Source organism: Mobula hypostoma, chromosome 14 (genome assembly GCF_963921235.1).
Source record: "Mobula hypostoma chromosome 14, sMobHyp1.1, whole genome shotgun sequence".
In the NCBI taxonomy this organism is placed as follows: Eukaryota; Metazoa; Chordata; class Chondrichthyes; order Myliobatiformes; family Myliobatidae; genus Mobula; species Mobula hypostoma.
The window spans coordinates 9,956,499-10,094,617 of NC_086110.1; the positions used below are offsets into that span (position 1 = coordinate 9,956,499).

Here is a 138,119-nt window from a genome sequence, read left to right on the forward strand (position 1 = left end):
ATGCAGAGAGTGCCCAGGGTCAGCATAGAGCCTGAGCCACAGGAGGCATGAGGCAGCATCTGACAGGTCTGACTGAGTTCCTACCTCATTCCCTACCTGCCACAGAGAGTCACACAACATCTACTTAAGAAGTTTCTAGACAAGAACTTGAAACATCAAAGCATAGAAAACTGTGTAGAAGTGCTGGAAATCGGATTAGAGTAGGAAGCTCAGCATGACATGGAGAGTGGACCAAATAGTCTCTTTCTGCATTATAGATTCTAGTTAGAGATGATGTGAACAACTTACCCAGCCTTGGTTCTGACTTGAAATCTGCTTTCTGCCTTTAATCTATGTTTAGAATTTCAACTTCTCAAGCATCCACAAGTTTTCTGTTGTGAGGACAGCCTGGTCAATGGCCTTGGTTTCCCATGAGACAAGTGGCAAGCGAACACAGGCTACTTGTCTCAAAAGAAACCAAGGCCACTGACTAGGTTGATTTTCTGGGATCAGTTTACAATTAAGTTGGGTTTTAACACTTATCAGCTGACCTAGGTTGTGCCTGGTCATTGAACTTGGGATGTGGCTTCAAACCTCGTAGCACTGATGCTCTTGGTGGGTTATAGTTCCAGAGATATCAGAATCAGGTTTATTGCCACTGATATCAGGTTTATTACAAGCTTTCTTAACCCATTCCCACACCTACCCACCCCCTCACTTGGTCTCTCCTGCCAGCTTGTACTCCTTCCCTTACTCCAACCTTCTTATTCTGACTTCTTCCCCCTTCCTGTCTAGTCCTGATAAGGGGTCTGGCCCTGAAACGTTGACCATTGGCTCCTCACCATAGGTGCTGCCTGACTAGTTGAGTTCTTCCAGCTGCTTGTGTGTTGATCTTATTATCACTGATATATGTTGTAAAATTGGCTGCTTGTGACAGCGATACTGTGGAAGATACAAAATAATTTACCATAAAAATATAAAATAAATAAATAGTGCAAGTGAGGTAGTGTTCAGTTCAGAAATCTGATGACAGAGGGATAGAAACCTTTCCTAAAATGTTGGGTAAGGGTCTCCATGTTGCTATACCTCCTCCCTGAAGGTAGGAATGAGAGGACATGAACTGGATGTTTTCACTATAATGATATAATAACAATGTCATCAGGTTTGATTAACATACATCGTACCATACATTCAGCTATAAGACTTATTTCAAATCTGTGTACTCTGCAGCCTTAATCAGGGACAGGAATTTGTTGTAGATCATACTCTCAAGATGTTCTTTGTGTCTTCCCATGAAAGGAATCTAATACTGATCCCTGATCAACAGGAAATGCCATTTTTATGAGCTGCACCTTCATTTCCCGTGGTAAATCGAAATTTTGCAGGATCACTAAAGTTGTCGTCATAGTTCAAAGGTGGAATTAGCAAACTTCAAACTGGCTAAAAGCCCCTTTGTACAGTTGAAGTCAGAAGTTTACATACACCTTAGCCAAATACATTTAAACTCAGTTTTTCACAGTTCCTGACATTTAATCCTAGAAAACATTCCCTATCTTAGGTCAGTTAGGATCACTACTTTATTTTAAGAATGTGAAATGTCAGAATAATAGTAGAGAGAATGATTTATTTCAGCTTTTATTTCTTTCATCACTTTCCCAGTGGGTCAGAAGTTTACATACACTTTGTTAGTATCTGGTAGCACTGCCTTTAAATTGTTTAACTTGGGTCAAATGCTTAGGGTAGCCTTCTACAAACTTCTCACAGTAAGTTGCTGGAATTTTGTTCTATTCCTCCAGACAGAACTGGTGTAACTGAGTCAGGTTTGTAGGCCTGCTAGCTAGCACATGCTTTTTCAGTTCTGCCCACAAATTTTCTGTCAGATTGAGGTCAGAAAACGATGTCAAGTCTGGTTCATCTTTGGAAGAAATGTCCAAACGCCTGAAGGTACCACGTTCATCTGTACAAACAATAGTACGCAAGTATAAACACCATGGGACCATGCAGCCGTCATACCGCTCAGGAAGGAGACGCATTCTGTCTCCTAGACATGAACATACTTTGGCGTGAAAAGTGCAAATCAATCCCAGAACAGCAGCAAAGGACCTTGTGAAGATGCTGGAGGAAACAGGTAGACAAGTATCTATGTCCACAGTAAAACGAGTCCTATATCAACATAACCTGAAAGGCTGCTCAGCAAGGAAGAAGCCACTGCTCCAAAACCGCCATAAAAAAAGCCAGACTACAGCTTGCACGTGCACATGGGGACAAAGATCTTACTTCTTAGAGAAATGTCCTCTGGTCTGATGAAACAAAAATTGAACTGTTTGGCCATAATGGCCATCGTTATGTTTGGAGGAAAAGCATGCAAGCCAAAGAACACCATCCCAACTGTGAAGCATGGGGGTGGCAGCATCATGTTGTGGGGGTGCTTTACTGCAGGAGGGATTGGTGCACTTCACAAAATAGATGGCGTTATGAGGAAGGAAAATTAAGTGGATATATTGAAGCAACATCTCAAGACATCAGCCAGGAAGTTAAAGCTCGGTCGCAAATGGGTCTTCCAAATGGACAATGACCTCAAGCATACTTCCAAAGTTGTGGAAAAATTGCTTAAGGACAACAAAGTCAAGGTATTGGAGTGGTCATCACAAAGCCCTGACCTCAATCCGATAGAAAATTTGTGGTCAGAACTGAAAAAAGCGTGTGCAAGCAAGGAGGCCTACAAACCTGACTCAGTTACACCAGTTCTGTCTGGAGAAATGGAACAAAATTCCAGTAATTTTCTGTGAGAAGTTTGTGGAAGGCTACCCAAAACGTTTGACTCAAGTTGAACGATTTAAAGGCAATGCTACCAAATACTAACAAAGTGTATGTAAACTTCTGACCCACTGGGAAGTGATGAAAGAAATAAAAGCTGAAATAAATCATTCTCTCTACTATTATTCTGACATTTCACATTCTTAAAATAAAGTAGTGATCCTAACTGACCTAAGACAGGGAATGTTTTCTCGGATTAAATGTCAGGAATTTTGAAAAACTGAATTTAAATGTATTTGGCTGAGGTGTATGTAAACTTCTGACTTCAACTATAACTATTTACCAGAAGTTGAAGAACTGAGTCATGACCTAAGGAATTCTGGCAAATGATTGACTTTTTTAACCCTTGAGAGAGGGGCTGAGAGAAAATATTTTGGCATTCACTAAAATAATAAATTGTACATAAACATTAAACTAAATGTTGGGTCAGACACAATAAAGAAAGCCAGTTGGAATTCAATGAAAGTAGACCTTGAGGCCAGAATTATTATACTTCTACCCTGTAGGAACTGCCCTGTTTGATTTCCATTGAAGGGGCAGCTTGGTGCTGCAAATCTGGATTCACTTCCAATCTCAGTCAGTGTGGAGTGTTGACCCTGCCACTGCATGGTTTTCCTCACAGTGCTCCAGTTTCCAGCAACGTAGAGCCATAGAGCACTACAGCACAGACACAGGCCCTTTAGCACATCCAGACTTTGCCAAACTATTATTTTGCCTAACAACACACACAGGATGCTGGAGGAACTCAGCAGACCAGGCAACATCTATGAAAAAGAGCAAACAGTTGACATTACAGGCTGAGGCTGTGCATCAGGACTGGAAGAAAACATGAGAATGAACAATCGACTGTTTACCATTTTCCATGGATGCTTCCTGGCCTTCTGAGTTCCTCTAGCATTCTTTGTGTGTTGCTGGATTTCTGGCATCTGCAGATTTTCTTGTGTTATCCTGCCTAGTCCCATTGACCCACACCTGGACCACAGCCCTCTTCATGTACCTATCCAAATTTCTCCTAAATGCTGAAATTGAACCAGCATCCATTATTTTCACTGACTCGGTCACACTCTCAAACTCTCTGAGTGATGGAACTTCCCCTCATGTTTCCCTTAAATATTAAACGTTTCACCCTTAACCTCTAGCTCTCAGGCAATCTCAATTAAAAAGATTGCTTGCATTTACCCTATCCAGACCCCTCCTAATTTTGTATACCTTTTATCAAACCTCCCCTTGTTCTCCTTTACTCCAGAGAATAAAGTTCTAACCTATTCAGCTTTTCCTTATAACTCAGGTCAACAAGTACTGGCAATATCCTTGTAAATTTTCTGTTTCCTTTCAATCTTATTAATATCTTTCCTGTTAGTAGGTGTCTAGATCTTTACAAAATATTCCGAATTAGACCTTACCAATGTCTTATACAACTTCAACATAAGTTCACACCTTCACTGTCCTACCTTGGTTTGTCCTCCCAAAATTCAACATCATACACTTGTCTGCATTAAATTACATCTCACAGAACTGTAGTTTTCAAGCTCAATTGGCCACTTTAAATTGCCCTGAGTGCATCAGCTGGTGGAAAAACCTCGGGGAGAGTTAGTAGAGTGCGTGATTTGACCATGCATTAGCAGTGTGGCAGAGGCAGACACTCAACTCTGTCACAGTGGCAACTTGAGTTAATCTGCAGACCTGGTACAATTGTTTCTTGTAACATATAGAGAAGAAGTTGGCTATGTACATAGGAACACATTTTCTTTATTGTCTACAAGCCTTTGCTACTTCAAGACAAGTTTTCCAATACTGTCCTAGATGTCTACTGCACACAAGCTAGTAGTCATCCAGAGTTCATCTGCCTCTTTTGCCTTCTGGATCAAAGTATCTCAGAGATCTGGTGATCTGGGTTCAATCCCGAACTTGGTTTGTACCTGTGGAGTTCTGAATTTTTCCCATTGCCCAAAGCTATATGGTTTGGAAGGTTAATTTGCCACTACAAATTGCCCTCAGTACCTAGGTGAGTGGTATAATCTGGAAAGAGTCAAAATCGAAGTAAGTTTATTATCAATTAGGTATACTGCATCTCCCCATATTATGATTATCGTGTGCCATTCTAAGTTCTATATACATTTATTATCAAAGTATGTTTGCAGCATACAACTCTGAGATTCATCGCCTCCAGACAGCCACAAAACAATGAGAAACATAGAAGCTGTTCAAACAAAAAACTTCAACTCCCCCCACATGCAAAAAAAAAACAAATTGTACAAACGGCAACAATACAAACCCCTCCACCATGAGCAAACAAAAAACTAAATCGCACAAATGGTAACAAGAACATTAAACTGCAAACCCCCAAACTCCACCTCCCCCTGCATAAAGAAACAAACAAATCACACGGATGCCAACAAGAAAGAATGAGCAAAAATTCAGAATATAAAGCTTAAAACTGAAAGAGTCCAAGTGAACTACATAAATCCATAAATCACAGATCCAGAACTTTGGTGTCATCCTCTGACAGCAACTCGTTTCCTTAATTGGCAAGATCAGTGAGAAATGGAGTTGATCATGGGTTTGCACACCATCTTTATACTTCTAGGCCTTCAGGGCACTTGCTTCCTGAAAGCTGTTCAAAGACAGCAATCACCAAATCGCTCAATTGATCTTCAAACTGTACATCATGAGCTCTAACAGTCTGTGGCCAGAAACACACATAAATAAAAAGAAGACATAAAAGAAATGAATGAAAGTTTTGTGGACTATCTGAAAGATGTCATCCAAGGTAGCCTTGTTCACTGGCACCATCTTGACTGGAAAAGCCATTTTTCTATGGAAGTGGTTTGTCATTGCCTTCTTCTGGGCAGTATCTTTACAAGACAGGTAACCACAGCCGTTATCAATACTCTACAGAGATTATCTGCCTGGAGTCAGTGGTCGCATAGCCTGGACTTGTGATATGCACTAGCTGCTCATACAACCATTCACCACCTGCTCCCATGGTTTCATGTGACCTTGATTGGCGGGGGGGCGGTGTGGAGCTAAGCAGATGCTACACCTTGTCCAAGGATGACTTGCAGGCTAGCAGAGGGAAGGAGCACCTTACACATCCTTTGGTAGAGACAAAAACCATACCCGCACCCACATTTCACCATAAACTGCCTTGAAATTCATTCTCTTACAGACGGTTATAGGAAAACAAAGAAATACAATAGAATTCATGAAAACCACACACGAACAAGGACAGACAAACAACCAATGCACAAAAGAAGACAAACCATGCAAACAAAAATAAAATTGATGAGACTGTGGAGAAAATAATGTGAGCTTGTAACGGATTCATATAAATGGATTCTGGATTGCCAACATGGACTTGCTTCCATGCTAGACAATGCTATGACACCCATTCTTCCACTCTGCTTCCTGACCTTCAATCCTTATCATCCCAAAGCATTACCATTCCCTCCTGCACCTGAAATGTGAGACCACCTGCTCTCCTCCAGTTTTGGCATAATGTCATTTCACCATTTTACCTTTGGATGCTAAGCTCCAAAGCTCTAGAATTCCTTTCCTGAAACACTTTCCTTTTTTGAGATGCATCTTAACATTTTGGTGGCAAACTGTTGATCTTCTATTCCAATTCAAGGGCAGATATTATTTTTTTGATGTAGCCCCACAGATCATCTCAGCATTTTAACGATGTTAGAATGGACTGTGTCAAGGAAAATTGCTATTGTTGTCTAACCTTAATTTTCAATAACTGTATAACTGAGCCCTTTAGCAATCAACTAATAGCAATGGGATATCCTGTGAGGAGATTCTTGTGATCAAAAACAGTTTGGAGTGTTATAGGCCAGGCCTGTACTTCTTTGCTACAAAAAATCAGCAAACCTTATTCCCTCCCGGTGTCCTGATGTAAGCCCGGGATAGTTTTAAATTCTCCTGTTGTTTTTTACTTTCTTTGTGAATAGTTTGCACTAGCTGCTCTGCAGAAACTCTTGGCATTCAATCTAGCTCTCACTTTCATTAAATCCAGCCAATCAGCATGAAGGCCTTTGGCTTGCCTTCCAATAAATCAGAAAGAACTCCACTGACAGTTTGAACACATGATCACTCAGGCTCCCTGACTCATCATTCCCATGAGATGTCATGCACAAAGCTGAAGGCACACATTATGTGGGAACTTGTTGTAAAGGCACACAGCCCTCTCACACAAATGCTTAGCAAACACCGATCTTTGAAAAATGGCTACTTCTGCAATTTAACTGCTGAAATTAAATTGAAGTCCATGGCAATATCTGCATGGCACAAACATCACTTTTCCCTATAACTGAGGACCTGACTTAGGGAAAGTTTGAATATGGTAGGTTTGGACTTTATTCCCTGGAGAGCAGGAGAATGAGGGGAGATTTGATAGAGGTATACAAAATTATGAGGGGTGTAGACAGGGTAAATTCAAGCAGGTTTTTTTCACTGAGGTTGAGTGAGACAAGAACTAGAGGGTTAAAGGTGAAAGGTGAAATGCTTAAGGGGAACATGAGGGGGAACTTCACTTATTGGGTGGTGAGACCTGCCAGTGGAAGTGGTGAATGTAGGTTGGATTTCAACATTTAAGAGCTATTTGGATAAGTGCTTGGATGAGAGATAGATAAAGGGCTAGGATTCAGGTGCAGGTTGATGGGACAAGGCAGAATAACAGTTCAATATGGATTAGATAAACTGAAGGGCCTGTTTTGTGCTGTAGTGTTTTATCTATGATTCTATCGTAGAATTACTTCAGTTTGACTTATTCCCAGCTATTGGGTTCTTATTCTTATAAAACGTGAACACCTTCACCTCTGATACAAAGAGGGGAGGGTAGCAAATGTTATCAGTGTCCTAGTGCCTCAGTCAGTTAATCACACCACCACCAACAACCCCCCGCCCTCCATATGAGTGATAACAATTTGTTTTTGGGACGCATGATTTGGGGGCTCAACCAGTGTCAAAGTCTGACAAAGGTCTCTGGAACATATTCAGGATCCATTCAAAGGGTATGGATTTCATAAGACAGAGATACAGCATAGAAATAGGGCCTTCAGCCCATTGACTCTGTGCTGACTATCAAGAACCCACTAACACTAAAACTACATTAAACCTAATTTTTATTCTCTCCACATTCTCAACATTCTCATCAACTGGCCCTAGATTCTATCAACAGGATTAACCTGCCAACTCATATGACTTTAGGATGTGGAAGAAACTCCACATGGCCATGGGCAGAATGTAAAAACTCCACTGAAATAGCACCCAAGGTCAGAACCCAACCAGGATTGCCAGCACTGTGAGATAGCAGCTCTCCTGGTGGCACTGGTTGCTGGCCTGACTGAGACCAACAACCTGTCAAAGCCTGTTAATAAACCATATGGACCTCTGAGTAAGTACTCTTTAGGCTTACTGATCAATGCATGAATTGTTTATTTTTGCCTTTGTGGTGGGGGAGGGGGTTGCTGTTTTCTTTGAACTGGTTCCATGGCTTTCTTTGTTTTGTGGCTGTCTGTGGGGAAGACAAAATTCAGGGTTTTATACTGCATATATATTTTAATAATAACTGTTCTTTGAATCTTTGAGACTTAGATTTCAAAGTTAGTTGCAGATCTTTATTGGTTAAATAGATGCAGGAAAGTCATAATGGGGAATGAATGCTTAAAATTCTAGGCTTGGATTTGGAGGTGTAGGGAGAGGAAATGGCCATGATCCCTGATGTTGATTGCAAACCACGATGACTACTAGAAGATGTCAGCGGACATTAGCTAAGGAGTCAGCTGTGAATCTTCCCCTTTCAACAGAATAAGAAACTTCACGCAATTGAATGAAGGAAGTGAATCTTACTCCTTTGAACTTTGTTCTGGAAAAAACTTGTCACCCTCAATGAAGCAATAGTCTTAAAGTAGAATGGTAAATGGAATGATGAAAATAATAGTGCTTTTGGAATACTCAACTCTTCTACAATCTGTTCAAATCAGTATATTCTTCACCAGAAAACCATAAGAGATAGCTGCAGAGTTAGGCCCAACAGCCCGTTAAATCTGCTCCACCATTCCATCATAGCTGATTTATCATCCCTCTCAACCCCATTCTCCTGCCTCCTCCTGTAACCTTTTATGTCCTGACTAAATCAAGAACCTATCAAACTCAGCTTAAAATATAAACACAAAATAGGGCCTCTGCCCCTTCCTCTTCAGTACTAGCAAAGGGTTCCGGCCCGAAACATTGACTGACCATTTCCACGGATGCTGCCCGACCTGCTGAGTTCCTCCAGCGTGTTGTGAGTCAGCTTGAAATATACCCTGTGGCAATGAATTCCACAGAATCACCACCCTTTGGCTAAAGAAATTCCTCCACATCTCTGTTCGAAAGGACGTCCTTGTATTCTAAGATTGTGCCCTCTGGTCCTAAACTCCAACACAACAGGAAACATCTTCTTTTCGTCCACTCTATCTAAGCCTTTCAATATTTGGTAGGTTCAATGAGATCCCCACTCATTCTTCTAAACTCCAGTGAGTATGGGCCAAGGGCTATCAAACATTCCTCATATCTTAACCCTTTCATTCCAAGGATCATTCTAGTGAACCTCCTTTGGACCCTCTCCAATGCAGTACATTTTTTTTCTTAGTTAAGAGGCCCAAAACTGCTCGCAATACTCCAAGTGAGGCCTCATTAGAGCCTTCTAAAGCCTCAGTATTTCATCCTTGTTTTTATATTATAATCCTTGTGAAATGAATGCTAACTTTGGACATGCCCTCCGTAGCACTGACTCAATCTGTAAGAAAAAATCAGAGAATCCTGCACTAGGACTCCCATGTCCCTTTGCACCTCTAATTTCTAAAATTTCTCTCCATTTAGAAAATAGTCTACACCTTTATTCCTCCTACCAAAGTGCATGACCAAACACTTCCCTAAACTGAATTCTATCTTCCAATTCCTTTGAATGTGTTCTAGCAAAAACTTGTCATTCCTATTGAAGAGGAACATTAAATGGAATGAATGATGAAATCTGGAAAACTACTTAACTCTTCCCAAAGTTGTTCATATCTGTACAGTGTTCATCATAAACCAGAAAAATAACCTATATAATAGATATAAATATCAACCAATGCAAATGTAATATTTTATCTAGTTTAATAATAGATCAGAGATAACAGTAATAGATCGGAGTTTCAGGGAGACAGTCACCCACTCCCACCTTCTCGCTGCCTTAAGAAGTCTTCTACTTCCTTAGGAGTTTGTGAAGATTTGGCACAACATCTAAATGTTTGACAAACTTCTATATATATGTGGTGGAGAGTATACTGACTGGCTGCATCACTGGCTGTATGCGAACACCAATGCCCTATAAAAAGTAGTGAATACATCTTAGTCCATCACGGGTAAAGCTCTCCCCACCATGACTTCATCTACATGAAACACTCACAGGAAAGCAGCATCTATCATCAGGGACCCCCACCACCCAGGACGTAATCTCTTCTCACTGCTACCATCAGGAAGGAAGTACAGGAGAATCAGGTGAGGCCTCTCCAATATCCTATACAACTGCAACAAAACCTCCTTATTTTTAAATTCCAATATCTTTGCAATGGGGTCAACATTTGCTTTCTTAACCACTTATTGGCCCTGACTGCTAGCTTTTCATGCACCTGAGCACCTAGATCCCTCTGAATCTTACTCATCTGCAGTCTCTCTCTGCTTACATAATCTCCCTTTTGACTCTTCTTTCTGAAGTACATAGCCTCACACTTCCCCGCATTAAATTCCATTTCCCAGTCTTTTGCCCACTCATTCAGTCTATCTGTATGTTATTGCAGAATCAAAGTTTCCTCATTACAAAATGCCCTTCCATCTATTTTTGTATCGTTGGCAAATTTGGAGACTTTACATACTGTTCCTTCTTCTAGGTTTATGATATAAATCTTGACCAGTTGCTGCTAAGAACTGATCCATCTGATTCTCTACTAATACCTCCTTCCAGTCTAAAAATGGCCCATTTATTCAGCACAGTGAAAATATCTTCAGGCTGAGAGTGTCTCATGACAAGGAAGCTTTGGATACACTAGGACTAATTCTTCCAGCAATGATCTAAGATAGAAAAAAAGATGAGCTTGATTTGTCACATATACATCAAAACATACAGTGAAATGTATTGTTTGCATCAAATCAAATAAGCGAGGATTGTACTGGGCAGCCCAAACGGTCAGCATGCTTCCGGTGCCAACATAGCGTGTCTAGAACTCTCTAATGCTAACCGTATGTCTTTGGAATGTGGGAAGAAGAAACACACACCCTCATGAGGAGAATATACAAACTCCTTACAGACAGTGGCTGGAATCAAACCCAATCTTACAGCTGATTGCGCTAACTGCTCCACTACGATTTTGCCCCTATGCTATCATGATGCCCTTAAATGAGTCTTGCACAGAGAACAATGGTGTTAGTGTTCTTCACTAGCTCCAGTCTGATCTGTCTCACTCCTGTTTGCCTCCTCATTGGCATCTGAGATTTAAACCAACAACTGTGGTATCATTTGTAATATTGCAGATGGTGTTTGAGCTTTGTCTAGCCACACAGTAACAAGCGTAAGAGAGAGTAAAGCAGTGACCCTGTGCTGTCAATGAGGAGGACGTATTATCACTGATCTGTACTGACTGTGGTTTCCCAATGAGAACATCATGAATTCAGTTGCTGATTAATATTGAAAGTGTTGTGTCTGTGCACAACTACATATCAATTAAATAAAAGCAAGTGTGCAGGAGATGGCTTTAACTGGTGTATTCATATTGCAGTGAGAGGGAGATGGAGACAGAGAGAGAGAGAGGACAATGCACTTAAGTAGACACCAGCACATGTGCAGACAACAGATCAATACATAGTGCCAAGGGAAGGATCTAAGAAAATAGATTCATACATTACACTTCCTCCCCCTTTAGATTAATGTGACATAAAACTGTATATGTACAAAAATTTCCCTTCCATAGACTCATATTCCAAATAAACATGCTTTCACAATAACAGTCCACAGCTAACTTCATGGTTCTAAAGGCTCAGTCTTTTGAATGACACTCTGTTTCTTTCAGGATAGTGCCTCTGGACCTGTGGAGTGGCATCAGGTTTGGTAGGTGTCTTGTCTAAGACAAAGTTCTCTGTTTCTGGTGTCACAGCGCTGTCAGTGACATTATCACTGAGAGTTAAGTTTAAGTAAGGTGTCATTGTGGGAAAGTCTGCAAAAACATCAGAGGGCTCAAGATACACCAGAACAAGTCTAGATCTGGATCAACGGTGACCCAAGTGCAGCGCGTGGACTTAGTGTCCGGTGAGACGAAGGAGAATTCCAGCCAGGAAGCACCCCACAGTGCTGAAGATCTCTGCGCACTTGAGTTGCCTCAGCACTGAACAACAGACCGAGTGAGTTCCTCTTCGGCTACCCCAATCCATTCGTCGCGGAAAGACAGGATCAAATGGCCTAGATCATCCGACAACGTCGCCTGGATGCAGTTCATTGATGATCTAGACGGCATCCTGGAAGTTGTCTTAGCAGGTCCAGTACACAGAAAGATCGACTCACTCACAGCCACAGCGTACACAGTACAATCTAGCTAAGGAACGATTTGGCCCAATGGAGCGGAAAGGCCAGCGGGAGTTACCGCGGCAACCAAATAGGAGGGAAACAGAGATTCATCGTTTGAGAGGCGAATTAAAGGCGCTCAACAAGAGGTTTAAAACCAGCTCACTGGCCGAAAAAGAAGGTATCAAGGACTTAACCAGTATGCTGCAGGAAAAGCTGTGCAAACTCCGGAGGGCGGAACATCTGCGACAGCAAAGAAGGAAGAAAGAGAAAAGGCGAGTGCAGTTTGTGAGAGATCCATTCAGCTTCACCAGGACTCTTCTCCGCCAACAAAAATCTGGTATACAATCCAGCTTGAAGCCAGAGGTAGAGGAGTTCCTGCGGGAGGCACACAGCGACCCACAGAGGGGTCAGGGACTAGGAACCAATAGGGCTGTGCGTAGACTGGAAAAACCATCAATTGAGCTGAATGTGAAGGAGCCTACATGGCAGGAAATCCAGGACATCATCCGGAAAGCTAAAGCATCAGCTGCCCCAGGCCCAAGCAGCATACCTTATAAGGTGTATAAGAAATGGCCAAAGCTTCTTCAGAGGCCGTGGAAGGTCATGAGAAAGATCTGGGCCAAAGGTACTATTCCATCAAGTTGGAAATTGGCAGAGGGATGCTTTATTCCAAAGGAAGAGGTTTCTTCCACAATTGCCCAGTTTAGGACAATTTCTCTCCTGGATGTGGAATGTAAGATTTTCTTTTCTGTGCTCGCAAGAAGGCTGACTTCTTACATGACGCAGAACCGCTATATCAACACATCCATCCAGAAAGGCGGTATTCCAGGCTTTTCGGGGTGTCTTGAGCACACCTCAATGATCAGCCATTTGATCCGTGAGGCCAAGCAGAAAAAAGGCGACCTAACAGTTGTCTGGTTAGACCTCGCGAACGCCTATGGGTCTATTCCACATGACCTCATCCTAGAAGGACTCAACCACTACTACATCCCAGTGGCTATTCGAGACATGATCACCAGCTACCTAGGAGGATTCAAACCAGATTTACATCAGCCCATTCCACAACTAGTTGGCAGGACCTCCAGAAGCGGATTCCAACAGGGTGCACCATCTCCCCCATCCTACTTATTATGGGAATGAACCTCCTATTACCGGCAGCAGAAGATGTAACCCACGGCCCAATGCTGGAGTCAGGCATTGTTCAGCCGGCTCTACGGGAGTTCATGGATGACATCACCATAACAACTGTGTCACATGTCCAAGCAAGATGGGTATTGGAAACCCTGGGTAATGTAGCCACTTGGGCGAGGATGTCCTACAAGGCTAAGACCAGGTGCATGGTGATCAGAAAGGGCAAAATTACTAGCAAGTTTAGCCTCCAGGTTCGGGGTGAGGTCATCCCTTCCAGAGAAGATAACCCAATAAAATGCTTGGGGAAGTGGTTTAATGTGTCACTGACAGATGGGGCCAATGTCACCAATGCTGTGAAGCAGACAGACGAATGGCTGAAGAAGATCGACAAATCCGGACTTCTGGGTAAATTCAAGACCTGGCTGTACCAATACAGCATTCTGCCCAGGCTTCTCTGGCTCTTCACACTTTATGAGTTTCCCATGACTGTCATAGGGGGCATCGAGAGGAAAACCAACAAGCACCTGCGGAGGGCCTTCAGTGGGCCTCTACATTTGTTCTGGGCAACTGCAGCTTCCCCTGTCATCGGTTGTGGAGGAATTCAAGGTGGCAAAATGCAGAGTTTTATTAAGCTTGAGAGATTCCAATGACATCTCGGTAAAGCAAACAGGCATTACAACTAGGTCTGGGCGCAAGTGGGCAGCCAATGCAGCTGTGGAGGAGGCAGTGTGTTCTCTGAAGCTGCGAGATATCATCGGCAACCCCTGCATCGGGTGGCAAGGCCTCGGCTCAGTTCACTTCCAGAAGTGGGGAAACGCAAGCATAAGGAACAGGCAAGACATGGTACAGGCAGAAGTACGGATCCGTGAGGAAGAGAAGCGGATTTCAAAGGCAGTGGAACAAGAGTCCCAGGGTGCCTGGGCAAAATGGGATCTGCCTAAGCGCAAGATCTCATGGGCAGAGTTATGGAGACTGGAGCCCTTCCGTATTTCCTTCCTCTTGCGATCCGTGTATGAAATCCTTCCTTCACCATTACATCTGTACACATGGGGAATGAGAGAGGACCTGAACTGAAAGCTCTGTGGTCAAAAGGGGACACTGGCTCATATAATGTCCGGGTGTAAAACAGCTCTAACTCAAGGACAGTATAGGTGGTGCCATGAGAAGGTGCTTCTGGCTCTTGCTGACACACTAGAGCGGGAGAGATGCAAGAAGAGGACGGCTGGCACAGATTTGAGGAAAGCCATCACCTTCATCAAAGAGGGAGCTAGGCCTTTCGTAACCAAACAACCAAAGCCCAATCTGCTGCTCACGGCCAGGTCCTGGGAGATGAGGGTCGATGTGGGAAGGAGGTTGCAGTTCCCAGATGTGGTGCACACAATCCTATGCCCAGATTTTGTACTGTGGTCAACTGAAGACAAGAGGATAATTCTAGTTGAGCTGACTGTTCCGTAGGAGGAAGGATGGGAAGAGCCCCACGAGAGAAAGCCCTTGAAGTACCAGCCCTTACTGCAGGAGTGTAAAGGCAAGGGATGGCAGGCATGATTGTTCCCTCTGGAGATCAGCTGCAGAGGTTTCCCAGCCAAATCAGTATGGCGGTTGTTGTCAGATCTGGGCCTGGAAGAAAGGAGCAAAAAACAAGCAGCTCATAGGATGGGGGAAGAGGCAGAATGAGCCTCTTGTTGGATTTGGAGTAGGCGAGAGGAGCGGAGCTGGAAGCCAGGAGTATATGGGCAGTGATTTGGCCACCACTGCCGGCCCACCAACTGGAGAGTGTCGTGGTTAAGGGCCGAAACACTCAGTGAAGGTTGGGAACCACCTGATGACATCTGCTCCTGGCTGAAGGCTACAGTTACCTTATAAGGTAACTGGAGAATGCACCCGAACAGGTGTATGTAACAAGTAACAAGGTGACTATAATGTGTCCGCCTTGTTGGATGCAATCAACTCAGGTATGTTTTTCAGTTGAGCATCCAATCTCTGGTCCACATGACATTTCCATGGCTGATCTCCAATATCCACTGTGTACATCAGTGGTCCAGTTCTTGTAGCTATCCCAATGGGTGTCCACCTGTCTCCTTGGTAATCACACACTAGGACTTCTTGTCCAATCTCAAAGCTCCTTGCTACTTCACCTGGTAACTGTTTATTCTGTACTTCCCTCCAGAGGTCTGGTTTCAGGAGGTCTATGCAAGATCTCAGATTCCTGTTTATGAACAGCATTACAGGTGTTTCATTTGTTGTTGCACAAACAGAGTTCCAATACACAATAAAGCAGTAGTCCACCTTGTGCTGTGGAAAAATGTCCTCTTTGTCCATTGCTTTAATGGACCATGGAAGTTTGGATAAACCTTTCAGCTAAACAATTCGTTGCTGGGTGATGCAGAGCTGACTTGAAATATCTGATGTCATTTTCCTTCATGAACAGTTGGAATTCTACTGAAGTGTATTGTGGTCCGTTGTCACTCACAATTTGTTCTGGTAAAACATTTCTGGGGAAGATAGTCTTCAGAGCGAAGACAGTCTTTGTTAAGGTGGTTGACTTCATTGGTATAACTTCCACCGCATCTACAGCAATCAGAAACATGGAGTCCATGAATAGCCCAGCAAAGTCAATACGTACTCCTTGCCATGGTGATGATGGCCAATCCCACAGGTGTAATTATGCCTGTGGGGGTGAACTTTCTGCCATTCCGAAAAGCTTTTAGCCAAGTCTTCAATCTATTTATCTATTCCCGGCCACCACACAGAGCTCCGGGTGAGGCTCTTCATCTTGACTGTACCCAGGTGTCTTTCATGCAGATTTTCTAACATTCGGTGTGCAGTTTAGAGAGAACCACAACATGAGATCCATACATCAGCGTTCTTTGACAGTTGGTCTTGTCTCGCTGAGAACTCTGGAACCATAGGGTTAACATGAGTTGTCCATCCTTGCGTGGTGATTTCAGAGGCTTTGGACAATGTCAGGTCATTCCTCGTTTCCCTTTGTATTTCAGAATTTGTTACCAGCAACTAGTCTACCAATGTGGTGTGAAACACTTCCGCTGGGTCACAGTATGAAGACTTTTCTTCTTCAGTTGCCAATAGTGGAAGATGTGACAAGCCATCAGTGTTGCTGTGTTGTTTGGTACCCTATGTCTTAAAAGTGGGCTCCTAGGAATAGTGCCCAATTTTGTAACTGGGTAGCAGTCTTCACTGTAATTCCCTTCCTGGGATTGAAAATGGACAAAAAGGGCTGGTGATCTGTTATTGGCATAAACTTTTGTCTGTAGAGGTAATGATGGAACTTCTTTATTTCTCATGCTATACTAAGTGTCTTTCAGTCCATCTGTACATAGTTGCTTTCTGCACTTGTCAGTGATCTTGAAGCAAACACAATCGGGCGTTTAGATCCATCTTTCATGTGTCATAAAACAGTTCCAATGCCATAAGGGGATGCCTTGTATGCTGGTCTAATGAGTATGGGTGGGTCATAATGGGTGAGCAGTTAATCGGATGTTATTAGCCTCTTTGTTTCCTTGAATGCTTTTTCACATCTTTCTGACCATTCCCACTTTGCTCCTATCTGCAAAGATGCATTCAGTGGATGTAGCACTGTAGCAATGTTTGGGAGAGACTAGTGGTAGTAGTTTACAAGTTCCAAGTATGACACATTTTCCAGTATGGGTACCTGGAGCACTGCTTCAATCTTCTCTTGCGAGTTATGTAAGTCAAGTTTGTCAATGACATATCCACTATATGAGATTTCATTCTTGAAAAATCACATTTCCCTCTCTTTGCACTCAGACGATACTCACTCAGCCTGGTAAGCACTTTAACAAGGTTCTTGGGGTTCTCTTCATCATTTTTGCCAGCACGATAATCTCATCATTGTGTTCCTGAGATATCTTGGAGCACTTGGTCCATTGCTCTTTGCCAAATTACTGCAGGTGATGCAACACCAAAGACAAGGCGATTATACTGGTACAGTCCCTTGTGAGTGTTAATTGTGAGGAACTTCTTGCTTCACTCCTCAATCTCCATTTGTAGATAGGTTTGTGACAAGTCAATCTTTGAAAACTTCTCCACACCTGCCAAAATTGCAGAAGTATCTTCTATTCATGGCAGGGTATACTACACAGTACACAGCACGGGGTTGAAGCTCACCTGGAAATCCCCACATATGGGAATGGCTCCAGCCTTCCCTTTCTTGATCACCGGGACAATGGGTGCAGCCCAAACTCTCAACTCAATCTTGGAGAGAATTCCAGGCGCCTCCAAGCTCTGAAATTCAGTGACAACTTTAGGGCATGGTGCGTAAGGCATACTTTACGGAATCTTGGTGTTGTTTCATCCAGTTCAATTCTGGCCTTCCTGCCTTTGAGTTTACCAATCCCCTTCTGAAATACCTTCTCATTAGCATTAAGCAGTTGTGCCAGTCTCAGGTTAGTGCTACCATTTGGCTGCCATTGCCTGTTGATGCTACACTGGGAGCTTTGATTGAGTGCCAGACTTGTTGGATTTTAATTGATCAGAGAATGAATGGCCCTCCACTTTTCAATAAATCTCCATACATCACATTTACTTTCAGTTTGCCTTTAGGAGACACTTTTTTGTCTGTGTAAGTCTTTAGCAGCACTGAGGTATCTTAGAAAACAGTCTGTTTAGTCAGTCTGTTGTACTCAAAAATGATTGTTTAGAGAAGTATAACGCAGCATAATTCACAGCACCTTAAAATGCTCAAATAATTTAAAATATGATTCTCTTGGAATTCCATGAGGGATTTTGCATTACTGAATGAATAGGAAGTCACAGGCAAGAAATATTAGCTGCACAGTGTAACTCCCTGCCCATTACATGTTAATCTCATTGATTGCTCTGTGCATTACGTTCAACTATATTGATTTGTCAGAGACACTAGAGGCTGCAGATGCTGGAATCTGGAACAACACCTAAAGTGTTAGAAGAACTCAGTGGGTCAGGTTGCATCTGTGGGGGGAAATGGACAGTTGATATTTCAACTGATATTTCAGTTGACAGTTGATATTTCATGTCAAGACCCTTCATCTGAAATGTCGACTGTCCATTTCCCTGCATAGATGAGGCCTGATCTGCTCAGTTCCTCCAGTATTTTGCGTGCTGATTCACATTGCTTCACACTGATCAGCAACATCAATGTGAAGTGTAGAGCAAAGGATTCGAAATATCGACTATGCTTATAGAGTGGACCTGAAGTGAGGAAAGTGGACTTCCACAAGAAGCCAGTTGTCCTTAAGCAATTGGCCACTTCTCAGGAACTACAGGGATTTGTGTGAAGCATGTTATTTAACTAACTGCATCAGGGAAAGTTAGTGCAGAGAACCTACTCAGTATGAAGAAATTTCATAGATTCAGAGCAATACAGCAAGAACTGCTCAGACCAACCAGTCCATGCTGAACACGGTGTCCACTCAGCTAGTCCCAATCTCCTGTGTTTGCTTTGTATCTCTCTGAGCCCATCCCCTCCATCTTCAAGGATGGAGGACGTGTGCAAGGGTTGATGGGATTGTTCAATATAAACCACACCCAGGTGAGGCACAGCGTAAAGGATGTTAAATTCCCATTTCACCCAGCTCCAGGGCAAGACCCTGACCTCTGAACTGTACTGTGACATCTCCCATACTTATCTGCGCACACTGCTGTGTGACTGGCTGGTCTTGCACTGGGTAGCGCCCACAGCAAATGTGTCCAAGTGAAGCCCACCTGAGCAAACCCTTGTTCTTGATGTGAGAGATAGCAACATGATTTTCCTGACAGATTGCCTCCCAAGAGCTATTTGGCATTTAATACAATTTGGATACCAGTGATTAATAATAAAATAAATTTCTGTCCGTTTGCAAATGGATGCAACTTTATTGAGTACAATCAACATTTAAATGTTAGGACAAAGTCTGATATCTTGAGGAACTAAAATAAAGCGAGATGGACATTTGATCAATTCAAATAATTGTACATTACCCTGATTGGGAAATCAGCTTCTTTCATATTTTTTTCAGTGTAATAATCAAATTTGGAATGTAAACTTCCAGAAAACCCCTTTAATAATGACAATTTTTAAAAATCTTTTTTAAAAAACGCATTCAGCACTTAGTTCCGGACCAATTGTCCGGAAATACCCCCCAGAAACAGCAAGGTTTCACACTTGGTGTGAACTCTCAGTTGTCAACTTTTGAAAGTTTCATTGCAGGTTCTTTCATCTCCAATTATCCCCCACCCTATGTAAACAGCTTTTAGTTCCCCAAATCTGCAAAACCTCAACAACCCAATAAATAAGTTCTTAAAAAAATGAAAACCCCCTCTCCCTAAAAAGACTTTTATTTTACACACAAGAATCCTCACATTCATTTCCTGAAGATTAATCTTTGATTCTTATTGGCTGCTGATGCCAGTCTTTAAAGGTTTCATTTAACCCTAAGGATTATTAGCAATACCCAATGTTCATTCTGAGCCGGGACACTGTTACTGCTCTGCAAAGAGGTGGCTGTCTTGAGGATATAGAATGATTGGTGTCGTTGGTTAGTCCACCGTTAGTTAATGACTACATGAACTGTGAGGGTTCCCAGACATGTTGGGGCTACCCAAAACTGAACAAAACCCAGCAAATTTTTGGGAAGAGGGAAGGACAGGAAAGGCAAAATCCATCCATGAGGGAGAAAAGCCTTGGGTTTGTGGAACAGTTGGTGGGGATCTATGCCTGAATACTCATAGTGACCCCATCCCAGATGTCTACATTATCAGCACCGGCAAAAGGAACTAATATTACCAGCACAGCTGCTATTGGAGCTGTTGCCCATTGAGCTCCAAACTCATTGATATATCTGAAAGTGTCTAACTGAAACCAGACACCAGATTCCCCAGCTATGAACAGCTGATTGTCTTTTTTAATCCACAGAGTTTTCTACACATCATGATAGATGGTATTTATTACACAGTTCTCTGTGTTTTCAGTTCACTTTCATCAGCAGATATTAGAAACCTTACTACGGTCCTAAATATGGCATGAGTCAGGGTCTGTCAAACATCGCAGAAGGATGCTCACAGAGGAAGGACTATCAGCCCATTATGTAGGCCTTTCCCCATAGCCTTGTGGGGTTCCCCTTCAAGCTTTATCTAACTTTCTTTTGAACATTATTCGTTCAGCTTCCATCTGCTACCTGACTCTAGAGCACAACAATCTACGAAGTTTTTCATAATCACACACTGGTGTTTTATCCAACATACTTCAATCTATGTCTTCTGATGACATTGTGCGTCTTCCATTATCCAGCACAACTACCTCCCTAATTAACATCATGATTGTACATTATTATCAAACACCTCCATCAGATTACCAAACATCTTTTGCCTTAAGAAACAAAATCTCACAAGGCAACAAAAGTTCCTCTTTTATTTCTCTGAATAAACTTCTACCCATTCAATTATATCCATCCTATTGTAATGCCCAGAAGCTGAGCACAGTTTTAACATAACTTCCCATAATTAGCACCTTAAATTCTATGTGACCTTCACAAACTGATCTGCCACCTCTCTAGATCACTCAGTCTGCTCCTAAAGCACCTTTAGTATTTTCCCATTTAATTCAAAAATACAAGAGATTCTGCAGTTGTTGGAAGTCCAAAGCCATACACACAAAATGCTGGAAGAATTCAGCAGGTCAGGCAGCACCTATGGAAAAGAATAAACAGACAATGTTTTGGGCTGAGGTCATTCATTGGGACCAGAAAGAAAAAGGGAAGTACCCAGAATAAGAAGGTGCAGGGGAAGGAGTACAAGCTGATAGGCGATAGGTGGGACCAGGTGAGGGGGAAGGTGGGTGGGGGTGGGGGAAAGAGGAAATGAAGTGAGGAGGTGGGAGGTAAAAGGTGGAAGAAGTAAAGGGCTGAAGAAGAAGAAGAAACCTGACAGGACAGGAAAGGTTTGAGCTATATTGTCCTTCCAGCATCTTTGTAGTACAACATATTGCTTCACACTTCCCTGCATTAAATCTTGTTTGATGATTTTACAGTCTACGCACACCTCATGTTCCTAACTACACTTAGGAGTTCCATGTTATTGTCAAGCTTCAAAAGTATGCCCATCACCCTTACTACAGGTCAATACTGTGAATCAAATACCAGCAAACTAGTTAATTTGATGGGATTTGTGTGTGGTACTTCACTGCTGCAATAGTCCACACCTATTAATCAATACGTACTTCTTTCTCCTCTTTCCCAGATTTCTTACACTTTCCATCCTGTCAAAATTCTATTCCCATTCCCATTCCTCTGCGCCTTCATTTTTCTACCTTTCCTACATATTGCTTGGCTTCATTTATCCACTTGCCATTCAATCTCCCTGCCACCCAAATGCCACAGACTCGTCCTCCTCTTTAGCTCTCAACCTGTTTTCTGTTTTTTTTTGTTCTTATTGAAGTTCTTATTTCATGCTTTCAAAGCACAAACAGGGAATTGGTTGAAAGGGGCGATGCCTCTGGCAGAAAGGGAAAACTCAACCATTGACATCCTTGGGTATGGACTGAGGAAAGTCTTGTGTGTGTTAAACAGACCTAATCACAGATAAACTGAATATTTGACATTGATACAGGTGTGACTGGATGATCTTTTCCCACATTTTTTCTTTTGTTTCCACTCTCCAGCAAGTAGTTAAAATAATTTTCTTTAAAAAGCATCACCTTTGCAAACAATAAATACTTTTAAATAGGAAAAACATGGCACGAAGGACATAAGTCATAGGGGTGAAGCTATAGCTCCAGGCTTTGGCTTCAGTGGTTACAAATCCACAATTTTTTCCCATACAAATCTTCATGGATGCCCAAATGCACCACAACAAAAAAAAACTAAGGCCTCTGTGCCTTTGTGTTGGTGGTCTATGTGTGTGTTTATATACGTGTGCATGTAACTATTTGTGCACATGTGTGAGGTGTGTGTGTCTATTTATGAAAGCGAGTATATGTGTCTATATGTGTACATGTTATGTATGTGTGTGTGTATCTGCATTTGTGTTTGTGCGTGGGTGTACACACGTCTATATGTAAGTGTGTGTGTATTTGTGTGCAGTGGATGTATATGTGCATGTGTCTGTTTATATGCATGTGTGCAGCTCTGTGTGTATATGTGTGTTTGTGCATGCGCAGATACACATGCATGCTGCTGTGACAGTGCATTTAAAAATGAAGCTGGCTGGGACTTGTGAGGACCCCCCTTCCACCCCTGACACCTCCACTGTCAGCACGGTCTACTTGGGGATTAGCCTTAGCAGCTCCTCGTCCGTCAGGCCGTTGACCGCAGTAATGTGGTGTAACTGCTCCAAGTAGCGTGCCTGGTCGCGCATGAAGTGGGGGATCCGTGTGTTCTGCAGGATGGCGCATTTCTTCAGGTGTTCCACATCCTCAAATGAAACCTGCAATATGGCAGAAAGAGGGAGAAAAATATTATTGATTGAAAGAGACAAGAAAACAGCAATAAATCTCTGTATTACATTGTTGATAATATCGGAAAAGTCCCCAAAACACTCAACAGATGCATTACCATTTAAATTTAGTGCTGTTGGATCCTGTTGCTTTTGCAATCTAAAGATTCCGGGAAGTCAAGAATGAGGCATAAAACTTACTGAAGTGTTGCAAGAGTGGAACACAAACAAAAAAATGGGGGCTGAGAGAACAAAGAGCAATCTGAGAGAGCAATCGTGGACATCACATACTCAGAATAGAGATAACACAAATTCCAGTGATAACAATTGACCTATAAAATAGCCAGATTCAAGTTGCATGTCACCTGCTACTGAAAACTAAAAAAGTTTCTGGAACAGTTCAGAAGCCACGGTACTGTACTGGAAAACTCACTGAACTATTACAGTAAACAACAGGAATTGTGCAGATGCTGGAAATTCAAGCAACACACATCAAAGTTGCTGGTGAACGCAGCAGGCCAAGCAGCATCTGTAGGAAGAGGTGCAGTCGACGTTTCAGGCCGAGACCCTTCGTCAGGACTAACTGAAGGAAGAGTGAGTAAAGGATTTGAAAGTTGGAGGGGGAGGGGGAGATCCAAAATGATAGGAGAAGACAGGAGGGGGAGGGATAGAGCCAAGAGCTGGACAGGTGATAGGCAAAAGGGGATACGAGAGGATCATGGGACAGGAGGTCCAGGAAGAAAGACAGGGGGGTGGGGGGACCCAGAGGATGGGCAAGAGGTATATTCAGAGGGACAGAGGGAGAAAAAGGAGAGTGAGAGAAAGAATGTGTGCATAAAAATGAGTAACAGATGGGGTATGAGGGGGAGGTGGGGCCTTAGCAGAAGTTAGAGAAGTCAATGTTCATGCCATCAGGTTGGAGGCTACCCAGACAGAATATGAGGTGTTGTTCCTCCAACCTGAGTGTGGCTTCATCTTTACAGTAGAGGAGGCCGTGGATAGACAAGTCAGAATGGGAAGGGGATGTGGAATTAAAATGTGTGGCCACTGGGAGATCCTGCTTTCTCTGGCGGACAGAGTGTAGATGTTCAGCAAAGCGGTCTCCCAGTCTGCGTCGGGTCTCGCCAATATATAAAAGGCCACATCGGGAGCACCGGACGCAGTATATCACCCCAGTCGACTCACAGGTGAAGAGTTGCCTCACCTGGAAGGACTGTTTGGCGCCCTGAATGGTGGTAAGGGAGGAAGTGTAAGGGCATGTGTAGCACTTGTTCCGCTTACACGGATAAGTGCCAGGAGGGAGATCAGTGGGGAGGGATGGGGGGGACGAATGGACAAGGGAGTTGTGTAGGGAGCGATCTCTGCGGAATGCAGAGAGAGGCGGGGAGGGAAAGATGTGCTTAGTGGTGGGATCCCGTTGGACGTGGCGGAAGTTACGGAGAATAGTATGTTGGACCCGGAGGCTGGTGGGGTGGTAGGTGAGGACCGGGGGAACCCTATTCCTAGTGGGGTGGCGGGAGGATGGAGTGAGAGCAGATGTACGTGAAATGGGGGAGATGCATTTAAGAGCAGAGTTGATAGTGGAGGAAGGGAAGCCCCTTTCTTTAAAAAAGGAAGACATCACCCTCGTCCTAGAATGAAAAGCCTGATCCTGAGACCAGATGCGGCGGAGACGGAGGAATTGCGAGAAGGGGATGGCGTTTTTGCAAGAGACAGGGTGAGAAGAGGAATAGTCCAGATAGCTGTGAGAGTCAGTAGGCTTATAGTAGACATCAGTGGATAAGCTGTCTCCAGAGACAGAAAGATCTAGAAAGGAGAGGGCGGTGTTGGAAATGGACCAGGTAAACTTGAGGGCAGGGTGAAAGTTGGAGGCAAAGTTAATAAAGTCAACGAGCTCAGCATGCGTGCAGGAAGCAGCGCCAATGCAGTCGTCGATGTAGCAAAGGAAAAGTGGGGGACAGATACCAGAATAGGCACGGAACATAGATTGTTCCACAAAGCCAACAAAAAGGCAGGCATAGCTAGGACCCATACGGGTGCCCATAGCTACATCTTTAGTTTGGAAGAAGTGGGAGGAGCCAAAGGAGAAATTATTAAGAGTAAGGACTAGTTCTGCTAGATGGAGCAGAGTGGTGGTAGAGGGGAACTGATTAGGTCTGGAATCCAAAAAGAAGTGTAGAGCTTTGAGACCTTCCTGATGGGGGATGGAAGTATATAAGGACTGGACATCCATGGTGAAAATAAAGCGGTGGGGGTCAGGGAACTTAAAATCATCAAAAAGTTTAAGAGCGTGAGAAGTGTCACGAACATAGGTCGGAAGGGATTGAACAAGGGGTGATAAAACAGTGTCGAGGTATGCAGAAATGAGTTCGGTGGGGCAGGAGCAAGCTGAGACAATAGGTCGGCCAGGACAGGCAGGTTTTATGGATCTTGGGTAGGAGGTAGAAACGGGAAGTGCGGGGTGTGTGAACTACACCTATTGTCCTGGCCTGCTGCGTTCACCAGCAACTTTGATGAACTATTACAGTACATTTATATAAGTGATTATATAAAAACACAAGCAAGCAGTGCAAAATTATGAGAATATAGAAATCCCAAGCTTCCTGACAGGCCATTACAGATTACCACTGCCCCAAATTTCCAGCAATTACACAGGAAAAATCCAACACTGAAACTATGCCACCAATGTTCTGTCTGACTCCATTCCGTCATTCAGTTCAATGGAGACAACCTCAAGTAGGTAACATCCATCATTAAGGACCCTCATCATATGGGACATGCCATCTTCTCATTGGTACTATCAGAGAAGAGGTAGAGGAGCCTGAAAACACACTCATCATTTTAGGAGCAGCTTCTTCCCTTCTGCCATCTGATTTCTGAACAGCCCATAAAAACACAAACACCACCTCTCTATTTTCTGACGAAGGGTCCTGACGAAGGGTCTCGGCCTGAAACGTCGACTGCGCCTCTTCCTATAGATGCTGCCTGGCCTGCTGCGTTCACCAGCAACTTTGATGTGTGTTGCTTGAATTTCCAGCATCTGCAGAATTCCTGTTGTTTACCTCTCTATTTTGCTCTCTTCTTGCACTATTTATTTATTGTTTTTATATTTCTTATTTAACCTACTGTAATTTTTGTATGTATTGTATTGTACAGCTGCCACAAAACAACAAATTTAATGACATATGTCAATGATCATAAATTTGATTCTGATTCTGAAACTTGTGAGAGAGAAAGGTCAGGTCCCAGGTTTTCTTTTTACCTTTGTCATGGACAGTCCCAAGCCTGGCTGTGAAAGGAGGATGGTTGCACCCCATCCCATAAAAACCCACAGCTACAGAAACACCAGCACAAGTTTCAAAGACCTCATCCATGCGAGAAGAAGGATCTTTGAAGATGGGCTACACCTGTAGACAACTTGCAAGTCTGGCCCAGGACAGAGGACAATGAGCTGCTGTTGGCATCCTATGCCCCAGTAGTGTGATGGGCTTCACCAACAAACCAGGTTTTCTTGGTCATTAGATGTGTAAAGGCTTCTCTGTAATGTTAACTGCTGAGGTAATGGTTTCTCTGTAGCAGAAATGTTTGGGTTATGGCTGGAGATAACTATGCATGTTCGCCAGTCAGGATTCTGCTGCCCTGTCTGGTGATTCTGGAATCTGTTGGTTTCGCAGGCTTTTGCCAGAGGGCGAGAGAGGGATGAAGAGAGAAGACACAAATGGAGAGATTCGTTAGGCTGCCAGACGGAGTGGTCTCCGAGCAGGAGTCCGAAGGTCGGCGACACTCGGAGGAGATCGAGTGGTGGAAGGCAAACTACTGAGTGAGCTCCAACGATAGTGCACAGACTGTTTAATAAGATTGGAACACAACAGGCCAGGCAGCATCTATGGGAAGAGGTACAGTCAATGTTTCGGGCCAAGACCCTTCATCAGGGACTAACTGAAAGAAGAGATAGTAAGAGATTTGAAAGTGGGAGGGGGAGGGGGAGATCTGAAATGATAGGAGAAAACAGGAGGGGGAGGGATGGAGCTCAGAGAAAGTTGATTGGCAAAAGGGATACAGGGCTGGAGAAGGGAAAGAATCATGGGACAGGAGGCCTAGGGAGAGAGAAATGGGGAGGGGAGCACCAGAGGAAGATACAGTAAGAGGGACAGAAGGAGAAAAAGGAGAGAGAAAGAAAGGGGGGAAAATAAAAATATAAATAAATAAATAAATAAATAAATAAATAAATAAAGGATGGGGTAAGAAGGGGAGGAGGGGCATTAACGAAAGCTAGAGAAGTCAACGTTCATGCCATCAGGTTGGAGGCTACCCAGATGGAATAAAAGGTGTTGTTCCTCCAACCTGAGTGTGGCTTCATCTTGACAGTAGAGGAGGCCATGGATGGACATATCAGAATAGGAATGGGACGTGGAATTAACTCTGCTCTCAAATGCATCTCTCCCATTTCACAACCATCTGCTCTCACCCTATCCTCCCGCCACCCCACTAGGGATAGGGTTCCCCTTGTCCTCACCTACCACCCCACCAGCCTCCGGGTCCAGCATATAATTCTCCGTAATTTCCGCCACCTCCAATGGGACCCCACCACCAAGCACATCTTTCCTTATCCTCATCTTTCTGCTCTCTGCAGGGATCGCTCCCTTTAATTCCACGTCCCATTCCAATTCTGATATGTCCATCCATGGCCTCCTCTACTGTCAAGATGAAGCCACACTCAGGTTGGAGGAACAACACCTTACATTCCATCTGCGTAGCCTCCAACCTGATGGCATGAATACTGACTTCTCTAACTTCCATTAATGCCCCTCCTTCCCTTCTTACCCCATCCCTTATTTATTTATTTATTTGTTTGTTTGTTTGTTTGTTTTCCCTTTCTTTCTCTCTCTCTCTTTTTTCTCCCTCTGTCCCTCTCACTATATCTTCCTCTGGTGCTCCCCTCCCCCTTTCTCTCTCCCTAGGCCCCCCATCCCATGATCCTCTCCCTTCTCCAGCCTTGTATCCCTTTTGCCAATCAACTTTCCAGCTCTTAGTTCCATCCCTCCCCCTCCTGTCTTCTCCAATCATTTTGGATCTCCCCCTCCCCCTCCCCCTCCCACTTTCAAATCTCTTACTATCTCTTCTTTCAGTTAGTCCTGACGAAGGGTCTCAGCCCAAAGCGTCGATTGTACCTCTTCCTATAGATGCTGCCTGGCCTGCTGCATTCCACCAGCATTTTTTGTGTGTTGCTTGAATTTCCAGCACCTGCAGATTTCCTCGTGTTTGCGTTAATAAGATTGGCACCCTTTTTAAAAATATTTTGTTTCTGTACTAACCACATAGTCAAAGTAAGAGATATAAAGCTTAATCATTTAATCGCATGTTGTGTACTGTTTGTTATTTTAGGGGATTGATTTGTAACAGGGGACGTATCGCGCAGCATCCACCCAAACGAGATTTCTTAGGTTTGGCTGGGCAGGGGTTTTAACACCCCCGAGATCAAGCCTCTAGGTGAAGCCAGTGTTACAGATGATTAGTTGATTTTCTTTTATGTATTCTAACTCAAATTCTTTTAAGACTGCAAATAAAATTATTATTTTAAGACTTTTAACACTGTAAATAATGTTAAAATTTTTAATTAAATAATTACTCTGGACTAGTTTTGGCATATCTTTTAATATTGAATACATCAGAGATTTGAAGATTAATAAACTCAGGTGTGGGCTTGATTGGCTGTTGAAGTATTTTGAAGGGGTGTCTCATTTATCAGGAGCTTGCTTTGGAAAGGTGGGGTGGGAGAGGGTCCAGCGCTCAAACAGGCTCTCTGGACAGAAACATGTTGTGAGTCGAACAAAGTGAGATGCGATATAAAAAGGATTGAAAGGAGAGACAGAGAGGCTGACAGGTTAATTGTTAACAGGTTGAAAAGTTAATAAAGGAAATTCAAGGGCTTGAGTCTGGACAGCCGATTGGGTAAACAAAAATAGAAGCTATTCACTACATTGTTAACGGTCAGGCAAAACTCCTCTTATACAACTAAATGAGATGTGAACCCAATTCCCAGAAATAAAAACCCATTTGAAATATTATGTCACCTCCTGATTGCAAGAAGCTCTGGAACAAGTGGCTCAAAGTAAAAGATTAAAGAAAGAAAGATTAGCTTTATATGTCACAGCCAAATGTGTTGTACAGTTAAATGTGTCATTTGTTTGAAATCAAATCTGCAAGGATTGTGCTAGGCAGTCCGCAGGTGATGCCATGCTTCCAATATAGCATGTCCACAACCCACTAACCGTAACCATACCTTGTTGGAATGTGAGAGGGAACAGGGGCATCCAGAGGAAGCTCACGTGGTCATGGGAAGAATGTACAAACTCCTTACAGACAGTGACACCAACGGAATCCTGGTGATGATCTCACTGCGCTAAAATGCTATGCTACCATGCTGCTTTATCTAGGATCCCCCTTATCAAAGATGAGTAGTCAATGGACATTCAAAGACAGCATGAGTATCGGGAGAAATGAACAATAACACACAATGGAAGCAGGAACTGGTAACGCAAGTGTGCACATTTTGGATGTGGGGTACAGGGTGTTCACCACTTGATCTAGAAGTATCTAAGATAGCTTCCTATTCTACACTCGTGCATCCAGAGAAGCTGAACAGACGAGGAACGCTGGCTTCCTCTCCCAGCAGGGAGCCCAAGTGGAAATCATCAGCTCCTTGATGACATGCACCAGAAGTGAGGTAGAAGAGCAAGGCAGCCTTGTGTCTGCATTCCAACCTGCAACATGGCAACTCTGCAGAGGGGAGTTTGCTTTAAGAGAAGTGAAGCCTGAAGGCAGGACAACCATCCAAACTCAGCTACTGTTCAATATCAAACAAACAGATCAACTTCCAAGAGCCCTGCATTCAAAAACAAACCTCCACATGCTCATTCAATTCAGATTCAGATTCATCTATTGATCACACATACGTTGAAACATATAGAGAAATGCACCATTTGTCTTAACAACCAACACAACCTCAGGAGAGTGTCATGACACATTCTGCCACCAACATAGCATACCCATGATGTTCAGCAGAACAACACAAGCAACAGCAATGATATAACGTAACAAAGCAGAACACAACAAGCACCCATGATTCTATCAGCTGCCAACAGAAGTGGTGGATGCAGGTTTGATTTCAAGATTTAAGAGAAAGTTGGATAGGTACGTGGATGTGTCAGAGGTATAGAGGGCTGTGGTCCAGATCCAGGTCAATGGGACAAGGCAGCATAATAGTTTGCCACAGTCTAGATGGGCCAAAGGGCCTGTGTCAGCACTGTAGTGCTCTATGATTCTATGACCCTAAGCAACAACAGCAAAGCAATTCCATTCCTCCCTCCCACATCCTCCCACTCCCTCCCACTCCAACACAGAGACAGTCCTCTGACCCTAGGTTGGTATAATTAGAATATCATAATCAGCAGGGCCAGCCATGTACAAAGCTCTACTGGGATAACTTCAACTGTCTAGCACATATATTAGGAAGCATCGTCAATATATTACCACTAATGCCAGTGGATACTGAATAAAACTTCCAATGGCATATTAATGTACCATATTATTTTGTGAAGGGAATATGAGAGCAGTGTGCAAGACGCTTGGAGTTTACACACCATGATTGAGAGAAAATACTTTGATTTAAAGAAAAAGGACCAATAAATTCAAATGCAATATTGCAATGTGCATGGGTGGGAGGGAGGAACAGGGGTTTGTTTTGCTGTTGTAGTTCTGTTGCTCATTGTGTTCTATGGCATTCGGCTGAGCATAGTGGGCATGTTATGTTGGCACCAGAATGCATGGCGACATTTGTAGGCTGCCCCCAGCACATCCTGGTCAATGGAAATTACACATTTCACTGTATGTTTTGATATACACATGATAAATAAAATTTAATTTTGAATCTTACCTAAATACCGACAGGACATCAAAAAGATTTGGGTGACTTGATGATTTCCCTCTATATTGGATTATTCTTTGCCATGTGTTGCAAGTCTCCCGTGCCACCTCCACCGATGATGAGGCCCTCCATTGGTCTGGGTCGACCATGGATATTGTATCCAATCTGCCTAAGTGATACTTAAGCAGAGCAGTAAGATATGGGGAGCAAGCTGTTTCCCACACAGCACGCTCCCCACCTCCATGCAGCTGATGAATCCAAAGGAACGCAGAGACTGATACAGTTTGGCATCAGTGGGAGTTGCCAGTCAGTCTGGATCTCAACGTAGGATTGTCTTAAGGACTCTAGCTCCAAATTTCTCCTTGGATTTTACTCCTGAAGCCTTCCCCATGAGAGAGTGCAAGGCAGGGACTGTTTGAGATAAGAATTTTCTTTCTCCTAGATGAACTGCCAACCATGGCTGACAAGCTTGTCTGCACAAAGTGATTGGTTTTAAGGTTTTGCAACTGGTTCTTTAAGCTGTCATAGCTGGAGAAGGCAATGGGGATAAGCTCCCACTACCTATTAAATGCTTCCATTGAAATGCATCTCAGATAGCCTCTGACAACAAAGTCCAGCTCCTGGCCTTCAAGTGTGACTTAGCTACTAAGCCTGGCAGAACCATTTCTACCGACAGGAGAAGGGGTAAAGGAGGGTTACTGGCACCTTAAAACCAGTCATCCCCTCTAGTGCTGAACTAAAAGTAATAGCTGAGTGTGAAGAAGTATTAGAGCAAAGTTGACATAGTTACCTTTCCCAGTGCTGCCAGCATCTTGAAGTCAATAGTCTTCCGGTATCGAAGCAACATCAATACTCCATCTAAATACACCTGGTCCTTACTAAAACAGCCTAGAAATAAAAGAGAGCCACTTGTGAGTGAGGCATGGATCAGAAAACATTCTACAACAGGAACTAAGGACACCCTAAACAGCATGAAAACTCAAATAACAGGTTAGGGAGTTAATGGGAGCAAATAGTTTTGATGCATTTCCATACAAATTAGACTTACTCAACATTGAACCGATTCCACAATCTATGGATTCACTTTCAAGGACTCAACAGCTCACATTCTTCATATAATGTATTATTTATTTATTTATTATTACTATTGTTATTATTTATTTTTTCTCAGCTCAAGCTGGTAAAACTTGAGGTATAGGCATAGTCAAACACACTCATTTCTCAATTGCTAGGAACTTTAGGAATTTCTAGTGGTGTTTAGTATTGTGGCTTTCTGGGTATTTACATGAATATTGTTGAGAAGGCCTAATTATTTAATTCTACTGTGTAGTTACTTTGGGATGATACCAGTTGTAGATATTGCTATTGAGACAATGTATACCCTGTTCATGTTCCATAGTCTTTCAATTTCCTCTTTTAATTCAGTATATTTTGGGGGCAAAAGATGACATCCACTGCTCTACCTTCATCAATGTGTTTTGCTATATTCTCAAATAATTCAATCAGGTTCGTAAGGCATGAACTATCCTTGACAAAGCCATGCTGACTATCCCTAATAAGATTATGTCTCTCCAAATGCTCCAAATGCTGCCTCTCAGGATCTTCTCCAACAACACTGAAGTAAGACTCACTGATCTATAATTTCCTGGGTTATCTCTACTCCCTTTTTTGAACAAGGGAACAATGTTAGCAACCTTCCATTCCTCTGGTACTTCTCCTGTCCCTATTGATGATGCAAGGATCATCGCCAGAGGCTTAGCAATTTTCTCCCTCACTTCCCATAGTAACCTGGGGTATATCTCGACCGGTCCCAGTGACTTATCTAATTTAGTACCTTACAAAAGCTCCAGCAGATCCTCTTTCTTAATGTCTATACACTCAAGTGTTTCAGTCCACTGTAAGTCATCCCCACAATTGCCAAGGTCCTTTTCCCTGGTGAATACCAAAGCAAAGTATTCATTAAGTGCCTCCGCTACCTCCTCCAGCTCTATGCACATGTTTCCACTATTGCATCTGATTGGTCCTATTCTCACATGGTTCATTCCTTGCTCTTCACATACTTGTAGAATGCCTTGGGCTATTCCTTAATCCTGCCTGCCAAGGCCTTCTCATGGCCCCTTCTAGCTCTCCTAATTTCATTCTTGAGCTCCTTCCTGGTGCCCTTGTAATTTTCTAAAACTCTAGCAGTACCTAGTTTCCTGAACCTTTCGTAAGCTATTCTTCTTCACTAGATTTTCTACATCCTTTGTACACCATGGTTCTATTACTCTTACCATCCTTAGCCCTGCCTCAATGGAACATACCTATGCAGAACGCCATGGAAATGTTCCCGAAACATTTGCCATATTTCTGCCGTGCATTTCCCTGAGAACATCTGCTCCCAATTTATGGTCCCAAGTTCCTGCCTAATAGCATCATCTATCCCCCTACCCCAATTAAATGTTTTCCCAAATTGTCTGCTCCTATCCCTCTCCAGCAACATGGAGGTAGAGTTGTGATCACTACCTCCAAAATGCTCTCCCACCAAGAGGTCTGACATCTGACCAGATTCATTTCCCAATACCAAATACCAAATACAGCCTCTCCTCTACTTCTTCTTTTTCTTCTAATTATTATTATTATTTTGTATTTGCATAGTTTGTCATCTTTTGCACATTGACTGTTTGTCAGTTTTTGTTTGTGTGTAATTCATCATTGATTCTATTGTGTTTCTTTGTATCTACTGTAAATATCCACAAGAAATTGAATCTCAGGGTAGTATATGGTGACATATATGTACTTTGATAAAATATTTACTTTGAACTTTAAACTTTGTAATGCTGAAGGAACTTAGCAGGTCAGGCAGCATCAATGGAGAGAAATAAACAGACGACTTTTCGGTCCAAGACTCTTTATCAGTACTGATGATGAATAAGTTCATCCATCATTTTACATTATATTCCAGCTTTCGTGTCCTTGCTTATTCACCTAGCCTATCTGTATTCCCCTGAAGCCTCTGTGTCCTCCTCACTGCTACCCACCTTTACATTAAAAATGGATATTCTACAGATCTCTTCATCCTGTTCAGTGGTACTGATTGTGAAAAGCTGGGGTTACCAGCATTAATCACTGAGGCACCTCACTACTCACACCTTGCCAGCTCAAGAATAGCCCAATTATTACCATAAATATAAGAGATTCTGCAGATGCTGGAAATCTAAAGTAACATACACAAAAAACTGAAGGAACTCAGCAGGTCAGGCAGCGTTTATGGAAAGGAATAAAGAGTCGACATTTTGGGTTCAGACTTCATCAAGGCTGGAGGAAAAGGGGAAAAAAGTCAGAATGAGAAGGTTGGAAGGGGATTGGCGGAGGAGTACAAGCTGGCAGGTAAAAGATGAAGCTAAGGGAGAATTTACTCCTCTCTGTAGATGCTGCCTGGCCTATTGAGTTCCTCCATTTATTTGCTGTCCTTTCCTCCTTCCATGCTGAGAAGTCTACTCCTGTTTAACATTGTCTTGTGTGCCACTTTATTGAAGGCCTTCAGAAAATCCAGATGAACCGTTCCAGCTAGTTCACCCTTATCCACCTTGCTTGGTTACATCTTGAAACATTGAATGATCCTTGATCCTTGCTTTCAGTACTCCATTAGTGCAATAAGGACGGCTTTAATAAAGAGCAGACATGATGGTTCCACATTATCTATCTACATCTCCAACATAAATACGAATTAGTGATTTTGTAACACAGAGACATTCTATAAAATATTTTAAGAATCTTTTTAAGGGTCTTTTCAGAGGCTCCTGGATAGGGACATGGAGCTTAGAAAAATAGAGGACTATGGGTAATCCTAGGTAATTTCTAAAGTAAGTACATGTTCGGCACAGCATTGTGGGCCGAAGGGCCTGTATTGTGCTGTAGGTTTTCTATGTTTCTATGTTAAAACATGACTATTAGCACCTACCACATTGCAGAAAAATGTTATAAACATCAATGAACCTGACCTGTTTTAGAAGTATCTGTCTGCCCTCTCTTGGCTCGAACGCAGTACTCCCATCGAGTGTTTGGGTCCATGACAAACTTAGCAATGTCTTCAAAAAGCTGGCTGAAAGACATCTGACTGGCCTGGAAGACAGTATAGTAGAGTAGAGCGGCCCGCCACAGGAACGGGTACTTGCGGTACAGGACGCTGTTCAAGCTGGCCAGGCCTTCTTCTGTTGGGTTAGCTGGCTTCAGACCATACTGCTTCCTACCTGCTGCACTGTGCCAGGGCTGATGGCTGTTGTTGACTCCTCGAATGTAGTGCGTGCCTGACACCAACATAGATTTCAAATTAGCATATGGAGGGACAAAGTCTCAACGTCCCACAGTATAAGAAAAGAGTTAAATGTGATTCCTCCTTGGTATATAGTAAGTTTGAAAGACGAAGTAGTGTTAGACTGGAAGTGGGATAGTTCTGAGAAAGTTAAAGGAATACAGGTCTGCAACCTTGAGAGCACATGATGATGAATACACGTCGTTTAGCTGGGAAAGGTAAGGTCATGTGCAGCTGCAGGTAACAAATAGAAAATGTTCATGGGAAAGTACTAGTGTAAGGGGTTTTGAAGGGTATAAGAAGGGGAATCTTTTCTTGGCTGGGTTGAGATTGATGCTAACATCTGGAGAAAATAAGGACAATAACATTGAGAAGGTTACAGAAAGGGAGAGAAGGTAGCATGAAATGTTTCAGATTTATGGTTCCTTCCGGCATTCTGAAGATCAGCTCATATTGTGGATGTTTTTTGTACTGCTACTTCATTAACCATTTGTTTTCCTTTCTGTATTGCATGTTTCACCTAACTGTAATAAAGTGATTTCTTGTGGTTTAACACATGTACAGTGATTCCTTTGTTTATGAATACATACATGAATGCCCATTGCTGAATCAGAAAAGAACATGGGATCAATTGTTTAAACATTTTTGGTACACTCAGGGTCAACCCCAGCACCAGTATCAACTTCAGGAGCAAAGTTCAACTCAATTTCAGTCAAAACTGGCAGAATTTCATAAAGGGCTAGATGGTACAGAGTTGTACCTACGCGAGCACAGGCCGGTTCAGAGAACCGTGAAGCAGGCCATAGTGGGGAAAGAAACTTAAAGGGGCTGCAACCTCACACCCCACATTAAAGGAATGAGAGGGAAATGTCTGTGTTTTGCAACATGATAAGACAACTCAATACACTTTATGCAAAAATCATAGAATAAATCAAGTGAAGGAAGATTTGTATTAAAGACTTTAGCTTGATGACGTCAACTGGAATGTCTTCCATGATGAGGATGTCCTCAAGTTCATGGATGGAGTCACGTGCTTCATCCGGAAGTGCATCAACAAAGTTGTCCCCAATAAGTCAGTCAGGGTCTTCCCAAACCAGAAACCTTGGATCAATAGTTCCATGCAAGCAACACTTAACACATGACACAGAGCTTACGCTGCCAGCAATCAGCAGGAGCTCAAGAAAAGTAGCTACGATCTGCGCAAAGCTATCAAGGCTGCAAAACAACAAAACAGGGACAAGATTGAGTCAGACCAATCAAGTGTGACAGTGGAAAAGTGGGTATGGAACCGGAGTACTTATTGAATATTTTCCTTCAGTATTCACTACGGAAAAGGATCTTGGCTATTGTAGGGATGACTTACAGCTGATTGAAAAGCTTGAGCATATAGACATTAAGAAAGAGGATGTGCTGGAGCTTTTGGAAAGCATCAAGTTGGATACGTCTCTGGGACCGGATGAGATGTACTCCAGGCTACAGTGGGAGGCGAGGGAGGAGATTGCTGAGCCTCTGGCAATGATCTTTGCATCATCAATGGGGATGGGAAAGGTTTGGGAGGATTAGAGGGTTGCGGATGTTGTTCCTTTATTCAAGAAAGGGAGTAGAGATAGCCCAGAAAATTATAGACCAGTGAGTCCTACTTCAGTGGTTGGTAAGTTGATGGAAAAGATCGTGAGAGGCTGGATTTATGAACATTTGGAAAGGTATAATATGATTAGGAATAGTCAGCATGACTTTGTGAAAGGCAGGTCATGCCTTACGAGCCTGATTGAATTTTTTGAGGATGTGACTAAACACATTGATGAAGGTAGAGCAGTAGATATAGTGTATATGGATTTCAGCAAGGCATTTGATATGGTATGCCATGAAAGGCTTATTGAGAAAGTAAGGAGGCATGGGATCCAAGGGGACCTTCTTTTGTGGATCCAGAACTGGCTTGCCCACAGAAGGCAAAGAGTGGTAGTAGACGGGTCATATTCTGCATGGAGGTCGGTGACCAGTGGTGTGCCTCAGGAATCTGTTCTGGAACCCCTTCTCTTCGTGATTTTTAGAAATGACCTGGACGGGGAAGTGGAGGGAAGGGTTAGTAAATTTGCTGATGACACAAAGGTTTGGGGTGTTGTGGATAGTGTGGAGGGCTGTCAAAGGTTACAGTGGGACATCGATAGGATGCAAAACTGAGCTGAGAAGTGGCAGATGGAGTTCAACCCAGATAAGTGTTAGGTGGTTCATTTTGGTAGGTCAAATATGATGACAGAATATAGTATTAACGGTAAGACTCTTGGCAGTGCGGCAGATCAGAGGGATCTTGGGGTCCGAGTCCATAGGACACTCAAGGCTGCTGCACAGTTTTACCCTGGTTAAGAAAAAAAGTGGCCTTCATCAACTGTGGGATTGAGTTCAAAAGCCGAGAGGTAATGTTACAGCTGTATAGGACCCTGGTCAGACCCCACTTGGAGTACTGCGCTCAGTTCTGGTCACCTCACTACAGGAAGGATGTGAAAACTATAGAAAGAGTGCAGAGATGATTTACAAGGATGTTGGCTGGATTGGGGAGCATGCCTTATGAGAACAGGTTGAGTGAACTCAGCCTTTTCTCCTTGGAGCGGTGGAGAATCAGAGGTGACCTGATAGAGGTGTATAAGATGATGAGAAGCATTGATCATGTGGATAGTCAGAGGCTTTTTCCCAGCGCTGAAATGACTAACATGAGAGGGCACAGTTTTAAGGTGCTTGGAAGTAGGTACAGAGGAGATGTCACAGGTAAAGTTTTTTACGCAGAGTGGTGAGCGCATGGAATGGGCTGCCAGCGACAGTGATAGAGGCAGATACGATAGGAGCTGAGAAAAATAGAGGGCTATGGGTAGCCTTAGGTAATTTCTAAAGTACGAGGGGAGGTTGATAAGTTCGTGGCCTAAGGTAGGAGTCAATTTTAGAAAACCTAGCACATTTATTTTTCAACATAGTCCCCTCCTATATTTACACACTTAGTCCAGTGGTTGTGGAGCATACGGATCTTGGACCTCCAGAAAGTGTCCACAGCGGGGGTGATTGATAAGTTCGTGGCCTAAGGTAGGAGATGAGTTATTAACTTCAAACTTTCTGCATAATTACTCAAAGAGTTGAGCTGCATGTGCATGTAATGAGAGCCGTATAACTCATCTCCTTCTACCTTTGGCCACAAACTTCAATCACCCCTCATAGGTACATGTTTGGCACAGCATTGTGGGCCAAAGGGCTTGTATTGTGCTGTAGGTTTTCTATGTTTCTATATTTTTCTATGTTAAGATTCACAATGAATATCACACGTGACTTGTGGTGAGGGTTGCATACCATCGCAGACTTCAAAGCCAAACATTGTGATGCCACCAATATTGCGGCCTCTCTCCCAGATGCGCTCAATGGCTTTTACGCTCGGTTCAATGTCACTAACTCTGAGCCTCCAAGGAAAGCCACCGCTACAACCTGCAACCTGGTCATCTCTGAGGCTAAGGTACGCAGATGTTTCCAACGGGTGGACAGTTGCAAAACTGCGGGACTGGACGGCATCTCAGGGGGGTACTCAGGATGTGCGCAGCCCTACTCACAGGTGTGTTTACAGATATTTTTACTCTTTCTCTCTCCCAGTGTAGAGTGTCCTCCTGCTTCAAATTATCCACCATCGCCCCTGTACTAAAAAAGACCAAAGTAACATCCCTGAACAACTGGCATCCTATTGCACTCACCTCAATAATAAGCAAATGCTTTGAGAGGTTGGTCAAGGATTACATCTGCAGCAAGCTACCACCCAGACTGGACCTCCTACAATTTGCCTACCGACATAACCGATCGACAAATGACACAATAGCCACTGCCCTATATACTGTCCTGACACATCTGGAGAAGAAGGATGCTTATGTGAGAATGCTGTTCTTGGACTACAGTTCGGCATTCAACACCGTAAGTCCATCCAGGCTCGACAGGAAGCTCAGAGACCTTGGCCTTGACCCTGCTTTGTGTAGCTGGATCCTGGACTTCCTGTCAGACCACTGGCAGGTGGTAAGAGTGGGCTCCCTCACCTCCACCCCTCTGAATCTCAACACAGGAGCCCCTCAGGGCTGTGTAATAAGTGCCCTCCTTTACTCCCTGTATACCCATGACCGTGTCACCACCCACAGCTCTAATCTGCTCATTACATTTGCTGACAACACTACATTGATTGGCTTAATCTCAAACAATAACGAAGTGGCCTACAGGGAAGAAGTCATCTCTCTGACACAGTTGTATCAAGAAAACAACCTCTCCCTCAATATCGCAAAAATAAAGGAGCTGGTTGTGGATTACAGGAGGAAGGGAGACAGGCTAACACCTATTGACATCAATGGATCTGGCATTGAGAGGGTAAACAGCTTTAAGTTCCTCGGCATCCACATCACCGAGGACTTCACGTGGTCTGTACACACCAGCTGTGTCGTGAAAAAGGCACAACAGTGCTTCTTTCACCTCAGACAGTTGAAGAAGTTTGGTAAAGGCCCCCAAATCCTAAAAACTTTCTACAGGGGCACAATTGAGAGCATCCTGACTGGCTGCATCACTGCCTGGTATGGGAACTGTACCTCCCTTAATCGCAGGACTCTGCAGAGAATGGTGTGGACAGGCCAGCGCATCTGTAGTTGTGAACTTCCCATGATTCAAGACATTTACAAAGACAGGTGTGAGAAAAGGGCCTGTAGGATTATTGGGGACCCGAGTCACCCCAATCACAATCTAATTCAGTTGCTATCATCCAGAAAAAGCATAAAAGCCAGGACCAACAGGCTCCGGGACAACTTCTTCCACCAGGCCATCAGACTGATTAACTCACGCTGATTTGACTGTATTTCTGTGTTACATTGACTGTACCATTTATTATAAATTATTATAAATTACTATGATTGCACATTGCACATTTAGACAGAGACGTAATGTAAAGATTTTTACTCCTCATGTATGTGAAGGATGTAAGAAATAAAGTCAGTTCAATTCAATTCAATTTATGCACGTGCTGTGTCTATTCAGGAAGATCTGCAGGGCAGGGATTGTACGCTCGTGAAACTAATAACTTTAGGGTGTAAAACTCTATTTTGTCAGGCAGACTCACTGTGGTGCTGGGAAGAGAGCTGAATAGGCATCTGAGAGGAAGGAATGTTCGGGTTTGCAGAGAGAGGGTGGAGGAGAGGACTGTTTGAATTACTGTTATACAATGTCAGTCTGACCTCGTTGGGACAAATAGCCCCTTTACCGTGCTGTAAAAGTTGTGAAATTCTGTGACTGCAAGAAACAGCCTAGCAGTAGTATCTTCAGACACCAACAGCAGTCAAGCCTCCTGCTCCTTCCTCCGTTCCAGTGACTCTCCATTCCTAGTGCCTTTGTGGAGGCCCATCCAGCACAGACTCAGGATCAGTTACCAGAACCCAAGATTTGGAAGGTGAAATTTGAAGGCAGAATACAAGATTAATGGCAGGATTCTTGGCAATGTGGAGGAACAGAGGGACCTTGGGGTCCACATCCACAGATCTCTCAAAGTTGCCACGTTCGTTGACAGGGTAGTTAAGAAGGTGAAGTGTGTTGGCTTTCATTATTCAGATTTCAGTTCTGCTGCTGCAAGGTTATGTTAAGCTCTGTAAAATATTGGTTAGAGCACATTTGGAATATTGTGTTCATTTCTGGTTTCCTCATTATAAGAATATGGAAGCTTCAGAGAGGGAGCAGAGGAGATTTGCCAGGATGCCACCTGGAGCATGTTTTATGAAGGTAGTGTTTCTCTTTGGAATGAAGGAGGATGAGAGATAACTCGATAGAGGTGTACGAGATGATAAGAGTGGGTAGCCAGAGACTTTTTCCTGGTTGGGGTGGGGTCACGGAATGGTTAATATGAGAGGGCATTACTTAAAGTGGAGAAATGTATGGGGGTAAGTCAGAGATAAGTTTTTAACACAGAGTAATGGGTGCATGGAATAGAGATACTGCAGCGGCATTTAGGAAACTCTTAGGCACATGGATGATAGAAACATGGAGAGATAAGTAGAAAGGCAGGGATAGATAGATCTTACAGTAAGTGAAAGGTCAGCACAAACCTGTGGGCCAAAGGACCTGTAATGATCTAAGTTCTATTTCTATGTTATCTATTCCATGTTCCAGTGTGATTAAATTGGCACAATAACAAAGAGCAGACAGCAGCCAGAGGAACCGGAGAACACAGAAAAAAGCGGTGGGGAGAGGAGCTATGGTGACAAGGCAATAAAACACCCTTCCATCCTACCCGACACAGACCTATTTCATGCCGTAGCATTCCCTCCAGCCAGTGCTGGCGAGCTCCCGCCAAGTTGATGGTGAGCGTGGGCCGACAGTTCTCCACCATCATCACCGCCTGAGACAGCAGGTCATCGCTGAGCCGCACCACCACCTGCAGGGGGAGGGAGAACGAGGAACGGTCAGATGGCTGGATGCCAGGTGAGAGAACCGAAGAGAATAGAGGGCTGCTCCTGTTCGTTGCACATTTCCCCACCCTCATCTACCAGTGGTCTGTTTTGCCATCCAGCAATGAGGGAGGTCCTCAGTGGAGGTCTCTCAGTGTGGGAGTCCTTCAGCTTTATTTTGGGAACCTGACGTGGAAAGTGTTGCACAGAGCAATACATGTAACAGATACTTTAAGTCAATTTATGACTCCCCAGCGACCTATCATTTCTTCAGCTGAGAAGAGATTATGTATATACAGAGTGTGAGAGGTGACAGGGCAGTCAAGGGTTCTGCCTGAGCTGACTACCTGCCCCTCTTCGTGGGGTTAAGACTATGCCTGGGTGTCCCTGGAGAAAGATGCACACAGATGTCATGGATATAATAGGGGATTTCTGAAACCGATGGATGTCATAGGAACTCAAGAGCATTCTGGATACAGATTATTTATTTGAAACACTGAATGGTGTGAATAATGGAATATTGTAGAATGGTAATAATGTGACACCGTAATTGCTAAATAAACCTCCTTTCAAAAGGAAAAAAAATGGTGGATCATCACTGACATATCATCCGCAACAGCAGCATCTATGGAGGCAATGCTTCATGAAGGCATTAGAGATTCCCACCATTTGGACCATGCTGTCTTCTCATAGCTACCACCAGGCAGGAGATGCAGAAGCCCGAAGTCCCACACCATCAGGTTCCAGAACAGTCACTTCCATTCAACCATTTGTTTCTTGAACCAATCAGCACAGACCCTACACTTTAGCAACACTCTGAACACTGGGAACACTTCGTATTAAAATTAAATTTTCGTTGATCTAATTGTGTTCTTTCTCATAAAACATGTGGAATTTATGTTTTTCTTGGGAATGCTGCTTATCTGATGCTCTGTGCCTGTGTTGTTGCTGCAAAGGTTAAGTGTCAGATTAAGGGGTCTGTTATTCAGGATAGAGATGAGAAGGAAATTCTTCACCCTGGCAAAAGTTCCATCCAAGAGGGCCACGGGGGCTTGGCTGCTGAGTATGTTCTAGAAAGAGATTGATAGATTTTTGGTTTGATGGAAAATGCATGTGGGAATATTGCAGGAAAGTGCTGAGGAGATAAATGGTAAACAGATGACTTGCTGCAGATGCTGGAAATTCAGAGTAATGCACACATATTGCTGGAGGTACACAACAAGTCAGGCAGCATCTATGGAGAGGAATAAACAGTTGGATGGGGACCCTTCATCAGGATTAGACAGGAAGGGTGAAGAAGCCAGTATAGAAGTTTGGGAAGGGAAAGGAGTACAAGCTGGCAGGTGATAGGTGAGAGGCAAGATGGGTAAGTGGGGAAGGGAGGGATAAAGAGAGAAGCTGGTAGGTGATAGGTGGAAAAGGAAAAGGGCTGAAGAAGGAATCTGATGGGAGAGGAGAGTGGACCATGGGAGAAAGGGAAGGAGAAGTATCAGGGGGTGATAGGTAGGTGAGGACAATGGGTAAGAGGAAGCCAGAAAAGGGAATGGAAGAAGAGGAAAGCGGGAAGGGAGAGAAATTGGAGAAATCGATGTTCATGCTGTCAGGTTGTAGGGTATCAGTTTAAATATCGGGTGGTGCTCCTCCAATCTTGGAGTGGCCTCATCATGGCAGTAGAAGAAGCCATGGACCAACAAGTCATAATGGGCAGAACTAAGAGGCCTGAAATTCCTTGATCTAATTGAATAGCAGAGCAGGCAGGAGAGGCTGAAAAAACCCTTCCAACTTCATTTTCATGTGTTCTAATATTAATGTTCATACAAATTTACAAAGTTCATAAGACCATAAGATATAGGAGCAGAAGTAGGCCATTCAGCCCATCGAGTCTGCTCTGCCATTCAATCAATGGCTGATCCAATTCTTCCAGTCATCCGCACGCCCCTGTTTTCACCCCATACCCTTGGATGCCCTGACTAATCAAGAACCTATCTATCTCTTCCTTAAATACACCCAATGACTTGGCCTCCACAGCCGCTCATGGCAACAAATTCCACACATTTATCACCCTCTGACTAAAGTAATTTCTCTGCATCTCAGTTCTAAAAGGGCGTCCTTCAATCCTGAAGTCGTGCCCTCTTGTCCTAGAATCCCCTACCATGGGAAATAACTTTGCTATATCGAATCTGTACAGGCCTCTTAACATTCTGAATGTTTCTATGAGATCCCCCTTCATTCTCCTGAACTCCAGGGAATATAGCCCAAGAGCTACCAGACGTTCCTCAACTGCTTTTTACAGCTGTCTAATTACGTAGCTATTTAAGGATTTAATTGGATGTCAAGGAGCATTTGATGGACCATGTTCCAGCAGACAGATTTGATCAATTGATATTTGACAGTAGAAGCTTGGTTATTCAGCATCTGTTGAGTTTGATGGTTCCAGGTTAATCAATTATGCTGGTTACAATGATGATCAGCATGGTCCTTTCGTTGGATCATTTCATCCATATGGTCCTATCATCCAAGTGTCTCCTCAAATGCAGTCGTGATATTAACTTGGGCACTCCTTCAGGGTGGTCTTAATGTCCATCTACACACTTCCTCACTGATACAAAGAGCCAACCATTGCAAAATGTACGGGATCAGTGTAAAGGATTTCACTGTGTTTGACTGGTAAAGCGTGTTCAAATCACACAGGAGAGTTTGTGAGGGACGAATGTTGAAAACTGCAGGCGGAATGGTGGGGGGAGCGGGGTCCCATTCTGACAGAGCTTTCCCAGAAACAAATAGAAAAGGGACATTCAGGGAGGCACAAGAGATCTGGGATATGAGGCAATGCACAAGACACTGGAGGAATTCATTGGGTTGGGCTCAAGTAGCACTCAGCTCCAACTCAGAGAGGCATTAGCTTTCAGAAGTAAATACAGACATTTCTGGAAACACGCAGCAGGCCAGGCTGCTTCTGTGGAGAGGGAAACAGATCAAAAACCTTTCATCAGACCTGATGAGTGTTTGCACCATTTTCTGATTTTATTTTGAATTTCCATAGTCTGCAGTTTTCCTTTTATTTTAAGTTATCTGTTGATGATTTTATGGCCAGGATTTCAGTGATTGCAATCAATGTTTCTACATCATGTACAATTGCAATATCGAAGGATTACAGAGTTGTGGAGACGGGGGGCACAGAATCAGGTTCTCAGCCCACCACATCCATACTGGGCTTTTTGCCCATCTGAAAGAACGCTCAGGGACTATTTCAATGGGGAGAGCCTCACAGACAGGACATCACCAGTAGGACTCAGCCAGAGAGTTCTCAGTAACTCTTACACCAAGGGAATTCATCTCTGGTGAGATCTTGTGACCAACATGTTGGTCCAGTCATGTTTCTGCTGATGTTGCTGATCATACAGTGTCACTACTTAAAATTAATGCTTCTCCTGGGTTTATGCAACCATGGAAGAATTGCAAATACAGTAGATTCTGGTCAACTGGGATATATCAGGACAAGTATACTGAAGTTTCATGGAAATAGTTAAAATATAAAAAAGACAGACTACTGTTCAACTGAGTAACAAATTGTGTATCTAAATGAAATACATAACAAAATAGAACACTACCAAAACTACTACAGTACTATAAACTGTGTATTAACTCCTAATAGTTTTCACTGCAATATACCTTGCCATTCTTTGGATTGACTGTAAATGAACAAAATTAGCACGGACACCTAGTGCAGATAATGGACTGCCTTCAAAGAATGCTTTTGATGATTGCATCCTCCTAATCTTCAATTTCATTGTAACACACAAGATGATACACCTTCAAATTCTTCTCAGTTCGTAACTTATTGAATTAGTTAAATCATTTCATTTTCACTCCCTGCCATTTCTAGCTTCTCCAAGTCTGAATGCTTGAAACCGCAGTGAGCAAAACAGTTCTGATTATTCACCAACTATCAGTAACAAAAATCACTGCTGTTTGAACACAATCACTCACAAATGATGCTATTTAAAATCTGTTCACTCTAAGCATGATATAGTGTCTAATGGCCAGACGACATGCATGTGACTGACACTAGTTAGAAACTGTTCGGCAACAGTCTCCTGCCCCTTTTAAGTAGCAGAGTGTCCCAAATAAACAAAGGGAATCCCAGCTATTTTCTTGATTAGTTTTTGTTCATTAAAAGTGTTCTCCTAAACAAGCAGCTGCCCCGATTAACTGATGGCCCAATTAACCAGAATCCACTGTATCTCAGCCTGTCAGCTTTACACCAAGGCCATCCAAGCGCTGCCACACAAATCTTTCCTTGTGCAGCTTGCAGTTTTTTTAAACATTCAAAACCTTAGCTGTGCATTTTCATAAATTTCTGTCTCTGTAAAATATGCTAGGTTCAAACTTTCTGATTCCCTAGCTATCAACATTAACTTGCTCCTGTTTCTCTCTGCTGCGTCCTTTAAAATAGTCTCCATCTCATCTATCTGCTCCATACAAGCCTAACGCTAATCCACCTACACTCCGTGCCTTAACTCTGGAAGGACATCTAGCTGACCAGATTGTGAACCTACAGGGACACAGAGTCATACAGCACAGGGACAAGCTATTCAGCCCATAGAATCCATGCTAATAGCACTACATCAAGTTTATTCTTCCTACATTGCCATTAACTACCCCCAGTTTCTACCACTTACCTCCTCACTAGGAGCCAACTAACATAACCTAAAGCAGCATATCTTTGGGACTTCCAGAGCACCTGGAAGAAACCCCACACAATGACAGGGAGAACATGAAAACTTCACATGGAAAGTAACCGAAGTCAGGATCAAACATAGGTCTCCAGAGCTGTGGTACAGTGAACATACCAGCTGAGCCACGGTGTTATCCATCCTTTCTCCTGCGAACACTGGTCAGCAAAAAGGCGCCACGGGCAACCCCTATCTGTGTGGGGGCTGGGCTTCTGTGTGAGTGTGACTCGGGAATAGTTGAGGTACCCATCTCACCTACAACTGGAGGTCTCTCAAGGGGTGAGACATGATTGAGACTATCATCGTGGACATTATTCCTGCAAGAAGTCATAAAATCATAGAGTACTACAGTGCAGAAACAGGTAGTTTCGTGAAGTTTCCTGAAGAAACTTCTCATTCTCGTTGTGAATGGCTGCCCCATTAAGACTGAGATCCCTGATGCCTGACACCCCCAGCCAAAGGAACTATCATCTTTGATCTCACTACCCAAGAATTTTGTAGGTTTCAATGTGATCACCTCTCATCCTCCTAAACGTGAGAATGTGCAGAATGGATAGATAATTGTCTGTGGCCCCTAAATCCTCAGTGGCGCAGAGGAATCTTTGGGTCAAAGTCCCTACCTCCTTGAAAATGGTAACACATATAGATAGGCTATACTTCTCTTCATTTTCCAGGACATCAGGTATAAAAGCCAGGAAGTCATGTTGCTACTTTAGTTAGACCACATTTGAAATATTGTATGCAATTCTGGTCATTGCATTACAGGAAGGATACGTAGGCTTTGGAGAGGGTTCAGAAGTTTCCAAAATATTGTCTGGATTAAAGAGTATTAGCTACAAGAAGAGTTTGGACAAACTTGAATTATTTTCTCTTCAGTGTTGGAGGAGTGCCCTGTTAGAAGTATATAAAATTATGTGTGGCACAGGGTAGACAGTGAGAGCCTGTTAGCCAGGGTGGAAATATCAACTACCAGTGGTGTGGCTTTAGGGTGAAAGGAGAAAGTTTAAAGATTTACAAGGCAAGGTTTTTTTACAAAGTGGTGGGTGACTGAAACGTGCTGCCAGTGGACAAGGTGGAGGCAGCTAAAGCAGGAATATTTAAGAAGCATTTAGACAGGCACAGAGAGGGAATGAGGAATATTAGCCATGTACAGGCAACATGGATTAATTTAGCTTGACATCATGCTCAGCATGGGCATTGTGGGCTGAAGGGCCTTTTCTTGGGCTGTACTGTTCTACACTCTATACTATGTTCTTCTGACAGATGGCTTCTGATTTTTACCCTTTTCCCGCTGCGTGGACAAGGGACCACATCCGCAGTACCACCGATACAGCAGAGAGGGCCTCAAGATGGCTGTGGCTCAAAAGAGGGGAGCCATGGAGTCATAAGTAGCTAGCCATCTGGACACAAGCTGGGGTCTGATCAGCCCCAGGTGGGTCACCTGGAGGAGGTTGTATGATGTTGAAAGACCCGAAACACCCGATGATTCCAGGAACATCACTGAAGATGTGTCCAGGAGCATCAGTTGATGTATGTACATAGCTCTGATATTTCTGGCCACTAAGCTTTGAACAGAAATATTCCCAAAATGCTATTTGCCGCGGTGACTGGGTCAGTTTGGGTTTCTATATCTGTGAATTAAAACATAATAAAAATGCTGGAGGAACACAGCAGGTCAGGCTGCATCTGCGGAGCAGAATAACAAGCTAATGTTTTGTGCCAAAACCCTTCATCAGGACAGAGGGCAGGTCAGAGAAGTTGTCAGAAGTGTTATTGACATGAAATATTAACTCTGCTTCTCTCTTCACAGATACTATCTGAGCGGCTCGGCATTTCCAGCAATTTCAACTTGCTCACTGTTTGATTCAGAGAAAATTGCCATTGAAAACAGGAGAGAAGGAGGTTAGTTTGTTAAATGACAGTGACAGTGCTGCCTTCAGTACTTGTAAAGTGTGATGCTTCCATGAAATAAAAGTCTGCGACTTAGAGACTCAGATTTTAAACATGATATTAGTTTGTGTATTGAAGGCTGCGAAAACAATACAAAGTTGCACAAAATTTCCACCACAATATTGATGTGTGCTACTAACTACCTTAGAAATGTGCAGTATCGCTCAGTTCTGCACTTTAGGTGATTTATGTTGGTGATGTAATTGTTCCTCTGGCAGGGAACAAACATTTCTGAGCCAAGGTTTCATCATGGTGTGCAAGTGTTCACAGGGGGTCCTTCTCCGTGTGCTGTGTACAAGCCAGTACTTCTGAATCGCCAATGCAGTGACAGCACATTCCTATCGGTGGTGATTTTGGTATGAACTATAATTGGAGCAGCAGGCTGAGGATCTGCAGCAGTGCTGGCATTGAGCAGCAGAGCTTCGGCTAATGGGGATCAACCTCTCTGAGTCTAGTCTTTGGCAACTGATCTCATCCAGCCTAGGTGAGGCAGTGGGAGTGTTTAAAAGAGAGTAGGGTGTGGAAGTCGTTCATTTCTTCGGCAGTTGAACGGGGCACGACTGCGCAAGCCTGTGTAAGTCGGACCGTGAGGCAGCGGGAGTGTGTTTAAAAGAGAGACGATTAACGGAGCAGGTGATGTTGTAGCGGGCGACGGAGTAGAGGGAGACAGAGTAGGAAGGCTTTGGCTCGAGTGGCTTCTGCGAGCAGAGTCTGAGGACGAGCTTCACTCCAAGTGAGGTAAGGCCAGGTAAATTCTTTTAATAAATCTAATTACCTTAAGCGTAGGTAATGGAGGCAGCAGTTAGCGCAGTCGAGTGCTCCGTTTGCAGAATGTGAGAAGTCAAGGCAAGCACCATCACCCTTGATGACTACACCTGCGAAAGGTGCATCCAGCTGCAGCTCCTGACAATCCGAGTTAGGGAACTGGAGCTGGAGCTGGATATACTTCGGATCATTCGGGAGGCAGAGGCAGAAATAAACTGGAGTTACAGGGAGAGAGTCACCCCTAAGGGTCAGGAGACAGGTAGCTGCGTGACTGTCAGGAGAGGGAAGGGGAATAGACAGAATGAGCAGAGCACCCCTGTGGCCATTCCCACCAATAATAAGTACATCGTTTTGGATACTGTTGATGGAGACGACCTACCAGGGACAAGTTGCAGTGGTTGCGTCTCTGGCACCGAGATGGGACCCTCAACTCAGAAGGGAAGGAGGGAAAAGAGGAGAGCAGTAGTGATAGGCGATTCGATAATTAGGGGGACAGATAAGAGGTTCTGTGGAAGAGATCAAGAATCTTGGATGGTTTGTTGCTTCCCTGGTGCCAAGGTCCGTGATATCTCGGATCGAGTTCTTGGTATTCTCAAGAGGGAGGGTGAGCAGCCGGATGTCACGGTCCATGTAGGCACCAATGACGTGGGTAGGAAGAGTGAAGAGGTCCTGAAAGGTAAGTTTAGGGAGTTAGGTGCCAAGTTAAAGAACAGGACCTCCAGGATAGCAATCTCAGGATTGCTACCAGTGCCACGTGCAGGCGGGTTTAGAAATAGTAAGATAGCGCAGATCAACACGTGGCTGAAGACATGGTGCTGGAGGGAAGGCTTCAGATTTATAGATAATTGGGCAGTTTTCCAGGGAAGGTGGGACCTGTTCCGGCAGGACGGTTTACATCTGAACTGGAGGGGGACAAATATTCTTGCAGGTAGGTTTGCTAGAGAGGCTCCAGTGGATTTAAACTAGATACAAGTGGGGAGGGGAACCAGAGTGTAGGAACAGATGTAGGGGAGAAGGAAGAAAAAGAAGATAGTACAGTTGTTTGCACCATTGGGGATAAACAGAGAGTAAAAGGTGGAAAATTTCTTAAATGCATTCATTTTAATGCTAGGAAAAGGTGAATGGGCTTAAAGCATGGATTGATACCTGGAAGTATGATGTGGTAGCTGTTAGTGAAACATGGTTACAGGAGGGGTGTGATTGGCAATTAAATGTTGCTGGATTTAATTGCTTCAGGTGTGACAAAATCAGAGGGACAAGACAGGGAGGTGTTGCATTGCTTGTCAGAGAAAATATTACAGCAGTGCTCTGGCAGGATAGGCTAGAGGGCTCATCTAGGGAGGCTATTTGGGTGGAACTGAGGAATGGGAAAGGTGTAGTAACACTTATGGAGGTGTATTATAGACCACCAAATGGGGAGCGAGAATTGGAGCAGCAAATTTGTAAGAAGACAGAAGATATTTGTAGTAAGCACAAGGTTGTGATTGTGGGAGATTTTAATTTTCCACACGTAGACTGGGAAGCCCATACTGTAAAAGGGCTGGATGGTTTGGAGTTTGTAAAATGTGTGCAGGAAAGTTGTTTGCAGCAATACATAGAGGTACCAACTAGAGAAGAGGCAGTGCTGGATCTCCTGTTAGGGAATGAGATAGGTCAGGTGACGGAGGTTTGTGCTGGGGAGCACTTACGGTCCAGTGATCACAATGCTATTACTTTCAATATAACTATGGAGAAGGATAGGTCTGGATGCAGGGTTGAGATTTTTGATTGGAGAAAGGCTAACTTTAAGGAGATGCGAAAGGATTTGGAAGGAGTGGATTGGGACAATTTGTTTTATGGGAAGAATGTAATAGAGAAATGGAGGTCATTTAAAGGTGAAATTTTGAGAGTACAGAAGCTTTATGTTCCTGTTAGGTTGAAAGGAAAGGTTAAAAATTTGAGAGAGCCATGGTTTTCAAAGGATATTGGAAATTTGGTTCGAAAAAAGAGAGATATCTACAACAAATATAGGCAGCATGGAGTAAATGAGGTGCTCAAGGAATATAAAGAATGTAAAAAAAATCTTAAGAAAGAAATTAGAAAAGCTAAAAGAAGATATGAGGTTGCTTCGGCAAGTAAGGTGAAAATAAATCCCAAGGGTTTCTACAGTTATATTAATAGCAAAAGGATAGTGAGGGATAAAATTGGTCCCTTAGAGAATCAGAGTGGACAGCTATGTGTGGACCCAAAAGAGAATGATTTCTTTTCTTCGGTATTCACAAAGGAGAAGGATATTGAATTGTGTAAGATAAAGGAAACAGGTAGGGAAGTTATGGAAACTATGATGATTAATGAAGATGAAGTACTGGCGCTTTTAAGGAATATAAAAGTGGATAAGTCTCCGGGTCCTGACAGGATATTCCCGAGGACCTTGAGGGAAGTTAGTGCGGAAATAGCAGGGGCTCTGACAGAAATATTTCAAATATCATCAGAAACGAGGATGGTGCTGGACGATTGGCGTATTGCTCATGTTGTTTCATTGTTTAAAAAGGGTTCTAAGAGTAAACCTAGCAATTATTGGCCTGCGAGTTTGACATCAGTGGTGGGAAAATTGATGGAAAGTATTCTTAGAGATGGTATATATAATTATCTGGATAGACAGGGTCTGATTCGAAACAGTCAACATGGATTTGTGCGTAGAAGGTCATGTTTGTCAAATCTTATTGAATTTTCTAAGAGGTTACCAGGAAAGTTGACATGGGTAAAGCGGTGGATGTTATCTATATGGACTTCAGTAAGGCCTCTGACAAGGTTCCACATGGAAGGTTAGTTAGGAAGGTTCAATCGTTAGGTATTAATATTGAAGTAGTAAAATGGATTCAGCAGTGGCTGGATGGGAGACGCCAGAGAGCAGTGGTGGATAACTGTTTGTCAGATTGGAGGCCGGTGACTAGTGGTGTGCCTCAGGGATCTGTACTGGGTCCAATATTGTTTGTCATATACATTAATGATCTGGACGATGGGGTGGTAAATTGGATGAGTAAGTATGCAGATGATACAAATATAGGTGGAGTTGTGGATAATGAAGTAGGTTTTCAAAGCTTGCAGAGAGATTTAGGTCAGTTAGAAGAGTGGGCTGAAAGATGGCAGATGGAGTTTAATGCTGATAAATGTGAGGTGCTACATTTTGGTAGGACTAATCAAAATAGGACATACATGATAAATGGTAGGGCATTGAAGAATGCAGTAGAACAGAGGGATCTAGGAATAATGGTGCATAGTTCCCTGAAGGTGGAATCTCATCTGGATAGGGTGGTGAAGAAAGCTTTTGGTATGCTGGCCTTTATTAATCAGAGCATTGAGTATAGGAGTTGGGATGTAATGTTGAAATTCTACAAGGCATTGGTGAGGCCAAACTTGGAGTATTGTGTACAGTTTTGGTCACTGAGTTATAGGAGAGATGTCAACAAAATAGAAAGAGTACAGAGAAGATTTACTAGAATGTTACTTGGGTTTCATCACCTAAGTTACAGAGAAAGGTTGAACAAGTTGGAACGTATTCTTTGGAACGTAGAAGGTTGAGGGGGGACTTGAGAGAGGTATTTAAAATTATGAGGGGGATGGATAGAGTTGACGTGGATAGGGTTTTTCCATTGAGAGTGGGGGAGATTCGAACAAGACGACCTGAGTTGACAGCTAAAGGACAAAAGTTTAGGGGTAACATGAGGAGGAACTTCTTTACTCAGAGAGTGGTAGCTGTGTGGAATGAGCTTCCAGCAGGAGTGGTTGAGGCAGGTTCAATGTTGTCATTTAAAGTTAAATTGGATAGATATATGAACAGGAAAGGAATGGAGGGTTATGGGCTAAATGCAGGTTGGTGGAATTAGGTGAGGGTAAGAGTTCGGCACGGACTAGAAGGGCCGAGGTGGCCTATTTCCGTGCTGTAATTGTTATACGGTTATATATGTTATATGGTACACCCTATTCAATCACTACTGACTTGTAATTACACACAGCCTTAAAGTCACACTAGCCAATGAGGTTTATTTATTATTTACCACCAGATCCTCTCAGCAGAGGTATTTTGGCTTTACTTTCTTCTGGTTTTCTCCCTTCTTTGTCCAATGGGACTATCTTATGATCGTATATATTTACATGTGCACATTTAGACTGTCAGTACTTTGTCCAAGTGACTGGTCTTCACCTTGTTAGGGGAAAAAAGTTTGAGACCGAGACTGGTTGTTGTCCTCATTGAGGGAGTGGCTGGGGCAAACTTCTTTTTCATTGCTTCAGTTCAATTTTGACCAACAAGCAGGTTTAAAGCCATCTATCCAGTTATGATCATATTGCTAAGACTAGCAAATTTCTACAGACTTAGGGTGGAGAGCATTCTGACTGGTTGTATGGTATGAAGACTCTAATGCACAGGACTGAAAGAGGCTGCAGAGGATTGTAGACTCAGCCAGATCCATTGCAGGCACAAACCTCCCTATCATCAAGAGCATCTTCAAAAGGCACCTCCTCAAGAAGGTTACATTCTTCATGAAGTGCCCCCACCATCCCAGACATGCCATCTTCTCATTCCTGAAATCATGGTGGAGATACAGGAACCTGAGGGCACACACTCGATGTTTTAGAAGCAGCTTTTTCCTGTCAGGCCTGCAGAGGCAGGTACTTTGCAGTCTCCATGCAGCTAACAGGAGTCCCCTGCCATTCATTTCCAAATCACCACCTGCAGCCTATTTAAACCCCAATCTCATCCACAATCCTTATTCACTCATCAAACCAGACAGCTTCAATCAGTTGCTCCTAGTTGTCTGTTGTCTGTTGTGTCTCTTGGTCATTGGTCCCTCATGGCCTGTTATTTTGCTATCTAGTATGTAAGTTATTAGTTTCTGCTGGATCATCTCTGCAGCTCTGCTTTTGGGTCAAATCTCCTCTACATTTCCTGCCAGGATGAGTGAGCCAATGATTGACCCAGCAGAGTAGGTTTGCCTAAAGGAGGTCGACTCTTGACAGGAGCACACCAATCCTGAAACAGTAGGAACCCATTACCCATTTGTTCAACACTCTCAAACAACTCCCTGTCTCAATACACAACCCCATGTCAGTCAACCCCTCCCTCCGAGCCTCGGATCTGAGTGTCCAAACGCTTTGACAGATCCCCAATCTGACACTGCAGCTTCCTGTCCCACTCTATCCATCGACCAAGCCAAAGTTGTCTTTTCATTTCTCTCTTGATTGGGTGAGCTCTGAACTGGGCCACCATTAACTGGGACAATACAGCTACCATTTGCAATAAATGTGAAGATTTTTCCTCTGAGATGTGTCGGGTTTTTGATCGTGTGGAAGTGAAAGGGAAGCAGCAGATCTGATATTTCCCTTGTGTCAAGGCTACCGACTGGTGTTGGATTTCACTGTAAAATCCAGGACTCTCATAGTGGAGTACGGCTGGAATGCAGAAGTACTGCTGGCCCATTACCATCATAGTCTCTCACAGCGCTTGAAAGTCAAGCTGTCTACCCGGGAGCTGCCCACCAACCTCAAAAGCCTGAACACTCTGGCCCTCTGATTAGACAAGCATCTTATGAAATGATCCTCCAGATCATCAGCCAGAATCCCACTTCCATTCCCAGAACTATTTCAGGCTACAGAACCCATCATCGATGCCTCCAGAAGCTAGGCAATTAGAGAGAGAGCTCCCTTAACATCTACCCCCCTCCAAGAGTGTGAGTAAAGGTGGAGAAACAAGGTGTGCAGTTACTGCTGAGCCACAATCACCCACACATCAAATTCCCACTGTGACCAGGAAAACAACACCACCAGGTAGAGACAAGGAGCCTTTTACCTGGCAAGCTCCCCCCAGCCTCTCTTCCAGAACTCACTCTTTCTGTCCTCCTTCACACCCCAATGGCTTTACGCGCACAGGAGGCTGTGGTGGATTCTGGCACAGCAGGCAACTTTCTGGACTGGACTGTGTGCGTGCAGCTTGGACTCTCTACTGAGCCTATCCCTCACCACCTCTGCATCACAGCCATTGACGAACATGCCGGGGGGTCTGGTATGGTCAGAATGTGCACACGGTTTGTGCACATGAGCATCTGGGAGCACTGCAAGTACATCCAATTCCTCCTAATTGACTCACCTAACATCCCTCTCATATTGGATTACCCCTGGTTCCCCACTCATGACCCTCACTTTGTCTGGTCATCTAGCTCACTGCTGAGTTGGGGACCCACCTGCCTGCAAAATCATCTGACTTCACCCAGTAAATCTGAGGAGACAGAGGAAACTCTTGACCTCATCAAACTCCCACAGGAATACCACAGCTTAGCCATCACCTTCAGTGAAAAGGGAAGCCAGCACCCTGCCTCACAGACCAATATCTGTGTGATCGACCTCCTCCCAGGCAGCACCCCTCCCTGAGGTCATCAGCTCTCCCTCTCCCCTCTTAAGACTCAAGCCATGAATGATACATTGCCAAAGCACTACAGTATGGCTTCATTCAACCACCCTGATCCCCAGCTGGTGCAGGATTCTTCATCATCAAAAAAAAAGATTAGGGGTTTTCATTCCTGTACTGACTCCCATGGACTCAACAAAAACACCATTAAGAGCCACTGCCCTCTCCCCTTGAAACACTCCACGGTGCCCAGATCCTCATCAAACTGGATCTATGGCGCGTGTACAACCTGATCTGCATCTGCCAGGGGTATGAGTGGAAGACGGCATTCATCGTACCCACTGACTACCATGAATACCTGGTGATGTCTTTCAGACTTTCCAGAAGACCAGCCATTTTCCAAGCCTTCATCAACAAGATATTCTGAGACATGCAACACAGGTATGCATTTGTCTACCTCAACAATATCCTCTTCCTCACCATGGACCCCCAAAACTACATCTGTCACTTCTGTTCAGTTCTTCAGTGTCTCCTTGAAAACCAGATGTACAAACGTACTACAAGTTAGAAAAATGCCAGTTCCACACTCCAATCATTTCCTTCCTGGGTTACTTACTTTCATCCCAAGGCATAAACACGGATGCAGTGAAAATATGTGCTTTTATTGAATGGCCCTGACCGCACTCCCTCAAATAGCTACAGCACTGTTTGGGCTTCCCCAATCTCTATCATCATTTCATTATGAACGACAGCCAAATCGCCAGTTCTCATCCACGATCCTTGTTCTCTCATACATATCAGACAGCCTCAATTAGGTGTCTGCTGTGATAGTTTGTTTTCTCTTTGTTTGTGGACCAACATGGCTTGTTCTTTTGCTGTCTAGTATTAAAGCTATTGGCTTCTGCTGAAATGTCTCTGAAGCTCTGCTTTTGGGTCAAGTCTCCTCCACATTTCCAGACACTTCCCATCCGCCATCATATTTCTGAATCAACCATGAACTATGAACACATGAACACAATCTCATACTCCTCTTATGCACTATGTTTTTGAAACTTGTAGCAATTTTACATCTTCCACCACTGTTGCCACAAAACAGCAAATTTCATGGTATACAGTAAGTCAGTGATAGTAAACCTGAATCTGATTCAGAATGTAATGTGCTCTCTGTAGGCTGCAAAATTCCCAGTCACAACAGTGGCTTCTATTGAAAGAGATATCACCATGGAATGTGAAGAGTTTGAGAAAAGAACAGTATCAGTTCAGATCTTTCCTTACCCTGTGGCATACACGAAGACACAATGCAGACAATGGGGCATTTGATGAACTCCACTTCCTTCACTGCCCACACTTACAGGCTGTTTCATTTCTCCACAGTCTGAGTAACTTAACTCCTTTCATCCTTTCCTCACTCCTCTGCCCCCATCCCTCCTCATTCTTCATCTCTCCCTACCCTTATACCCTCTGCACCTGAACTCCCAATTCACCTCCCTCTCACACCTCCCATCCTCACCCCTCCCCACCCTTGCCACTCTCACCTTCTCCTCAATCCTCAACCCCCATTCTTCCCCATTCCTATCCTCACACCTCATCCCCATCGCTTTCAATTCCTTCACCTTCATTCGCACCCTCTCATCACTCCTCCCATCTCATTCAACACCATTCCCACCATCCACATCCCTCCTTTCTCCTCCATCTTCATCTCTCCCCACCCCTCCTAGCTTCACGCCCTCCCCACACCCATTTTCCTGACTCCTTCCTACTTCATTCTCTACTCGCCCCTCCCATTCTATCACCTGCAGACCACTTTCACCCTCATCCCTCCCCCACACTTCAACCCTTATCCCTCCCCACCACCACTCCCACCCTCATCCCTCCCTACCATGATCCTAACTCACCATCTCTCCCACTCTCATCCCTTCTCAACACTCCCATTCTCATCTCTCCTCACTCCTCCTTTCCTGATCTAATCGATTGTGCCTCCAGACAACGTGTCAGGGTTCCATCATCACAAATACAAGTGATTCTGCAGTTGTTGGAACTGCACACAAAATGCTTAGGAACTTAGCAGCACAGGCAGTATCTATAATAATTAGCTGACATTTAGGACTGAGTCCTGATGAAGGGTCTCTGCCTGGAATGTCAACTATTTTTATTCTCCTCCATTGATGCTATCTGACCTGCTGAGTTCCTGAGCATTTTGTGTGTTGTCCATTAGTACAATCCTTGTCTGACCAATACGACAAACTGAGTACAGGGACTGATATGCAGCAAGGGGTCCTAAGCACTGAAGTATGACCCCCACTCCACCCAAGAAGTTTCATAGTATCAGTTTCAACTTGGGACAGTTCCTTTTTCTGATCACTACCTACTGCCCTCTCTCAGCTCCCGTATCAGTACTCCCCCATGTGGAACACCATCTGGAGGAAATGCTGCCAGTAGAAACCATAGAAACCATAGAAACTACAGCACAGAAACAGGCCTTTTGGCCCTTCTTGGCTGTGCCGAACCATTTTCTGCCTAGTCCCACTGACCTGCACACGGACCATATCCCTCCATACACCTCCCATCCATGTATCTGTCCAATTTATTCTTAAATGTTAAAAAAGAACCTGCATTTACCACCTCGTCTGGCAGCTCATTCCATACTCCCACCACTCTCTGTGTGAAGAAGCCCCCCCTAATGTTCCCTTTAAACTTTTCCCCCCTCACCCTTAACCCATGTCCTCTGGTTTTTTTTTCTCCCCTTGCCTCAGTGGAAAAAGCCTGCTTGCATTCACTCTATCTATACCCATCATAATTTTATATACCTCTATCAAATCTCCCCTCATTCTTCTACGCTCCAGGGAATAAAGTCCTAACCTATTCAACCTTTCTCTGTAACTGAGTTTCTCAAGTCCCGGCAACATCCTTGTAAACCTTCTCTGTACTCTTTCAACCTTATTAATATCCTTCCTCTAATTTGGTGACCAAAACTGAACACAATACTCCAGATTCGGCCTCACCAATGCCTTATACAACCTCATCATAACATTTCAGCTCTTATACTCAATACTTTGATTAATAAAGGCCAATGTACCAAAAGCTCTCTTTACGATCCTATCTACCTGTGACGCCACTTTTAGGGAATTTTGTATCTGTATTCCCAGATCCCTCTGTTCCACTGCACTCCTCAGTGCCTTACCATTAACCCTGTATGTTCTACATTGGTTTGTCCTTCCAACGTGCAATACCTCACACTTGTCAGTATTAAACTCTATCTGCCATTTTTTAGCCCATTTTTCCAGCTGGTCCAAGTCCCTCTGCAGGCTCTGAAAACCTTCCTCACTGTCTACTACACCTCCAATCTTCGTATCATCAGCAAACTTGCTGATCCAATTTACCACATTATCATCCAGATCATTGATAAAGATGACAAATAACAATGGACCCAGCAGTGATCCCTGTGGCACACCACTAGTCACAGGCCTCCACTCAGAGAAGCAATTCTCTACCACCACTCTCTGGCTTCTTCCATCAAGCCAATGTCTAATCCAATTTACCACCTCTCCATGTATACCTAGCAACTGAATTTTCCTAACTAACCTCCCATGCGGGACCTTGTCAAAGGCCTTACCGAAGTCCATGTAGACAATATCCACTGCCTTCCTTTCATCCACTTTCCTGGTAACCTCCTCGAAAAACTCCAATAGATTGGTCAAACATGACCTACCACGCACAAAGCCATATTGACTCTCCCTAATAAGTCTCAGTCTATCCAAATGCTTGTAGATTCTGTCTCTTAGTACTCCCTCCAATAACTTACCTACTACCGACGTTAAACTTACTGGCCTATAATTTCCCGGATTACTTTTCGATCCTTTTTTAAACAATGGAACAACATGAGCCACTCTCCAATCCTCCGGCACCTCACCTGTAGATAGCGACATTTTAAATATTTCCGCCAGGGCCCCTGCAATTTCAACACTAGTCTCCTTCAAGGTCCGAGGGAACACCCTGTCAGGTCCCGGGGATTTATCCACTTTAATTTTCCTCAAGACAGCAAGGACCTCCTCCTTTTCGATCTGTACAATTTCCATGATCTCACTACTTGTTTCCCTTAATTCCATAGACTTCATGCCAGTTTTCTTAGTAAACACAGACGCAAAAATCCTATTTAAGATCTCCCCCATTTCCTTTGGTTCCGCACATAGCTGACCACTCTGATCTTCAATAGGACCAATTTTATCCCTTACAATCCTTTTGCTCTTAATATACCTGTAAAAGCTCTTTGGATTATCCTTCACTTTGACTGCCAAGGCAACCTCCATGTCTTCTTTTAGCCCTCCTGATTTCTTTCTTAAGTATTTTCTTGCACTTCTTATACTCCTCAAGCACCTTATTTACTCCCTGCTTCCTATACACATCATACAACTCCCTCTTCTTCTTTATCAGAGTTGCAATATCCCTTGAGAACCAAGGTTCCTTATTCCTATTCACCTTGCCTTTAATCCTGACAGGAACGTACAAATTCTGTACTCTCAAAATTTCTGCTTTGAAGGCTTCCCACCTACCGATCACATCCATGCCAGAGAACAACCTGTCCCAATCCACGCTTTTTAGATCCTTTCTCATTTCTTCAAATTTGGCCTTCTTCCAGTTAAGAACCTCAACCCTAGGACCAGATCTATCCTTGTCCATGATCAAGTTGAAACTAATGGTGTTATGATCACTGGAACCAAAGTGCTCCCCTACACAGACTTCTGTCACTTGTCCTAACTCGTTTCCTAACAGGAGATCCAATATTGCATCCCCTCCAGTTGGTCCCTCTAGATATTGATTTAGAAAACTTTCCTGAACACATTTTACAAACTCTAAACCATCTAGACCCCTAACAGTATGGGAGACCCAATCAATATATGGAAAATTAAAATCCCCTACCACCACAACTTTATGTTTCCTGCAGTTGCCTGCTATCTCTCTGCAGATTTGCACTTCCAATTCTCTTTGACTATTGTATTGTAGTAGTAAGGGTATTGAGTACAGTCTGGCTGGGGGAACTTCAATGACCTTCACTACAAGGTGCTGGTACTAAGCTGGCGAGATCCCAGAGAACATTGATATAGCAGGTAGTGAGGCCACATTGCCCCTTTGGAGGCAAAGCTCTTCTTCACATTGGGTATACACCTAGCTGCAAAAGATTCATACTGATTGATTTTTGAAGGGATAAAGAGTAGCTGGCAGGTTTTGTCTTAATCACGGTGACAGACAACTCAGGGCTTTGGCTTCTCATCAGCTTTCCACATTTATCACAGGAACAGCAGCTGCAGTGTAGATCAGTGTTTACTCATGAAGCCAGACAATCCAGTGGCATCTGTTATACTCCCTCGTGCCTCAATGGCTTAACAATAACAGAGTGCAATTTGTAGCAAAGGCCGTCGTCAAGCCTCGCGACTGCTTCACCCTGAACTGCTAGAATCAGGTCAATGACTTCGCCCAGTGAAAGTGCATTGCAAAGCACCACAATGGGGAGGGGGGGGGGAAGTGACAAATAAAGGGAGTGGGGAAAGAAATTGAGAAACTCAGAAAAGACTGACAAAAGAAGATATTGAAGTCAGGGCAATGAGGAAGAGTAGGACAGAAATGGGAGAGAGGAGGAAAAAGGAGAAGAGGAAATGAAGAGAGAATGAGAGGAAAAGAAAAATAGAAAAGGAGATAGAGAAACTCGACTGAAGAAGAGAACAGGGCAAGACAAAAAACAAAATGAAGTGATGAAATTCAGAAAGTGAGGGAATTTGAAGAAGCATAGGAATAGACACTTTCGTGACCTTAGGATGTCCCCCAAAGCCCACTGGTGGAGCTTAAGCAGACCTGAAAGTGTTATGGTCTAGCAGACTGTGTAGGGTGAACCAGAAGCAGCAGAGCAGAGTGACGGGACAACTAACTAAGGAATATGCAGAAGTTATCAGCCGTAAGTTGAAGTATGGAGAGTGGGCAGATTGGAAATGGTCCGCAAACTGGGAAGAGAAGTAGGGTAGGAGGAAGAATAGGTAGGCTGAAAAGACAGAACGAATCACATAAGGCACAGAGGCAGAAAGCAGTAGGCAGAAGCGGAACTGGTAAAGCTACTGTGGATCTGAAAGGGTCAAGCTCAAATGCACTTGAAAGTATGACATCAGTATGAACTTACAGAGAACCTGGAAGGAATACAGCAGGTGGGAGTTTACATGGTTTTGAAAGGGGTGTGACCTGGTAGACCGTATTGGGTGAACCAGGGTCCAAAATTACTAGCAGCAACCCAGGAATGCGCAACAGTAATCAACCATGGGTTGAAAGATGAAGGACAGGGAGACTGAGAGTTAACTCATCTAAGTAGCACAAGGGAAGCAAGGGAATGCTTCTGGATGACTCCATGACACTGAAACCACCCCTTTTTCCTCATTTATGACACTGCACATCCCCCAACCACTCCAAAACTAGGATGCTAGTTGGAGCAGACATGAGATCCTGTCCTGTTCCTTTTGTCAAACTCCACTGGCGACTGACCTGCAATGAATTCGATTCTTGATCATCACCAAGTTGTCTTCCTCACTGACTTTTACAAAATTATGGAGACTTACAGCATGGAAACAGGCCCTTCGTCCCAACTCATCTATGATGAGTGTTGCTCAAAAGTTAGTCCTTCACCCTGCATTTTGCCTAACCCTCTCCTATCTATGTACTTACCTAGATCACTTGGAGACATTGCTAATGTGCCCACATCAACAACTACTTCATTCAAAATATGCATCATCCTATGCCTGAAGAAGCTGCCCTTGCTGTCCCATATAAATCTCTCACGTCTTGTTTCATGCTTGGGTACAGTGTGCCTCTGGAATGGCCAATACCTTTTGCCCATCTCCAGTTACCCTCAAGTCAGGTTCAAGAAGCAGGTGCCTTCCTAAACCACTGGAGTCCATTTGCTGAGGGAACAACTGTTTGGTGGGGACTTTCAAGACATTGACCCAGCGATGGAATGGGGGTTTGTGTTTAAGTCAGGATGGTAGTGAGTAACAGAGATGAGAATTCTCAGTTCAGAGTGACCTAACATTTGTTCTGTAACTGTGATCCTTTGACCTAAACACCCCAGCCATGGAAGAAAACACATTCAGATTCAGATTTATTTATCACGTGTACATGGAAACATACAGTGAAATTTGCGTTAACAACCAACACACCCAAGGATGTGCTGGGGGCAGCCCACTAGTGTTGGCACACATTCCGGCAACAACATGGTTGCACACATGTTCAGCAGAACAACAGAAAACACCAGAAAACAGAATGCTAAGCCACAAATGTCTATCCTGTCAAGCCTATTAAGAATCTTACATGTTTCCATGACAGCATCATGTAGGCCCAGTCAAATTCATCTCTACCCTCAGAATAAAGAGAGGAAGTTAAACATTTGCACTTGCACAGAACAAGGCTTTTGGATACATGGCATGTTATCCTTCTCACCTCTCCAGAGCAACCTTCCTTACGCATGTAGCTCCTGATGCAGGTCCATATTTTGCTCTTTGATAGCATAGCACCCCCTGTAGCCTCTTCAAAATTCTCATAGCTGCCATACATCTTGACCACACTCTGCATGATTCGTACAGCCTGGAAGAGATTGAGAGAAAAGAACGACGATTATCCTCTGGTGTTTAATTCTGGAACTTGCCGTACAGCACAGGGAATGGCCCAAAATGTTGTGTCAGACTAACTAAACTGGTAACTAAACGGCTCACTAAACTAATCTCTTCTGCCTACACAATGCCCATATCCATCCATCCATTCTCTGCACATTCATGTGTCTAAGAGCCTCTTGAACTTCGTATCATATTTGCCTCCACTGCCATTCTTGGCGGCACATTCCAGGTACCCATCACTCCCGGTGTAAAAAACAGCTTGTTCTGCACCTCTCCTTTAATTAAACTTAACCATCATCCTCCTCATCTTAAATGCATTCCCTCAGTTATTAGGTACATGTTCCTTTGTTTTTGGTTCATAGAAACATAGAAAACCTACTGCAGGCCCTTCATCCCACAAAGTTGTGCCCAACATGTTCCTAACTTAGAAATTACTAGGCTTACCTAAAGCCCTCTATTTTTCTAAGCTCCATGTAACTATCCAAAAGTCTCTGAAAAGACCCTATCGTATCCGCCTCCACCACCATTGCCGGCAGCCCATTCCACACATTCACCACTCTCTGAGTAAAAAATTTACCCCTGACATCTCTCTGTACCTACTGCCAGCACCTTAAACCTGTGCCCTCTTGTGGCAACCATTTCAGTCCTGGGAAAAAGCCTCTGACTGTCCATACGATCAATGCCTCTATCTTATACACCTCTATAAGGTCACCTCTCATCCTCTGTCTCTCCAAGGAGAAAAGGCCGAGTTCACTCAACCTATTCTCATAAGGCATGCTCCCCAATCCAGACAACATCCTTGCAGATCTCCTTTGCACCCTTTCTATGGCTTCCACATCCTTCCTGTAGCGAGGCAACCAGAACTGAGCACAGTACTCCAAGTGGGGTCTGACCAGGGTCCTATATAGATGCAACATTATCTCTCGGCTCCTAAACTCAATTCCATGATTGATGAAGGCCAATACACCATACGCCTTCTTTTTTCCTTCTCTGTTCTTGTATGAATTGTGAATTTATGGAGAATTGTGGAGAATCCTTGCATGCTTGAGCTTTTCTGACAATGGGGATCTATTAAGAAGTGAAATACTTCCCTTATCCCTCACCACCTCAATGAATCAGTACAACATTGGCTGCGTTGTGGAGATCTGCAGTCATGAGGGCATTGGGCCCTTGGAGAGGCAGATAACATATGTCTCCCTAAGAGCGCAAGAACCTTTATTTCCCATACCCATTCTGACATGTTGGTCCATGGCCTCATAATGAGATTGGAGGAGCAACACATCATAGGCCATCTGGGTAGCCTCCAATCTGCCGGCGTGAAGATAGATTTCTCTAACTTCCAATAATTTCTCTCCCCTCTCCTTTTCCTGTTTTCCCATTCCTCATTCTGGCTCCCCTCTTACCCCTTCCCTTCTCCTCACCTGCTCATCACCTTCCTTTGGTGCCCCTCCTCCTTCCCTTTCTTCCATGGTCCTCTCTTATTAGATTTCTTCTTCATTAACCCTTTACCTTGTCCATCTATTATCTCCCAGCTTCATATCATTCCACTACCCCACCTACCACCTTTCTCCTCACTTGGCTTCACCTATCAGCTGCCAGCTTGTACTCCTTCCCCTCCCCCCAGCTTCTTATTCTGGCTTCTTCCCCCTTCCTTTCCAGTCCTGATAAAAGATCTCAGCCTTGACTGTTTAATCCTCTCCATAGATGATGACTGCCTGCTGAGTTCCTTCAGCATTTTGTGCTTGCTAGTCTGGATTCCCAGCATCTGCAGAATCTCTTGTGTTGCAGATAACATCAACTTGTGCTCAGTGAAGAATGTGAGTAAGGTCTTGGTGCCCTCAAACAATAGAGAGCTGAAGAAAACTTGTACTACCTCAATGTATTTATGTGGTGAAATGATCTGTATAGATGGTATGTCAAACAAAGTTTTACACGGTACCTCAACACAGGTGATAATAATAAACCAATTTACCAAACAGAATGAGCCATGCTCATTCTTCCTGACTTCAGCTAACTGATCATTACCAGACAGCACAGTGATGCAGCGGGTAGAGCCCTACCTCAATGTACCAGAAACCTGAGTTTAATCCTAGCCTTGGGTACTGCTTATGTGGGGTTTGCATGTTCTCCCTGTGACCATGTGGGTTTCCTCTGAGTGCTCCATTTTCCTCCCATATCTCAAAGATGTGGGGGGTGACAGGTTAATTGTGTCAGTGAATGACAGAATCTGGAGAAGTTAATGAGAATATAGGGGGTATAAATAATGACATTATTGCAAATGGTGGTTGAAGGTCAGATTAGACTCAATGGGCCAAAGGACCTGTTTCAATGTAGTATCTCTCGATGAATCTATGGGCAAAATATGCATCTGCAAATATTACAGAGAGTTTGAGCTGAGGTTCACTCATCATTTCAAGGATTGTGCAACAATCAATCTATTAACTCCTTTGCAGTGCTGTGGCAGGGCTGTAATATTGATTGGCACAACTTAATGTGGTAGATCTTAAATCAATGACTCACCTACTCTCAGTTCTTCATTATTTGAGGGGAACAAGGCTTTACTCACATTCCCCACTCAGCACAAATTGATATTATCTGTATCTCCGTCTGAGATTGGTTGAGACTAGAACTGGAGGTCATAGGTTGAGAGTGAAAAGTGAAATATTGAAGGAGAACATGAGGAGCAGCTTCTTCACTCAGAGGGTGGTGAGAATGTGGAACGAACTGTCAGTGGAAGTGGTGGATTCCGGTTTGATTAAAATATTTAAGAGAAATTTGGTTAAATACATCAATGGGTGGGGTATTGAGGGCTATCATCCAGATGCAGATGATGGGACTAGGCAGAATAATAGTTTGGCACAACCTAGACAGGCTGAAGGGCCTGTTTCTGTGCTGTAGTGCTTTATGACTCAATGACTCCAAGGGCCCCAGATTCCCTGGTCTGCAGAGCTCAGCATCACAGCCAGTGTCACAATGATTTCACTCCTTTATAAATCCTATTGATTATGGTGATTCAAAATAGCAATGTGAAAAGAGCAGGAATATTATAGCGGTAGAGTAATAGAACAAGAAAACATGCTCTTCAGCCCAACTCATCCATGCCAACCATGGTGCCCACCATTGGTCCCATTTGCCCTCTAAACCAGGGGTTTCAACTATTTTATAGCATGGATCATTAACCGAGAGGTCCATGGACCCCGGTTGGAAATCCCTGCTCTAAACCCTTCCTATTCATGTACTTATTCCAGACATTGTTATGGTACCGACCTCAACCGCTTCCTCTGCCAACTTATTTTATATGTGCACAATGTTCTGCACAAAGAAGTTGTCCGTCGGGTCCATTTCAGTTCCTTTTAAATCTTTGACCTCTCACCTTAAACCTTATGCCCTCCAGTTGTTTTCCAAGGAGAAAGATGAGATGTGTTCACAGCATTACTCCAGTATTCTGACACACATTCTCCCTCAGTCAATATCACAAAAATAGATTTTTGATTATAATCGCAACAAATCGGCTGTCAAGTGATCCCAAGTACAAGTATTACTGCACAAATTCCATGGTCTTTTCAGGTACTCTAATGCTATGGACAGTGCCCCATAAATGCAAGTTCTTCCTTTGTTTTTGTGCAGAGAGAGGAAACAATGGATCAAGTCAAAGATTTACGTTTGAAATTAATTGTTGTTTGTGCACTCTGGAATTTATTGGGTGAAAGGGCAACTTAATGAATTAAGCAAGAAAATAATAGAAAATGATGCAACATTGTGCCTCTTACCATCTTGTACACCTCTAACAAGTCATCTCCCATCCTCCTTTGCTCCAAAGAGAAAAGCCTTATCTTACACAAACTATGATATGACTTCTAACCCAGGCAGCATCCTAGTAAACCTCTTCCATACCATCTCTAAAATTTTCACATCATTGTTATAATGAAGCAAACAGAGCTGAACACAATATTACAAATGTGGTCTCACCAGGGTTTTATGAAGCTGCAACATTAACTCACAGCTCTTAAACTCAATCCCCCAACTAATGAGGACCTTCTCTACAATCCTATCAACATGCTTGGTGGTTCTATGTTTGTGGACCCCCAAAATCCTTTTGTTCCTCCAGACTGCTAAGTATCCTCCTATTAAACCTATATTCTTCTTCAAACTTGACTTTCCAAAGTGAACCATTTTGCATTTCTCCGGGTTGAACTTCATCTGCCACTTCACAGCCCAGCTCTGCAAACTGAGACATGGAAAAATTTGTACACCTCTACCTACTGCCTTTCCTGTTTTTGGACTGAAAACAAACGTGACAACAAAGCTGTACCATAATGACCACAGTCTTTGTCCTTGAGGTGCAAAGTCCAAAGCTGGAGGTCGTAGGTTTACAGTGAGAGGAGTAAGAGTTAAGGATGTCCTGAAGGGCAACTTTATCACTCAGAGAGTGGTGGGTTTATGGAACAAGTTGCCAGGGAAAATGGTAGCGGTGAATGCAGTTACAACATTTGAAAGGTGTTTGGACAGGTACCTGGATAGGAAAAGGTTAGAGAGATATGGGCCAACACAGGCAAAATGGACTAGCTCAGTCAGGTATCTTGTTACACATGGATGAGATAGGCTGACAGGTCTGTTTCCATGCTATATTACTCTAATATTCAACAAGATAAACAGTTATTTGTCTTTTGCACTACTAATTTCTTTTGTAACTTATAGAAATGTCTGTGTTTTGCACTGTACTGCTGCCGAGAAACAGCAAATTTCATGACATATTATGTCAGTGATAATAAACCTGTTTCTGATTCTAAGCTTCTAGAAACATAGCAAACCTACAGCACAATACAGGCCCTTTGGCCCACAAAGCTGTGCTGAACATGTCCTTACTTTAGAAATTACCTAGGGTTACCCATGGCCCTCTATTTTTCTAAGCTCCATGTACCTATCCAGGAGTCTCTTAAAAGTCCTTATCGCATCTGCCTCCACCACTGTTGTCAGCAGCCCATTCTACACACTTGCCACCCTCTGCATAAAAAAATTACCCAGGACATCTGCTCTATACCAACTTCCAAGCACCTTAAAAATGTGCCCTCTCGTGTTAGCCATTTCAGCCCTGGGAAAAGGCCTCTGACTATCCACATGATCAATGCTTCTCGTCATCTTATACACCTCTATCAGGTCACCTCTCATCCTCCACCGCTCCAAGGAAAATAGGTTGAGTGTACTCGGCCTATTCTCATAAGGCATGCTCCCCAAACCAGGCAACATCCTTGTAAATCTCCTCCACACCCTTTCTAGGGTTTCCACATCCTTCCTGTAGTGAGCCAACTAGAACTGAGCACAGTACTCCAAGTGGGGTCTGACCAGGGTCTTACATATCTGCAACATTACCTCTCGACTCCTAAACTCAATCCCATGATTGATGAAGGCCAATGTACCTAATGCCTTCTTAACCAAAGTCAACCAGTGTAGCAGCTTTGAGCGTCCTATGGACTTGGATCCCAAGATCCCTCTGATACTCAACACTACTAAGAGTCTTACTATTAATACCATATTCTTCTATCATATTTGACCTACCAAAATGAACCACCTCACACTTACCTGGGTTAAACTCCATCTGCCACCTGCCATTTCTCAGCCCAGTTTTACATCCTATCGATGTCCCGCTGTAACCTCTGACAGCCCTCCACACTATCCACAACACCCCCAACCTTTGTGTCATCAGTAAATTTACTAACCCATCCCTCCACTTCCTCATCCTTCTATGAAGGAGAAACAGAACAGAGCTTTTAGTTCTAAAGTGAGTCAGAATGGATGGAAGGTCATTGATCCAAAACCTTCTCTCTGTTCCTCGCTGCACAGAAATGTCCTGACCTGCAGACTGATTACGACATTTTCTGTTATTATTGGAGGGATAAGGATGATTTTCTGGAATTTTGCTTGAACAACGTGGACTTTATTTCAAATTGACCTAAATAGGGTTGTATTTTCTGGAATTTATAGGGTTTAGGGATGATTTAACCAAAGTTTCAAAGATGTTGAAGGAAGGTGAAGGGAAACTTACTACTGCTAATTGGAATTCTAGAAAAAGAGGCTATTGTCCCAAAATTGCAGCTCGGGTCCTTAAGAGTAGTTCAGAGACATTTCTACATGCAAAGGGTTGCACCACTTCAACATTCACTTTTGCAAGTGGCACTCAGTGTGAGGCCACTCATTAACTGTTAACCCACAGTTAGAAGATTTGTTTTAACAAGTATCAAGTGATATGCATGCACTGAGGATTTTTCCAAAAAGTAGACCCTGAGTCTTTTCAAATTTCAGATTCAAGATTTATTTATCACATGTACTTGGAAACAGACAGTGAAATGTGTCATTTGCATTAACACCCAGAAGGTCTCCTATGCGTCTCCCTTGTCCATTCGTCCTTCCCCGACTGATCCCCCTCCTGGCACTTATCCTTGCAAGCAGAACAAGTACTACACCTGCCCCTACACCTACTGCCTCACTACCATTCAGGAACCCAAACAGTGCTTCCAGGTGAGGTGACACTTCACCTGTGAGTTTGTTGGGGTCATATACTGTGTTCCACTTCCCATTCCCATTCCAAAATGTCCACCAATGGCCTCCCCCACTGTCGGGATGAGGCCACACTTAGGTTGCAGGAACACCACTTTATATTCTGTTTGGGTAGCCTCCCACCTGATGGCATGAACATCGATTTTTCAAATTTCCAGTACTGCCTCCCCCCACCCCCACCAGCCCGCTTCACTATTTCCTGTCCCCTTGTCCCTCTCTCATGTTATCTCTCTGCCGCTTATCACCTCCCTCTGGCGCTCCTCCCACCTCTTTTTTACTTTCTTCCATGGCCTTCTGTCTCTAGCTCTTTGCTTCATGCCTCCCCCTCCAGGTTTCATCTATCACCTGGTGTTTCTCTCTCCCCTACCCCCACTTTTCAAATCTACTTCTCAGCTTCTTTTCTCCAGGCCTGCCAAAGGGTTTCGGCCTGAAACATCGACTATACTCTTTTCCATACATGCCGCCTGGCCTGTTGAGTTCCTCGAGCATTCTGTGTGTGTGTTGCTCAGATTTCCAGCATCTGTAGATTTTCTCTTGTTTAGGACGCCCAAGGCTGTGCCGGGCAACCTGCAAGGTCACCACACATTCCAGTGTCAACATACCATACCCACAAACCTCAGCAGAACAACACAGAATAGAACAGAGCATAACAAACAAAACAACAACTGCAAAACAAATGCCTTACCTCCATCTTACCCTCCCTTCCACCCACACACACGGACACCCCTCCAGCTCCAGGACTTGCCTCTGGACCTCCAGTCTCCAGGCTTTGGCCATCAGGCTTCGACTTCAGTCTCGACCCCCTGACCAGCTGATGACAGGACTCTAAACTCAAGGCTCTGACTCCGAGTGTCCAGCCTCATACCTCCTGCTTGCATGGGCATTCAATCCTGGGACCCACTGACCTGAGAAAGCCTGACATCCACAGATGTCCTTTGTCACATTTCCATGTCACTGGACTTCGAGTGCAGAGCTGAGGCCTCAACTCCAGATATCAGGTAATAAATAGACTGTGTGCTTCAGAAACTGCATGGGGTACCACGGTAGCACAGTGGTTAGCGACACTCAGGGTGTCGGGACTAAAAGTTCAGTTCCACCATCCTCTGCATGAAGTTTCTACATCCTTCTTGTCAGCACGTGGATATTTTTCAGGTGCTCTGATTTCAAAGATGTACTTGTTAGTAGATTAATTGGTCATTGTAAATTGTCCTGAGATTAAACTAGGATTAAATAGGTGGGTTGCTGGGTGGTGTGGTTCTTCGGGCCGAAAGGGCGTGTTCAGCGCTGTATCTTTAAATAAAATATATGCAGCCCCATGATACACATCATTGGAGCCTGCAGCTTGACAGGCTTGAGCTCACATGCCCTGAAGAATTTTCTTTATTACCATAGAGTCTCTGAGATGCCCAGGGAATTCCCAAATAGGGATATGAGCAAAGGTGGCTATGAGGATAGATTGATCACCCAAGATCAAGCTGTATGATAGATGAGGGGTCAGGGGTAAAGAGGCCTTAGACTAGTTCCTGTGTCCCTGAAGGGTAAGACCAGTGATTGAATGACTCTTTGTAATCCCCCAAGAGACACAAGGGTCTGCAGAGGCTGGAACTTGGGGAAATAAACAACCAGTTGGTCAGGCAAGACCTGTGGAGGAAAAGGAGTCGTCATCGTTTGCAGTCAGATGACAGTCCAGATCTGAGTTCTTGACCTGGAACATTTCATTCCCACTAACATCCACACCCAGAGACACTGCTTGATCAACTGAAAATTTCCAGCAGGTCGTTTGTCGTTCAGTCTGCCTTAGCTCAGAAGTGATCAAATCCATGTGGATATAAGGTCAGCTCAAAAGGAATTAAACTCATCAAAGTAAGCTCCATTAAATACCACTGACAATCGATATATTTTGATTGTTTAATCCAATGTCCCAGTCAGTACAATGTTTTCTGCATGCTTCAGTTGGACATTAATACCTTAATTGAATTATCTGTGGACAGTGGATCATTTCATAAAGATTAATATGTCAAACACATCAACTGAGTAAGTAAACCCAAGAGTTAGATTGTTCAGCTAACTAGCACTCCACAGCAAACTAAACACACCCTACCAAAAATAACACACATCAAAGTTGCTGGTGAACGCAGCAGGCCAGGCAGCATCTATAGGAAGAGGCGCAGTCGACGTTTCAGGCCGAGACCCTTCATCAGGACTAACTGAAGGAAGAGTGAGTAAGGGATTTGAAAGCTGGAGGGGGAGGGGGAGATGCAAAATGATAGGAGAAGACAGGAGGGGGAGGGATAGAGCCGAGAGCTGGACAGGTGATAGGCAAAAGGGGATACGAGAGGATCATGGGACAGGAGGTCCGGGAAGAAAGACAGTGGGGGGGGTGACCCAGAGGATGGGCAAAAGGTATATTCAGAGGGACAGAGGGAGAAAAAGGAGAGTGAGAGAAAGAATGTGTGCATAAAAATGAGTAACAGCTGGGGTACGAGGGGGAGGTGGGGCCTAGCAGAAGTTAGATAAGTCAATGTTCATGCCATCAGGTTGGAGGCTACCCAGACGGAATATAAGGTGTTGTTCCTCCAACCTGAGTGTGGCTTCATCTTTACAGTAGAGGAGGTCGTGGATAGACATGTCAGAATGGGAATGGGATGTGGAATTAAAATGTGTGGCCACTGGGAGATCCTGCTTTCTCTGGCGGACAGAGCGTAGATGTTCAGCAAAGCGGTCTCCCAGTCTGCGTCGGGTCTCACCAATATATAAAAGGCCACATCGGGAGCACCGGACGCAGTATATCACCCCAGTCGACTCACAGGTGAAGTGATGCCTCACCTGGAAGGACTGTTTGGGGCCCTGAATGGTGGTAACTTCCTCCCTTACCACCATTCAGGGCCCCAAACAGTCCTTCCAGGTGAGGCATCACTTCACCTGTGAGTCGACTGGGGTGATATACTGCGTCCGGTGCTCCCGATGTGGCCTTTTATATATTGGTGAGACCCGACGCAGACTGGGAGACCGCTTTGCTGAACATCTACGCTCTGTCCGCCAGAGAAAGCAGGATCTCCCAGTGGCCACACATTTTAATTCCACATCCCATTCCCATTCTGACATGTCTATCCACGGCCTCCTCTACTGTAAAGATGAAGCCACACTCAGGTTGGAGGAACAACACCTTATATTCCGTCTGGGTAGCCTCCAACCTGATGGCATGAACACTGACTTCTCTAACTTCCGCTAGGCCCCACCTCCCCCTCGTACCCCAGCTGTTACTCATTTTTATGCACACATTCTTTCTCTCACTCTCCTTTTTCTCCCTCTGTCCCTCTGAATATACCTCTTGCCCATCCTCTGGGTCACCCCCCCCACTGTCTTTCTTCCCGGACCTCCTGTCCCATGATCCTCTCGTATCCCCTTTTGCCTATCACCTGTCCAGCTCTCGGCTCTAACCCTCCCCCTCCTGTCTTCTCCTATCATTTTGCATCTCCCCCTCCCCCTCCAGCTTTCAAATCCCTTACTCACTCTTCCTTCAGTTAGTCCTGACGAAGGGTCTCGGCCTGAAACGTCGACTGCGCCTCTTCCTATAGATGCTGCCTGGCCTGCTGCGTTCACCAGCAACTTTGATGTGTGTTGCTTGAATTTCCAGCATCTGCAGAATTCCTGTTGTTTTCTACCAAAAATAACTTCCAGTCAGTCACTCTAGTGATGACCATGACACATCAGGGACACATAACCCAACTCCAGTCTACACAGAACCCACATCCAGAGTCTACGCATAACCCACCTCCAGTCTATACAGAACCCACATCCAGAGTTTAAACATAACCCACCTCCAGAGTCTACACATAAACCACATCCAGAGTCTACACATAACCCACCCAAAGTTGCCTCACAGGTGGATAGAGTAGTTAAGAGAGCTTATGGGGTGTTAGCTTTCATAAGTCGAGGGATAAAGTTTAAGAGTCACGATGTAATGATGCAGCTCTATAAAACTCTGGTTAGGCCACACTTGGAGTACTGTGTCCAGTTCTGGTCGCCTCACTATAGGAAGGATGTGGAAGCATTGGAAAGGGTACAGAGGAGATTTACCAGGATGCTGCCTGGTTTAGAGAGTATGCATTATGATCAGAGATTAAGGGAGTTAAGGCTTTACTCTTTGGAGAGAAGGAGGATGAGAGGCAACATTATAGAGGTGTACAAGATAATAAGAGGAATAGATAGAGTGGATAGCCAGTGCCTCTTCCCCAGGGCACCACTGCTCAATAGAAGAGGGCATGGCTTTAAGGTAAGGGGTGGGAAGTTCAAGGGGGATATTAGAGGAAGGTTTTTTACTCAGAGAGTGGTTGGTGCGTGGAATGCACTGCCTGAGTCAGTGGTGGAGGCAGATACACTAGAGAAGTTTAAGAGATTACTAGACAGGTATATGGAGGAATTTAAGGTGGGGGGTTATATGGGAGGCAGGGTCTGAGGGTCGGCACAACACTGTGGGCCGAAGGACCTGTACTGTGCTGTACTATTCTATGTTCTATGTTCTATGTCTACACATAACCCACATCCAGAGTCTACACATAACCCACCCCCAGAGTCTACATATAACCCACATCCAGAGAATACATCCAGAGTCAACACATAACCCACATCCAGAGTCAACACATAACCCACATCCAGAGTCTACACATAACCCACATCCAGAGTCTACATATAACCCACATCCAGAGAATACATATAACCCACATCCAGAGAATACACATAACCCACACCCAGAGTCTACACATAACCCACATCCAGAGTCTACACATAACCCACATCCAGAGTCTACATATAACCCACATCCAGAGAATACACATAACCCACATCCAGAGTCTACACATAACCCACATCCAGTCTACACATAACCCAAATCCAGAGTCTACACATAACCCTCTACAGAGTTAGAGACATTCTGTTTGACAGATGTTTAGTGGAACTACAATGAATGAGTGGGTTGGTGGGGTGGGTTTGGGCTGGCTGTGGGCACATGAGGATGGTGGACAGGTTTCAGATTGGAATAGAATGGATATATATCAAGGCTGTCACACTCTGAGAGCGTTTCTGGTGTAGCCATCCTGGATTTCCAAGAGTGATAATATATCAGTCATAATTGATTGGTGAAGCAGACTTGATGGGTCAATTGGCCTCATTCTGCACCTATGTCTTATGGTCTTACCAAGCAAAACATGAGGGATATGAGGGCAGGTGACGAAAAGCCTGATCAAAGAGCTAGGTGGTAAGGAATGCCTTGAAGGTTGGAAACGGGGCACATTTTGGGAAAAATACTATAGGAAGAATGTGTAAACCATAGAAAGGGTGCAGTGGAGATTTACAAGGATTGGGGAGCATGCCTTATGAGAATAAGTTGAGTGCACTCGGCCTTTTTTCCTTGGAGCGACTGAGGATGAGAGGTGACCTGAAAGAGGTGTATAGGATGATGAGAGGCATTGATCATGGGGATAGTCAGAGGCTTTTTCCCAGGGCTGAAATGACTAACATGAGAGGGCACAGTTTTAAGGTGCTTGGAAGTAGGTAAGTTTTTTACGTAGAGAGTGGTGAGTGCATGGAATGGGCTGCCAGCGATGATGGTGGAGGCAGATACAATAGGATCTTTTAAGAGGATCCTGGACAGGTACATGGAGTTCAGGAAAATAAAGGGCTATGGGTAACCCTAAGTAATTTCTACGGTAAGGACATATTCGCCACAGCATTGTGGGCCGAAGGGCCTGTATTGTGCTGTAGGTTTTCTATGTTTTTAAAACAATCCATATAAAAGGCCCTGGGAAGCTGAAAGGAAGTTTGCCAATGGTAGGGCCTGCAGCTAAAACCCAAGTAAGGCAGGAGAAGGTTGCAGAACTTGGGTCTACAAGGGGATCTAATAAAAGCATGAGAAACTTTAAAGTGGGAGTTGAACCAGGGTGGATGAGGGTAACGTGGAGGAGTAAAGGGAACAGGGTATAAATTAGTAAGGAATCAGCAGAGATTTGAATGAGTTTGTGGAGTTTGGCGGCATGGAGTTGTTAACCCTTGATGTAACTTAGGTGTGGAAGTTCCAGAAACCAATGTTTGAGAAAATGCCCTCACCTGTTCGATGAAGCGATCAGAGGCCACACTGTACTTGCTCATGATGCTACTGCTGAGAGGTTCTGAGTACTCAAACTGAGGGTTATAGGTGTAGTTGGATTTGAAAAATGTCTCCTTCTCCTTGTCAACATTCATCGGTCTCAGCGCCACCAAGAGGCACGGGCTTTTAGCTGGAGGTGGTTCCTGTGGGATATGTCGGGCTATATGAGGGAGGGATGTGGCATTCCTTATCCTGGCTCGGGAGCAACTGGAGCCAGCACTGTTCACGCTGAATGAACTTTCGCTCCGTCTCATCCAGCTGCACTGTCCGTTACTAACGAGGCTAGTCCCCAGTGCTGACGACCTGTTGACCTTCAGCTCACAACCCAGTTTGGCTGAGGTCTGTGATATAGCCCTCAAAGGCGCTTCCCGCTGCACGGCCAAGATGTTGCCCTGTGGCCGAATCCCGTTCCTCTCGCTGGTCTTCCTCTCAGCCTCTTTCTTCAGTGGCTTTCCAGTGCTGGCGCTCTTGCTGCTTTGAGGTCTGGCCAAAGGTGGAGCTGCCGCTTCCAGGACCATCGCCAAATCCAGGAAGTAACGCCGTGGGAAGTTGAACTTTATCCTCACGTTATAGATCTGCACCATAGGAAAAAAATCACTGAGTTTGTATCTGAAGTTGAAAGAAGATACATCACGGAAACAAACCCCTCAACTCACCATGTCTGCCTTAATAATCCGGGATTCTCATCAACTTCTTCTAGATTCTACCACTCATCTCTACTCAAGGGGCAATTTACTACAATTATTCAACCACCCAAACATCTTTGGGATGGAGGAGGAAGCTGTAGCACCCATACAATCACAGGGAGAATGTGCAAGCTCCACACAGATGACACTGGAGTTCAGGGAGAAATTTGTATCACTGGAGGAGACATAGCAGTTCACAGTTCACAGTTCACAGTTCATCTGTACCACTGTCCTGGACTGTTGTATTCTCTGCAGAATGTCATGTTCCCTTACAATAGTGAAGGACAAGGTGCTGCACATGAGGTTGCTCAAGATAAGAGCCCTTGGTATACTGGAAAGGTATTACAGGCATGGACAGAAGATTGGTTGACTGGCAGGAGCCAAAGAGTGAGAATAAAGTGGGCCTACTCTGATTATCTGCCAGTGACTAATGATGCTCTGCAGGGTTGATGTTGGGTCTGCTGCTTATATCTTAATGATCTGGATGATGGGATTGAGGGTTGATGATGCAAAGATAGTTTGCAGACGATGCAAAGATAGAGGGCCAGGAAGCAGGGAGTCTGCAGAAGGACTTGGGACAGATAAGGAGAATATGCAACAATGTGGTAGTTGGAATACAATGTATGCTCATACCCTTTGGTAGAAGGAATAAAGGTATAGATTGTTTTCTAAACTGCGAGCAAATTTAGAAAGTGGAGGTGAAACGGGACTTGGAAGTCATCATGCAAGATTCCATAATAGTTAACTTGCAGATTGAGTTAGTAGTAAGGCAGTTAAATGCAATGTTAGCATTCATTTCAAGAGGACTAGAACTTAAAAGCAAGGATGTAAAACAGGTGTTTTTTATAAGATGTTGGTCAAACCACACTTGGAATACTTTGTGAGCAATTTTAGGCCCCTTATCTATAAAAAATGATGTGCTGTTGTTGGAGACCATCCAAAGGTTTATGAGAATAATCCTGGGTATGAAAGGGTTATTGTATGAGGAACAATTGGTGGCTCTGGGCTTATACTCATTGCAGTTCAGAAGAATGATGGGGATCTCATTGAAACTTATGGAAAACTGAAAGGCCTAGATACAGTGGATGTGGAGAGGATATTTTCAATAATGGGAGAGTCTAGGACCAGTGGGCAGAGCCTTAGAATAGAGAAGCGTCCTTTTAGAATGGAGAGGAGGAGGAATTTCTTTAGTTAGAGAGTGGTGAATCTGTGGAATTCATTGCCTTGGCCAAATGTAGAAGCCAAGCCATTGGATGTATCTAAATTAGAGATTTATAGATTCTTGATTAGCAAGGGCATCAAAGGTTATCAGGAGAAGGAATAAGAATGGGGTGATAGGGAAAATAAGTTAACCACAGTTGAATGGTGGAGAAGACTCGATGTGCTGTATGGCCTAATTCTGCTCTTATCTTTTATGGACAATTGGACGCTTGATTCTATGCTGGTTCACACTGTAATCCTGTAACAACTCTCTCTTACATGTACATAAACTCACCAAAGATTCTCCTGCTATGCATCCACAGTGGGAAGCAAAACTATAAGACAAACTTTGTTCAACAAAAATCAAATCAATTTAGTGGCTCAGCAGATAAAGTTTCTGCCTCACAGCTCTAGTGACACAGATTCAATCTTGACCTCCTGTGATAGCTGTGTTCTTCCTATAACTGGATACTCCCAGTTCCTTCCACATCCCAAAGACAGGTTGGTTCTTTGGTTAATTGGTTGCTGTAAACCGGCTACTGTTGACATATTTGCATTTGGTGGGTGGTTCATCTAGTCTCTCTAACTTTTGACTTTCTTAAACACATAGTTTTCAAATATTTTTAATGCAAAATGGCTTCTCTCAATCAACTAGTCTGCTGCTTATTTTGAGGTTTGGTTTCTATCCCAGCCAATTTTATGATCTGTTGTGGTCAATGGGAGTATAACTAGGGGTGTGGCAATAGGATGTGGAACAAAAAATAAAGAACAAATCAGACCCCATCTCAACTCTGTCAATGTTACCTCACAGTTATAGTCACAAAAATCAGACAACTCTTGATTCAATTCCTGATAATTTGTCAGTTTCATTGGTTCCAGTTGTCATGGATGTTTCTGGATTAGTGGTGCAGGCAATGAAATGCCGTGCTCCACAACACAAATCTCCAAGGAACGCACTTAAAAAGACGGAGGACCTGTTATGGCACTAAATCATCTTCATGTTGTGAACATTGACACTCATTCATCATCAGAATTCAAAATGAGAATTTTGTTGCATTGGACACCTTGTCTTCAAGGCCCAGGACCTGAAATTGCACTTGGCGCACAACACCAGAGGGATCCTCATGGCCACAAGGAGAGTGGCTGAAAATGGCCCTGCACGTCCTTTTCCACTGGCATTACAGAGGCTGCAGGGTCTGGATGAGCCAACAGTCAAACACATGGCAATCCCTGCCTTACCAGCAGAAGGATGTTCTCAAAGTTCAAAGTAAATTTCTAATCAAAGAGATTCCTGCAATCTATAGTATAGTAACCAGAACAAAATCAAGGAAAAATCAACCAGGGTGCGGAAGACAAGAAGCTGTGCAAATGCAAATATAAATAAATAGCAATAAATAACGAGAACATGAAATAACAAGATAAAGAGTCTTTAAAGTGAGATCATTGGTTGTGGGAGCATCTCAATGGATGGGCAAATGAGTATAGTTATCCCCTTTGGTTATGGGGTAGTAACTGTTCTTGAACCTGGTGGTGTGAGTCCTAAGGCACGTATACCTTCTACCTGATGGCAGCAGCAAGAAAAAACCTGAACAGGATGGTGGTGATCTCTGATGATGGATGCTGCTTTCCTACAACAGCATTTCATGTAGATGTGCTCAGTGGTTGGGAGGGCTTTTACCTGGGATGTACTAGGCTGATTCCACTACCTTTTGTAGAACTTTCCTTTCAAAGGCATTGGTGTTTTCATACCAGGCTGTGATCCAGCCAGTCAATGCACTCTCCACTACACATCTATAGAAGTTTGTCAAAGTTTTAGATATCATGCTGAATCGCTGCAGACTCCAAAGGAGTTTATCATGCTTTCTTCGCAATTGCAGTTACATGCTGTGTCTAGGACAGGTCTTCTGAAGTAGTTATACTCAGGAATTTAAAGTTGCCAACCTTTCCACCTCCGATCCTCTAATGAGGACTGGCTCATGGACCTCTGGTTTCTCTCTCCTGAAGTCTACAATCAGTTCCTTGATCTTGCTAATATTGAGTGAGTTCATCACTACCTTTGATTCAGTCCACAACAGCAAACTTGAATACGGTATTGGAGCTATTCTTAGCCACACAGCCATAAGTGAAAAGCGAGTAGAGCAGGGGGCTAAGCACAGTCCTATGGTGCACCTGTGTTGATGGAGATCTTGTTCCCATCCAAACTGACTAGGGTCTACAAGTGAGGAAATATATTTATTATTTCGGCTGGTTGCTTGCAAATATGCAATATTCATCCCATGTAATAAACATTTTAAACAAATTTGAGTTTTATAGTTATATATATAAAGGGTAATTCCTTCATCTTTTTCAACAATTGAACCACATTGCTCTACAAGCATTATGTCACCAAGAAGCATACTGTATGAAACGTATCGATATATTGAAAGCCCTAGATGGAGTGGATATAGAGAGGATGTTTCCTATAGTGGGGGAATCTAGAACTAAAGGACACAGCCCCATGATCTCTTATCTGTTATCAAGTGGCGCAGACTTGATAGGCTGAATGTATTCCAAATATATTCCAAAAAAGAAGAAATTTTCGAATGGAAAAAGGATGCAACCGTGGTTGACAAGAGAAGTCAAAGCCAAAGTTAAAGCAAAGGAGAGGGCATACAAGGAAGCAAAAATTAGTGGGAAGACAGAGGATTGGGAAGTTTTTAAAACCTTACAAAAGGAAACTAAGAAGGTCATTAAGAGGGAAAAGATTAACTATGAAAGGAAGCTAGCAAATAATATCAAAGAGGATATTAAAAGCTTTTTCAAGTATATAAAGAGTAAAAAACAGGTGAGAGTAGACATAGGACCAATAGAAAATGATGCTGGAGAAATTGTAATGGGAGATAAGGAGATGGCGGAGGAACTGAATGAGTATTTTGCATCAGTCTTCACTGAGGAAGACATCAGCAGTATACCGGACACTCAAGGGTGGCAGGGAAGAGAAGTGTGCACAGTCACAATTACGACAGAGGAAGTACTCAGGAAGCTGAATAGTCTAAAGGTAGATAAATCTCCTGGACCAGATGGAATGCACCCTCGTGTTCTGAAGGAAGTAGCTGTGGAGATTGCGAAGGCATTAGCGATGATCTTTCAAAAGTCGATAGATTCTGGCATGGTTCCGGAGGACTGGAAGATTGTAAATGTCACTCCGCTATTTAAGAAGGGGGCAAGGAAGCAAAAAGGAAATTATAGACCTGTTAGCTTGACATCGGTGGTTGGGAAGTTGTTGGAGTCAATTGTCAAGGATGAGAGTACCTGGAGGCATATGACAAGATAGGCAGAACTCAGCATGGATTCCTTAAAGGAAAATCCTGCCTGACAAACCTATTACAATTTTTTGAGGAAATTACCAGTAGGCTAGACAAGGGAGATGCAGTGGATATTGTATATTTGGATTTTCAGAAGGCCTTTGACAAGGTGCCACACATGAGGCTACTTAACAAGATAAGAGCCCATGAAATTACGGGAAAGTTACATACGTGGATAGAGCATTGGCTGATTGGCAGGAAACAGAGAGTGGGAATAACGGGATCCTATTCTGGTTGGCTGCCGGATACCAGTGGTGTTCCACAGGGGTCCGTGTTGGGGCAGCTTCTTTTTACATTGTACATCAACGATTTGGATTATGGAATAGATGGCTTTGTGGCTAAGTTTGCTGACAAAATGGAGATAGGTGGAGGGGCTGGTAGTGCTGAGGAAATGGAGAGTCTGCAGAGAGACTTGGATAGATTGGAAGAATGGGCAAAGAAGTGGCAAATGAAATACAATGTTGGAAAGTGTATGGTTATGCACTTTGGCAGGAGAAATAAACTGACAGACTATCACTTAAATGGGGAAAGAATTCGAAGTTCTGAGATGCAATGGGACTTGGGAGTCCTCGTACAGAATACTCTTAAGGTTAACCTCCAGGTTGAGTCGGTAGTGAAGAAGGCGAATGCAATGTTGGCATTCATTTCCAGAGGAATAGAGTATAGGAGCAGGGATGTGATGTTGAGGCTCTATAAGGTGCTGGTGAGACCTCACTTGGAGTACTGTGGGCAGCTTTGGTCTCCTTATTTAAGAAAGGATGTGCTGACGTTGGAGAGGGTACAGAGAAGATTCACTAGAATGATTCCATGAATGAGAGGGTTAACATATGAGGAACGTTTGACTGCTCTTGGACTGTATTCCTTGGAGTTTAGAAGAATGAGGGGAGACCTCATAGAAACATTTCGAATGTTGAAAGGCATGGACAGAGTGGATGTGGCAAAGTTGTTTCCCATGATGGGGGAGTCTAGTAAAAGAGGGCATGACTTAAGGATTGAAGGGCGCCCATTCAGAACAGAAATGCGAAGAAATTTTTTTAGTCAGAGGGTGGTGAATCTATGGAATTTGTTGCCACGGCAGCAGTGGAGGCTAAGTCATTGGGTGTATTTAAGGCAGAGATTGATGGGTATCTGAGTAGCCAGGGCATCAAAGGTTATGGTGAGAAGGCGGGGGAGTGGGACTAAATGGGAGAATGGATCAGCTCATGATAAAATGGCGGAGCAGACTCGATGGGCCGAATGGCTGACTTCTGCTCCTTTGTCTTATGGTCTTATGAATGGCCTAATTCTGCAACTATGTCTTATGTGGTCTTCTGACACAGTCCCTTGTTGCAGACTCTAATACAGTATACAGTTACTGAGTCCTGATGAAGGATTTTGGCCCAAAATATTGACTATTTATTTATTTCTATAGCTGCTGCCTGATTTATTGAGTTCCTCCAGTATGTTTTGTGTGTTTTACACGTACCTTGCCTGTTTCATTTTATAACAACAGGTTGCTTTACTTTGGCAGATGCAGCCTAGTAGCAGTTCTAAACACTCAACCGAACACAGTCAGACAAAATGTAACATCAAGCCAATGAGAAGATGTGAAGGCAGGTGGCCAGAACCTCAGCAGAAAGAAAGGGTTAAATGAGGATGAGCAGGCACACACAGTAAATAGTCAGCACAACCTTGTGGGAATAAAACTGGGGCACTGGGAAACACATTTGAACACTTAAGTGTGGACATAGAAACTGCCTTCTGAGTTGTCTGTTTAAATCTACTATCCTTGTGTGTGCGCGCACGCGTGCGTGTGTGTGTGTGTGTGTGTGTGTGTGTGTGTATGTGTGTTGGGGGTGCTCACTGGCTTTTTGCACTGTTGCATCTGTTCATACCTTTTCTCCATGTGCCTTCTTGGCATCACCTTGACTGAATCAAGGCCGCTTCCATAAAGAAACAGTCAGAGATTTATGATCCAAGTGGAGCGGCTTGGTAATCTACAAATTTGCCGTCTGTCAAAACCACAGACAACTCAGTCAGTAAGGAATGAAAGCCAGAAGTCTTGAGGGAGCTGAAATAGGCACCATACATGCAGTGCTGAAGAAGCTGAAATAATATGTGATGCAATAGGAGAAACAAATCAGCTGCCACTGACCTCAAAGAGTAAAGTTAGGCACTGTGAAAGAATATTTGGCCCATCAGCTCTGTTAGAGATTCACTGTGCTCATAAGATCATAAGACCAGAAGACATAGGAGTAGAATTAAGCCAATTGGTTCATTGAGTCTGTTCCACTATTCCATCATGGCTGATTTATTATCCCCCTCAATCCCATCCTTCTGCCTTCTCCTCATAAACTTTGATATCCTTACTAATCATGAAACTATACACCTCTGCTATAAATAAACCCAATGACTTGGCCTCTTCAGCCCTCCGTGGCAATGAACTCCACAGAATTCCCTCTGGCTAAAGAAATTCCTCCTCAATGATATACAGTACCTCATTCCACACAAGGAGTCTATATGGCCCATTGTGTCAATGCCACTCTGAAATGGCTCCCACTTCTCTGTTCTTCGTGTAGACCCCAGTAATACACAACTCTTCAAGTGCTGCTTCACATGTGGACAGGGTATCTATCTCCACTCTCTCTGATTGTAGTAATTTCTCTCAACTCCTTTCTAACCTCCTGTCAATGAACATAAATCTAGAGTTACCTTCCTTTTGTTCCATGGAAAACAACCTCAGCCTCCTCACTCGCTCATATTATTCTCCTATTCTGAAAACACCTTCACACCACGTCTCTTGTTATCCACTAATCTGGTGACCAAATGTGTGCACAATACTCTTGCTGTTGTCTAACGGGTGTTTGACACCGTACTAAATGGATCTCCCTACTCTTGTTTCAAAAAAAACACTGCTCAATAAGGAGAATATATCTGCAGCAAAAAATTCAAACTGCTGGAGAAACTGAATGCATTTGCGGAAGGGATTGGACAGCCAGCATTTCAGGTTGACACTCTTCACCTGGGCTGCTTAGGGAGCAGAATCCCAATGGAACTTGCCTTGCTACCTTCACAGGTTTCCCTAGAATGCTCAATTTCTCGATACTTTTTAATATTCTACCATATATATCCCTGACCTGCTTGCCCTCTCACAATGCCTATTTCTTCAGAGAGAATTTAATATACCTATATTTGTTCAGAAGTTCAATATTCAAAGTAAATTTATTATCAAAATAAATGTATGTCACCATATAGGACCATAAGATATAGGAGCAGAAATAGGCTATTCAGCCCATCAAATCTGCTCCGCCATTCAGTCATGGGTTGATCCAATTCTTCCAGTCATCCCAACTCCCCTGCCTTCTCCCCATTCCCTTTGATTCCATGACTAATCAAGAACCTATCTATCTCTGCCTTAAATGCACCCAATGACTTGGCCTCCACAGCAGCTCGTGGCAACAAATTACATAGATTTACCACCCCCTGACTAAAGTAATTCCTCCATATCTCTGTTCTAAATGGACGTCCTTCAATCCTGAAGTTGTGCCTTCTTGTCCTAGACTCCCCTACCATAGGAAATAACTTCGCCATATCTAATCTGTTCAGGCCTTTTAACATTTGGAATGTTTCTATCCCCCCTCATTCTCCTGAACTCCAGGGAATACAGCTCAAGAGCTGCCAGACGTTCCTCATACAGTAAACCTTTCATTCCTGGAATCATTCTCGAGAATCTTCTCTGAACCCTCTACAATGTCAGTATATTCCTTCTAAAATAAGGAACTCAAAACTGCACACAATGCTCCAAGTGTGGTCTCACGAGTGCCTTATAGAGTCTCAATATCACATCCTGTCACGGTCCGGTCCGTGAAGTCTGCATTCCGGTTCACAGTCCAGTCCATGGATTCAGTACTCCGGTTATTCCATTTTTCCCTTGTTCCATTGGGTGCCTTAATTGATTCTCATTTCCGGCTGGCAACATAAATAGCTCTGGGATCCAGTGATTCCTTGCTGGACCGTCGTCAGTAACCCCGACAGAATCCTCGCCGGAACGAGTCCATCAAGTTAACCCGCTGGACTGTGTCAAGAATCGCTGTCTGTAGTTCCAGGCCCTAGTCGAGAGCTCGCCGCTACTTCAAGCCACTTCATGCCAAGATAAAAGAACTGTCTATTGTTGTGTGGTTTTGCCTCTTTGAGTCCTCATCTCTGCTGGGTAGGTCCGGCTGTTAGCTGCTACCTTGAGTTGGGAACTGTCTCTTTGTGTCCTCGCCTCCGCTGGGTAGGTCCAGCCATTTGCCACTACCCTGAAGGCAGGAACAGTCTCAGTGTTTTGTGCCCTGTGTCGAAGAAGAGTCCCAGCTCTATGTCCTATGTCCAAGGAGGAGCCCTGGCTCAGTGTTCCGTGTCCTATGTCTAAGAAGAGTCCCAGCTCTATGTCTTGTGTCCAAGGAGGAGCCTTGGCTCAGTGTTCTGTGTCCTGTGTCTAAGTCAAGTATGAACCTAGTCCAAGTCAAGGGTCAAGTTCCAAGTCCAAGTCAAGAGTCAAGTCCCAAGTCCAAGGCATGAGCCAAGTTTAGGGTCAAGTCCCAAGTCCAAGGCGTGAGCCAAGATCCAGGTCCAAGTCAAGAGTCAAATTCCAAGTCCAAGTCAAGAGTCAAGTTCCAAGTCCCAAGTCCAAGGTGAGAGCCAAGTTCCAACTCCAAGTCAAGAGTCAAGTTCCAAGTTCAAGTCAAGAGCCAAGTTCCAAGTCCAAGTCGAGAGTCAAGTTCCAAGACCAAGTCGAGAGTCAAGTTCCCAGTCCAAGTCAAGAGTCAAGCTTCAAGGCCAAGTTGAGAGTCGAGTTCGAAGTCCAAGTCAAGAGTCAAGTTCCAAGTCAAAGTCGAGAGTCAAGTCCAAGCCAACTCCAAGCCAAGTCTAGACCCAGGTGCCGAGTCCCAGTCAAGACCCAAGTTCCATGTCATGACCTGAGTTCTCTGTCGAGTTCAAGTCCCAAGTCCAAATCCAGGTTTTCCGGTTTGTCACTCTATGTCCACCTTCGTGTTATCATTTTGTCCTCGCTCCTTGGCTTCCCTAGCATTCTTAATAAACATAGTCCAGTTCCTAGTACTTCAGTGTCTGTGTCTTGCATTTGGGTCTGCTTCAATCACCCACATATGACAGAACGGCCCAGTCAAACATGGACCCGGCGACATAGACACTGCCGTTAAACTCTCGCCATCCAGAGTTCCCTCTTGTTGAAACCCTACCCCCCCCACCCGCCCGGGTCGCCGATAATCCGGGCAAGCCTGTTGGTTCACCAGGAGGCTCCCATAGAGCAGGGCATACTGTCACGGTCCTGTCCGTGAAGTCCGCATTCTGGTTCATGGTCCAGTCCGTGGATTCCGTACTCCAGTTATTCAATTTTTCCTTTGTTCCGTTGGGTGCCTTAATTGAGGCACCTGATTCTTGTTTCAGGCTAGCAACATAAATAGTTCTGGGTTCCAGTGATTCCTTGCTGTACCGTCCTCGACAGTAACCTTGTCAGTAACCTGGCCAGAATCCTCACCGGAATGGGTCCATCAAGTTAACCTGCTGGAGTGAGTCAAGAACTGCTGTCAGTAGTTCCGGGGCCTAGTCAAGAACTCGCCGCTACTTAGAGCCACTTCATGCCAAGATAAAAGAACTGTCTATTGTTGTGTGGTTTTGACTCTTCATGTCCTCATCTCCGCTGGGTAGGTCCGGTCATTTGCCGCTACCTTGAGTTGGGAACTGTCTCCTCGTGCCCTTGCCTCCGTTGGGTAGGTCCTGCCATTTGCTGCTACCCTGAGGGGGGAATGGTCTCAGTGTTTTGTGCCTTGTGTCTAAGAAGAGTCCCGGCTCTATGCCCTGTGTCCAAGGAGGAGCCCCGGCTCAGTGGTACATATCTTGTGTCCTAGAAGAGTTCTGGCTCTGTGTCCTGTGTCCAAGGAGGAGCCCCGGCTCAGTGTCTTGTATCCTGTGTCTAAGGAGAGTCCCAGCTCTATGTCCTGTGTCCAGGGAGGAGCCCCAGCTCAGTGTTCCATATCCTGTATCTAAGTCTGAGCCTAGTCCAAGTCAAGAGTCAAGTCCCAAGTCCAAGGCGTAAGCCAAGTTCCAAGTCCAAGTCGAGAGTCAAGTCCAAGCCAAGTCCGAGTCAAGTCCAAGCCAAGTCTGAGCCAAGTCTAGACCCAGATGCCGAGTCCCAGTCAAGCCCCGAATTCCGAGTCATGGCCTGTGTTCTCTGTTGAGTTCAAGTCCCAAGTCCAAGTCCAAGTTTTCTGGTTTGTCATTCTACGTCTACCTTTGTATTATCATTTTGGCCTCGCTCCTTGGCTTCCCTAGCATTCTTAATAAACATAGTCCAGTTCCTTGTACTTCAGTGTCTGTTTTCATTTCATTTTCATTCTTTTCAGAATGGCAGGCGGTGACTAGTGGGGTACCGCAAGGCTCAGTGCTGGGACCCCAGTTGTTTACAATATATATTAATGACTTGGATGAGGGAATTAAATGCAGCATCTCCAAGTTTGCGGATGACACAAAGCTGGGTGGCAGTGTTAGCAGTGAGGAGGATGCTAAGAGGATGCAGGGTGACTTGGATAGATTGGGTGAGTGGGCAAACTCATGGCAGATGCAATTTAATGTGGATAAATGTGAAGTTATCCACTTTGGTGGCAAAAATAGGAAAACAGATTATTATCTGAATGGTGGCCGATTAGGAAAAGGGGAGGTGCAACGAGACCTGGGTGTCATTATACACCAATCATTGAAAGTGGGCATGCAGGTACAGCAGGCGGTGAAAAAGGCGAATGGTATGCTGGCATTTATAGCGAGAGGATTCGAGTACGGGAGCAGGGAGGTACTACTGCAGTTGTACAAGGCCTTGGTGAGACCACACCTGGAGTATTGTGTGCAGTTTTGGTCCCCTAATCTGAGGAAAGACATCTTTGCCATAGAAGGAGTACAAAGAAGGTTCACCAGATTGATTCCTGGGATGGCAGGACTTTCATATGAAGAAAGACTGGATGAACTGGGCTTGTACTCGTTGGAATTTAGAAGATTGAGGGGGGATCTGATTGAAACGTATAAGATCCTAAAGGGATTGGACAGGCTAGATGCAGGAAGATTGTTCCCGATGTTGGGGAAGTCCAGAACAAGGGGTCACAGTTTGAGGATAGAGGGGAAGCCTTTTAGGACCGAGATTAGGAAAAACTTCTTCACACAGAGAGTGGTGAATCTGTGGAATTCTTTGCTACAGGAAACTGTTGAGGCCAGTTCATTGGCTATGTTTAAGAGGGAGTTAGATATGGCCCTTGTGGCTACAGGGGTCAGGGGCTATGGAGGGAAGGCTGGGGCGGGGTTCTGAGTTGGATGATCAGCCATGATCATAATAAATGGCGGTGCAGGCTTGAAGGGCCGAATGGCCTACTCCTGCACCTATTTTCTATGTTTCTATGTTTCTATGTTTCTCGCATTTGGGTCCGCTTCCATCACCCGTATATGACACATCCCTGCTCTTATATTCTATACCTCTGGAAATGAATGCCAACATTGCATTCACCTTCTGCACCACTGATTCAGCCTGGAGGTTAACCTTTAGGGTATTCTGCACAAGGACTCCCAAGACCCTTTGCATCTCTGCATTTTGAATTCTCTCCCCATCTAAATAATAGTCTTCTACTTATTTCTTCCACCAAAGTGCATGACCATACACTTTACAACATTGTATTTCATTTGCCACTTCTTTGCCCATTCTTCTAAACTATCTAAGTCTCTCTGCAGGCTCTCTGTTTCTTCAACACTACCCGCTCCTCCACCTATCTTTGTATCGTTGGAAAATTTAGCCACAAATCCATTAATCCAAATCATTGACATACATTGTAAAAAGCAGCGGTCCCAACACCGATCCCTGTGGAACTCCACTGGTAACCAGCAGCCAGCCAGAATAGGATTCCTTTATTTCCACTCTCTGTTTTCTGCCAATCAGCCAATGCTCCACCCATGCCAGTAACTTCCCTGTAATTCCATGGGCTCTTATCTTGTTAAGTAGCCTCATGTGTGGCACCTTGTTAAAGGCCTTCTGAAATCCAAGTACACCATACTACATCTCCTTTGTCTCCCCTGCTCGTAATTTCCTCAAAAAATTGGAGTAGGTTAGTCAGGCAGGATTTTCCTTTCAGGAAACCATGCAGGCTTTGGTCTATCTTGTCATGTGCCTCCAGGTACTCTGTAATCTCATCCCTAACAATCGATTCCAATAACTTCCCAACCACTGATGTCAGGCTAACAGGTCTATAGTCTCCTTTCTGCTGCCTCCCACCCTTCTTAAATAGCGGAGTAGCATATGCAATTTTCCAATCATCCAGTACAATGCAAGAATCTATTCCTTTTTGAAAGATTATTGTTAATGCCTCCACAATCTCTCCACCTACTTCCTTCAGAACCCAAGGGTGCATTCCATCAGGTCCAGGAGATTTATCCACCCACAGACCATTAAGCTTCCTGAGTACCTTCTCAGTCGTAATTTTCACTGCACATACTTCACTTCCCTGACACTCTTGAATACCCAGTATGCTGCAGATCTCTTCCACTGTGATGTCTCTCATTACAATATATCTAGTGTCATTTTCTATTGGTCCTATATCTACCCTCAACTCTCTTTTACCCTTTATATCCTTCAAAAAAGCTCGTAGTATCTCCTTTGATATTAGTCACCAGCTTCCTTTCATAATTTATCTTTTTCTTCCTAATGACCTTCTTAGTTTCCTTCTGCAAGTTTTTAAAAGCTTCCCAATCCTCTATCTTCCCACTAGCTTTGGCTTCCTTGTATGCCCTCTCTTTTGCTTTTACTTTGGCTCTGACTTCACTTGTCAGCCATGGTAGTGTCCTTCTTCCATTTGAAAATTTCTTCTTATTTGGAATATATCTGTCTTGCAGTTCCCTCATTTTTCGCAGGAACTCCAGCCATTGTTACGCTGCTGTCCTTCCTGCTGGTGTCCCTTTCCAGTCAACTTTGGCCAGTTCCCCTCTCATGCCATTGTAATTTCCTTTATTCCACTGAAATACTGACACATTGGAATTTAGCTTCTCCTTCTCAAATTTCAAAGTGAACTCGGTCATATTGTGTTCACTGTTCCCTAAGGGTTCCTTAACCTTAAGCTCTCTTATCACCTCCGGATCATTGCACAACACCCAATCCAGCACAGCTGATCCCCTAGTGGGCTCAACAATAAGCTGTTCTAAAAAGCCATCCCTTAGACATTCTACAAATTCTCTCTATTGATGTCCAGTACTGGCCTGGCTTTCCCAATTCACTTTCATATTAAAATCCCCAACGATTATCATCTCATTGCCCTTCTGACACGCCTTTTCTATCTCCACTGTAATTTGTGATCCACATCCCTGCTGCTGTTTGGAGGCCTGTATACAACTGCCATTAGTGTCCTTTTACTCTTGTAATTTCTTAACTCAACCCATAGAGACTCTACACCTTCCGATTCTATGTCATCCCTTTCTAATGATGTAATATTATTTCTTATACACAGGGCCACACCACCCCCTCTGCCTAATAACCTATCTTTCCAATACACTGTATATCCTTGGACTTGCAGCTCCCAGTGGCAGCCATCCTTTAGCCAAGTTTCACAGATGGCCACAACATCATACTTTCCAATCTGTAGCTGAATTTCAAGATTATTCATTTTATTTCTTATGCTGATTAGAGATATATTAATGTGAGATACATTTTCTTGCAGGTGTTCTCAGAAGAACAGAAAAATACAATAGAATAAAAGAAAAACTACACACAAAGACTGACAAATAACAAATAAGCAAAAACACATTGCAAATAAAGAAGTAAGTAAATAAATAATACTGAGAACATGAGTTGTAAGGTCCTTGAAAACTAGACTGGAGGTTGTGGAGTCAGTTCAGAGTTGAGGTGAGTGCAGTTATCCTCACTGGTTCAGGAACCTGATGATTCAAGGGTACTAAATGTTCCTGAACCTGGTGGTATGGGACTATAGGCTCCTGTACCTCCTTCCTGATGACAGCAGCAAGAAGAGAGCATGGCCCAGATGATGGGGGTCCTTGATGACACCCAGATTGCTAATCAAAGAATCTTACAGCACAAGAACATGTGCTTCAGCACAATCCACAAACATATTTCAAAAACACAGGTCTTTCTCCCTCATCATCAACCATACTGCTAGTTTTAGTTATCATTGACAAAAGTCTTAACTACTACCCCTATATTTTAGTCCAAAATAATTAATGTAGACCACAAAATGAAAGATACCCAGAATTGAGCCCTGCAGCTCCCTTCTGCATAAATACCCCCAGTTACTAAAATTCCTTTGCCTAATCCTACTGACCCAAACTTTAGTCAAATTTGTTATTTAGATCCCCAGGCATTAACAATTATTAATCAAACTGTGACATGCTCAAATGCCCTGTTAAAATTCATATAAAGCACATGGAAAGCATATCCCTCTTCCACATTCCTTGTTGCTTCCTCAAAAGAAATCTGTAATGTTAGTCAGACATAAGCCTCCTTTAACAATTCCATATTCTTTGCTCTTGATTAACCTACGTCTCTAAATACAGATTTTTGCAACCTTTGAGAATTGATCTCAACAGTTTTCTCAGCTAGATTGGCTTTTAATGTTCAAAAAGTTCAAAGTAAATGTCATTATCAAAGTACATATAGGTCACCATAAGACCACAAGGTATAAGAGCCATTTGGCCTATTGAGTCTGCTCTGCCATTTCATCGTGGCTGATCCTTTTTTCCTTTCAGCCCCAATCTCCTGCCTTTTCCCCGTATCCCTTCATGCCCTGACTAATCAAAAATCTATCAATCTCTGCCTTAAATACACGTAATGACTTGGCCTCCACAGCCACCTGTGACAACAAATTCCACATATTCACCACCTTCTGGCTAAAGTAAATCCTTCTCAACTCCATTCTATAAGGATGTCCCTCTGTTCTGAGGCTGTGTCCTTGGGTCTTAGACTCCCCCACCATAGGAAACATCCTCTCCCCAACCACTCTATCGAGGCCTTTCTACATTAGGTTGCAATGAGATCCCCCTCATTCTGCATCTGTGAAAACTTAATCAGTCAGGTATATCAAATACATCAGCACAGTCATATCCTCTTCATTGCTTATAGGTTTTGAAAGAATAGCAATCTCAAAACCAATCCCTACAGGAAATGTGTGTTTCCTTCCAGTCTAAAAAACAGCAATTCCTCAATACTTTGCCTTCCTAAACTATGGCCAAATACAAAGTAACACACACAAAATGCTGGAGGATCTCAGCAGCTCAGGTAGCACCTAAGGAGAAGAATAAACAGTTGATCCTTCACTAGGACTCATAAGGCCAAATATGCAACTGAATTATGTAGTGCTTTGTCAAAACTTTTTCTGCTCACTTACCCAACAATATCTGTTCATCAAGTATAATAAAATTGAGCAGGATTTTTGCTTTCACAAGTCCATTTAGAGATTCCAAATTGATCTGTATTTTTTTAAAGAGCCAATTCCTTTTGTCTTGAATTATCACTCCGGAAGTTTCATCTGACTTGCCTGTGGGTTTTGGGTTGTTACTGAAAGTTGTGGCCAAAACCTCTTCAGCCTGCTCCCTCAGCAGCACAATGTATTCAGGGTAGCTGAATCACTTTAAATATCACTATGCTTTGAAATGCCAGCTTTTATCTATTCTATTCATCCTAATCCTTTACCTGGCAGGTGCTGGGACCATGTTCATGTCAGTGGGAAGGGAGACCCAGGTAAACCAGTTTATCAGAATCCCAGCCTCATCTGAAGACAGCAGCAGGAAGACAGCAGCCTTGTACACAAGTGCATTGTTACTCTAATGTACTCTACCTTAAAAACATTTTCTTTGGGGTCCCAGATCAGCCTTAACCTTTCCTTTGACCACCCTTGCGATATCTATTTTTATTCACTTGGATTCTATTCATGTAATCTGGAATTTTTATCCTGACTTGCCCCTCCTATTAGACACTGCCTACCTGACCTGAGCTTGAGAAGAATCACCCTTCGGTCCCTCGTGGCTGCTGATAATGCCAGGCTGCTTCACAGTAGAAGACATTAGAACTGACTGCCTATTAACAGTCAGAACAGCGCAAGTAGCAAAGGAGGTAGCACCTCTTCCAATTCATGGCTTCACTCCACTACCCATCGACCCAACCATTGTGTTCCAGGAGGGGATGACCGCACAGCTTAAGGGCTGATGGGATCTCACTATTCATTGGGTAGGGTTGCATCAGGTATCAAAAAAAACATGAATCCTTGGGCTGGGATTGGTTCAGGCTGGCCAAAGTTAGTTCAAGTGTTAATTTTATACCCATACCCCAACCCCTATCCCTTTGGCAATTGTGCATTTATTTCTATTAAACTATTAGATTAAATGCCAGACATATAAATCTCTTTTTTTCAGTTTTGTTTACATCTGGTCATCAGGTACTCTTCCTTTCACCCTTACAGGACTGTAGTCACACTGGTTCTCCTTTCAAGACCTCTCTGTGTGTAGTCTCTTTTCTCCCACATATCCTGAAAGCCATCAACCTCAACCAGTTCCATCTAGACCTCACTGAAATTAGCTCATCTCCCGTGCAATGTGTTTATGTTTGACTGTTTCTCAAAACATTATTAAGGCTAATGTCAGCAACACACACAAAATGCTGGAGGAATACAGCAGGTCAGGCAGCATCAATGGAGAACACAGTAATATTTCAGGCCAAGACCCTTCATCAGATCTGGAAAGGAAGGGGGAAAGAAGCAACAGTAAGAAGTTGGAGGGAGGGAAAGGAGTACAAGCTGACAGATGACAGGTAAAACCAGTTAACAGGGAAGTAAGTGGGTGGGGTGGGGGATGGATGAAGTGAGAAGCTCATCAATTGCAGTTTGGATTGGCAACAACATCTTCTACACAAGCTCCAGCAGCAATGGTGCACCGCCAGGTTGTGTGCTTAGCCCTCTGATTACCCACTTTATACTTATGACTGTGAGGCTAAGTACATCTCCAAAGTGATATGTAAGTTTGCTGACGACACCACTGTTGTTGGCCAAGTCAAAGGTGGTGATGAATTGGCACTTAGGAGTGAAATTGAAAATCTGGTTGAGTGGTGCCACAACAACAACCTTTGGCAGCTACTCTGCCCAAGACAACAAAAATGGCAAAGTTGTGAATACAGCCCAGTCCATTACAAAAACCAGCTTAGCCTCCGTTGACTCCGTCTACACATCCTGCTACCTCAGGAAAGCAGCTTTCGCACCCTGGTCCTTATCTCAGAAGAACCAAACACTTGATAGTACATACAACCAGGGTCAAGGACCCTCTTCTGTTATAAGACTCTTGAACACACCACTTGTACGTTAAGATGAACTCTTGATCTCTCTATCTACCTTGTCGTTGCCCTTGCATCTTATTGTCTACCTGCAATGCATGCTTTCTGGAGCTGCAACAGTGAATCCTGCATCCATGAGCACTTTACCTTCTGTGCGACCTCGATGTACTTATGCTTGGGATGATCTGTCTGGAAGGCATGGATAACAATTTTTTCCACTGTATCTTAGTACATGTGACTATAGTAAATGAAATTACTAAAGACCAGTTATGTCCCAAAAATTACAATGATTTTGTTTCTTAGTTCCAACCACATACATTATTGCTTCAAGCCATTGAACGTTAATCAATACTGCCACCTCTGCCCTTTCAAGTGCTCTTAAGTAATCCAGCCAGGAATATTATGCACTTTCCATCAATTGTTTAAATAGAAGTTTCCCACAAAATTAATGTGTAGATCTCCTACAGTCTGGAGCTATATTATAGCTATGATACTTAATTGACTGTCTGCCTCACCTGTTTAAAATTACATGACCTCTGGACTGCTTGTTGGAGACAGGACAGGGAAATGTCTGACCGAGTGGTGCAGAATGAAATGAAATGTAAGGAACCAGGGATTCCCAGGGAGAATAAAGGGGCACAAAACATTTGGCAGTCACAATATTGAGTGCAAGCAGATGTGAACATGGAAACTGTGAAGGTCTGAGCTTCAAAATGGGGAGACCTTTTCAGGTGGCATTGGGGATCCATCTTGGAATGAGCAGAATACTGATGCATGTGTACATGGGAAGGTATAGAATGTACTTTCAGTCTTTGTACAATGGGACCCCGCCCCCCCCCGAGACATTGGTAGTACTATACAGTACTGTAATATACAATGGAGCTGGGAGCAAGAAGGACTTAAACGATTAGATGGCACATAAAATGAGTAACTAGTTCAAGTATGGTAGAAAAATAAAAGGAAATAGTTGTACCAATTGCAGAAAGTACAGCGATACCATAAAAGACAATATGTTATTGACACATGTTGACATATAGTTCATATTCATTTACATTATAAGGACCTTTGATGCATATATTATTGTCCTCCTGTAATGAAACTGCTGTCCCTTAAGACCATTAGGGATAACTGGTGTTAGCCATCATGGATAACTTAACTCATCTCAATAATGAACTGATTCTGCAACCTTTGGGCAACATTCCAAGGACTCTATATTATTTCGTTCATAGTTTAATTGATTGATTCATGCATTCATTTATATTATTTTTTATTTGCAGTTTTCTTTTGCACACTGCTTTTTTCTCATACTTTGTGTATAGTTTTTCATTGATTTTATTGTATTTCTTTGTTTTACTGTGAATGCTTGTAAGAAAATCAGGCTAGAATATGATGACACATATCTACTTTGATAATAAATTTACTTTGAATTTTGAACTAAACATTAGGTAAGCTGAAGGCTTTAGATTTTTGTTTGGAATAGATTTAAGAAGAATTTCTTTTCACCTACAAATTTGTGAATGGGGAACAAAACCTTAGTGAGAGCATTTATGCCTTCAAAAAACAAAATTCCAGCATAAGAATAGGCAAGAGTCAACAGAAGACATATATCTTTGTTTTTTGGTAGAAAGTAACTGTACAGATGTGTATGCAGAGTCACAGGCTCATACAGCATGGAAGCCTGTCCATCTCTTCCATGTCTACCATGTTGCTCAGCAAGTTTGCCCACCAGAGATGGGACAAGGAACAGACAATGAGAGTTTATTCTGGAGGGGATTATTGTTAACAGTTAGTCTTGTCATGCCAACTCTTTGCACTCTACATGACATCAGACATTTCTCTAACCACTAAATTAATGTCTGCCCTGATAAATGCATGCAACTTTCCAACTTCAAGCACTACAAGGTTCTACACTCCAGCATGATCTGGAACAAGGTTTCTTACATTCATTGTTCTTTGTTTGCTTGAATGATGTGCTTGTTATTACACAGTCATAGTTTCACTACAACCATTAATACAGCTGGACTTATCCATCTTTCAGACAGCTGCTAGCATGGATAATTTTCAGTTTTCCTCACATTACAGTTCAAACATCTATTTTTAACTTTCATACGAAGGAATCTTTATCTCTTTGCTTCCATTACATTTCTCCTATTTTTGCTGCTCTGAAACCTTGAGATAAATAAGGAAGTTTTTGTCTGCAGCACAATGCCATTGCTCTAGGATGACCTCTTGTACTGCACATCAACATCTGCCTTTTCTGATTAGCAGTTATGTTTATATTTATAGAAGTACTTCCTTGGTTCAGTTTTCATCTCAAACTCCTCATTTCTTAAGCACCACAGATAACAAGGGCATATTGAATAGTGGGGTCAGAGAGCAGGGATCCACAAAATGGTTGATGTAGGATTCACAAAATGATTACCCCTGCCTTTTCCAAGCATCCACTTTAAGAGGAGAAACATCAATGGTTTAAGATGCATTTTGTCTGCTCTAGCAGGTTATTAATGTGGGCATGTGCTTTAGTTAGAGCAACAGCTTAAAGAAGGAATAAATATTACTTACTTCCAAAAGATAATTCTTTCATGACTTAGAAAGAGCCAAAATCAAGAAGGCCTAAAACCAAGAAGACCCAGCAAAGAATCAAGGAGTTGGAAGGACGAAGTCCTAATGGGGAGTTGGAGAGGGATAAAAAAAATCAGTCATGATGGAATGGTAGAGCAGTCTTAATGGGCCAAATGGCCTAATTGTGCTCCTATATCTAATGGTTTTTATGGACATCTCCCCAAGTACCTCCCAATGCCTGAAAAGCACTATATTCAGAGACTAGGGTTACTGGTACAGATGAGCTGTCACCTTCAACAGTCTGACTTATTGGATAACAAATATTATATTTCAATATGTGATGTACACCTGGTGGTCAATACCAGAGTCCCAACCTGCCCAATACTTACAGAGAGGAAGTGTTGGGCTTCAAGCTCCACTCAAAGAGCTGTGTGAGATTAGTTCAAAAGTCTTCAACACTCTGTGATAGTTCGCACTGGCTTTCTACTGAATTGATCAATGCACCATGGTATTCCAAATGCATCTCGTTCTGTAAGTTAAAATTCTCCCCTAAAATCCTTCTCATTGGAAAATCTGGTGTGTGACGTCACCTCTGGTGAGATGATGCAAGGTATAATATTTCACACTAGATTTGGCTGCAGGCAATGTTTTCTACATACCTCCACACATGCAAGTCACACCACTCGGCTACCCTCTATGCATTAGCTTCTGGAAGGTGAGCCTTCTTCCTCGTCCTCACTGAATTCAGCAGTTCACAACGTGGTGCCAGTGCTGCTGGGGAGTACTGTGAAACTGACAGGAGAAAGGCATGAGGATGCAATCACAACATGAGCAGACATGAAGGATGAAAAAAGGTGTGATCTGAGAGGGTTAACTTGACTGCCAGTTCCAGCTGTGACTGGCAGCTCATGATATCTCAGACCACATCTCTTCCAAATGAGTGCATTAATAAAAATGCAAGGGTTCAGTCTCCATGCATGGGTTGCATTCAGCCTTCACCTGAATGAGAAAGGGACGACTGCTGGTTGGTATGTTTTGATGCATGTGAAAGAAATGGCTTTGGGCATGCAAGCATTGGACCCAATGCACATTGGTGAATGTAACATTGCTTATGATGTCAGATGGGGCCTGTGGATACCTGCAACAACTGTAACCAGATAATAGATGATACTCCATTTTTTCTGATCCAGATCGGACACTGCTTCTCATGCTTCTTCTTCCTAAGGGTTCATGCAGAGAGCTCTGTGATCACCAAACTCACAGCCAGGCATGCAAAGGATCTGAAAATCCAGCAACTCTTAAGTTCAGAGACAACACAGCCCTCCCCGGACTTCTTGTCCTTTTTCTTAGAGAGTTCAGGTGCAAGCAAGAAAGTCTGGTCCAGCCACTGACTCAGGAAGAGCTGACATACTCAATCCATTCCCTCGAGAAGAATTCATTCATTCATTACATGCTGTGTTGTATGACAGGGCGATCATGGTCTTTCCATGATCATGATTGTTCTTGGCAAATTTTTCTATAGCTTGGGCAATTTTCCATGTTCTGGGCAGTGAGAAGAATAAAATTGCCAAAAGCAATGTTTTACTGGCCATGTTGCACAAGGCTCCTTAGAAGCCTTGCACACATTTCTACATTTAGTATACACTTCTAGCTGATAAGAGGTTAGAATCATTGAAGAAGAGCATCATCACCCTCACTACAAGTAGAAGGGGAAGAGGAGGACGTCAGCAATTAGTGACTCACTGTTATATGTGGATAATAATTCTTTCCAAGCCATTCCAAGTTATATCTGCTCCAGGATCTACAAAGATCAAACTTGCACTGTACCCAACAGGAGAATCTCTGAACACGGTAAACTGCTCAGGGACACCATCACCTATTGTACGTGTGGGTTGGGGATTTAAAATTCCCCTTAAAAGTTTGGACCAGGAGAAGACCTTTGACAAAATATTGCACAGGACATGCTGTCCGAAACATTTGGCAAGCAAATTCATAATTGGCCAAAACTGCTCTACTTAGAATCAGTAGCACCGTCCAAATTAATAAGTGGGGTAAACTCATCCTGGTTCAGAATCAGAATCAGGTTTGTTACCACTGACAAAAGTCATGAAATTTGTTGGTTTTCTGTACCAATACAATGCAATACATTAAAAATTTAAAAATATTTAAATAAATAAGTAGAGCAAAAAGCAAGCAAAATCGTGAGATAGTGTTCATGGGTTCAAAAATCTGATGGTGGAGGGGAAAAAGCTGTTCCTAAAACATTGAATGCATGTCTTCAGGCTCCTGTACCTTCTCTCTACCGGTGGCAGTGAGAAGAGAACTTGTCCTGGGTGGTGGGGTTTGTGTCTGGCTGCAATAAGCCATGTACAGAGCCGAAGTATACCAACACCAAGTGTGGTTTTACTGCCACAAGTCACTCCATTCATTTGGATTGTGTTCTACACCTGTCCACTGTGGAACAGTGCCTGCAGAAAAACACCTTTGACCACACATCACGCAGGCAGTGAATGTCGAGGAAGCCCTGTGGGAGAAGCAGATTGTGGATCCTGTTGCATGATTGATTCTCTAATTATCAATATCACTTGGCAGACTGCATCACCACTAGAACTCTTCAACAAGCATGAGGACCTCACTTATCTGCCTTATCAGATCCTTCACAAACCCCTGGACCCTGCTCTAGGGTGGCTATGATGTCTATAAAATGGTGATCCATGTCCTTTTGAACAATGTGTTTGCCAAGAAGTCAGGGAAGTGAGATGCAGCAGTCTTTGTTGAGGATTGACCCAATTAACTGCATAACACAAGACTTTGTGCTTCATGGACTATTCTCTGGAACATACAATGAGACAGGTCTTCCAGTGCAAGGAGCTGGCTACAGCCAACTGCCATGTTCCAAGATGTAGGACTACATTGCTGAGGTTGTCACTAGAACTCAGCAAAGATAAAAGATAGGGTTATCCACCCTCTTCTTTTTCTGGTTCGGCCCCTGTACAATAACCTCTCAAATGTCTCACTGATGAAAATTTTGAGACTGATAGGCATCCGTTAGTGTCATGGGACCACGGATTTGTGCCTTGGAAGGTTTCCAGGGCACAGACCTGGGCAAGGTTGTATGGAAGACCGGCAGTTGCCCATGCTGCAAGTCTCCCCTCTCTACGCCACCGATGTTGTCCAAGGGAAGGGCATTAGGACCTGTACAGCTTGGCACTGGTGTCATCGCAGAGCAATGTGTGGTTAAGTGCCTTGCTCAAGGACACAACACGCTGCCACAGCCAAGGCTCGAACTAGCGACCTTCAGATCACTAGACGAACGCCTTAACCACTTGGCCACACGCCAACACTTTTGAGACTAAAAGATTGATATCATCTAGACAAAATGCAAATATTATAGGCTAATTATAATATTGGTAGAGTGAAAGAAGGCAATATATATATACTGTACAACTATGAACAATATATATAAGGCAATATACTCTATACTGTGCAACTATGAACTTAATGAATGAAGTATGCTGCCTTTCCAATTACCTTTGAAACGGTGTTGAGCTTGCAGTGCTTGTTCAGATGAACGGGCACTGCTACTGGTGTAGGAATTTCACAATTTTAACATAATGACAATGAAGGAATTGGAGGATAGAAGGGGTGTATAACCATATAATGGTACTCCCTCCCCTAGCACTCCTGCATGGTTGAAATTACAAGCTTGGGAGGTGCTTCTGAGAGAGCCTCAGTGAGCCTTAGTGAGTTACTGAAACACATCTTGTAGATGGCACTTGCTGAGTGATGTTGTGTCAATAGAGGGAGTAAATGTTTTATCTTGAAGGATGCAATGTCAAACATCAGACTGTTGAATTTCTTAAATGTTGCTAACCTTGCACTCATCCAAGCAAGTAGAGAGAATTCCATTGCACTCCTGACTTTAGTGAGCCACACACACTCAGCTCTTGACCTCACAATCTACCTTGCACCTTACTGTCTGCTTGTGTACTGCACTTTCTCTAACTGTAACACTTTATTCTGCATTCTGTTATTGTTTTCCTAAATACTACCTCCATGGACTGACATGATGAAATGATCTATATGGATAGCATATAAAACAAAGCTTTTCACTGAGCCTCAGTCCATGTGACAATAACAAACAAATTTACCAATTATTTGCCTTTCAACATACCCTTAGAGTCAAATTAGCTATTTTTGTGTGGCTGGCTCAGTTAAATTTATAGCCAGCTCTGAAAACCTAAATATTAATGGTGATAGTTCAACAGTAGGACATTTGGCTATTTTTTCACTTTGTGGGCTAATTACCACTGTTGTCACTATAGCATATTGGTTGGAGACACAGCTAGCACAGGTTCACAACATTACAACTGGGATGTTCCCCAGTCCCATCACATGTTCTGTATCCATGCAACCGGCTATTTCTAGAAACCGCATTGGGTTCTAGAATCACATTGGGTTTAGACAGGCAAATGTGATGGAGGAGAACACTGGAGGCAACCAAAAGGGAACATTCATTCATATCTATGACTAAAGGTGGCAGCAAACATTTTCAGCCTTGTCTTTTGTGGATGGCCAAAGGGTACTTATAGAATCCGAAGTATTGGATCCATCTGAGCTAGGATCTGAATCTGAGACAGTTCTCTCCTATTTTTCTCATTTTCTCAGCAAACTATTTGCATGTTGCTTCCACTATATGAGAAAAATATTTAGAACCAGTGGAATAATACATACATTTACAAACATTAAGATACTTCATTTTAAATGTGTTTACTTAGAAAATAAAAAGGTTTTGGTTCATAAAGAAAACCAAAACCTTTTTATTTTCTAAGTAAACACATTTAAAATGAAGTATCTTAATGTTTGTAAAGTGCTTTGGGATGATTTGAGATCATGAAGAATATTACAGAAATGAACTATAACCTAGAGACTCATTTTCAAGGGCTCTTTACAACTCATTTTTTCAGTATTATTTTTATTTGCACAGTTTGTCTTATTTTTCTCATTGGTTATCAGTTTTTATTTGCTTATGCATAGATTTTGTTTCAGATTTCTTTTTCTCTGTGAATCCTTGCAAGAAAATGAATCTCAGGGTAATATATGGTAACATAGCTGTGTACATACGTCTACTGATGCTTCTGGACACATCTTCAGTGATGTTCCTGGAATTATCAGGTGTTTCGGGTCTTTCAACATCATACAACCTCCTCCAGGTGACCCAGCTGGGGCTGATCAGACCCCACCTTGTGTCCAGATGGCTAGCTACTTATGACTCCATGGCTCCCCTCTTTTGAGCCACAGCTATCTTGACGCCCTCTCTGCCACATTGGTGGTACTGCGGATGGCTCTCCTCTTCCTCTCTCCCTCGATGCCCAAATTGCTGAAGGCTCTAACTAAAGAATGGGCTATGAATCCCCTACAACCAACCTCCACTGGGAGACACCTCGCTCTCCATCCAGCCTGCTGACAGTTGCTGACCAGTCCTGCGTACTTGGCGAGCTTCCTTTCAAAGGCCTCTTCCAAGCTATCTTCCCATGGGACTGTCAGCTCCAGCATCACCATTTGCTTAGTAGACTCAGACACTAGGACAATGTCTGGTCGCAGGGTGGTGGCTGCGATATGGTTAGGGAACTTCAGCTGCCGTTTGAGGTCCACCAACAGCTGCCAGTCCCTTGCAGAGGTCAGAATGCCTGCAGATGTTCTTTTGGCGGGTATTGGCTGCTCCCCAGCTCTGACAAAGACAATGGTCTGCTTGGAGGGTCGGGACCGCTTCGCCCACTCAACTCCTGCGTTGACGGCTTCAGCAATGGTCTTCAGGACCTGATCATGCCTCCACCTGTACCGTCCCTCACCAAGTGCCCTTGCACAGCCACTGAGGATGTGCTCCAGGGTTCCTCGCTTGGAGCATAGTGAACATGCAGATGACTCCGCCTTGCCCCAATGTGTGCAGGTTTGATGGGCTTAGAAGCACATCATACACTGCCTGGATGAGAAATTGGATGTGGTGTGGTTCGGCTTTCCAAAGATCAGCCCAGGTCACTTTACCCTCAACCGCATTCTCCCATCTTGTTCAAGCTCCCTGTTGCTTCATTCCCACCACCTTGCAGGCTCTCGTCTCCTCCACTACTGCTCTCACCTCCTCCTGAACTAGATGATGCCTTTTCTTCCCTCTGGTGTCCATTTGAGGATTTGGAAAGGATCCTAGCCCAGCACAGCCTCGTGTGACCACTCCCACCAGCCTCCTGTGACACAGCCTTGCCTCTGCTTCCAGAACAGCTTCCTCTGCCCTCCACTTCCTGCCAGTCCTCACTTGGATCCCTGCTCTAGCCACCTTCAGATCACTTCAGTCCCTATACTGTAGCACTTCTCTGGCTCTTGTTACCTTGAATTCTTCCTCCAAGGATTTGAAGGGCAGTTGCAGTTTGTTATGGAGTCCATAGAGTGCGATGCTGCTCAGGCTCTTTGGCAGCCCCAGCCATCTCCTGAGGTGGTTGCTAACCCTCCTCTCTAAGGTTTCGACTGTCGAGATCGGAACTGCATAGACGAGGAGGGGCCACAGGATTCTGTGAAGAATGCCATGCTGATACACCAAGGCTTTAAACTTCCCAAGTAGGCCAGATTTGTCCACAGATTTCAGCCAGCCATCCAACTCGGTACAGGTCGCCTGAATGGATGTTGTGTCCCTTAAAGAGCTGTCAAAAACTTTGCCTAAGCTCTTGACTGGCTTTTCTGTGATGGTTGGGATGGCTGTGCCTGTGATGCTGAACCAGAACTTGTTCTCCACCTTCCCTTTCCTCAGAACCATCGATCTTGATTTGGCTGGTTTGAAACGCATCTGGGCCCACTCCACCAGCTTTTCAAGCCTTTGCAGAATCCACCGGCAGCCTGGGACTGATTCTGTGGTGACTGTGAGGTCATCCATGAATGCCCTGATAGGTGGTTGCCATTGAGCAGAATTCATTCTGGGCCCTCTGCACTCTGGTTCAGCAGACTTAGTGAGCAGGTTCATGGCTAGGGAGAACAGTGTCACTGAGATAGTGCACCCTGTGATGATGCCGATCTCCACCTTGTGCCAAGTTGATGTAATTTCTCCTGAAGAGACCCTCATCCTGAAGTTGCTGTAATAATCAGCGATAAGGTCTCTGATTCTGCTGGGGACGTGATATTTGGTCAGAGTGAGCTGCACCAGCTCGTGCGGAATGGAGCCATATGCATTTGCCAGGTCGAGCCACAACAGTGACAGGTTGTCCTTGTTCTCTCTGGCCTCCCTGATGAGCTGTGTCACCACACCGATATGCTCCAGACATCCCTGAAATGCCACCCTTCTGGACTGATGTATCAATATAGGTGTTCTTTGCAAGGTAGGTGCACAGCCAGTTAGAAATGGCACTGAAGAAGATCTTCACCTCGACACACAGCAGGGAGATGATGTGAAACTGATCTATCTGGGTGGCATTTTCCTCCTTCGGGATCCACACCCCTTCAGCCACTCTCCACTGTTCTGGGATCTTCCCCCTTCTCCAGAAGATTCTCAGGATCTCCCACAGACACATTCTTTGATAATAACCCTTTAACTTTTGAACATGCTCCCAGTAACATTTCTCTTCTACCAATCAGCAAATCTTTTATTCTATTTAATGTTGCTTGACAATTAAGAAAAAAAGATCTAATAACATTCTTACCTGCATCTCAGCCAATAAGCAACTTTTGAAACATGGCCATGATTAAAATAAAGGTGACAGGACAGGCATCGTGCATGCAAAAGGACCTGTGATTTTTTCTGACAGAATGCAGTCTGTTTTGTTGTTGGTTGAAAGGTAAGTATTGGGAGCTAAGAGCAACAGAACTCTCCAGTACTCTTTTGTCATTAGTAGAGAAGTTATATGTGAACAGAATTAATCCACGTTTGGAAAGGTAGCATTAATCAAAGTCAGTCAGAGTGTCTTTATTAGTGGGAGATCCTGCCTGATGAATGTGAGGGTAAGTTTTGAAGAGGTAACAAAATGCACTAATGAGGGGAGTACATTTGGTAGAGTCTATATTGACTTCAGTAATTTCTTTGACGATATCCCACATGGGAGACTGATTCAAGTGGTCAGAGCCTGTGGGCTAGCAGAGAATTTTCATGCAACACCATCTGTTTATCTTGCTGGGATAGAATTCATAAATAGGATCCAAAATTCGCTTGGTAAAAGGAGGAAAAGGATGAAGGGCAAAGATTGCTCTGTGATTGGAAGACTAGTGGTGTACCATAGGGATTGGTGCTGGGATCTTTACTATTTGTTATATATATATTCATGATTGGATGTGAATAAAAGAGTTACGATTAGCAAGTTTGCAAATGACATGAAAATTTACAGTGCCAATAGTGGGAAGAGTAATCATAGACTGCAGGATAATACTGGTCTGTTCGGAGGATGGGAATAGGGGCACCAAAAGAAATTTAGTTGTGGTAACTGTGAGATGATGCACTTTGGAAGCAGTGAAAAGAGTGGACATACAGATTAAATGTTATGACCTTAGGTGACATTAATGTACAAGAAGACCTTGGTGTTTGTCTAATAATCCCCGGCACAGGTGGATAACGTAGTGAAGAAGGCTGTTCAGAATACTTGCCTTTGTTACCCAGGACATAAAATACAAGAATAGGGAGGTTCTGGGAGAATTATATAAAACTCAGTTGGGCTACAGCTGGACTACTCTGTGCAGTCTGCTTAGCACACTATAGTAATGTGATCAGTCAAGTTGAGTATGATGTTCTCAGGATGTTAGGCTGGATACCTTTGATGGAGAATTCTGTGCATGACTTTGTTTAATGTGAGGAGGCTGATGCACAGGAATCAACCACACAGTCCTTGACAGATCAGGTTCAGTGGCCACTGGCACTGAATGCAGAATGACTGGGGACCCTTCACTGCTGCCGGTTCCTCTGGATTCACTGCCATTGTCATGTGTCCTCATCTTCTGCCAGCTCCACAAATGAAGTCTTGTTTGCTCTTTGTCTGGAACCTCACCCTTGATATTATTGGCATAGGTAATCCTAAGCACCAGATGGTTAAACTTCAGAAGGCATTGCTCTGGGGATCTCAACAACTCTGAAGCCCCTCCACCATTATAGTAAGAATGTGATTGCACTGTAGAGAGCGCAGAGGAGATTCATTAGTCTGTTGCCCGGGATGGAGTGCTTCTCTTACCAAGAAAGACTGGATTCACTAGAGTTGTTTCTCTTGGAGTGGAGGAGACTGAGGGGTAATCCTGGGGAGATGTTAGTCAGAACTCCTTACTCCTTTGGAAAATGAAAAAAAACAATAGGTTTCCACCCTCCATCTGGCGTGTAAATTGGCAAGAGGCGGTGATATGCATTTTAGGCTCTCAAGGGAAGTGAAGGATTTGAAGACTGGCTTCTCCGTTTCACTGAACCCTGGAAAGGCGCATACTAATCACATTTTTGTAATAAACTCTGACGAATACTAAAACGTCAAATTTTGCAAGTTCTAAATGCAAAAACCTATATAACATTCTGGATTAAAATTGCAAATGCAATTGTTCTTCTGAAGGCACTTTCTTGATAGATCCAAACACACTAAACAGTCAACCACTGTGCTTCGTTTGTTCTTCAAATTTAAAATAAAACAATGATATTTGGTAATAGAGTATAATAGACTGCTATAATCGCTGAGCAAGCAACATAGTGCTGCGATTTTGGGCTATTGTTTGCTTCACAGGGCTTCATAAATTCATTATTTCAGCTTCTACAAACTCGACCATATTTCCCCACTTCTCTTGCCCGTCGTTTGAATAAGGTTCAGCATTCCAGCCGCCGAGACCAACCGATCAGATTCACGACAATGGGTGTGTCATTCCCAGACACAATAGGATACTCGCGTCGCTTTGATAGGAGAGGGAGGCAGTGAGGGCTTTTGAAAGGTGACAGCACCACACGCACCACAAAGGAAATCACTTCCGATGTTATTTCTTTGTCAAGATTATCTCAGATTTGAGCGCTTATTTAACAAATCTCAATATAAAAAAAATTTTAACGATCTCATGTGGCAAAATATTACTCAAAAATACACACACATGCATAAAGACTTTGTATAAAACGCGCCTCCTTTGCAATGTCCCATGCACTTATTTTATTAACTGTAAGACAATGCCTAACTATGCATCTCAGTATGGGACTGGCTCCCACAATAAGCAGGATCTGTTTTCTTTTTTCTATCTCTTTCTCTCTTACACACCCACACAATCGAATATTGGCGATGACTGCCTTCGGCCCATTTTAAAACTCTTGCTAGGAAGCATGCTCGTCTCCGCTACAAAAATTCCCCTAGTGTGGTCACAAGTGGCAAAAATCGCGCTAAGGTACAGTATATCTTTAAAACACACACACACACACACACACACTTGAAACGCCTGCCTGAGCAAAATGTTTTCTGATCTAGGATCGCCTGTTTGGTCAGATGACAGTTAAAGAGGGGAGAAATTAAATCGTCCAACTTACATGACAGTCGCTACAAAAGTATGCTCTCAAAAGACTAAGCACGGAGACAATAGGAATGGGTTTGGTTGAAACGTCCTCCGTCGCGATCTTTAATTTCTGCCAAGGGTTGGAGAGGACCCCAGATTCCGGCGGCTTTCTGGGAAACTGGATTCCGGCTGGTGGAAACGGCGAAGACGCTGATCTAAGACAGAACCGGGAAAGGTTTGAGAGATATAAAGGGGGGAGCGGCGGGCTGCACTGACTGACAGCCCCAGCTTCTGGCTATTATTAACTCAGCCGATCGCTCCTTTCCAAAGCTGCAGAACTTAGAAAGAGGAAATACGGGCACGGAAATGTCGATTTCCCCCTCCACGGAGAGGACAGCCCGGCAGCGGTGCTGTGCACTGGAAACGACTGGATGAATGTATGGAGAACAATTTCCCCCGCCCAGCAGTGAAACTGACACGGTGCGTTCAATTTCAGTCCGGCCTATCCTTCGTTCAGCACCAGCGTCCAGAAACTGCCGGGATAGCAATTACGTATCAACAATTTCGCCGTTGTTTATTGATTTTGTTTAAAATTGCAATCAGGACAAAAAAACGCCCGGAGTTTCCCTTCTCTTCACTCCGCTCGAACATCGCGCAGCCTTCAGCCCTGGGAGGCATCCTCAGCCATGATGGCAAGCGTTGGCAAAATACACCAGGGTTCTGGTCAGCAGGAGTTCAAGGCCCACTGCACCAGTAACACGCCTTATCTTCTTCATCAGTATAATGGCGTGATCCAGTCTCCACACTGAGATATTGTGATGTAGGACCAGTTAAATGCTGTTGTCTCAGCCTCCGCGAAGAACGGGTGACAGACATACGATCCTTATTACCAGTACCGAGGAGACTTCTCGTCCCGTCAGTTTGGGTCGGATCAAACTCAGCCCGTCCCGATTTATAGGGCGGGTTCGAGCTACAGGTCGGCGTCCACCAAGAACCAGATTACAAGTATCGTAGATGTTGGGAATCATATCTCGATTTAGAATGGCTCGAGTCGATTTGTACATTCAAAGGCAAGGGATAGGAAAAACATTCAGAGAAGGCTGCGTTGATCGCAGCTCCTGATTTCTAAAGAGGACAGCTATTTGATAACACTATATTGCCCAACCTAGTTCGACGCTGTTTGTTAGTATAAACTGCATGCTAGTATAAAGTGTTAGACCGCCATTTCTCGATATAACTATCTGCAACCACTGACCTTGATTTACGTCACCCCCTAATTTCTGTGACTGTTCTATTGTCGCTTTGCCACTTGAAAGTTGGCTCGAGGTCTGTGTGTTTGATTCCAAGAAAACGTTTCACACTGAATTAAATGGTGTGAAGTATAAAACATAAGCTAATGCTTATAAGGGACTGTTTCGAGATGCCAGTCACTCTGCCCCAAAGAAACATAACGGTCTTTCATGAGGGTCAAAACCAAAGAACTCATAAGGAACAGACATTCAACGTTTTGGAAACAGCTTCTTCCCCTCCGCCATCAGATTTCTGAACGGACAATGAACGCTACCTCGCTCTTTTTGCACTGCTTATTTATATTCGAACTGTACTTCTTATTGTAATTTATAGTTTTTTAAATGTATTGCACTGCACTGCTGCCGCAAAATAACGAATTTCACGAATTATGTCAGTGATATTAAACCTAATTCTGACTCATAAAGCCTTTGGTTTGGTTTTCAATGGACACCCCCATATCTAGTCATTTGCATCACTGGTTAAATTAAGCTCCTGTCTGCCCTCTGACAGCAACTTAAAATTCCAGTGAGATTAAAATCTATTTGAAGATGAGCAGGGAAGCTGTCTGTTGTCCCTGGACCAATATCCATGCCTCAGCCAACACCAGAAAAGCATTATTCACCATGTTGTAACCCCGTGTAGCAGGAATTGCTGAACTCTCAAAGAGAATTTCTGAATTTTTCAGCTCTTTAACTCTGGGAATAAAATCAAGTGGGGTGATATTGATATTTTGGGTGATTTTGACTGAGGCAGCCTGCAGGTAATGAACTGAGCTGAAATGAATATGCCTGGACTATTTCAATTTTGTGTTTCTCCCTCTGCACATTTTTTCTGCGTGGGGGATATTTTTTCTTTAAACGGATTCCATGGTGTTTCTTTGTTTCTTGGTTATCTGTGGGAAGACAAATCTCAAGGTTGTGTACTACATACATACTTAATAATAAATGTACTTTGAATATTTGAATGAAATTATATGGTATGGATTTACTACTGAATTCATAGCCACTTTATTTCCAGAATGCTAATACTGAAGATTAAATCCTCTCTGACAGGATATCACCTCTCCCTTTAACCTTGTTCACCCTCAGTACTTCCCTTTCCCATCTAGTCAATGACCAGGTAGCTCAGTCAACTTTGACCGTGATGACTTGCCTATAGAAAGTGGTGGATACAGCCCAGTCCATCACAGGCAAAGCCTGCCAACTACTGAACACACTTATAAGGAGCACTGCCACAAGAAAGCAGCATCCATCATTAAATACCCCCACCATCCAGGCCAGGCTCTCTTCTCACTGCTGCCAACAGATTAGAAGTTACAGATCCATTAGGTCCCACACCACCAGGTTCAGAAACAGTTTCCTGCACAATTTATTTTATTCTACACATTGGCTGTTTATCAGTCTTTATGTGCAGTTTTTCATAAATTCCATTGTATTTGTTTGTTTACCTCTAAATGCCTGCAAGAAAGTGAATTTCAAGGTCATGTATGAAGATGTGCTTTGATAATAAATTCACCTTGACTATGACGGGGCCACCTCTTTTTCCCTTATTACGGAGAGAGAGAGCTTGTTGTATGTCAAATTACCAGATGAATGAGTCGTCTTTAGGGTACTGCAAGTCTGTATCTTTATTGATGCTTTGCTGCACACTTGAGTGGGGGTTGCCAATGCTTTTTTGCTGGTGGGGGAGGAGGGGTCATTGCCTTGCTGCTGCTTAAGCGTGGGAGCTGGGGGTGGTTGGAATTCTAACATTTAACTGTCATTCACTCTTTGGGGTACTCCTCTGTTTTCATGGTTGTTTGCAAAGAAAAAGAATTTCAGGATGTACATTTCTCTGACATTAAATGTACCTATTGATACTTTGATGAATGACCCTAGACAAACGCTAATGCCATTTCTCTTTCCACAGATGCTGCCTGGCCCGATAAACTTTTTCTAGCATTTAATCAAAATTTGGCATTATGAATTATGTTTCCTCTGAAATCTCTCTCACAGAAACTGCTATTCCATTAACTGTTAAGCATTTTGAGACATTTTCAGATACAAAAAGTGGTGACCACTGTCTAATCCCTCACAGGAAAAGAACTCCCCACCTTGATCACTGCCATAAGTAAGCAGCATCCATCATCAGGGATCGCCATCAATCAGACCATGCTCTCTTCTCACTGCTTCTACAGGTCCAACAAGAGAGCCTTAGGTCCAACACCACCAGATTGAGGAATAATAATTACCCCTTAACCATCAGGCTCCTGAAACAGAGTGGATAACTTCACTCATTTCAACATTGTACTTATGGTCTTCTGGACTCACTTTCAAGGACTCTACAATTTGTGTTTTCAATATTATTTGTGACTTACATATTTATTATTACCATTATTTCTTTTTTATTAATTGCAGTTTGTATTCTTATGCACATTGGTTCTTTGCTCATCTTTGTTTATGTGTAGTTTTCATTGATTCTATCATGTTTCTTTGTATCTACTGTGAAGGGCTGCAAGAAAATGAATCTCAGGATAGTATATAGTCATATACAGTTTACGTATTTTGATCATAAATTTACTTTGAACTTTGAGATTGTGAGAGGCCCCACAAAAGTGAAAGTTGTTTTTGTTTAAGCACGGAAACAGCAGTGAGAGAACTGTCTGCTTCCCGCCATTTATAATTCCCGTAAGATGACAGTGCATTCAGAATCAGGGCCAATCAAAGATGTTTTTGTCATTTTTAAATATCTTTTTTATGATTTCAGGACAATGTCAAACATTAAGTACTGCAGGTCTACCCCATCAGCTTATTAGTAATGGAGCTGGAGGAGCTGGTCTTGGTGAAGATTGTGTTACTGCCTGCTACAGGGAGGCATCAGAGTCAGTGAGTGAGGCAGTGTTAAATCTAACTGTGAATGATTGTCTTGGGTGTTTCTCTTGCAATCACAAGACCCTGTTGGATAATGATAACATAAAATGCTGCACGTCTGTTTCCCTTGTTTATTGGCATAGCCAGATGGCAAGGGAGCTGCGTGGCCTTAATTGTAGTGAGGACAAGGCCCCAAGCATGGGCTTGCCTGCTGCAGCAGTCCAGAAGAGGAGATCTGGAGGCCGTGTAGCACGGCATCTATACCCGGTTGGAGGCTGGCCCCTCCCGTCGGTGCTACTCCCTAGTGTTTGATCAGTGGAATGCAAGCTGGATTGTGTGTGTATAGTCATCTGCTGACTTCTGAGAACTGCTTGTTCTTGCCGCTAACACCCATGCACCATCAATTTAGAGGACATGTCACTCATGGACTTGGGCTGTATATATTTGTTGTATGACTGCATGTTTACTTGTTCTCTTGTACAGTATATCCTATATGTGTCTTGTGCTCTGTGTGACTGTTGAAACTGTGTTTTACACCTTGGTCCCAGAGGAACACTGTTTCGTTTGGCTGTATTCATGAGTATTCATGTATGGTTGAATAATAATTAAACTTGAACTTCATCTGGAACTTGAATAAGGGGTTCATGCAGCAAGGATTATCCATAATTTTATTGAAAGGTGCATCAGGTGTGAGGAGCTGCATATCCTATTGTTGCCCCTCATTCTTACCTTCATGTATTCTTCAATGTAGTGTTGACATCATAATGGTCACTCTCACTACATTCTGGAATCCAACTCTTTGGTCCATGTCTTTAATATGTACCATATTAATGTTTAAGTATGATTTTGTTGTCAAAATGGTTGTTATGACGCATGTAGTGTAGTGGATAATGCTTATTGCTCTCACTTTCAGCTTCCACTGCTGGCTAGCAATCTTGCGAAAAGGAGAACTGAATGTGGAAGTCTCTCCCTGCCAGTACGTAGCCTCTCCAACAGCATGTCTCATGTAGAGCCTCCTCGCTGGTGACACACAGAAACTGAACTCCTTTCAGCCTCAGGCTAAACTACAGAGGACAGAGAGGAGTTGGCTCCTGCACACGTAGCACGCAGACCCTCCAGTGTGTGGACATGCCCTGGTGCTCGTGAACCAGATCTGCCTTGTTGGCAGCTAAAGGCTGTAGGAGTAAACCCAAACAGCAAATCAGCAAAACAGGAATGGAGCCCCTAAGGGGACTGGATGTCATTGAACATCCTTCTGACAGCTCCTGCAGCCAAGCTGGTGCCAAATGCATTGCTACATAAGCTTTCCTTTGGACTATACCGGTGATGCCAAGAGAGGATCTTGACAACTGGGCATCTCAGGATTTCCATACCTTCCATCCAGGCTTCTGATGATGATCATCATCACCCAATTTCCTTCAAAACAGATGGATGGCAACCACAACCGCATATGATTTTTAATATTCCCTTGAAAGTGGCTACACAGGTTGATAGGGTGGTTAAGAAGGTATACGGCATGCTTGCCTTTTTAGTTGAGGCATTGGGTTCAAAAGTCAGGAGGTTATGTTGCAGCTTTATAAAACTCCAGTTAGGCCACTTCTGGAGTTCTGGTCACTTCATTATAGGAAGGATGCTGAGGCTTTGGAGAAGCTGCAGAAGAGGTTTACCAGGATGCTGCATGGATTAGAAGGCATGTGCTATAACGAGAGGTTGGAAAAACTTGGATTGTTTTCTTTATTGCAGAGGCTGAGGCTGAGGGGAGATTGATAGAAGTTTATAAGATTATGAGAAGCATAGATAGACTAGACAGACAATATCTTTTTCCTAGGGTTGAAGTTTCTAATACCACAGGCAATGTATTTAAGGTGACTGGGGTAATTTCAAAAGGAGATGTGAGTGGCAAGATTTTTACACAGAGTGTAACAGAGTTGGTGACTGAATTATTGCCTGGGGTAGTGGTACAGGCAGGTACAGTGCTGTGCAACAGTCTTAGACACACACACACACATATATATATATATATAAAATAAAACTAGGGTGCCTAAGATTTTTGCACTGCAAAATTTTATGTGTTGCACTGTACTGCTGCCACAAACAAAACAAATTTCATGACATATGTGAGTGGTGATAATCCTGATTCCGATAAGGGTTTCTATTGTGGACAGAGACTGGGAAGGAGGCAGGGGGAGGGGAATCATGGTTGGGAAATGGGAACAGAGAGGGGAGGGAGCAGGAAGCATCAGAGAGGCAATCTGCAATGATCAATAAACCAATTATTTGGAATCAAATAACCTTGTCTGGTGTCTCAGAGCTGGGTGTGTCTGTACACATGCCATCCCATGACCCAGAACTCCTTCTCTGCTAGCTGTTCTACACCCTCGCCATTCCCAACATCCCTTGCTGCTGCCAGATTTACAAGCTCGCTCTCCACTCCACATTGACAAATACAGTACTGTGCAAAAGTCTTAGGCACCCTAGCTATGTATATGTGACTAAGACCTTTGCATAGTACTGTATAATAGGGACATTAAGAGATATTTGGATAGGCATGTGAATGTGAGGAAAATGGAGGGGCATGAACGTTGTTTAGGCAGAGGAGATTAATTTTTTGATTACTAACTTAATGGGTTCAGCATAACATCATGGGCTGAAGGGCCTGTTCCTGTACTATTCAGTCTCCTATCTGAATCATAGTAATCTTTTTGTTAAAACTTTATTTATCCTTAAGGAATTATTGTTACAAGGTTGCTCAGTCACAAATATATATTTTAAAATAGAAAATATAGGCATTAAAGTAAGAAAAATACAAAACGTGCATTAAAAAGGTAATAGAGCAGAATACAGATGTGCAATGAAACTATACAGTTGTTTACTTAGTTGTAGAGTCTCATAGCCACAGGGAGAAAAGATCTCCTGTGGTGTTCAGTGGTTTACCCTGGTGGAATCAATCTGTTACTAAAGGTGCTCCTCTGTTTGCCCAGTATGTCATGGAGGGGGGGAAAGGGATTGTCTATAATGTTCCATAACTTCTGCAGCATCTTCCTCTCAGACTCAATCACCAGGGAATCCAGTTCCACCCTTGGACAGAGCCAGCCTTCTTGACGAGCTTATCGACTTCTTGGTGTCAGCTGCTCTCACCCTACTGCCCCAGCAAACTACAGTGTAGAATAAAATGCTGTATACTGTATATATACTTTAGTGTTATACTGTATATATAACACATTGCATTTCCAACAATATTTGGGACCCAGCATTAATCTACAGAGAGCAAACAAGCACTAAAATAGTTTCTAGGCATTTAGCCAAATTGATAATAACATTACCCGGAAAGGAGATATAGTAGGGAGGTGAAGCTCTTCATTGTGATACATGTTCTTCAGCAGCCACAAATTATTGCATTGTCATGGAAAGCCTCAGATTTTCCTGCAAGCAAACATACCCTCCAGTCATCACAAGGAACTATTTGCTTTAAGCAATTCCTTAATGAAGCTCATCAACAAGCTGATGAGAAAAGAAGTGGCCTGTTCAGAAGAGGCTCAAAGCACCTATAATCTCCAGTCATGACAAGTGTGGAGAACAAAACTGTATAGAGCAGCTCTGGTTGCAGCCTCACCAGTGCTGTAAAGTTGAAAGCTCATTGCTTTCAAAGTATATTCCATATACCTGAAAATAAAGGCTAGCACTTAATTAGTCTTCGTAATCACTTTAGATTTTGTGTACTTGGACTTGCAGATTGCTTTGTAAACAATATTTTGCATGGCAAATTACTGAGATAGTTGATGAAAGCTTGTGAACACTGTTGAACTCACATTCCTTGCTTGGCCCTTCATTCTCCCTTCCGAGTGAATCACCACTCATTTCCCATTTTATGCTTCATATATCAACGTCTTGTCCTTTCACTGACCCTACCTATACTCTGTGCAGGGTCACTGTATCCTCCACATAACCTACTGATCTTTGTATCAACAAACTTGGCTAGAATACACTCAGTCTCATCATCCAAGTTATTACTAAGGATTGTAACTAGTGGCTTGGACGTGGGCAATCCTATATATTCTACGTGTGATTTGCTGTATGTCTAAGCTTTGGAAGCTGGGAAGACAACAGCTGGGCATCACTCTTACAGCTGTGCTCAGCACCAGGTGCAGTGGAGTGGACCAAGCAAGGAATGTGAGTTCAACAGTGTTCGCAAGCTGTCATCAACTATCTCAGTAATTTGCCATGCAAAATGAAGCATGCAAACAGCTGCAAGGAAACTTCAGAAAGAAAAACTAATTTGAAAAAGACCACTCTCCAGCTCCTTCCATTTTATGTAAATTGAAATGGACAGGAATCAAGGCAGGAGCTGCCTGGTACTATATCTTGAACAAAGAAAGATTGTTTTATCTGGAGGTCAGTCATCTCAGTTGCAGGCTGTGTTTTGAGGAGTGTAGTATCCTAATGGGGAGGGGATAATGGATAGATAGAATCAGCCGTGAGCACAGGATGGGAAAGGTGAATAAAGGGTAAGCTCTTCATTCCACTGGATTGTGAGCTTACCCAAGCAGAAGACCCACCCTCCCAATCTTGTTCTGAAGGCTAAAGCTATGTAATTTAGGAAAAATAAAAAGAGAATTTTTTACAGGCAAAGCCCTCCTCATCATTGATCACATCTATAGGAAAGCAGCATCCATCATCAAGGAACACCACCCCCCCCCCCACCCAACCACTATCCAGGACATGCTCTCTTCTTGCTGCTGTCATTGAGAAGAAGGTACAAGAGCCCTGAGTCCCACACTACCATCTTCAGCAACATTTATATTAACCTTCAACCATCAGTCTCCTGAACCAACCTGGATAATTTCACTCACCTGAACTCAGAACTGATACTTTTGAGGGACTCTACAAATTGTGTTCTCAGTAGTATTTATTTATCTATCTATTAAGTTATTTATCTACCTATCTGTTTGTTTGTTTATCTGTTTATTATTTATTATTTGTTTCTTTATTTTTGTTTGTACATTTTATCTTCTTTGAACATTGGTCTTTGGTTATGTGTAGTTTTCATTGACTCACTTGTATTTCCTTATTCTACTGCAATTGCCTGCAAGAAATTAATCTCAGGGTAGCATATGATGCCACACATGTACCTTGACAATAAATTTGCTTTGAACCTTGAACATCAAATTATGGTTTACTTGAAAACAAAGTTGTCATCCTGGAAGGGTGTGATGAAGAGTACCAAATTGGCTTTGATTTACTAATGTAGATTGAGAATGAATGCTTATTTCAGTGAGAAAGGAGCGTGTGTGATTTAGCATTGATATCCTCTGATCTAACCCTACACATGGTTATACTTTGATCTGATCTATACTGACACCTATAAATTCTAGGACACATTAATAAGTGCAGTAGGTGAGTGAAAGATCAGGGTGCCTTCAATGGTTTCAGTTATTGCTCCTTGTTACAAACTTCAGTTTTCGTGAAGACTTGCACCATTGAGTTCTGCTGAGCAGGTGTTGCCCATTTCCAATATCAGAATCTGTTATCTGGCAGACAGTCCAAAGGTCATACTTAGGGAAAGAAGCAGCCTTGGGCACACTCCTTCTCACACTATGCTTGGGGGTGGGGTGTTGGTCAGGAGGGATGTTGAGAGGAGATAGGTAATTGGAAAGCAAGATTCCTGGTTTTACTCAGAAGTAGAAAGATCGTGCTTTCCCAGAAAATCCCCAAAAGGGCACGATGATCCAATGGAGCCTTGGAACTTGAAGACATTCCATATGCTCTGATGGGGAAATAAAGGTAACTCACACCCAGATGGGCCCAGTTGAATTTCCAGAATTAAGCAAAATGACATGGATATATTCTTTATCACATTTCATTTCTGGTAAAAATTTATATAAAATGTGATTGCATTTCTAGGCAGTAAAGGTAAGAGGACATAATCCCAAACATATACAGGCAGTCCCTGAGTTACATAAGGGTTCTGGTTCTATGAAATCTCTGTAAATCAGAGACATATATTTAGATTATGAGAACAGTCAGTCCTTGTTTATTGTCATTTAGAAATGCATACATGCATTAAGAAATGATACAATGTTTCTCCGGAGTGATATCACAGAAAACAGGACAAACCAAAGACTAACACTGACAGAACCACATAATTATAATATATAGTTACAGCAGTGCAAAGCAATACCATAATTTGATGAAGAAGAAACCATGGGCACAGTAAATAAAGTCTCAAAAGTCCCCGAGTCGATCGACTCCTGAGTCCCCAATAGCGGCGGCAAAAGGGAGAAACTCCCTGCCATAAACCTCCAGGCACTGTCAACTTGCTGATGCCTTGGAAGCAGCCGACCACAGCCGACACTGAGTCCATCCATCTGAAAACTTCGAGTTTCCGACCAGCCTCTCCAATACAGCCTCCCGAGCGCCATTTTCTGCCGAGTGCCTTCGACCTCGCCCCGGATGCTGAAACACGCAAAGCCGAGGATTTCGGGGCCTTCTGCTCTGGAGATTCTGGTTACCACACAGTAGCAGCGGCAGCGAAGCGGACATTTCAGAAGTTTTCCGATGTTCCTCCATACCCTCATTTCTGTCTCCATCAAATCAGGATTGTGCACGGTCCCCTACTTGACAGATAACAGACATCAACACCGGAGAGGCCGCGTGCAGTGCCGTCGCATCGCCATCTCCTCCTCCTCCATCTTCCTCTTTTTCTATTTTCTATAGATATTAATATCCTGTCACTAAATAACATAGAAACATAGAAAAGCTACAGCACAATACAGGCCTTTTGGCCCACAAAGTTGTGCCAAATATGTCCCTACCTTAGAAATTACTAGCCTTACCTAAAGCCCTCTATTTTTCTAAGCTCCATGCACCTATCCAAAGGTCTCTAAAAAGACCCTATGTATCCACCTCCACCACTATTGCCGGCAGCCCATTCCACGCACTCACCACTCTGAGTAAAAAACTTACCCCTGACATCTCCTCTGTACCCACTCCCCAGCACCTTAAACCTATGCCCCCTTGTGGCAACCATTTCAGCCCTGGGAAAAAGCCTCTGACTATCCACACGATCAATGCCTCTCATCATCTTATACACCTCTATCAGGTCACCTCTCATCCTCCGTCACTCCAAGGAGAAAAGGCTGAGTTCACTCAACCTATTCTCATAAGGCATGCGCCCCAATCCAGGCAACATCCTTGTAAATCTCCTCTGCACCCTTTCTATGGCTTCCACATCCTTCCTGTAGTGAGGTGACCAGAACTGTGCACAGTACTCCAAGTGGGGTCTGACCAGGGTCCTATATAGCTGCAACATTACCTCTCGGCTCCTCAATTCAATTCCACGATTGATGAAGGCCAATTCACCGTATGCCTTCTTAACCACAGAGTCAACCTGCGCAGCTGCTTTGAGCATCCTATGGACTCGGACCCCAATATCCCTCCGATCCTCCACACTGCCAAGAGTCTTACCATTAATACTATATTCTGCCATCATATTTGACCTACCAAAATGAACCATTTCACACTTATCTGGGTTGAACTCCAACTGCCACTTCTCAGCCCAGTTTTGCATCCTATCAATGTCCCACTGTAACCTCTGACAGCCCTCCACACTATCCACAACACCTCCTCTAACCCATCCTTCCACTTCCTCTTCCAGGTCATTTATAAAACTCACGAAGAGTAAGGGTCCCAGAACAGATTCCTGAGACACTCCACTGGTGACCGACCTCCATGCAGAATATGCCCCGTCCACAACCTTCTGTGGGCAAGCCAGTTCTGGATCCCCTTGGATCCTATGCCTCCTTACTTTCTCAATAAGCCTTGCACGGGGTACCTTATCAAATGCCTTGCTGAAATCCATATACACTACATCTACTGCTCTTCCTTTGTCAATGTGTTTAATCAAATCCTCAAAAAATTCAACCAGGCTCATAAGGCATGACCTGCCCTTGACAAAGCCATGCCAGAGGCTCAGCAATCTCCTCCCTCACCTCCCACAGTAGCCTGGGGTACATCTCATCCTTTCCTGGCGACTTATCCAACTTGATGCTTTCCAAAGGCTCTAGCACATCCTCTTTCTGAATATCTACATGCTCAAGCTTTTCAGTCTGCTGCAAGTCATCACTACAATCACCAAGATCCTTTTCCATAGTGAATACTGAAGTAGAGTATTCATTAAGTACCTCTGCTATTTCCTCCGGTTCCATACACACTTTCCCACTGTCACACTTGATAGATCCTATTCTTTCATGCCTTATTCTCTTGCTCTTCACACACTTGTAGAATGCCTTGGGGTTTTGGTTAATCCTGTCCACCAAGGCCTTCTCATGGCCCCTTCTGACTCTCTTAATTTCCTTCTTAAACTCCTTCCTATTAGCCTTATGAACTTCTCGATCTCTAACATTACCTAGCTCTCTGAACCTTTGTAAGCTTTTCTTTTCTTCTTGACTAGATTTACTACAGCCTTTGTACACCATGGTTCCTGTACCCTACCATAACTTCCCTGTCTCATTGGAATGTACCTATGCAGAACTCCACAGAAATATCCCCTGAACATTTGCCACATTTCTTCCGTACTTTTCCCTGAGAACATCTGTTCCGTTTAAGCTTCCAATTTCCTGCCTGATAGCCTCATAATTCCCCTTAGTCCAATTAAACACTTTTCTAACTTGTCTGTTACTATCTCTCTCCAATGCTATTGTAAAGGAGATAGAATTATGATCACTATCTCCAAAGTGCTCTCCAATTGAGAGATCTAACACTTGACCAGGTTGCTTTCCTAATACCAAATCAAGTACAGCCTGTCCTCTTGTAGGCTTATCTACATATTGTGTCAAGAAATCTTCCTGAACACACCTAACAAACTCCACCCCATCTAAACCCCTTGCTCTAGGGAGATGCCAATCGATATTTGGGAAATTAAAATCTCCCATCACGACAACTCTGTTATTATTACACCTTTTCAGGATCTGTTTCCCTATCTGCTCCTCGATATCCCTGTTACTATTGGGTAGCCTATAAAAAACACCCAGTAAAGTTATTGACCCCTTCCTGTTCCTAACCTCCACCTACAGAGACTCCGTAGACAATTCCTCCATGGCGTCCACCTTTTCTGCAGCCGTGACACTATCTCTGATCAACAGTGCCACGCCCCCACCTCTTTTGCCTCTCTCCCTGTCCTTTCTGAAACATCTAAAACCCGGCACTTGAAGTAACCATTCCTGTCCCCGAGCCATCCAAGTCTCTGTAATGGCCACCACGTCATATCTCCAAGTACTGATCCACGCTCTAAGCTCATCCGCTTTGCTCACAACACTCCTTGTGTTAAAATAGACACATTTCAAACCTTCAGTCTGAGCGCGTTCTTTCTCTATCACCTGCCTATCCTCCCTCTCGCACTGTCTACAAGCTTTCTCTATTTGTGACCCAACCTCCTCTTCCCCAGTCTCTTCAATTCAGTTCCCAACCCCCAACAATTCTAATTTAAACTCTCCCCAGCAGCCTTAGCAAACCTCCCTGCCAGGATATTGGTCCCCCCGGGATTCAAGTGCAACCCGTCCTTCTTGTACAGGTCACACCTGCCCCAAAAGAGGTCCCAATGATGTAGAAATCTGAGTCCCTGCCTCCTGCTCCAATCCCTCAGCCACGCATTTATCATCCACCTCATTCTATTCCTATTCTCACTGTCGCGTGGCACAGGCAGCAATCCCAAGATTACTACCTTTGCAGTCCTGTTTCTCAACTTCCTTCCTAACTGCCTGTACTCTTTTTTCAGGACCTCTTCCCTTTTCCTACCTATGTCATTGGTACCAATATGTACCATAAGCTCTGGCTGTTCTCCCTCCCATCTTGGACGTGATCTGAAACATCCCGGACCCAAATAAAATTGCCATATTTCTTCATTTTATTGAATATTTGCATTGCCCATAATTAAACCAACGGAATATATACTGTAACCCATCAACAATGAATACCAAGAACATTTTATCATTACTTTCTTGAAAAATTACTTTAAAATGCATGGCAAAATTTGTATAAAGTCAAAGTCATGTCATCAGTAATAAGGAAATGCTACACTGTCCCAATAGGGCTATTGGCTGTGAGATTACAGCCCAGGCAGATTGATCATTAAAAGAGAGGAAGCTCTTTTCTGTTGTTGGCTAATATTGGAATTGTGCTCCTTTACCAAGCCACGATATCCCTGTCTTTAGGACCCCAAAAAAGGGCAAAGTAATAAATAACATATTTAACATTGTAACATGCCGAAATTTGTACTACCAGATTTTTTAAAATTAGTGTGTTAGGACAGCACAGCATAGTACAAGCCCTTCGGCCCATGATGTTGAGCTAACTTTTTAAACTACTCTAAGATGAATCTAATCCTTCCAACATGGCCTTCCATTTTTTGTTCATCCTTGTGACTATCTAAGAGTCTCTTAAATATTCCTGAGATATCTGCCTCTACAACCAGCACTTCCTGTGTAAAAATCTTACCCCTGACATCCCCACCCCACCAAACTTTCCTCCAATCACCTTAAAGTTTTCCCTTTTCGTATTAACCAATACTGCCATAGGCTGTACACTCCATCTGTGCCTCTTATCATCTTATACACCTCTGTCAAGTCACCTCTCCTCCTCCTTCACTTCAAAGAGCAAAACCCTAGCTCAATCCTATCCTCATAAGATATGTTCTCTAAGCTAGGTGGTATCATGGGAAATCTCTTCTGCACCCTTTCTAAAGCTTCCACATCTTTCCTATAATGAGGTGATCACAACTGAACAAAGTGCTGCAACATTACCTTGTGGCTCCTGAACTCAGTCCTCAACTAATGAAGGCCAACACACCATGCATCTTCTTAACCCCACTATTAACTTGCATGGCAACTTCGAGGGATCTATGGACATGAACGCCAAGATCCTACTGTTCCTCCAGACTGCTAATAATCCTGCTATTAACCCGGTATTCTGGTTCAAATTCAACCTTCCAAAGTGAATCACTTCACACTTTTCAGGATTGAGCTCCATCTGACACACCTCAGCCCATCTCCGCATCCTGTCAAAACCTGCGACAACATTCTGCACTATCCCCATCACCAACCTTCATGTCATCTACAAACTTACTAACTCAACCTTCCATTTCCCCATCTAAGCCATTTATTAAGTTCACAAAGAGCTGAGGTTCCAGACAAATCCATTTGGAACACCACTGGTCACTGACCTCCAGCTAGAGTATGGTCCATCTATTACTGCCCTCTGCCTTCTGTGGGCAAGGCAATTCTAAATCCATGCAGCAAAGTTTCCCTGTATTGCATGCTTTCTGGCTTTCTGAATGAGCCTAACATGGGGAACCATGTCAAACATCAAATTTCCAGGATTATCCCTATTACTTTTCTTGAATAAAAGAAGAACATTTGCCATGTTCCAATCATCTGTGACCAGTGAGGATGCAAAGATCATTGCCATAGGTGCAACAAACTCCACTCTTGTTTCCTGTGTTATATCCTGTCCAGTCCCAGGGACATCTATCCTCATGATTTTCAAAAGTTCCAGCACATCCTCCTTCCTAATGTCAACATCTTCAAACGTATCAGCCTGTTTTATGTAGTCCTCACATTTGGTAAGGTCCCTCTCACTGTTGAATACTGAAGCAAAGTATTCTTTAAGGATCTCCCCTACTCCAGAGACATACTTCCTTTTTTATACCTGATGCCAATCTAAATTAATCCCATCTGGCTGTTCATGTTCACATGGTAGACTTTTTAGTTGGGTAGTTCAGAACTTCTGGTCAATCAGATCTGGTAAATCATCAAATGTTATAGTGAAGACTAACAATATCAGCTACAATTGTCAGAAAAAGTTTGTACCCCTCTTGATCAATGCCTGGCAATTTTTAAACATGAATCTACCTCATTGAAAACCTGCATCTTATTGTCTATTTACATGACACTTTCCCTGTAGCTGTTACACTTTATTCCGTATTCTGTAATTGGTTTAACTTGTTTTACCTCAATGTACTGTGTAATGAATTTATCCATATGATCTGTATGCAAGACAAGCTTTTCACTATATCTCTGTATATGTGGCAATAATAAACAGTGATCAGGTCCTTGAGAAACCCATCAATGAGCAAGCTTTTAATATTAGTCACCTGATAGCACTGTCAATGACACATCTGTCGCTTTGCTTTTATGGACAAATAACTTCCACATTGTTGGTAGATTGCCTATGTTTGAGGAGTATTTGATAGCTCTGGGCCTGTACTCATTGGAGTTTAGAAGAATGAATAAGAATCAAAATCAGGTTTAATATCATTGGCATATGTCATGAAATTTGTTGTTAGGTGGCAGCAGTTTATTGGAATATATAATATAAAAACTATAGAAGAAGTATATATAAAAATACTTTAATTAAGTAGTACAAAAAGAGAGGGAAATATACTGAGCAGATGTTCATGGGTTCACTGCCCATTCAAAAATCTGATGGCGAAGGGAGAGTAACTGTTCCTGAATGATTGAGTGTGTGTCTTTAGGCTCCTTTATCTCCTCCTTAATGGTAGCAATGAGAAGTGGCCATGTCCCGGGTGATGGGGCCATAGATGATTGATGTCGCCTTTTTGAGGCATCACCATTAGAAAGTGTTCTGGATGCTGGAAAGGCTAGTTCCCATGATGGAGCTGACTGAGTTTACAAGTTTCTGCAGCTTTATCAGATTCTGTGCAGTGGCCCCTGCAGATTAGATGGCGATGCAACCAGTTAAAATTCTTTCCACTGTACATTTGAGGAAATTTGTGAGCGGTGGCATTCCAATTCTCCTCATACTCCTAATGAAATATAGCCACTGTCATGTGCAATACGTTGGGCCCAGGATAGATCCTCAGATGGGGAAGATTCTCACTGAAACCTATCGAAAGGCGCAGATAGAGTGGGCATGGAAAGGATGTTTCCAATAGTGGAGATGTCGAGGGCGAGAGGACAGAGCTTCAGAATACGAGGGCATCCCTTTAGAACACAGATTAGAAGGAAATTCTTTAGCCAGAGGGTGGCTAATCTGTGAAATTCATTGCCACAGACAGGTGTGGAGACCAGGTCATTAAGTATATTTACTGCGAGTGCCACAGTAGCATTGAGGTTAGCATGACACTATTTCAACTTGGGGCATTCTAGAGTTTGGAGTTCAATTACGACCCCATTCTGTAAGGCATCTCTGTATGCCGTCCAGGTGGATACATGGGTTCTCCTCAGGTGCTCCAGTTTTCTCCCACAGTTCAAAGACATACTGGGTAGTTTAATCGGTCATTGTAAAAGTTGTCCCTTGGTTAGGTTAGGGGTAATCAGAATTGTGGGTTGCATGGGCAGCATGGCTTGAAGGGCCAGAAGGGCCTACTCTGCACTGTACTGCAAAATTAAATAAATAAATGTTCAAAACAGAGGTTGATAGGTTCTTGATTTGTAAGGGCATCAAAAGTTACAGGGTGAAGGCAGGAGAATGGGGTTGACAGGGATAATAAATCTGCCATGATGAAATAGTAGAGAAGTCTTGATGGGCTGAATGAACTAATTCTCCTTCCATGTCTTGTGGACTACTTCCTACAAAGGGAAAGCCAATAGCATGAATGGCAGTGATGCTTCACTACCAAATAAGCTACACACCTTCTATGCCTGCTTTAAAAGAGATATAACTACTGCTGTGGAGATCCCTGCTGCACCCAGCAACCCTGTGATCTCTGTCTCAGAGGCCTACGTCAGGCTGTCTTTCAGGAGGGTGAACCCTCGCAAGGTGGCAGTACCTGGTAAGGCTCTGAAAACTTGTGCCAACCAAATGGCGGGAGTATTTGCTTCAAAAAGGCAACAATTATACTAGTGCTTAAGAAAGGTAGTGTGAGCTACCTTAATGACCATCACCCAGTAGCACTCACACCTGTGGTGATAAAATGCTTTGGTCATGGCTAGAATCAACTCCTGCCTCAGTAAGGACCTGAACCCACTGCAATTTGCCAATTCCCACAATAGATCTATGGCACATGCAATCTCATGTAGCTCTTCACACAGCTTTAGATCACTCAGACAATACAAACACCTGTGTCAGGATGCTGTTGGTTGACTATAGCTCAGGGTTTAACACCATCATTCCCACAGTCCTGATTGATAAGCTACAGAACTTGGGCCTCTGTACCTCCCACTGCAATTGGATCTTCAACTTCCTAACTGGAAGACCACAATCAATGGGGATTGGTAATAATATTTCCTCCTTGCTGACAATCAATGAGGTATTGTGTGCTTAGCCCACTGCTCTACTCCACCTATATTCATAACTGTGTGTCTAGGTATAGCTCAAATGTCTTCTATAAATTTGCTGATGACACAACCATTGTTGGTAGAATCTCCATTAGGGATGAGAAGGTATACAGGAGCATGATATACCAGCTAGTTGAATGGTGTTGCCGCAACAACCTTGCATTCAACATCAATAAGGCGAAAGAATTGATTGTGAACTTCATTGTGGTAACACAATGGAACACAAACCGATCTTCAAAGGGGGAGCAGAAGTGGAGAGAGTGAGCAATTTCATGTTCTTGGGTGTCAAGATCTCTGAGGACCTAACCTGGTCCCAACACTTCAATGCAGTTATAAAGAAGGCAAAACAGCAGCTATATTTCATTAGGAGTTTTAAGAGATTTGTTTTGTCATATAAAACACTTGAAAATATCTATTGATGTACTGTGGAGAGCATTCTGACAGGTTGCGTTTGTCAAAAGGTTACAGAAACATTCTTAAATAAAGAAGATACAATCAAAGTGGAGGCAGCATGGATCAAATTGTCATTGGTGTTATTATTGTCAAAGTCAAAAGTCAAGGTTCAAAGTAAATTTATTATCAAAGTACATTTATGTCACCATATACTACCTTAAAATCCATTTTGCAGGCATTTCCAAAAAAAAGTACAATTACCATATACTACTTTGAAATTCATTGTCTTGCAGAGAAATATAAAATGATAGAATTTATGGAAAAACTATATAAACAAAGACTAACAAGCAACCAATATGCAAAAGAACACAAATTGTACAAATAAAAAATAGATAATACTGAGAACATGAATTGTAGACTCCTTGAAAGTGAATGTGTAGGTTGTGGGGTCAGTCCAGAGTTGAGGTGAGTGAAGTTACCCACGTTGGTTCAGGAGCCTGATAGTTGTAGAGATAATAACTTTTCCTGAACCTGATGGTGTGGGACCTAAGGCTCCTGTACCTCCTATCCAATTGTAGTAATGAGCATGGCCTGGATGGTGGGTGGAAGGTCCTTGGTGATGGATGCTGCTTTCTTGTGGCAGTGCTCCTTGTAAATGTGCTCAGTGATGGGGAGGGTTTTGCCTGCAATATACTAGATGTATCCAATACCTTCTGTAGACTTTTCCTTTCCTTGGCATTGGTGTTTTCATACCAGACTGTGATGCAACCAGGTAGGATACTTTCCATTGTGCATCTGTAAGACATTTGTCAAAGTTTTAGATGACATGCCAAATCTACACAAACTTCCAAGAAAGTAGAAGCACTGTTGTGCCTTCTTTGTAATGGCACTTTGGTGCTGGCCCCAGGATCGATATTCTCTTATGATAATGCCAAGGAATTTAAAGTCACTGGCCCTCGCCACCTCAATACCCTAATGAGGGCTCACTCACGGGCCTCCCGTTCAGTCAATAATTAGCTCTTTTGTTTTGCTGACACTGAGTGAATGATTGTTGTGACACCATTCAACCAAATTGTCAATCTCCCTCCTTTGTTACACCTCTCATTCCACCAACAATAGTGGTGTCATCAGCAAACTTATATATGCATATTGTGCTACAAAATAAGAGTTCAAGGCAAACCTGGACAATATACAACAAATATGCAGACAGGATGAGCTTCTGTACAGATGGGAATGATTTCTGAGTGATCACCAGGAGCTTGATAGAGTTATCCAGAGGTAAATATTGATATTGCAGTTAGTCAAGTGTTAAAGCTGCTAAGCTTATTAAAATACACAATATCTTCTGTTTTTTTATATAGCTGACAGTTTCTTTTACAGCTAGTAGTGACACAACAACCAGCTCACACTCAACGTCAAGACCAAGGAAATTATTGTAGAATTCAGGAAGGGAAAGATTCAAGATTCAAAAAACTTTATTGTCATTCTAACCATACATTAGCTCTGCAGGGCAGAATGAGACAGCGTTTCTCAGCAAAGACGCTTATGCTAGAATCCTGTACATTGATTTCAGTTCAGCGTTCAATACCATCATCCCACAGAGACTAGTGGAGAAACTGTCACTGCTTGGCCTTAGCACTGCCATGTGTCGCTGGATTCTGGATCTCTTAACAGAGAGACCACAGTCAGTCGGTGTTGGCAGGAACATCTCTGACTCCATCACACTGAGCACCGGATCCCCACAAGGCTGTGTGCTGCTAACACATGACTGTGCAGCCAGATTCAAGGAGAACCAGACCAATTAAATTTGCAGATGATACCACAGTGGTGGGGCTCATCAGCAAAAATGATGAAACTATGTACAGGGAGGAGGTCAAACACCTAGAGAGCTGGTGCAGGGATAACAACTTGATGCTTAATGTCACCAAAACCAAGGAGATGATTGTCGATTTCAGACGGTCTCAGCCTGAGCACACACCCCTCAGCATCAGCGGCTCCACAGTGGAAAGAGTGGAAAACATCAAGTTCCTTGGGGTGCAGATCTCGGATAATCTCACCTGGTCCAGGAACACCACTGAGATTGTGAAACGGGCCCAGCAGAGATTGCACTTTCTGAGGAAGCTTAAACAAGCATCACTCCCCACTAACATCTTAACTACATTCTACAGAGGCGTGGTTGAGAGTGTGCTGACCTTTTGCATCACAACCTGGTACTCCAGCTGCAGTGCTGTCAACAAAAAAGCCTTGCAGAGGGTGGTTAGGGGAGCAGAGAAGGTTATTGGGGTCTCCCTACCTTCTGTCCAAGACCTCTTTCAGGGTCGATGCCTCCAGAAGACAAGGTACATCATTAAAGACCCCTCACACCCTCTCCATGAACTGTTTGTTCTCAGGGGATCTGTCCTGGGCCAACACTGATACAATTGCGAAGAAAGTATGCCAGTGTCTCTAATTCATTAAGAGTTTAAGTAGAGTTGGTATGGCACCAAACCCTCTTGAAAATTTCTATAGATGTACGACACAGCACATTCTGACTGGCTGCATCACAGCCTGGCATGGATGCCCCATTGCACAGAATGACAAGAGGCTGCAGAGAGTTACAGTCTTAGCCAACTCCATCATATGCACAACACTCCCCACTATCAAGGATATATTCAAGAGGCGGTGCTTTAAAAAGGTGGTATTCATCATCAAAGACCCTTACCATCAGGGTCATTCCCTCTTCCTACTACTACCAATGGGCCTGAAGACCCATATTCAATGATTTAGGAACAGCTTCTCTGCCATCAGATTTCTGAATGGTCCAAAAAACCTACTTCTTTTTATTTTTCACTTTTTATGTCTTTGCATTGTCTGACCACAAAACAAAAATTTCACATCATGTCAATGATAATAAATCTGATGCTGAACAAATCATATTATTTCTATTGCTTGTATTTTACTTTTTTATTTGTAGTGTTTACACAGTCTTGATAAAATTTAAAAAGATATCCTCTTTCAGCTTTGACTAGTTTAGGATTTAGAGAGCTGAAGGCTGGTGAGTGATGGTAACTACAACTGTTGAAGTTCAGGAATCAGTACATGGAACAGCTGAGGAACCTGGGAAGGTTGTAGCAGTAAAGAAAGTTACAGAGATGGGAAAGTTAAGAACATGGAGGGCTTTGTATACAAGGTCAGGCACTTTAAATTGGAGGTGTTGCCAAACAAGGAACCACTGTAGGCTAAAGAACACAGAGGTAATGGATAAGTAAATTTTGATCTCATGAAGAGTAAGAGTATGGGTAAAGTTACGGAAGAATTTGTTATTCCCCCCTACACATGCTCAATGGTTATGCGATGTTATGTCATGTTTAAATTTAGAGAAGATTTGTTGTTCAATTTCTGATTCTAATCAAGATTTTCAAGCATTATGGGGACCCTTTCTTAACTATTTTGAAAATATTTGAATTGTTATTGTTATTAAAATACAGATCTGGACAATTATTATAAAACACTATATGGTAAAGTACTCTTTTTTTTGTTTTTTTTACTAACCAGCTTTGATTTGGTAGTGGGTGTAGATTTTTTTTTATAAAATAATTAACCATATTATTGTATTTCATAATTCAATTTATCTTATTTGATTGATCATGAATATGGGATACTGTGATTGTATCAGTGTGATTTATATATAGTGCATTATGTGCTACCTTACTTTGATTTATAATAAGTATCCTTAAGAATTCTGTATTTGTGTATATGAAATTTAATTAAAATATTGGAAAAGAGAATTTGTTATTACATGACAGCAGATGAGAAAAGAACCAGAAGAACATTAGAGGAAATATAAATACAGAGGGATTTGCCAGAATTGTTAGCCTCCCATGAGTACAGGAAGCCATTGACTCCAATACCTGTTAGGACAGCCTTAATGAGCTGGAACCTCTCATCAATAAAAAGGGTTTCTACCTTGTATACATGTGGCTGGTTATATCAGTTGTATCTCACAAGAAGGTTTTTCTGACAGTGAACTGGATGCCAGCAGAGGAAATGCTGTTGTCACAATGTTAAGGTAATAGGAGAAAGTGAGTAGATAAAATGCGATAGAATCTTGGATCTCATGGCAATTTTCCATCGGTTCTTCATACTGAATGAAGCTAACAGCGTAAGCCCTGCCTTGAAATATCAATTGTTACCCCTGGGATGCTTGACAGTACCTGGTTTGGTCTTGCAATATATCCAGATCTGTAGTCTCTCTGCGCCACATAATTAAGATTCCTCCTTTGCTCTTGAATCAGATCGTGTTGAGGAAAGATGTGATGTTACCATTGCTTAAGAATCACTATATCTGCAGCCGCATGTAAATACTGTGTCTTTATTGAGTCACTGAACCTGGCATCAATTAGCTCAGCTGAAAATTTCTAACATCACTAATTGTGATGACATAACTATAGTCACACACCCTGCCACTGCCATCATTAATTGTCTGAATACACACCATACACAGTTTTGTGTAAATTACAGAATGCAAATGAGAACACAATCATTAACCAATGCCATTGTCAAGATGAATCATTGTTCTTATCATTGTGTTTCTTCATTCCACCAAATCATCTTCTGGATAAACAAAATGAGGAAAGAACAGAAAGAAAACAATTTGTTCTGGTTTAGTCGAGCTGATCTTATTTCTTAACTTTCCTTTCACTCAAGCTGCTCTTTAGGAAAACTGAACATTCTCCCTATACCTCCCCCACCATGTGTGGAAATAAAGGCTCCCCATCCTTACCTACCATCTCCTCATTCCTTCAAAATCCTAGTTGATCCTGGTTTAGTGGTAACTCTTTGATTTGCCTCGAATTATCCCCAATTTCTTTTACACTTGCTGATATGTTCTTCCATTTCAAGAACATAGTACAATTTTGGAGGCCATGTAACACCTTGATTAAGAAGCAGCAAATCTGTTGCCCTATGTATTTGCATAGAGTGTAGAACAAGTTAGTCCGTTTTCCTTGACAGATTTTTTCTCGTCTTCTCACTTGTTCTGTAATATCCTGATACTTAGTTGAATTAAACTGACTTTATTTCTTACATCCTTCACATACATGAGGAGTAAAAATCTTTACATTACGTCTCTATCTAAATGTGCAATTATAATAATTTATAATAAATAGAACAGTTGATGTAACAGAGAAATACACTCAAATCAGCCTGATGGCCTGGTGGAAGAAGCTGTCCCGGAGCCTGTTGGTCCTGGCTTTTACACTATGGTACCACTTCCCGGAAGGTAGCAGCTGGAGTAGATTGTGGTTGGGGTGACTCAGGTCCCCAATGATCCTTCAGGCCCTTTTTTCACACCTATCTTTGTAAATGTCCTGTATCATGGGAAGTTCACAACTACAGATGTGCTGTACTGTCCGCACCACTCTGTGGAATCCTACGATTAAGGAAGGTCCCGTTCCCATACCAGGCAGTGATGCAGCCAGTCAGGATGCTCTCAGTTGTGTCGCTGTAGAAAGTTCTTAGGATCTGGGGGGCCTTTACCAAACTTCCTCAACCGTCTGAGGTGAAAGAGGAGCTGTTGTGCCTTTTTTGCCACACAGCTGGTTTGTACAGACCATGTGAGGTCCTTAGTGATGTGGTTGCTGAGGAACTTAAAGCTGTTTACCCTCTCAAGCCCAGATCCATTGATGTCAATAGGGATTAGCTCGTCTCCATTCCTCCTGTAGTCCACAACCAGCTCCTTTGTTTTTGCAACATTGAGGGAGAGGTTGTTTTCTTGACACCACTGTGTCAGAGAGATGACCCCTGTAGGCTGCTTCATTATTGTTTGAGATTAGGCCAATCAATGTAATATCATTGGCAAATTTAATACAGAGTCATGGGTATACAGGGAGTAAAGGAGGGGACTTAGTACACAGCCCTGAGGGGCTCCTGTGTTGAGGGTCAGAGGTGAGGGAGCCCACTCTTCCCACCTGCCAGTGATCTAACAGGAAGTCCAGGAACCAGCTGCACACGGCAGGGTCAAGGCCGAGGTCTCTGAGCTTCCTGCCGAGCCCGGATGGATTTATGGTGTTGAATGCTGAATTGTAGTCCAAGAACAGCATTCTCACATAAGCACCCCTCTTCTCCAGATGTGTAAGGACGGTTTGTGGAGCAGTGGCTGTGGTAGCTTGCTGCAGATGTAGTCCTTCACCAGCCTCTCAAAGTATTCGCTCATTATTGACGCAAACACGAAGAAATCTGCAGATGCTGGAATTTCAAGCAACACACGTAAAAGTTGCTGGTGAACGCAGCAGGCCAGGCAACATCTCTAGGAAAAGGTACAGTCGACGTTTCGGGCCGAGACCCTTCGTCCTGACGTTGCGTTCACCAGCAACTTTTATGTGTGTTCCTTATTATTGAGGTGAGTGCGACAGGACGCCAGTCGTTCAGACGTAACGTTGGTGTTTTTTGGTACAGGGACAATGGTGGATAATTTGAAGCAGGACGGCACTCTACACTGGGAGAGGGAGAGATTTAAAAATATCTGTAAACACACCTGCCAGTTGTGTCGCGCACATCCTGAGTACATCCCTGGGATGCCGTCCGGTCCCGCAGCCTTGCGACTGACCACTCGAGAGAAACATCAGCATACCTAGCCTCAGAGATGACCAGGTTACCGGCTGTAGCGGTGGCTTTCCTCGGAGGCTCAGAGTCAGCGACATCAAACCGAGCGTAAAACCAATTGAGCTCATCTGGGAGAGAGGCTGTGATGTTGGCGGCACCACTACGTTTGGCTTTGAAGTCTGCGCTGATATGTAACCCTCGCCACTAGTCATGTGTGCAATCTTGTCCCTGTGTTGTTGTTTCACAGCCTTGATAGGTTTGTGCAGACTGTAGCTGCTTTTCTTGAGCTCCTGCTGATTGTAAATTCTACGCCGCGCGGAAAGTGCTGCTCACACGGAACTATTGATCCAGGGTTTCTGGTTCGGGAAGACCCTGACCGACGTGTGGGGGACAATATCGTCGATGCACTTCCAGATGAAGCACGTGACTCCATCCGCGGACTTTGCTCAACGTGTTTGTTGGACTCCTTTACAGCGTATAGTTTGGGCATCCATGATTAATTAAATAATTTCAGTTATTCCCGACCTGCCTCCCACATTTCCAGCACTCATTTTCTTTCTCCTTACAGACTTCATTTATCCCCTCCTATTTACGTCTCTTCCAGATTACTGTTTATTGTTCAAGAGTCTATTCTTGAAACTTCACTTTAAAATGAATCCAGCAAAGGTGAAAAAGCAAACAAGTGCAGATTCTGGACATAGGAAATAATTTTAAAAATACGATGTTGGAACCAGCAGGTCAGGCACATCCATTCAAAATGAAAGAGAGTTAATGCTTCATTGAGAAGACATAGAAAGTCAAACATATTTTAAGTGTGGCTAGAGGGAAGGTGGTGAGAACAGAAGGAATGTCTGCGATAGGGTGAAGAACAAGAGGGACTGGATGGTACAAGTGGTGGAGATGCTGGCTGATGGACGTAATTGTGAAGACTTGTTAATCACAGATCAACTGCCTCATGGAGATGTGAAGACAAGGAAATGGGAGAGAGATTAAATGGTTGAAACTGGAAGATACCAACTGAAGAAACAAAATACTGCAGTAACTACATATCTGAAATAATTACAGAGAATGCTAGGAATACACAGCAGACTAGGGAGCGCCTTCAGCTAGAGGACATGGCCATGATCATCATGAGTAAGCACGTGATGAGCAGAGGCCAACTCCATCATCAAGACAGCACTTCATTGCACCCCTGACAGGTGGAGGAACCACGGGTGACCACAGACAACTTGGAACCGTACAACAGAGGGAGAAACGAGGACCCTGAACCACTCCTGGGCACAACAGAGAAGATGGCCAAGGACAGAGAGAGATGGAGGACCTTCATTGCTGCCCTAAGTGCCAGTGATGTAATGGGCAATAAGTAAGAAAGCAGCACCAGGGCAGCTAGACACAAAGGTAATGTTTCAGGTTAAAGTCCTGTAGCTAGAATGGGGCTAAACTGAAGATGAGATGTTCCTTGAGTTCATATTGGACTTCATCCACATTCCAAAAGACAGAGACACGAGGAGTTCTGCAGATGCTAGAAATTCAAGCAACACACATCAAAGTTGCTAGTGAATGCAGCAGGCCAGGCAGCATCTCTGGGAAGAGGTACAGTCGATGTTTCGGGCCGAGACCCTTTGTCAGGACTAATTGAAAGAAGAGCTAGTAAGAGATTTGAAAGTGGGAGGGGGAGGGGGAGATCCAAAATGATAGAAGACAGGAGGGGGAGGGTTGGAGCCAAGAGCTGGACAGTTGATTGGCAAAAGGGATATGAGAGGATCATGGGAGAGGAGGCCCAGGGAGAAAGAAAAGGGGGAGGGGGGAAAACCCCAGAGGATGGGCAAGAGGTATAGTGAGAGGGACAGAGGGAGAAAAAGGAGAGAGAGAAAGAATGTGTGTGGCCTTCTATATATTGGCAAGACCTGTCGCAGACTGGGAGATCGTTTCGCTGAACACCTACTCTCTGCCTGCCAGAGAAAGCAGGATCTCCTAGTGGCCACACATTTTAATTCCACGTCCCATTCCCATTCTGATATGTCTATCCACGGCCTCCTCTACTGTAAAGATGAAGCCACACTCAGGTTGGAGGAACAACACCTTATATTCCGTCTGGGTAGCCTCCAACCCAATGGCATGAACATTGACTTCTCAAACTTCTGCTAATGCCCCACCTCCCCCTCGTACCCCATCCGTTATTTATTTATATACACACATTCTTTTTCTCTCTCTCCTTTTTCTCCCTCTGTCCCTCTCACTATACCCCTTGCCCATCCTCTGGGTTTCCCCCCTGCCCCCTTTTCTTTCTCCCGGGGCCTCCTGTCCCATGATCCTCTCATATCCCTTTTGCCAATCACCTGTCCAGCTCTTGGCTCCATCCCTCCCCCTCCTGTCTTCTCCTATCATTTTGGATCTCCCCCTCCCCCTCCCACTTTCAAATCTCTTACTAGCTCTTCTTTCAGTTAGCCCTGACGAAGGGTCTCGGCCCGAAACATCGACTGTACCTCTTCCTAGAGATGCTGCCTGGCCTGCTGCGTTCACCAACAACTTTGATGTGTGTTGCCAAAAGACAGAGAATGGTCTGGAAAACTGAAGTGACAGGATACGTTAAAACCCACAATACTTAACTCAAAAAGCATATTTAAATAAAATATTTTTTTTTTCTGGACGGGCTGGAGTCACGTTTCATCCCCAGCAGCTGCGTAACAGAGGACTCTCTGATCTACGGGCTGTTCCCGGGGACGCACACGGAGACTAACGTCCAGTGCTGCTGGCAGATCATGAACTTGGTGAAAGACGCTCTTTGGTCGGCCCGAAACTTGATGATCTACCAGCACATGGAGATGTCCGTGGGAGAATGCAGCCGACTGGCACATTCTCGGCTGCAGGAGTACATGCTGAGGGACGCACTGAAACTTGGTGCAGCCACCGCAAGGGCCCATTGGCGAAGGACCACGGTATAGGTTTCGTCACCTGCGGGAGTGGGAGGGGTCGGGTGGCAGGGAGTATACCCCTCAACAATGGTGTGGTAAGGTGAACAACTTGAGTGCCACGTGGGTGGCCATAAGTATGGATATGTACAGACTATGATGGAAACATATGTAAAGGATGGAAAGTTATTGAATGGTTTATTGTATATAATTTTATTTTTGAATAAAGTATATTCTGAAATGTTTAAAAAAATTAAATAGAAACATAGATATAGAAACATAGAAAATAGGTGCAGGAGTAGGCCATTCGGCCCTTTGAGCCTGCACCGCCATTTATTATGATCATGGCTGATCATCCAACTCAGAACCCTGCCCCAGCCTTCCCTCCGTACCCCCCGATCCCCGTAGCCACAAGGGCCATATCTAACTCCCTCTTAAATATAGCCAATGAACTGGCCTCAACTGCTTCCTGTGGCAGAGAATTCCACAGATTCACCACTCTCTGTGTGAAGAAGTTTTTCCTAATCTCGGTCCTAAAAGGCTTCCCCTTTATCCTCAAACTGTGACCCCTCGTTCTGGACTTCCCCAACATCGGGAACAATCTTCCTGCATCTAGCCTGTCCAATCCCTTCAGGATTTTATACGTTTCAATCAGATCCCCCATCAATCTTCTAAATTCCAACGAGTACAAGCCCAGTTCATCCAGTCTTTCTTCATATGAAAGTCCTGCCATCCCAGGAATCAATCTGGTGAACCTTCTTTGTACTCCCTCTATGGCAAGGATGTCTTTCCTCAGATTGGGGGACCAAAACTGCACACAATACTCCAGGTGTGGTCTCACCAAGGCCTTGTACAACTGCAGTAGTACCTCCCTGCTCCTGTACTCGAATCCTCTCGCTATAAATGCCAGCATACCATTCGCCTTTTTCACCGCCTGCTGTACCTGCATGCCCACTTTCAATGACTGGTGTATAATGACACCCAGGTCTCGTTGCACCTCCCCTTTTCCTAATCGGCCACCGTTCAGATAATAATCTGTTTTCCTATTTTTGCCACCAAAGTGGATAACTTCACATTTATCCACATTAAATTGCATCTGCCATGAATTTGCCCACTCACCCAACCTATCCAAGTCACTCTGCATCCTCTTAGCATCCTCCTCACAGCTAACACTGCCACCCAGCTTCGTGTCAACCGCAAACTTGGAGATGCTGCATTTAATTCCCTCATCCAAGTCATTAATATATATTGTAAACAACTGGGGTCCCAGCACTGAGCCTTGCGGTACCCCACTAGTCACCGCCTGCCATTCTGAAAAGGTCCCGTTTATTCCCACTCTTTGCTTCCTGTCTGCTAACCAATTCTCTATCCACATCAATACCTTACCCCCAATACCATGTGCTTTAAGTTTGCACACTTATCTCCTGTGTGGGACCTTGTCAAAGCCTTTTGAAAATCCAAATATACCACATCCTCTGGCTCTCCCCTATCCACTCTACTAGTTACATCCTCAAAAAATTCTATGAGATTCGTCAGACATGATTTTCCTTTCACAAATCCATGCTGACTTTGTCCGATGATTTCACCGCTTTCCAAATGTGCTGTTATCACATCTTTGATAACTGACTCTAGCAGTTTCCCCACCACCGACGTTAGGCTAACCGGTCTATAATTCCCCGGTTTCTCTCTCCCTCCTTTTTAAAAAAGTGGGGTTACATTAGCCACCCTCCAATCCTCAGGAACTAGTCCAGAATCTAATGAGTTTTGAAAAATTATCACTAATGCATCCAATATTTCTTGGGCTACTTCCTTAAGCACTCTGGAATGCAGACCATCTGGCCCTGGGGATTTATCTGCCTTCAATCCCTTCAATTTACCTAACACCACTTCCCTACTAACATGTATTTCGCTCAGTTCCTCCATCTCACTGGACCCTCTGTCCCCTACTATTTCTGGAAGATTATTTATGTCCTCCTTAGTGAAGACAGAACCAAAGTAATTATTCAATTGGTCTGCCATATCCTTGCTCCCCATAATCAATTCACCTGTTTCTGTCTGTAGGGGACCTACATTTGTCGTTACCAGTCTTTTCCTTTTTACATATCTATAAAATCTTTTACAGTCAGTAAAATAAAATATGTGATGAAACGGTATTTGCTAAATTGGTGCTTGTTTGCCAGGATGAACTCTATACCCTGCTGTATAATTCCTTAATCTCTAACAAGCACTTCAAACTGTGTAATTTTCTGCCTTTTATTTGTTACATAATTTAACTGGGAGTATTTGAATTCTAAATTAATGATTGCTGTTGTACAGCAATTAATTCTGAATACAAGTAATCTCCAGATGAAATCTGAATTTAATAATGAGGATATTCTCAGATCAGCTCTAGTGTTAAAATAGAGTTTTAGCGCCGGAATTTAAG

General features: G+C 43.4%; 1 protein-coding gene across 5 annotated transcripts; it reads right to left on the bottom strand.

The window, feature by feature from the left end:
• Positions 1–19,366: 19,366 nt before the first annotated feature.
• On the bottom strand, positions 19,367–110,101 carry LOC134356080 (microtubule-associated tyrosine carboxypeptidase-like). Of its 5 annotated transcripts, XM_063066646.1 has the most exons (9): positions 107,412–110,101; positions 97,567–97,699; positions 96,908–97,009; positions 75,737–76,351; positions 62,904–63,047; positions 41,452–41,584; positions 34,850–35,155; positions 31,657–31,754; positions 19,367–22,930 (listed from the first exon to the last, which is right to left on the bottom strand). In XM_063066646.1, the coding sequence occupies exons 4-9, from the start codon at positions 76,292–76,294 to the stop codon at positions 22,766–22,768; spliced, it is 1,404 nt and encodes a 467-aa protein (XP_062922716.1). In that variant the 5' UTR covers positions 76,295–76,351; positions 96,908–97,009; positions 97,567–97,699; positions 107,412–110,101; the 3' UTR covers positions 19,367–22,765. The 5 variants fall into 5 exon arrangements, with proteins under 5 accessions (XP_062922716.1, XP_062922718.1, XP_062922719.1 ...); XM_063066648.1 differs by lacking the exon at positions 96,908–97,009; XM_063066649.1 differs by lacking the exon at positions 97,567–97,699 and having other exon boundaries at positions 107,412–107,528.
• Positions 110,102–138,119: the final 28,018 nt, after the last annotated feature.

Bases quoted from the DNA above. Each gene is read 5' to 3' on its own strand.
- LOC134356080 (XM_063066650.1), bottom strand. From the start codon at position 76,294: ATGGTCCTGGAAGCGGCAGCTCCACCTTTGGCCAGACCTCAAAGCAGC. The intron at 41,585-62,903 runs GTGAGAAGGATA...CTCCCCCTGCAG, and splicing joins AGGAAGGTTGCTCTGGAGAG to GTGGTGGTGCGGCTCAGCGA. The intron at 22,931-31,656 runs GTAACTATGTCA...GCCATATTGCAG, and splicing joins TGCTGGCAGCACTGGGAAAG to GTTTCATTTGAGGATGTGGA.